Consider the following 142,949-nt stretch of genomic DNA (forward strand, 5'->3'; position numbering starts at 1 on the left):
GCGGCAGAGACTGAAACACATTACAGGACGGAGGCCCCTGGGGCTGTGGCCTTCAGGAAGTCCTTACCCCTCCGCAGGACTCTTCTGATGGTCATTTGAAGGTTTATAGGTCCCAGGATCTAGTATTTCTCCTTTCGAAGAGTAACTTATGTTTTCCCGATCATTATATAAAACCACAGTGCATTTAACTGATTTAATGAGATGCAGTTCCTTACTTTGCATCCCGCGAGGAGAAAAGCCTCTTTGAACGATCTCGGTTAAGTGACACCCTGTCTGTAGTGACACTGAGGCTCATGGCTTATGTTGTCAACACCCCCTTTGCCCCCGCACCCCACCCCATCAAAAGTCAACTTAAAAAAAATATTTATTTATTTTTTAGAGAGGGGAAGGGAGGGAGAAAGAGAGAGAGAGAAACATCAATATGTGGCTGCCTCTCACACGCCCCCACTGGGGACCTGGTCCACAACCCAGGCATGTGCCCTGACTAGGAATTGAACCTGCAACCCTTTGGTTTGCAGTCTGAGCTCAATCCACTGAGCTACGCCTGCCATGGCCAGAAGTCAACTTCTTTATACTAAACACTAACTGTTGCTGCTTTGGCTAAAAGTTGAGCTTTTCATTAGTGTAAAATCCTGTCTGATAACGCTTAAATACAATAAAAAAGGATTAATCCCACTCCTTAAATAGGCAAACAAATTCAACCCCAACATCAAAAAGATATATCGCATTTGAGGCAAAAATAGCAAAACCAGAATTTTTTAATTACCAAGATTGTATGTAGCAATTCTGTTTGTTCAAAAACATGACAAAATAGGAACATTATGTTGGCAGAAGTGGAATTCAAGACCATAAAATATTATTTGAAAACAGGAAGACAGGAGCTTCATAGAAAGCTTTTCATTTTCAATGCTACTTTGTCGTGGCTAATATGGTTACTCTATGGCTTTTCTATAATAAAAATAATCATGGTACCTGAGTATTAACACATTCAATTGTGGATGCCAGACACTGTTGTAAACATGTGTTTTCCTAGTTAAGCAATTGTTTCAGCTCATTCAATGCTTTGTGTAAATAACTTTAAGACATGAAAAAAACAATTATCTATACTTTCATAAGGCTTTTAGTAAGCAATTATCCAATACATATTTACTCATTCATTACCTTGCAACACTAAGTGCTTAGCATGGAGAACTAGTTTGAGGTCATTATTCCAAGCCCTCTCACAAGACTTTCGACATTGAAAAAATGGCCTTAAAAAGCTAACATGGGGATGAATCACCATTATATTCAGAAACACAGCCAAAACAAAGAGTTTAAATCCAAAGACTAAACTCAGAATTTGATCCAACTATTTTTGTATATGAAAAAATTGGTCCTCTGTTCCAAATTTCAAACATAAATGACATTGACAACACACACACACATGCGTGACATCCCATAAAAACGGTACCAGCAGGAAATGACCGATTGGCCTCAGGATGATGCCATGGCCCGATTCCTACCGGGATCCCACGGGCGGATTGCTAGGATTTTGGACTCCGTAGCTTTGGAATCTTTTGTGTGTTCCCTGCAGATGTTTCCAACAAGTTCTGAATTTTAATGTTGTATCAGTGGAGCAAATCTGATTCATTTACTGGGCAAGAGCTACATTCTGAACTATCCAACTCAGATGGAACCAAACTCTGTGGCCGACAATTCATTTTCTTGTTAGACAATCAACATCACCTTCAATAAGGCAAGGCAAGCCCCCCCTTAGCCTTTGGCCATAGCTGTTGTCTGTGAAAAAAAAAAAAGTTCTAAATGGGTAGATCATTCAGAAAGGGCATGAGTTCCCTTGGTGGGTGGTGGAGGAAACCTATAATAGGGGTGCGTGCTAGAGAGAAGAGGGGTTTTTAAGAGTCTTATCTAATTAACGGAGCTCTCCTTTCCAATCCAACCATAGTCAATGATCCAAGAAACTGATATGGAAATGGAAAACAATGAATCTGTAGAGGTAAAATTCTGCAACATTCCTCAGACTCTTCATCCTTATTTCCAGCAGGAAAAGGAATTAGAACAAAACAGTACTTCTTTTTCTCCCCCTTAGAAAACTCTTGAGCATTTTGATGAATGCTCATCAGTACATGGGAGCATTTCATTCACTTGGATGTGCAAATTAACCTGGAAGATTCCATAAAAATATATTTATCACCAGTAAACCAATCAGTACAGCATAATATAACAGGGAAGAGGAATATTAAAATCCTTGATCCACACATGTGGATAAAAGCATCTTAATAAAAATCTACCATTTCTATAAAAAAGCTTTCCATTTTGTACATCCTCATTACTCAATAAATCCCATTTACAATATTCTCGATAAACGCCATCGCTCTGTCCAGTGAAAGCCACTCTGTGTCCCTTTCTGGGGGACACTTGCTTTCAGTCATCTTTCTTGTCCGATGGGCTCTCGTCATGGTTTTCCGGACTGACTTTGTTAGTGGTGATGGGGGGAGGTGGCTGGTCTTCCTCAGGTAATGAAAACACATGGCTCGTCTGGAGTTCTAAGTACGTTGTAAATATCTTTGCATATTCCGGATGCTTTAGGGCAAACCTCTTAAATTCCTCTGGAAGAAGGGAGGAAACAAAATCCAATGAATGGAGCGGAATCTTCATTTGACATGATACAGATTAACATGTGACTTTAATAATATCATCATTGTGAAACCCTATTACTCAACCCTCATAAATTTGTACAACTACTTGGGAAGACAGTTGTTCCATGATCTCGTTAAATTGAAGACATGCATGTTCTGTGATCCAGAAGTTTTATGCTAGAGAAATGGGTGCATATTGTGTTCAGGGAGAATTCAGGAGACCATCCACAGTACCGTTATTCATGATGGGAAAACAGGAAAACAACTCACAGGTCTGTCAACAGTAGAAATGGAAAAATACATTTGGACGTATTGGTGGGACGTAATGCTATAGGCAACGAAAATGAAGGGCTAGCCATGTTGCCACAAGGTGAATGAATCTTAAAGCCACCACGTTGCATAAAAAAACCCAGATACACATGAACACCTGTTCTATGAGTCTATGATGCAAACTCCAAAACCCTAGAAAACTGAAAGGCAATTTTTAAAATGTGCCCTTCTGTGGTGAGATGCTAAAGTGAAGGAGGCGGAGACTCCTTTCCGAGTCCGCTCAGCAGCCTCTCCTTTAAGAGAGAGGAAGGAGATACAGCTGGGAAGGGTTTCTAGACTCCCTGACAAGCTCCTTTTCCTGACCCAAGTGGTAGTTATACAAGTGTTCACTTTATAAAACTTCATTATGTTCTATGTTTATGTTTCATTTCGTTTCCTGTATTTTTGTTATTTTTTGGAATTAAAGAAGTTTTAAAAATTCCATCCCTCTCGGGACTTCCCATATTATGGTCTAGAAAAGCTGAGCGCTGACTTTTGACCTGTAAAAAACAAATAAGAGTGTATAACACACAGTAATCACATCGCAAGCCCTTTGAGTAGCTGACCTCTTTTTATCTCAAGTGTCCAGGCAGAGGTGTGGAAGGCCAAGTACATTAACCCTCAGAGTCTGAACCACAGCCTCCAAGAACCTGGAGTTTCTGAAACACAATGCTGCCCTCGATTCTGAAAATTTCTATCTTCTGTCTGGATGGAGAAAAGTTTATGGAGCTCCTACAGCACAGGGAACTTGGCCTTTGAATCAGCTTGCTATGTGGATCTATAGTAACAGGATTTTTAATCCAATGTCCTATTTCTATCCGTGTATTTTTTAAAAACCTTCTGATGGCCAGGAGCCTGCTTCACTGCAGGTGACCTAATAACTCATGATGATAAAACAGGTCTTTGGTGCCGAGAAAGTCATCGGGTTGGGCCCGGATCATTCTCTGCGACTGCAATGTGATTTCACACGCACAGTCCTCTCTACAGGTTCAAATCAGGCAAGCTGTGCGTTGTTATTTTAACATCCAAGAGAAAGGCTCATCCTCATGAGTCTGTTTCAGTGACAGAGACACAGAGAACCCAGGTGCCGCCTACGACAAGGGAACGTGAGGGTTCATCTGCTGAAACCAAGGGCTTTCATTTCAAGGCTTGTGGTCTGTTCAGAAGTTCCAGGTCCCTCTCCTCTTTGGGGAGGCCAGTGGCATTAAAGAGTAACTCATTTCTAGATGAAGTGCTGTGAACTAACTTTACGTGGAATTTGGGCATTCATGTGGCCAAGTGAAAGCAATTTAAATGATCACGATTCAACAATTTAAAAGGTCGTATTCATGATATATTTCAATACCTATTCTTTCATAAAATAATACTTAAATGTCCCAAACATTCCTGTAAAAACAAACAAACAAACAAACAAACAAGCAGTGGACTGGTACTCTACTGGGAAGAGGGAGACATTCTGTGTATTTCTGAAAAGAAAAAGGTCGAACTCTCCCAAGCAACCTAGGTTTCCCTAAAAATTTATTAAAATCGACAGGCAAAATTATGACTACCTACAAATAATTTTTAGTACAAGCTTGCATTAAAATAGTTATTCCAAATAGTTTCTCAAAATTTGGCGTTCAGAAAAATAGAGAGTCTTATTTATAAAAGCAAAATGGTCAGAGAATGTGTATACATGGGGTTTATGAATCACAAGTTTTATCTCAGTATATACTTCCCCATTTCCTCCCTCCATTCTTTCCTCCCTCCCTTCCTCCACTCTTTCTATCTTTCTTGTTTTCTTAAATGAACTCAGTAGAGTAAGTACCCATGGCACTTAATTACCTAAAAGAGAGTAAAGAGCAGCCAAAGCAACAGTAATTAAAAACAGAGAGCAGGAGAAGTATGTGATCTCATTTCCCTGTCCCATAAAAGTTAAGCTGAAACTCTTTGAACACCATAAAGAAAAACATTCAAGGGGACCCCTCTGCCAGCCCGAGGGAGGAGACTGGGGAACATAAGCCGCCATGACTTCTGGGACCACATGAAAGCTCGGACAGGGAGACAGGTCCCTTCGGTCTCTCTGAGGTGGAGTGTTTCTCCCTGGCTGCACCATGAAACACGGGGAAACTGAGGCACCACCCTCCTGCCCCAGGCGATGTGTGCTGCTGTGTGGTCTTGAAGTCATTGGGAAACAGGTCAGTTGCTGATGGATGAACCTGCCACTTGGCTGTAAGGTCTGCCTCCCTGACAGTCCCTCCCCCACAGGGGTGCCATCGACATGACGTGGGACAGTGAGCATGAAAGCTGACTTCTGCTGCTCACAGTAAACATCACGGATGGCTGGGCTGCTCCTGTTATGGTCGGTCCCTCAGCCCATGTCTCGCTACAGGGGTCACCGCCCAGCTGGGTGAACGTGCTCAGTGCTGCTTGGCCAGGCTGACAGCCGAAAGGACAAGCCCTCAAGGAGGGACAGCAGGTCTGAGAAATGCGAGATGCACTAAGGTGCAGAGGCCAACGGGCCGGGCTCTGAATCCGGATGGGCTTGGCTCTGGAACCCTCGTTCTGATACACTTCGACTGGATGACCTCAGCTAACTTACTGAGGTTCTTTGCATCTCAGTAAAATAAGAATAATGAATAGTACTCGTTAAGGCTTGCTGTAAGGAATAAAGGAGTTAACAGACATCAAATGTTTAGAAGCGTCCTTAGCATGAGCTGAGTCCTCGGTCATTAGCCACTACCATGACACCACCACAACCATTTCACTATCGTCATCATCATTTCCGTGGTTAATAGAATTAGCGGAGGGCGACAACATTCTTGTACGAGAGCCAGCCCACGGTCCGGATCATCTCTCTGGCAAACTGGGCCAGGAGCCAAACTGCCCACTCACCGTAGGACACCGAGTCCCCCTGGGCTATTTCCTTGAAGAGGCCGGAGACATCAAGGTCGGGCACTCCCAGAGAGGCCTGAAGAATGGTGGAAAACTCTTCCTCCGTTATGGAGCCGTCCTCGTCAACGTCAAAGAGCTGCAGGAAACAAGACAAAAGGTGAGACTTGGCCCCCTCGGAGCAGCACTGGCACGGACCGACCTTGGGCAATAAACCCTTCAATCATTGGAACATTCACTGCACAGGGCCAGGGGCAGTTCACGCAGAAAGCAGGGTGTCTGCCGCCCTCACAACCCTTCTACATCAGTGGTGCAAAGAGACAGAATCGAAACAGGGGCTACCACGGTGCAAAGGACAAAGGACACGGGAGTCCCGCGGAGGAGAAAACGATGACCCCTACGTGGAGAGGTCAGGGAAGGCCGAGCGCGGGAGGTGACACATGAGCTGGTCTCCAAACCTAAAGGGAGAGATCCCGGGAAAGCACAAGGACTGGCCAAGGGACAAGCAGGCGTGAGACCATGACGGAAACAGAACGGCTCACCGGCCCTGTGGGATTATGACATCGGGGAGCTGGTGTGATCACTCGGGAACTGAGGGAGCTTTTCACAGCGGAGCGTGGAGGAGGGGTCGGGGCAGAAGGTTAATAAATAAAAGTAGAGACAGGAAAGCCAACTGAGGGTCTGGGGTGAGACACAGGAAGGGCACAGGAGGGGGAGACTTCATAAGAAAGCAGAGACAGGACCTGTATCAGGTAGAGATCAGGAGTGACGGAGTGGAAGGATTTTTTAAGTTCAGCAGCGGAACAGAATAGCTGATGGATAATTAATATTCCACATTCAAAATCCTCTTCCAGGCATTAACATTTTTTAATGATAGAAGCCCTGACTCTGCAAGCACCGATCGAAAGTATCCAAAGCACTGTACATGCATGAACTGGTGTGGCCCTTACAATAATCCCGGGTATGGTTGGTGCCATTCTTCGCCCCACCTTCCAGGTGAGAAGGCTGAGGCTTGGGGAAGTCAGGTAACTTTCCCAACGTCACTCCCCTCATAAGCAGCAGAGCTGGGACCCGTATCCGGGCAGACAACATCTAGAGGTCCTGCTGTTAAGGTGCCTACTTCTGACCAAACACATGATCGAGAACAAGAAAAAGCCGCAGACACTGGGTACGGTGTGGTAACTGTGAAATGAGCAATAAGCAAATAGAGCGTAGTGCTATAACTGTCTATTAGGGTCGGTGGGGAGAAATATAAGCCGTAGTGGTGGTTTGCTGCCCGCAGCCGAGAAAGCACTGACTTCTACTCCCTCCTGCTCAGCCCCCACTGCGGCTAAGATAGCAGGAGATGGAAAGGAGAGGAGCATCTGTTCCCCCAACTGCAGCCCCAGGGCTCTTTCTGAGCCAGAGACTTGGAAGCTGCACTGCCAGGATCCCGCCCACTGCCCTCCAGGGAGCGGTGAACTCCCTCCAAAGGTCTTCCACCCTAACCAGCTCTCACCCCTCCACTCACAGTGTAAATTGTCACCACATTGGATCTTGGGTGGCTCTCATTTCCATATTAAGTTCCCTTCATGCGTCCATAGGTCCCTACTGGGGACTCCTACTTCTTCTCCATCTGTCCTTTGTCACTCTACCCAGACCGCTCCCTTCACTAAAACACCCGATTTCCCCTCAATTACTCATCATTCCCGACAGTCTCCCTGCTGCACAGTCTCCAGATCTCACAGAAACCCCAGGCTCTGGTGGAAAGTTTAACACCCAAGTTTCCTCTGGGGCTTGCTGCCTCCCCGTGACACGGAACACCGTCACACACTGAATCAAAATGTCCTGTCTTTCCCAAACCATGGCCCAAGACCATCTGGGCCCGCCCTGCCATGGGAGTGGGGGACATGGGAACGGCCCGGCTCCTTCTCACTGGAGGCCCCAGGGCGGGCGCAGAGTCGCTCCCGGAGCCCACTCGTTGCCCTCAGACTGGCTCCTTGGCCGGAGCCCATGCCCGCTGCTATGGCCGCGGATCTCTGACCGGTATTCTACCTCCAGGGGCCTCCGTGAGGATGGAATGAGGGCAGAGATGGGGCATTAACTGTGACATGCTGCCCAAATGAAAGAACATGAATGGATTTCACACATAGATGTACATGCACATACACAAATGTCAAGTATGCCAAAATATTTTCAGACACATCCAAGAAGGTCCAGAAATAACCCATATAAAGCATGACCCTTGCCTTCCTGAAAACAAGAGCTAATTACAGTTTTAGAACCTCCTTTCCTTGCTCTGTCCCCAAACCAAGGCCCAGGCTAGACAGAATCTCAGGGCATCTTTAAAACCAGTCATTACGGGGACCGAGGACCGCAGCTTCGAGCAGGTCTTTCATCAGCCAACCCGAAGTGCACATTTGCCCAGCTCAACTCATCATTACGCACATACGATCCCCAAACCAGCAGAAGTATCTGGGTCGGAAGGAGTTAGCCACGGGTCTAATTTTAGGTTTTATGATGAATAAGGCAGTGAAAGCCAAAAGTTTTCGACTTGGAAGAAGTTCTGGGCCTTGTCTTCTCACCATCTGCTAACCATCAACCACATGGGCGCTTCCCAGGCCTCGAAGTTAACTCGGTTTAAACAGGCCCGCTATCCAAAATTAAACTCGGGGACTCCTGGGCCAAGGACAGAAGGCGTGGACATTCCTGCGGCGGTCCCTGCTGGTGCCTACGGTGTGAGAAAGGGCTCTGGGTGGAAGAGTCTGTCTAGGTAATAGAGGAAGAACTGGTTGGGGTCCTGGTGGGGTCATCTTCTCAGAGAAAAGCAGGCGGAAACGAGAGGAGGAGACGGGAACGAGAAAGTCCTCCAGCTTCTCGTCGGGGGACGGAGCGCAGCACAAGCTGCACGAGCAGATCCGCAGCCACCGACTGACAAGACCGGAGGGAGACGGGGGTTTTTGTTTCACTCGAGAGCAGACCGTAGGAGATTAGGATTCGGAAGCGAGCACCCCATTCCAGTACTAATTAGAAGAAGCCCCTTTCAGCTCAGAACTGGAAACACACTTTGGGAATGTATTCTTCGCCCTCTTTTGGAGTGACCCATGAAATCGGCTCCTCGAAAACAGATGGCAGTGTCCTATGGTATCCCACAGGGAAACATGGAGGGTGCGCGCTGGGGGCACTTTGGATGGAATTCACCTGTAACCTCCACCACAAAATAAACTCCACCAGGAAAACACCTCCAGGACAACCTCGGACACACACAGCGTGGATGGATGGACAGACCAGAACTTTCCCCGTGATGACTCAGGATGCTTAGTGGCAGGGGACATTTATTTACAAACCTCACCTCGGGGTTTGGAACTAGGGAGGCAGGAAAGAGAGAATTTTTTAGGTCGATTTGTAAAATCGCCTGCTTTTGGGTCTCAGCATGGCGGCCTGGGCTGCTTCCAGATGCCTTTGCCCTTAAACTGGTGCTTGTGTTTCCTTTCTTAGCAGCAACTGTCTTAACCTCAGTACCCTCGTGAGCCTGTCACAGCAGATCCACAAACTCCCATGGCGGATTCACCGACTTTCACATGACACACACAGAGAGTCAACACTCGTTGATGCAGGGGACCCTGACGCGCTTCCTGGGGCAGATGGTACCTTAAATGCCACCTGGATGATCTCCTCTGTGTTGGCGGGGTTGCACAGGACAGCCAGGCCGATCACGTACTCCCGGAAGTCGATGCTGCCATCGTTGTTCTGAGAAGAGATGGGAGACATCGATTAGCAGGGGCACGAGTGGAACTGCTGCTGACCCCAGCCCGCAGGGTGACGTTTGGCGATGCCACGCAGCTCAACACTGTCGTGAGCTGAGCCTATATGGAAAAAAAGTGAGGCAGGACAGCAAGCAGGTGGCTCACCCACTCCCAGTTCAAAAGGAAGAAAACGATATTTCTGTTTTGTGACAAATGCAAACATCTTATCGCTGGGGCTCTCAGTGATAAGTGATTTAGAGGGGCCCTGTGGTGCCCCGAGCCCCTGTGGGAGGCAGGATCTAGGCCCTGCCTCCCAGGTGGGACCGAAGTGTTCCCTCCACCATTGACAGTGGCCGATGCTAGCGGGTCACTAAGGGGTTGCTAAGCAACCCTCTACCTGCAGAAAATGGAAAACAGAGGACAAGGGCAAGTGGAGGCAGTAAGCTCAGGGACCTCCCTTCTTCCTTCCAGGCTTTATCTGTGATAAACCAGCAGCAACGGGGCAAACCGAGCAGCTCCAGTGGCCCCTTGGTGATTGACCCCAGGCTCCAGAAGATCCGGCGTGTCTCAGCTGCCGGAAGCTAAGCCTGACCAGGATGATACCAGGACTCGTACAGCCAGGAGGCATTCCATCCTGCACACGAGAAAGGGTTGGCCATTCCAACCCTGGCTGACTGAGCACCGCTCTTTGTGGCATGCGAACCACTCACCTAGACAGGAACTGTGAGGGGAGGGCGTGGCCAGAGGAAGGGAGGGAGAAAGGAAGAGACAGAGGAGGTGGGAGGGGCAGAAGGAAGAGACAAGAGCGAGAACTAGACAGAAGGGGGGGAGGACAAAGAAAAGAGATGGGGAGACGGAGCGAAAGGATGGCAACAAGAAGGAGGATGGAGGCAGGAGGAGAACCCCAAACAGCATTATGGCTACTATCCCAAGTGTTAGAAGCATTTTGGTAGCAGTGTCGGGCAAATGATGAGTTCCCAGATAAGCAGTGAACTGGTAGCAACAACCACGCTAGGGCAGGACTCCAGAGATGAACAGATCCTTGGCATCAGTGAGAGTGTGAGCCTCACACAAATCAAGATTGGACCATGACTGTGCAGCGAGAGGAAGAGGCTTTGCATCTTCAAAGATGCTCGAGAGAGCCAGGGGAGTACTGCTATTCAAATACACTAAACTCTCAGTTCTCCAGAAGAGCCGGGGAAGAGGTATTCTGAATATTCTGAATATTCCTTAAGAGTACATTTCTACCCAAGTAGGTAACCGTATTACACACTTTCCAGGAATTAAGTTGTTTTATCCACTTAGCATGACAAGTAAGCATTTGCAGTAAGTCCTTCTAAGAGCCTTTCAAGATCAATAGGTGCATCCGAAAATATTTTCAAAGCTGCACTATGGATTAGTTAGGCCATACTACTTGATACGATTTCTGACTGAGGTGGCTATATAAATTAACTTGTAAATATATAGGAACTATTACCCCCCAAATATTTTATTTTATTTTTCTATTGCTTTTTCTTTTTTTCTTTTTAAGAAAGCTAGGGAGAGTAGAGAGAGGAAGGGAGACGTGGAGACACTGATGTGAGAGGGAAGCCCTGATTGGCTGCCTCCCACATACTCCGGGAGGGGATCAGAGGCGTCCAGAGGGGGGAGACGGAGGTTGCGTTCTCTGGGGGCCCAGACTGGGGACCCAGGGCAACCTAGGTATGTGCCCCAACTGGAAATTTAACCCACAACCTTTGGGTCATGAGACGACACTCCAACCAATGGAGCCACACCGGCCAGGGCACCTCAAAAACTATTTTAAAAGTGGTTTTAGAATGATATACAAAGGCTGAAAACTTCTGGAGATGTGCTGTTCTTAGGTGCACGGCACACAGCACTTTTCCCTACGACAGGTTTCAGAATTCAGTAAATATGTCCAGATGAATGTGTTTTTCAAAATCATAGGGGGGGCATTTTAAATTTACAAAGTGGAGAGGGTGTGATTTCACATAGTTTTCATATCAATGGATATCATTACCAGCTTACTATGTTGATTGCAATGCTGAATACTAGGAATTTTAAACTAATGGGAAGGAGTTAGTGGAATCAAAGGCCTTTATTTAAAGCAACCTAGGTACTCTCCCACGCTGAAGCAGCAACAGTTAAAAACAAAAGTATCTGGTAGATGCTCCTTCTAACATTGAAAACTGTGCCTTTAGAATACCCACTGTTGGATGAAAACTGAGAAATTTAATTACTCATTCTACACCAAAGATTTGGTTACTTGGAAAAAATCCAGTGTTTGGACTGAATGTTCTAGCATTCACTCTAGAGACTGAGGTTATTTGCACAAGTGCTATACAACATTAATTGGTAGCAAATGTGTTTGTATAAATATGCAAAACCTTCTGTTCTCCAAAGAGAACAGAGAGAAGACTGCGGGGAACTTCAGGATGCTTTGCATGTGCGCACAGCGGAGCCATCACAAGAGTCGGGGGTCCCTTCACTTGAGGAACAAGAGAAATACTTCCTACCACCCACAGTGTGACGTGATCACCTTAATGTTTATAAAATATTTACAATGAGGCGAAAGAGAAAGTGTAGCTTCTCCGCCCTTTCCACGACGGTCATGTGGAAAGGTTAAGTTAATACCTTGATATTCTGGGACCTTGAAAGGCCGAGCGCATCGGTGGGCGTACCCTACAACGCACACCCTGAAGGTAACGTGCGGTGGCTGGTAGCAGCCTCCTGCGGATCTCACCGCTGCACCTACCCTGAGCAGCAGGCCAGGTCCAGCTCGAGTCACAGATCCCATGAGCAAAGTGGGGCTGCCTGTGTGCTTGGCTCGGTGCGGAGTTATATGCTTGTGGTTTCATACTATTATGTGATGGAGATGATGGTGACCACAGGGGCTAATGCCACCTTCTAGTTTCACTGGGGATTTCCCACTGGCAGTGGAGGGCCATTCACAAACAAGCCAGATCATTTCCACAGTGACAGCTCTCCTCTACATGAGTCAAAAGAGAAAGGAAGAATTTATCTTCCAACTCAGGAGGAGCCACCGAAGCAGCCTGGGAGAGAGAGGGAGCAGATGGAAACCAGGCACACAGTGGGGGGGGGGGGACCAGTTGGCTACGGGCAGGTGAGCTGAGCAGCTGCAGACGCAGCCCCTCTGGCAGTGTCTCTGTTCACCAGATTGGATGCTGGATTCCTCTTGCCATCACCACCCGAGTCAAAATAATAAAGCCCAACCGAGGGCCACATACACAAGAAAAGCACGACTCCCCCGGCCTGGGGTGTCGGTTTCTTGGCGGGCCCATTTCCCTTCTCTGGACGCTGGCAATACTGACTCTCCGGCTGGGCCTGTTTTGGGGAAGACATTTGGAAAATACCGTGAGACAGCCTTACTTTAGAGCCGTGGCTGGCACACCCAGCCCTTGGCCTGGGCTGCTCATTAGAACCACTGGGAAGCTTTGAAAAGACTCTGGGCCCCACCCCTAAAGATTCCCAGTTAACTATTTGGAGTGGGACTCAGGCATCAGTATCCTTCAAGGGCCCCCACCAGTGAGTCTGAAGGACAGCCAGGGCAGAGAAGACTAAAATACAGAGCCAGAGATGCTGGCGTATATTTCTCTGTGTTGCTTTATATACCACAGAACTGATGAGGATTTGTGGAAGTTCTTTTTTTTCCCCCTTGCATTGTTTACTTTTTCTCCTGCCTGGTTTTCAGAGAGGAACAACAACCACCAAAATATTCCTTGTTCCAAAGTAAACTAATGAACAAAATAGAAACAGAGGCATGGATACATGGAACAGACCCACAGCTGCGGGGGGTGGGGTAGGGGAGGGGGAGAATGGTTGAAAGAAGGTGAAGGGATTAGCCAAAGAATATATACAAATGACCCAAGGACACAGACAACAGTATGGGGGATGCCTGAGGGGAGGGGGGCTGGCGGGGAGGTGGACGGGGTGGGGGAGGGCGGGGACAACTGACACAGCATAAACAATTAAAAAAACAGTCCTTGTTCCAAGGCAAGGCAAGACATGACAGGGGCTGGCTGAGGCTGGGCCTGCCTGTCTGTGTGTACAAAACACATGCCAGAGCGATCATCTGGATGGATCCTCACAGCGGCCAGACACTCATTCCCCAATGCCCTTGACCCTCTTTACAAACAGGGAGACAAAACAAAATTGCTGAATGCTCTTTCTACACCTAAAGAACTCTAGAACTTTAGATACCTGTTCCACCATTAAAAAAAATACTAACCTTATATAGAACAGCTTCATCCGTATTCCTGAACTTGTTTCTATACGGTTAAATAGGATTCTGGGAAAGCATTTTTCATTTTTCTTTTGCATAATGGAAATATCAGCTGTGAAATTAGGAGGAAAAACAGGTTTTGAATTTGCCTCCTTCTCACCTTTCTAAAGAAAAAAAACGCATCTCCTGAGTGCTCTCTTGATTGATTCCAATTCTTTTCCCCTCAAAATTTTACTCTTAACAACAAACACCCTGCTCCTTGGTATCCGTCCACTAACTGAGCAATAACCTATTCAAACCCAGTCTCTACGGCTCCGCCCTGCACCCTCATCACACCTTGAAGTCCATAGCAACCCAGCATCTCAAACAGCGGCTACACACACCACCCGCAACATTTCTCATGGAAAATCTGTTTTAATGAAGCAGTAAAAAGCAGGCACACGTCCAGACACTGGTAGGGGTGTTCGAAGAGGGGGCCGGGAGATGACAGCTGCGGGAGCCGTGGTATCAGTGGCAATGCAGACAGCAGCGAGGCGTGGCTTTCGGCCGTCCTGGCCTCCGGGACGGGGCTGGCCTTCTCGTGGCCCGCTCAGGAATACATGGTCAGCTGCAGCCACTCTTGGATGGACACCTGAATCAGCCCATCCGCGTCTCTGTCCAGGGATCTGAAGGCACGGAACATGGCGTCCAGGCGGACCAGGCAGCTGATGAAGTTGTTAAAATCCATGCTCCCGTCATCGTCGGTGTACCGGCGGAGGACCACTGGGTACAGCTGTTCGTGTAGCTGGAAGCCGGCCGCCTGCAGGGCCCCACGCAGCTGGGAACTTCTCAGAGACCCCGTGTGGTCCTGGTCGTACTGCTTGTACACGCACTGCCACTTCTTCAGGTTGTTCCACAGGTACTTGAACTCCTCAAAGCCCAGCTTCCCGTTCGTGTCGTTGTCCATGACGGACACAATGCTCCGGCAGGTGTCCAGGCTGAAGCCGTCGGTCTTCAGGTCCTTGTGCTTGGAAAGAATTTTGTTGAGAATGTTCATGAGGTCGGTGGCACCCACCTCCATGTCCGGTCCAGCCAGCTGTGCAAACTGGTGCCGGAACCGCCTGACCTCCTCACTTTCCTGGGCCTCCACGTTGGCGAAATGCTGCTGGGTGGGAGGCGGTTCTGGGGTATACTGAGCCGCTGCAGCCTCGCTGATCAGATTCACAATTCCTCCAACTAGCCCTCCAATATTTCCTCCTCCTCCTCCTCGCTGACCACCTCCTCCTCCAAGAAGACCTCCGAGGGCTTCCCCAAGGCCTCGATCTGCTCCTTCCAAAAAAGCCTTTGCGAGAAACATGTTTTCAGCTTAACAAGCTGCCCGAGTCTTGGAGATAGATGAAGAGAGCTGAAATGGAGTCTACGGAGCTCACATGTGGAAGAACTGGCTCTTCTGTGCCTGCTTTCACTGTGCCACGCCCTGCGGCGTGGGTGTGGTGCCTTAGACTGAAGCTGCCTGAATTCCGTGAGGTCCTAGCACCTGCCATTTAGAAGGGTGGGGCTCAGTAAAATATCGAGCTCTTCCAATATGTATTCCCAATATATCTAATAACGAGTCATAAGTTAGAGTATGTAGGACAAATGAGAAGCAACAACATTTGTAAATGAACATGCTAACTACATGTTTCTGTATGTCACGGATCTTAGAGCTCTTTCTTGGCACCTAGAGGATGACAGGTGGTTTCCTTATAGGAGGTAAATGATTCAAGGAAAGTGAGAAGTTCTTTTATAAGCGTAGAGTTGAAGAATTCCAGGGCAATGGGAGCCTATTTACCTACTCCCCTTCCTTTAGCAAAGATTTCCAAAATCCAATGTTCTTAAAAACTTGGGCCCTGATTGGTCTGGCTCATTGGGTTGGGCATCCCAAAAGGTCACGGGTTTGATTCCCTGTCAGGGAACGGGCTTGGGTTGTGGGTCAGGTCCCCAGTGAGGGTGTGTGAGAGGCAACCATTGATGTTTCTCTCCCTCCTTTTCTCCCCCCTTTCCGTCTCTCTAATAATTAATAAAGTCTTTTTCTTAAAAGAAAAATTTGGAAGAGGTTTTTTTTTTTTTAATGCAGAGGTCTGATTCTATAGTTTGCTGTGGGGTTTATGAACTACATTAGTGGCATATTCTCTGGGTTGTGACATTTATATAGAAAGATGTACAAATCACAAAGGTCTCGCTCAAACAGCTCCACACAGACTGCACACACCCATGGCAAGAAACAGAATATCATTTGCATCCCAGAAGCCTCTTCGTGCCTCTTTCCTAAAGTAACTAACCCTCTTCTTTCAGGAGTCACCACTCTCCTGGCATCTAATACCACCGGTTCATTTTCGCACTTTAAGTCAATGGAATCATGCAATATATATCCTTTCTGAAGTCTTTAAAAATTATTTTAAATTAACAAATTGCAATGAACTACATAACATAGAATGTACCATTTTAACCATTTTTAAGTGTACAGTCCGGGGGCATTCAGGACATTGTTGTGTAACCATCACCACCGTCCAGCCCCAGAAAATGTTTCACCCTGTGAAACTAAAACTCTGTACCCACTAGACGATAGCCCCCATTCCTGCCGCCCACAGGTCCTGGTGCCCAGCTCCAGGTGCACAGCTCTAGGTGCCTCCTGCAAGTTGAACCACAGTTTGTCCTTTTGTGACTAGCTTGTGTCACTTAGTGTGATGTCTTCAAGTTTCATCCATGTCATAGCATGCATCAGCATTTCTTTCCTTCTCGAAGATAAATAACATTACAGTTCTTGTATGGAACACATTTGGTTTATCCACTCATCCACTGGTGGATGCTTTGGTTGCTTTCTCTTTTTGACTATTGTGAATAATGCTGTTATGACCATGGATGTACAAATATTTCTTTAAGTTTCTGCTTTCTTTTGGATATATACCTAGAAGTACTATAGGACTGCTAGATCATATGGTAATTCTATTAATTTTTTTGACAAGCCATTACACTTTTTTCCATAGTGGTCATACTATTTTACATTCCCACCAACAGTGCCTAAGAGTTCCAATTTCCCCACTCCCTTGGCAACCCTTGTTATTTTCTGTTGTTCTTTAACATAGCCATTCTAATTGGATGTGAAGTACTTTGAATTTCCCTAATGATTACTGATATTGAGAACATTTTCATACACTAGTTGGTCACTTGTATTTCTTCTTTGGAGAAATGTCTATTTAAATTCTTTGCTATTTTTTAGTTGTGTTTTCAAAAAATCATTGTTAAGTTGCAGGTCTTTGTATATTCTGGATATTAACCCCTTATCAGGTATATTATCTGTAAATATTTAATTCTATCCATAGGTTGCCTTTCCAATATGTTGATAGTGTCTTTTGGTATACAAAAGTCTTTATTTGGATGTAGTCTCATTTATCTAATTTTTATATTGTTGCTTGTGTTTTTGGTGTCATATCTGAGAAGTCACTGAGAAATCTAATGTCACAAAGCTTTTCCCCTATGTTTTTGTCTAAGACAAAACAACAGTTTTAGCTCTTTTTAATAATAGTTTTAGCCCTTTTGTTTAGGTCTTTGATCCATTTATAGTAAAATTTTTTAAGATTTTATTTATTTACTTTCAGAGAGAGGGGAAAGGAGGGAAAGAAATATTAATGTGTGATTGCCTTTCATGTGCCCCCTCCTGGGAACCTGGCCCACAACCCAGGCATGTGCCCTGACTGGGAATTGGACTGGCAACCTTTTGGTTCATAGGCCAGTGCTCAATCCACTGAGCCACTCCAGCCAGGAGTAAATTTTTATATAGCATAAGGTAAGGGTCCACTTCATTCTTTTACATGTGGCTATCCAGTTCTCCCAGCAGCATTTTTTGAAAAAAACTATTCTTTATCCATTGAGTGGTCTTGGCACCCTTGTCTGAAATCATTGAGTGTATTTCTGGGCTTTCAATTCTATCCCATTGGCTTATATGGCTGTGTCTGTGCTGTGCTCCACTGTTTTGATTACTGTAGCTTTGTAGTAAGTTTTGAAATCAGGAAGTATAAAACTTCCAACTTTTTTCTACTTTTGTGATATTGTTTTGGCTCTTCAGGGTCTCTTGAACTTCCACATGAATTTTAGGATAGATTTTTCTATTTCTAGAAAAAATTGGGGGTGTTTTTATAGGAATAGCATTGAACTTGTAGATCATTTGGGTAGTGCTTACACCTTGACAATATTGTCTACCAGTCCATGAACACAGGATTAATTTCCATTTATTTGTGTCTTCAATTTCTTTCAGCAATGCTTTATAGTTATCAGCGTACAAGTCTTTCAATTCCTTAGTTTATTCCTACGTATTTATTCTTTTTAATGGTATTATATATACAATTGTTTTCTTAATATTCTTTTCAGATTGTTTGTCAGTGCATAGAAACACAACTAAGTTTTGTGTTGATTTTGTAACCTGCAGCTTTGCTGAATTAGTTTATTAGTTTGAACAGTTTGTGTGTGTGTGTGTGTATGTATGTTTGATCTGCAGGGTTTTTTTTAACATGTAAGATCATGCCATCTATGAGCAGAGTTCCTTTTACTTCTTCCTTTCTACCTTACATGCCTTTTATTTATTTTCTTGCATACTTGTTCTGGCAAGGATTCCCAGCACTGTGATGAATAAAAGTAGTGATCTTAGACGAATGTTTCATTCTTTTATCATTGAGGATGCTGTTGGCTGTGGGCTCTTCATATGTGATCTTTCTTAAGTTGTGGTACTTCCCTTCTGTTCATAGTTTGTTGAGTGTTTTTATCTGAAATGGTGTTGAATTTTGCCAAATGCTTTTTCTTCATCAATTGAGACGATGTTTTTTCCTGTTCATTCTGTTAAGTGGTGTATTACATTGACTGATTTTCGTACATTGAGCCATCTTTGCATTCCAGGAATAAATCCCAGTTTTTCATGATATAAAATCCTCTTACTGAATTCTGTTCACTAGTATTTTGTTCAGGATTCGGGCACCAATATTCATAAGAGGTATTGGTCTATAGTTTCCTTTCCACATGGCTATCAATTTCCATCTTTGGTATCAGGATAATGTTGTCCTCATAGAATGCGTTACGAAGTATTCCCTCCTCTTCAATTTTTGGGAATAGTGTGAGGACTGTTGTTAATTTTTCTTTACATATTTGAGATAATTCACTGGGGAAACTAGCTGGTCCTGGGGTTTTCATGGTTGGGAGGTTTCGTTTTGTTTTTACAATTTTAATTATTTATTTTTAGAGAAATGGGAAGGGAGGGAGACAAAGATGAAGAGAAAAACCTATGCGTGAGAGAAACATCAATCAGTTACCTTTTGCATGTGCCCTGACTGGGAATCGAACTGGTGACCTTTTGCTTTGTGGGATGATGCCCAACCAACTGAGCCACACCAGTCAGGGTTGTCTTTTTTTTAAATGGATTCATTTCTTTCTAGTTGTAGGCCTGTTCAGATGGTCTATTTCTTCGTGATTCAGTCTTGGTACACTGTGTGTTTCTAGAAATTTGTCCATTTCATCCAGGTTATCAAATTTGTTGGCATATCATTGCTCACAGTACTCTCTTACAATACTTTTCATTTCGGTGAAAGTGGTCCTCTTTTCTGTGAAAGAGAAGGTCCTCTTTTCATTTCTTCTCTTATGTGTCTGGATTTTTCCCTTTCAACATTACATCTGTGAGATTTGACTTTATAGTTTTAATAAGTACATTCAGAAGTCAGTCTAGGCCAGGTTGACCAAGGTAACACAATGAGAAACCCTACCTTTGAGACCAAGTAGCCAGGGTGCGACCCTCAGAGGCCTCTGGAAGTTCCTTTGGTGAGCTCAGGGCAAGGTGGTCAGGACATAATAACTAAACTGTTTGGTCCCTTAGCATTTGGGGCCTCAATTTCAGATCCAGGCAGAGTATCGACCCTGCCTCTTTCATAAGGATTCAGTCTCCTTCATTACGCATCGGCGTCTGGGCTCAGTGGTTGGGCTCCAGAACCAACGACATCAGGACTGCTGTGCAGAAGGGTCACGTACTCCCACAGAACACGGGTCATTGCAGTCTTTGTTCACATCTCTACTGTTCATACCGAACCATGTCATCTGTATATCATATTCTTTGGGACTTCGGTGTCACACAGTTCCTCTGAAGGATACAACAGGATTTGAGGTAAGGAAAGAAAAACTCAGAGAAGCTACGACTTGAGGGTCATACAGCAGCTAACACATCCCACTGTATTTTCAAACCACCACGAGCACCCACAGGGTGGGCAATGCATTCTGCCGAGGCAAAGGCAAGGGCAGCGCTTACCTATGGGAGAGACCACGCGGAGGCCTCACGACAGACTGACACCGAGTTCTCCAAACAGACATGGACTATGAAGGGACAGAAGAGCGTAGCATTGGACTGGAGGGGTAAGAGCCCATCTCATAGGTCACTGCGAGAACCACGGACAACTCAAATGTGATGTCAGAATCCAAGACTAGCTATGAAGTGACTTTGTGAACTGTACGATCCTAGACTTGAAGGACGACAATTCTGTTATTAGGGAGAGTAGGGCAGTGAAGGGACATGGCTCTGCTTGGGACACGAGAGCGATGTCTCCTTCTGCCACACCCAGGGGTTTGTGGGAAATTTCCCTTTGACTGGTTTTATGGTAAAACGACCCCAGTAACTGGCCTCTGGGAACACCAAAGGCCAAGTGTCTTCCTTAGTCACAGAGAAGCAGCATCACAAAAGGAGTATCTTCCTTTTAGGGGACCACAAGGAGCCACCTGGCCTGACAGATTTAAACTCAGTCATAATAGCTTCTCTCAGAGGAAATTCCACGGGCTTTTTTTTTTTAGGGTATTACAAATTACCTTCATAGCATCCACTGCCACATAAAACATGCCCCTTTACACCCAGCTGAAGTGTTTTTCACTTTAAATCCACTTCCTCTCATTTATTTCCTGTGAAGATGGAGGCCATTTGGCAAACACTTTCTCATAAGCCATCACAGAACGAAAGACTGTTATTAGATTAACAAGTCCTTTCTCCTCGGGACCCTTTAGCCCCCCGAGGGCTCTTTGTTACAACAGGAATAGCTACTCTGGTCACCGTCTGGGGAGCTCTCTTGTCCAAATCTGGAGACAAAGGGTAGGGGAACAGCCCATGTCGGATAGAAGATCAATCCTCAATTTCAGGGACAAGAGTCACTGAACTTCAAAAGTACACACTGACACATGAAGTGACACTTAAGTGCCACCAGCAACATTATTCAGAATCACCCCTGCGTGGAAACAACCTCCGTGTCTGCCGACGGGTGAGTGGACCAACAAAATGTGACACGGTGGAGGACTACTCGGCACTGAAAAGGAATGAGTGACGTCCTTTACATGGGATGCTATGACATCGATGGACCTCAAAGATATGACATCAGCTGAAAGAAGCCAGACACAAGAGACCATAAACTGGATGACTGCATTTATGTGGAATGTCTAAAAAAGGCAAGTCTACATAGATAGAAGGTCTCTCTCGTACAGTGGCTCTAGAATAACACAGGGGGACACTATGATGGTTGCCTAGGACGGAGGGCGTGGGTGGGTGGCAGGAATGAGAGGTTGAAGGCACAAAGAGTCACAATGGGGTGATCACAGTATTGCAGAGCTGATTGATGGTGATGGTCGCACAGCTTGGCAAATTTACTAAAATTGATCATTGCTTGGTGTGCTTAAAAAAGGGGGTAAATTATATCATATGTAAAATATGCCTCAGGAAAGTTATTTTTAATAAGTCGACGGGACAGTTTATTGAAAAAGGAATGCTGAACAAGGAGTTCTCATGCAGGCCCTGCAATCGACTAGCTGGGCAGCCACTTCCTCCCCGGGCTGGAACCTTCTGCAAAACGAGGAAGACGGGCAAAGTGACACCTAAGTCCTTTTGGCTCTAAAATTCTGTGAGTCTGATTTTCATGTTCCATGAAACCGTGACAGCAGCGTCCTCCTCACCTGGCATTCATTCAGCTTCCTGCTGGTGCCCAGGTCTTCGTACCCTACATGTGATTTCAAGTCAGTCTCTCTTTACCTTGGGTCTGGTCCCACGGCATTTAAAGACGTGGCTACTTACTCTCCTCCCCACTTTGACATAATGTGGTTTTCAGAAATATTTCTGAGTGCAACCTATCAAGTACGAAGCACTGCCAAACACGAGTCAAGGCCGGGGCACTGCCCCAGGCTCTGGCACAGCCTGGAAGGGACGGGCAGCCTTTCTCCCAGGTGAGGTGTCACCCAGCTGCACCAGGGTCTGGACCAGGCCGTCCTAGTTTATCAAGAAGAATGTCACACTGGATGGAACCCAACACCTTTCTAGAGTCCACGAAGATAATATCATTCCTGTTTTCTTCACCATCATGGACTGTCACTCTGTCACAGGAGCAAATTAAACTGGTCTGACACCATGTGCTTGTTACCAAGCCCTGTGCTTTACTTCCTTATGCTCTTGGAGGAAACCAGCAACGGCTCACTTGCTCCAGCCAGAAAGGGAAGGTTTTAACTGCTGCAGTCTCCTTTCCATTTCCTTTGAGCCTCTCCTAGGTACAGCTGTGTGAATGAGCCAGAAACAAAGTAGACGGGCCTCCCACTTACTCAGGGATCTCTAGCACACCAGCACTCAGTGAGGGAAAATACTGTGGTGGACTCCAGGCGGGAGCTTAAGTCAACCTGAAAACTGAGTAGGGAAACAGTCAGACAGATGGGGCCACTGAACTTCCGGGACAACTGGTACCAAATAGAAACATTCATCCATCCCACTCAGAAGGTTAGAGCCTTTTCTTGTTTATTATATCCTATACGTTACAGAGCAGATGTCGTAGAACAAATTCTGATCATCTGAGATTGGAATCAAGATGAGTTCTTTTCACATGAGCTGTGGAATAAATACCATGTTCCCTATCAAACCTGAACCGGAAACGTAAAAGATAGAAGATATTGCTGTTTGTGGCAACAATAAAGCAGCTATAGGCCCTGCCTAGAAGAATGGGCATGGTGGGGTCTCAATAAAACTTTATTAACAAAAGAAGTGTCAAACTGGATGTGGTCCATCTGTTATAATTTGCTGACCCCTGTTAAGCTGATGATAACAAAGGCTGCTGGGAAGTTTTAAGGACTGGACTGGAGGGTCGCTAGTTTGTAGGATACTCCATATCCGATTGAAGGAGGTTACTCTGAGTCTTTTTTTCTGGACTACTCTGTCTGCCTCTTATTGCTATTCTCCCACAGTTCTAACTAGTGGAATATTGTTCATCTGTATAGATGAGGGAAACTGATTTCTAATTCCTAAGCTCCAGTCTAGCACGAGCCCACTCTCTCCTTCCACCAAATACAGTTATGCCCATAAGAGACCAGAGTGAAATAAAATGTAGATGGTGACTTTCTCCATTCTGCAAAAAATTTGAAAATGGTCATGAGTTTTCCCATTTCTGCCTTCTGCCTGGCACTTAGTTCTTCTGGCTTCACCACGTTCTTTGTTTAAATATTAGACAGGAAGAGTACACTTTAGCACCTTGACAATCCATCATTTGTGGCTATTGTAAACCTCTGTAGATCTTTTATTACCATTTCACATTATGTGGTATGAATGCGCTTCTTTATCCCAAGTTCTTCCTGTCTGCCCTGTTCTTGGTCCTAGTTCAAGTGTTAAATCATGGGTGCCAATAATAACAAGCATCCTTGCTTGTTCCTTCCTGCTAGAGAAGGTAGGGCGCTGCACTACGCAGGTTTTCTGCTCCAGCTGAGAGGCAGGATGGGCACGTACCAGGCTTACGTGATTGGAAATAAACAGGGAAATCGTTCTGAGGGGCAATAAGAAACTTTTCTATTCAATCGTACAAGTTGTTCTGAAAGTTTGGGACCATGTGTCCTGCGAAGTCAGAAAGATTTATTATCTGGCTGTTTCACAGAAAACGTCTGCTGGCACCCCCAAATGTGGCTTTGTCACCAGGGAAGATGGATGCTGCTATGCTGATACATGTCGAATGGGACTTGCAGCTGGAGGCAGCGTGTGATACAGTGTAGGAGAGACATACCTCGGCCATTTGTACACGGTTAGAAAGAGGCAGACGGTGAAGCTAGCAACAAAGATGACATGCTCACTGGGACACTCAAGGACTCCCAGGTAAATGAGACGCTGTCAGCCAGACGCCGCGGGGCTTCCCCAATGATGGTGACAAAGAAGGACAGAATGAGTGCTAACGCCGCGATGGCATCGCAGGACATTGTTGTCACTGTAAAGACGACTATCTCATAAGCTGAATTATGAACACCAGACATGCTGAGAAGACGCTGTTCTAAACTAGTGTCTCAGCCCTTGACTCCAATCGTCCAGACATTTAACCAGCCCCAAATGATGCTCTGAACCCAGAAAGTTCGGTATATGTTCATGAAACCAAAGAAGCTAAATGAAACCTAACAATGAAAAGGGTCTTTTTTTTTTTTCAAAGAGCTGGGACCTCCCCAAAGGGAAGCGTATCCAGAGTCATGACTGCGCCCTGCTTTGGACCACGAATGCCACCTCTCTCTTGGACCCTACCTGTCATCAAATATCTGAGAACCCAGAAGAACAGGATCAGAATATCAGAAGGAACTAGAGAGACAGCACATTTTTTAGGAGAAATTAAGACAAAAGGAAGCCATTAGGACATTTTTGTGGACTAGCCAAGAATGTACATGGGGAGAAGGAGTGAGAGAATGTGGGAAGATATTCAGGTCTGTCCTCTGTCCCCAGAACAGCAACCACAACTACAGGAGATGTGGGGGGGAACTGAGAGAGGACAAGAAGAAGAGGGAAAGGGAGGTACAGTAGCAAAGGGACACGGGAGGGGCTCCTGGGAGCCGGCACACAGACTGATGGCTGCCGGAAGAGCAATAGGAACACGCCGCCCTTTCTCTTTCCCGCCCTTCCTCCCCGCCCATTCCCTCATTAAGCATTGAGGTTAGCAAGATAAGCCACTGGGAGAGAAACAAACTATGAAGTTACTGAACTTCCTCGTCTTTCCGATGGAACATTCCCTAGCATGGAAGTGGGTTTGGAGACAGGGCGTGACAGCCAATTGCATCATTGAACTTCTCAAAACAAAGCAAATCTGCACAGGCACAGACATGCAGGTATGTTCCAAACAGAAAAAGAAGAGAGAGAGAGACAAGAGGCAGAGACAGAAGGGGGCAAAAAGAAAGGCAGGGAAGGAGGAAGAGAAAAGACGGTCAAATGCATTGGTCATGAACTCTCTGGACTATTTTCTCTGCCTTCCAGTATGTTGGAGGTCGAAGGAAAAGTGTAATAAAGACCAGCTCCTGGTCTCTATCTAAAGAAGCCAAGTAATGCCATACAGAGAAGGGAAGCTGGCTCACAGGTCACTGATACGTGCCGAACTGTGATGGAGCACGTCCCCTCCCGAGGAGGCCCACCTGTCTCCTGACTCCTAGAGGCGGCTGGAGCCTCGTGTTCAGAGCGAGTCAGTCTGTCTGACGGGGGTTATTTTAATTCCTGGTTCACACTCCCTTCCCCACTCCCATACTCAGGGCTACAGGAACAACGGGGCTGGTGCCAGGTGTCATCAGTCATCCAAAGACAGAACTGCTGTCGCAGCAATCCTGTCACCGCCAGTTATGACAGTTTGACACCTGAAAGAGAGGGAACCCTCTCTAGGTACTATTTTTAATTTTGATGAAATCCTGGGGAGCTTGAAGTCTAAACATCCTCCTCGGTTCCTATTTGAGGTCACTTCCACTGCCCCGTCTCCTGTCCTTATTTGTATGTCCCTGTCATCTTCCTTCCTGTCACCAAGGTCACATTTATAGACACTTTACTGAAATGTACTTGCATGGTTTCTAGAGCCCCACCATGGAAATCTCTCAGACCAGTCGTAGTATGAGTAGAAAGTTCCTGTTTTCCCAGCTTGTAGTTACAGCCAATAATTTTCTTCTCCTTCCCCCTAAATCTTCATTACACTTTACAGCAGCGCTGCAGAAGTACAATTATAAAGGCTTGTGAAGCTCAGACATTTCAGGGATGAGGAAAGGTTATTTGCATAATGTAAGCAAGCCCAGGACAGAGGCCTGGGTACTCCCTGTAGAAGAAAGTTCTTCTTTTTTTTTTTTTTTTTTTTAAGATTTTATCTATTTATTTTCAGAGAGAGGGGAAAGGAGGGAGAAAAAGGGAGAGAAGCATCCACTGGTTGCCTCTGGAACACCCCCAACTGGGGACCTGGCCCAGGCATGTGCCATGACTGGGAATCGAACCAGTGACATTTTGGTTCCGCAGGCTGGCACTCAAGCCACTGAGCCACACCATCCAGGGCAGAAGGTTCTTCATGGTATTAAATAATAGTTCATTTATGAGATCACAGAGTAAGCCATTAGGAATATTAGGGTGCTCTGGGGAGAAAAAGACAAAAAGCTTTGTCCTGGTTTCGGTCATCAGGCTACAATTTCTTTGCAAACTATCTTTTTACCAGGGGTTCCTAGAGACCGGAAACTCCTAGCACCAGAGAAGATAAAATGAGACCATTCGGTCTACCTGTCCTTCTGATGACGACTCGAAACCCTGGTCAGAATACAAAGAGCAGCTACCTCTGCACAACAGGCCACAGCGGGGCGGACTGGTGAGCCAAGTCAAAGCTTGAGGCCCCATCAAAAAGGCGGGGAAAGTGGGGAGGCCTGAGGACAGCAGGACATCGTGAACGGACTGTTGAAAGGAAAGAGCTTTCAACTCCCTGTTGCTTATACAACAAAACTGTCCTTCGGGAACGACTGCAAAATAAAGTCATCCCCGGATGAGGGCGAAGAAAGAGATCCCAGTCCTTGGTATTTACCCAAACCTGTGTTTGCTCAGAAACGTATGCAGGAAGGCTTAGAGTGCTGATACTGGTAACTGCCCCAAACGGGGAACAAACCAAATGTTCCTCAGCTGAGAAACAGACAGACCGAGGATGGCGTGTCCACACAAGGGAACACCGCCAGCAATGCAAGGACAGAGCTCACTGATACACACAACACCCGGGCTCAATCTCAGACGCAGTAGGCTAAGTGAAAGAAGCCAGGCTCGAGAGGATAGACTCTGTTGTCGGGGGTTAAAGGTTGGGGAAGGGCTTGACTACCAAAAAGAGCTACAAGGTGATTTTTTAATAACTGTTGTGTATATTGAGTGTGATGGTATTGCATGCTTCTGTGCATTTGTTAGGACTCATACAACTGTAACCCAAAGAGTGAATAACTTTATATATTAAAAACAAGTTTAAAAAATAGAGAACTTGAAGTCTTGATACACTTCGCTAAGGAAACTGTTTGACAATTCAGTTATCTAAGTTCATGTACTTACATATTCATCAGCAGAAAATTGTATCCCCAATACATTATGGCAAAAGGATAGCCAAGCTTTCACTGAAACCTTTGTTATGTTATTTTAAAATAAAATCTATTGGGTTGTCACCCATTTTGGGGACCGTCCAAATTCTTCAGAATAGAATAGTCCAACCTGGGTCACCAATATATGAGTTTTGACATAAATTTATACATTCTTCCCAGTTACATAAACCTTCCCAATTCTATATCACAAATGTGATTTTATGGTCAGAATATTTATTTCTGGCCTGGTGTTTAAAATAAATAGACTTACCACAACTGTCACAAAACACACACACGCCCTCATGTATTATTAACTGATTTTCAGGTAGAAAGAGGAATCATGCAATGAAACCAGGGGCTTGGCCCGGCTTCTACCAGCACCAACCCAACAGGGTTTGTGGGCTGCTATATCGATCCCCACTCCGCGGGGAGTGTGAGCACATTTGCACGTGAGGGATGAAATGTTGACATACCCTGTCAAAGAGCGCAAAGAGCTGTCTCAGCACATCAGACACAGGCAACTTCAGGTACTCGGCAAATTCTTCAATTCCGATTCTCCCTCCTTTTGAGGAGCTCGCGATAGCTGCATATTCATCCAAATGCTTGCGGACACTGTCCCAATTTAATCTAAGCAGAGAATTAGAAATACGCCGTCTTAACCCTTTCTGGCCCACGTGACTTTTTGATGAACATCGTATTATTCACTTGTCTAAGGGTATCATTTCAAGTGTTGAATTTGAAAAGGAGAATAAACGGTGTATTTTAAAGTACCAACCGTACAGGTATCCAGGCTTTAAAATTTTTTAAGGATATTAGTATAACTATAATTTTCCTAAGTATCTGAGGGAAAGAAAAGTAACTGAGAAGAGCAATTCAGTAGAATATAGTAAATGACTTGTAAGAAGAATATAAGAAATCACATTTAAATCTGAACATTACTTAGTAAGCAATAGTACTTATTGGGTTGTTAAAATTACATTTTTTTGGTTGTCAAGGAGCTTTCAGGCTGATAAATTCATATTTCACAAAATGCCGGGATAGGGAGAGATATTGAGCCATACACACTTCTTCCAGTATTGGTTTCGAGAAGTCAGGGTAATAAATGCTGGAAAATACAGCTTACATCCCATTCTTTCTTTTTCAATTAATTTTATTGGGGTAGCACTGGTTAACAGGATTATATAACTTTCAAGTGCAGATTCTATAATATATCACACATACATCACATTGGGTGCTCACCACCCGAAGGTTAGACACTTTCTGTCACCGTATATTTTACCCATCACGTCCTTCCTTTGTCTTACAACAAAGACATAACACATGCTTCTCCTGTATCCAATCTCAGTGCCTAGCTAAACTTTTCAAACTGTGAGCATATCGACGCATTTTCTTCTCTTAAAAATATAGATAGTATTTGCTCTATCGGTTATCAAAATAGGATTTCTGAATACTGGACTTTCATATAGTAACTGGTGCTGCGGGTCCCTTCCAGGGCGGATGCCAAGGTCTATGAAATCACTGGGTCCGGCAAATGCCCAGTAGGGATGAAAACAGAAGAAAATGTAGTAACAGAGGACTCGGGGGTTGCACCTTTTACACCAGACAGTTCAAAAGGAATGTTCCAAATGGTACAAACTAGATCGTAGAAACACAAAGGGGTGTTTTTGTCCTTTTATAAAAAAAATCACGTGCCCAGAAGTTAAAAAGGTAGACCTGGAGTAAGTACTTTAGATTTAGCGATGGTCAGGATTGCTGCTCTCCAAGTCAATCCCTACTTCAAAAGAGAAGTCCCGACCACTGCAGCCCAGTGTTGTTGAACGATGCTGAACTTTTGGTACCAGGGTATTCGGATGAACTAGCTGCTCAGCCATTTCGGGGTTACAAAGGTGGAGCTCTGCTCACCCCCACTTGCTGTCGCCTGCTCCGCTGTGACCAGCTCACACATTTTTTAACTCACTGCTCTTGACAAAACAAACCAAGGTGAACTGTAGGGGAGACAGATTCACCACCCCGGCTTCCCTGAGAAACCCCACAGCTGGGCCTCAATGAAACCAGAGAAAATAAACATACAGGGATGTAGCTCTCTTTTGGACCCCTTTCTGAAAGTCTAGGAATTTTAAAATGGACTTACTTCAACTTCCGGCTAATTTTGGTAAATTCCACCAGCCCGGCTTCCATAGGCAGCGTGAGCTGGCCTGCCGAGATCATCAGTCTGCAGTCTTCGTATGTGTGTTCTGTCATCGGAATTCCCAGAGCCCTGAAGGCATTCAAAGGCAAAGCGACGTTCAATTCTTTTAAAAAGCTAATGATTTTTCAGGAGGCCTGAACAGGCCAACAAACAGCAGTAAATGGGAGAGGAGTTCCGGCTTTTTAGGGGGAAACACCGGAACCCTTAAAATGATATTAAATGTCATTTACTAATAATGTTCCAACTCTCTACTGATGATAATTACATGGAGAACACTTACTGAGCCATCAGATTCCGGACTCTACCAGCAAAAACGACAGGGTCTCTCTTTTCTTCATCACTCGGTGCTTGGACGGGCATAAACTGAAAGATAAATACACGGTTCAGTAACCACTAGTGGGACTCGGACGTCGAAGGCTGAAGCCATTAACTAGTAAGTCACTTATCCTGCTGATCCTGCCCTTCCAGCGCATCAGCAGCCTGACTTAACGGAAGGAACTGAGAGCTGGGACACAGGAGATCTGCCTCTAAGCCCGGGTCTTCCCGTGTGTTAACCTTTAACAGCGTGTCCTTTAACTTTTCTGAATGGTCCCCTGGACTCTACAAGGAGGGCTCCAATCCGCTACCACCCCTGCTGGCATGAGGAAGAAATGAGGCAGCATCTTGGAATCTGGGAAGGCGGAAAGCCGTAGCTACTAAGATCGTCTCAGAGTTGCTTTTTCTACCACAACCACCCCTTCGCATGAGAATGTTAGTGATGATGATTATTTTGTCCTTTATAGTTTATCTTCCCCATCCGGTCCTCGATCAGCCATATTTTATCATTTGGTGGAACTTGATGTTTAGTCATTTCATCTGCTTTTTGTTTTTTTTAAGTTAATATTAGCTTTCTAGCTTTTATGTAACTCCTCATTTGGCTTTACCATCATTTACATTTTACTTCTTTCTCTAGCTGACATCCTGTGATGCCTCGTTGGTACTGTCCTTGTTTTTCTTAATAGTTTTCTGACATTAACAAGGTTTGGGTGCCATTGTTAAGACATGGCATATTTTTTGAGCACCTACTGTATACCAGGCAAGGTCAACAGGACCATATTCATGTTCTAAAATAGAGAGAGATTTTTGTGGGATAGACAGACGTAGCATGTGCTAAGTATCACTACCCTTATCCCCCAGTTACAGATGGGGCAGAAAGACTTCATTAACTGAGTTAAAGACCTCCAGCTCACGTGGCCAGGATTCAGTCCAAGGTCTCTCTGATACTACAACCCTTGGTTTCCCCACTAAATCGTCTTTCCCAGAGCATGCAAGAGAGAGAGAGAGAGGAAATGATTCATTTGGCCAGGAGTGGGCAGGGAAAAGCAGCTGAAGAGGCTTTATGGAGAGCCGATGGTTGACCTTGGCTTCTTAAGGATAAACATGATTTCTCCAACAGCTACTGCTGATGGAATTATACCTATGAACCAGGTCCCATGCTAGGTGCTCTATAAGCATTATTTCATTTCATCGACCCTCCCAACTTAGGAACTGGGGTTCACAAAGATCAAATGACTGGCTCAAGATTCTATGGATCACTTTCACTCAATAAATATTATTTAGGCGCCTGCCATGTGCCAGGCCCTGAAGACATGACAGTGAAGTCCCTGCCCTCCAGGAGCTGTCCTTGTACTGGGATGGGAATTTATGACCATGAGCTAAGCCTGTCCATTAAGGACCTACTGTGTGCTGAGTAACCTATGAGAGGGTCTTCATAAGATGAACTCTCTTAACAATTCTTAGAGCACGTTCTACTGTTTCCACTGGCTACAAGAACATGGCTAGAAGGGGTTAAACAATACACCTACAGCTACACTTCAGTGGCAGGGCCATGATTTGAAAGAACAGCAAGATTTGTATGAATAACACCTCTTTTGGACTCATGTGGGCCAGTTCTCAAACCCTGACAGCTGTGTTAAGAAGCCAATGGGCAAGGGTGACTCAGGTGCAGATCAGGAGTCAGGAGCAGGGGAGTGACATGCCCGGGTCCAAGTTTTTGAGCAGTACCTTTGGTGGCAGGGAGTGGATACGCTGAAGAAGAAGAGGCTCAGAGCAGGGAGAACCTCAGGTGACCCACCTGTAGGAGGTGGTGAGGTCACGAACAAAGGGCGTGAGGATGCAGAGGACAGAGTCAGGGCACGTGCAGTGTCTGAGATAAAATGGGCAGGAACCAGAGCATAATGTGCCATGTGTCGTTTCACTCTCTCTGCATTTATTTGAGTGACAGCCTCCTCTCCAAGGGGACCGCGGCATGCTGCAGAAATGACACTCGGAGTCTTGGCCCAGCCGTGTGGCCCCAGAGGTCACTCGGCCTGTGGGCCTCCGCTCCCTCTCCTGCTGAGTGAAAAGTACGACTGACTGTGTGATCTCCGAGGCCCTTCCAAGGGGAATCTGGTGTCTGGCTTTCTGCTCGGTATCCAGTTATTCTTTGAGATGGAAAATTAAACTGCGCCACCAGAGGTCCCCACAACACTTATCTATCCAGAGCACCAAACTCAGAAAATAAGTATTTCTGCAAATTCCCTCCAGCCTGTCCCAGTATAATCAAAGCCCTTATACTTGCTTAGTATGAAATCCAACGAGAAAAACAGCAGGTTAAAATCAATGCTCATAAAATCTCTAACAAAGTAGTACAATGAAGTTTTAAACGGGCCTATAATTCTTCATTTTTTAAAAAGCCAAATGATCCTTTCTGCATCATACACTCGATTTGCAGCACATACTGAGGCCCTGAAAAATGAATTGCAGCTCCGCTGTTAACCAAAGTAATACAACGAGCTATGGGCTTTGTTCTTTGAGTGAAGGTAGTTTCCATAAAGTAAATTTGAACAACTCTTGTATTGGCATGGCATTTTATTCTTGAGGAAAAAAGAAATCCACCGAGAGTAAAAAAAAAAAAAAAAAAAAATTCTGCACATGACATGCATGGGCCTCAGGCCTCCCGAAAAGTGATTCAAAGGGAAGTCTAAAAAACGGCACCTCTCCTTGGATAAGACCTTGCCATTTTGTTCGAAGCCTCAAGGCTCACAGCATGAACGTATCCTTTATCTGGGAAGGAAGATGCACCAAAAAAGAGAGTTTGACAGCCACTATCTCTGTCCCCTAAGACACATCTACACACCCCTGTGACTTCAGGACCCCGAGTTTTCCTTCCCACCCTCCCGGTCTCTCGTCAGCCCCAGCAGCCACACAGGGGGCCTATCAGATGCCTTGATTTCACAGCCTCTTCACCTGGTCAGACATCCTTCCTGAGTCTCTTTCAGCCACGGAAACGAACATACAGCCCCAATCTGTTCCTCTGGCAAGTTCTTCAGCCAGTTAGTTTCCCCTCATTACCTGTGGGTGTTTGCTTCTCCCCTCACCTGGTCCTGCCTGGTGGTGCCTCTCACTTCTCCCTCTTCACCTGCCCCTCCTGGACGATCTGCCTGCCTATCAACACTGGTCCTAGGCAGGCAGACACTTCCACGTGGCTGTTCTGTCACCCAGAATCTCCTGCTCTGCCACACACCCCTGGTGCCAATCGGAAACCCTTGGTCACTTCTCCTGGTCCCACCATCTTGTTCTCGTACAGGGAGGGGTGCAAGAGAAAAACCTTACTGGCTGAGGCTACTACAAATCCACTTGAACTTCCACCGGGTCCTCACAGCTGCTCGAAAACTAGGCTGTTTCCCCAAGGCGACCATCCTGCCTCAAAATACAAAAGCAGCCTTAGGTTTGTTTTCTTTTTGTTGAAGATCTCCCTTTATCTGTGCAGATGTGGCAAAACACGTCTTCTTAACACGGAGTCCATCTCCATCTCCTCCCTGTCTGTGTGATGGTCGAGGATCAGGTTACTTGGGTGGCATCTCCATGCTGCCGGGCAGCCCTTCACTGTCCCTTTCTGATCTGCTGCCACCACATTTCACTGTTGCGACACTGGCCATGCTTCTCAGGTTGCAGTTCCACTTTCAGTCTTGGTGGCATTTCACCTTCACCTTCAGAGATACGGCGGTGAAGGAGATCAGGCCGTGCCACCCCATAATAGGCCACGTGGGTGTGTTGGTTATTTTGAGCTGAAGTCCCTTGAAAAGCAGCACCTACGGGGAGTGGCTTTCTCTGACCCCATCATCTGCCTGCAGACAGAGCTTCCAGAAGGAGCTCGATGTCGTAAACCGCCTGCCTCGCAGGTTCTGCAAACCGGGAGGCTGACTCTGACTCTCATCAGTGGGGAGGAGGCCAGAGCCCGAGCCCACACCGGACCAGCCTTATCCCACGGTCTCCTTGTGTCCCTCACCTAGTCTTCGCAGGGCCCGTGTGTCTCTCCCTGGAATCACTTATTCCCCGCTAAGGGGCCGACAGCCTCCAGCCCCTTCATCTATGAAGATCGTATATGAGTTCTCAAACATCTCACCACTCTGTTCCAGGTATTCAGATTTAAACCCTGTGATGCCCTTGTGCATATATCAAAATTAATACATGTGTATACCTTTCCCCTGTCCATCCACGTGTTGCCAGTTTATTTCATAGACTCAGTTATAGAACCCAGGTGGGGAGGGGGACGTCTTTCCACCCCTACAGCAGCCCATGGGAACCTGAGTTTCCTGCTCCCTCCCCCCAGGACTGACTTCACAGCCCTGCTCCCTCCCCGCCCCTCACCGGCCTCTGGTCCTCCACCTGCCCCAGGTGAGGAGCAGGCTGACGGACGAACGTGTTTCCCACACCAAGATCTCCTGTGTGCGCCTCTGTTCCCAGAGCCTCCTCCTCCTCCCGGCCTCAGATGGCACATGAGATAGAGCCAACCGCCTCAGCCCGTGATTCAACGCCGCCCGTCATCCCGAGTCTATATGAATCCCCAGTCCCCGCAGAACTGGTTTATTCACTGCTTCCTGCCCACATCAGACACATTCCTTTCTCCCAAATAGATGATTACTAAGAAGCAGAGAGACTGATAGGCGCTGATACTACACAACCTTATTTTTTTCCAAGAATCAGAAGAGAACTTGAACAGGTCAGCCTTGACACATGAGCAACGCTAGGCCTCCTGTTAAGTTTTCACAGAGAGAAAGTGTAAAACAGGGGAGCTTCTCAGCGACAACATGGGCTGCTTCCTTTACGAAAGCACAGAAAAATCTACATGATAAGGGAAATAAAAGTGAATGCTTACTGAACCCTAGCCATGTGCCAGCACACAGATAACCTTGTTAAATCCTAACAACCCTGTAAAGTCACGTGTCAGCCCCATTTCACCAGCGAGAATGTGGGCTCAGGCAGGTCGAGTCATTTGCTCGAGTCTGGTTGTAGCAGCATTGAAGTGGAGAGAATTCTCCATTTCTCTACTGCTCCTACTCACTGACTGCAGAATTCTACCAAGCTCCGGGAGAAATTGGCTTTGTGGGAACAAGTATATTTGTGATGCGTGTGTGTGTGTTTGTATGATAAACCTTCTCTAAAAGGCCCACTGTAGATTCCAAATGATGGAGAGTGTGTGCCTTCAGTGTATCTGGATATAGAAATAAGCTACATAAATGTATTCGAATCTCCCCTAAGTAATTAGCTCTTCGGAGATATTTTTTAAAGCGACATAAATAATGAGGGTTGACCCTGACACTCATTATTAATTACCACCCTTTCCTAGATCAGACAACTTTTTTAATGAAACAAAAAACACCCCTTTCTATGACTTAAGACAAGGAATGGATCACCCATCATAAAGGATTGTAGACCTAATGTGAGCCACTAGACGCTCACCATAAGCTTAGCAAAAAAGTTTTCCCAGAGCAGAATCTGTCTGGATGCCCACCGACAAAACATTCTGATGTGTTTACAATATAATGGGTGGCTTTAAAGCCCACACGCTTGGAAAACACACCGAGGTACGGCTTCTAAAGAAGCACAGCGCAGTCAGTGGGAATGCCACGCTTCCATTCCTAAACCAGCCGCTGCCACCTAGCGCTAGGGAGTCTGACGTCGCCTGTGTCCCCTCTCATGAGACAATCTAGCAGGCTCTTAGCTGATGTCCCACTTCGGGAAGTTTCCCACCAGCATGTCACCTGTGCCCCTAAGCCATGGCAGAGCGGGCGGACAGAGGTCACCATGGAGGACTCTGAGTACACCCACTAGGCCACATTCTCATTCAAAGAATGGCTTTCAGGAGAACCATTCTGTAGACACCCGGGGCAGCCTTCCTCAAGAAAAGCGAGGAGATCAAATACCCCGGGTGTGAGGTTTGGAACTTACTGGAGTTTTAAGATCCAAGGGTCAAGAAAGTAACAAGCTTTTCAAAAACAAATCTCTGTGTCGGGGAAGGTGAAGGAGGGAAAGGCAAGGTGAGGATACGTTCCTCAATATTACATTCGCTAGAGATTCAGCGATTTCTATAATTAGCAGGTTTGACCATCATCATTAAGGAGGGGAGACTTGTGAAATGAATAAACAAAGGATTCCCAATCAAACCAGGTTAGATTCCCAGTCAGGGCACATACCTAGGCTGCAAGTTGGATGCCCAGTGGGGCGTCTGTGGGGGGCAACCGGTCGATGTTTCTCTCTCTCCCATTGATGTTTCCCTCTTACATCAATGCTTCTCTCTCAAATCAATAAACATATCCTCGGGTGAGGGTTTAAAAAAATAATAATACGTAGGATCTCCAACAATTTTAAAGAAAAAGGAAAGAAAGGAGGGTGCCTGTGAACAACCAAGACAACTGAGACCGCTGCAGCTAAATGAACTGAGACTTCTAACTAAGCTGGGTGCCACGGAGACACGGCCCAGCCCTCTACAGGCCTGAGCCAGCATCCGAAGGGCTCCTGGGATACAGCTTTCAGTTACATCTAAACAGTGGATAACAAAAACATTCAAAAGTCACCAGGTCGTTCGGAGCCCCCTGGGTGAAAGGTAGCATGATCAATCTAAAATACATACAATTAAAATAAGAATTCTACCTTTGAAGCCCACAAATCCTCATCTTCTTGTCTGGTACCACAGTTCAAATCCATGAAATAAATCCCTCCCAATTCAGGTGCTTTTAACTGGTCAAAGGCCGTTTTGTTTGTGAAGTTGTTGAACAAAGGACATATTCTTTCCTTTCTTTGCCAGATAATATTATCCAACAGGTCTGAGAACCAGTTACAGAAAGCAAATATTGTAACTAAAGGAGAGCGCAGGAGGGGGGGATGGAGCGGGGAGAGAGGGAGGAGGGGGAAGAAAGAAGAAAAAAAGAGAAAGGAAGAAAGGAAGAGAGCAAGCAAGCCATGGCACAGAGAGGAAATGGGGTAACAGGCCAGGGTGAAACAATGAGCTATGTGCAAACCTCTGTTGTAACCCCTCGTGACCATGGACACATGTGCTCAGAAAAAAGGACAGTTCTGCGTGCGTCTCCACATGTCTCCAGATCCTGTTTTAGCTGCAGGGGGGTAAACTTAGAGGAAACTCAGATATGTGGGTGTGTGTGAGACCCTCTCCCCCCGCAGGCTGCCTGGAAGTCTCAGTAAAACCAGCTGGATTCTGAACGCAGGGGCCCATTCCATCTCATTCCTCGAGACTAAGAATAGTTCTGGAGACAATGTTGAGTCATACAAACGTGGTCAGAACTTCCAGAATGATCTCATTACTCCCCCACTCGCTGTCTGCTGCTGCAGCTCTAACCCAAAGACTGTCCTGTGACTGAGGGGCTGGTGCCCAGGTACGACCGCCCTGGGCTTCTGAACGCCGTGCCTCTCCCCCCACCCACCAGCACCTCTCAGCTCTCACGGAACCTGCTACTTTTCAAGGAGCCGTGGGGCTCTCAGCCTCTGCAGCTCCTCTTGACCTTGGCAGAGGTCAGCCTTGGAAAGGAATAAAGGCACAGAAACAGTGATGCCAATCTGGCCAGCCACGCTGGTTACACACATGTTGGACATTCCCAGAAGTGAGAGGTGTTCCTGCTACGATTCTAAGGTCTGGACCTGATCACCTGGGTGCAGGTACACAATTTGTAAACGGGGATTCTTTTAAAGAGGGTGGGTTTAACTTCCAGCCTTTGCACACCTCTCCAGATGAGGGATTCAGAATAAAAGCAAAGGCCACATGTCCGGTTCCACGGCTACATTTCGAATGACTTACCTCGACTTCCACCTTTGTGAAAGGCTGGCAGAAGGTGAGCAGGCAAAGTTGAAGGCTGAAGAGGAAGAAGAAAAGGCCCCTTTTATAAGGTAATACGAGCATCATCTAATGTTACTTAGCAAACCTCTTCTCAACACACAGCACCCCAGGTCACACCAGGTACAGATTGTGGGTCTGTAAATGCCACACAGCAGTTCTATCACTTCTCAGGCTCAGACAACCATTTTTGACATTCCGAAGCTCAGTGACCCCATGCAATGCCATATATGTGTCTGTGAGTCAGAGCCACAGCTCAGCAGACGAATCACCAAACCCGAAGTCTCCTGGACAACGCAGACTCAGAGGCCAAAGCCCCTGAAGGGACCACCCAAAGCCGCACATTCTAAGGGACCTAAATGCGCAGGACAACGCCTGTGTGGAATATTACATTACTAAACTCTGTTCTGATATTCACAAAACCAAGGCAGTTGGTCTTGGCCTTTCTTAAAAGCAGAAATTTTATCACAATTGTCTCGGTTACTAATGAATGTTTTCCTTGTGGGGAAATTGTCTGAGGGGTTTTGAATTTCATTGTAAAGCTAGACTAGGGCTTTCATGAAGGTGGTTATAATCAACCCTCTCCAAGATAGTTTTTGAAATGGTTGTTCCAACCTGCAGCTTTCTGGTATATATTTAGACTCTCTGGGTTAGATTTCTATGGGGTATTAATTTAACCTCATTGGGACAGATGGCCCAGAAATCTGGCAGAGTGGATTAAACTACATGTTTAATGAAAACAACCAATCAAATTTTTTTATTAAAAAAATTTCTTTTTGCTATTAAGAAACTAAAATACGCCCTGACTGGTGTGGCTCAGTTACTTGGGCATCACCCCACAAGGCGAAGGGTCACTGGTTCAATTCCCGGTCAGGGCACAGGCCTGGGTTGTGGGTTTGGTTCCTGGTCCGGGCACATGTGAGAGGTGATTGATCAATGTTTCTCTCTCACATCGATGTTTCTCTCCCTTTCTTTCTGCCTCCCTTCCCCCCTCTCTAAAAATAAATAAGTAAAATCTTTAAAAAAAACCTAAAATATGATTTAACTGTAAAAAATTACCTGAAGGGACTTAAGTCAAAAATTTAAGAAAGTTAAACAAGGAATTTAATTAAAGAAGACATTTAGAAAATAGGTCTACCAGTTCCAAAATTAATTATACATTTTTAAATAAGAGCAGTTCTCAAACCTTCCATCAGCAAGGGAAAAAAAATCATTCACTATCCACTTCAAGCAAACAAAGTCAGTTCATATTATCTGCCATAAAGTACCTTATTCTTTAATTAAATTGAGTTTTGGAAGTTAGCGCTTTGGATAGATAACTCTGTTCTGAGCATCCTGCATGCTGTAAGAAAAAATAAACAAAACCACACCTAGGATCTCCTTACAACTGTGCTATTCACGCCACCTGCAAACCAAACATTACTTGACTGGCACGGAACACCTTCTCCACGGGAGGCCCCTCTCCAAGTTTGTTCCCCGAGGTCATCAGCCCTCTCCCTTGGCATATCTGCTTTGGGATAGAATTTCTCCCTTAGAATCTGAGCCCGCAGCAGCCCTGGGAGCACGGGCAGGTGACGAAACTGACTGGCAGTAACAGACTCGGGGCTAACTCTACCGTGAAGCGGATTAGGAGGCCGAGGAGGGCAGGCAGGTTCCCACAGGGGAGTGCAATGCGGCACTTGGACAAAGCCAAGTTGTGCCTTTGAAAGAATCTGTCTTGGTTTCTAAGTCCTAAGAAATCTTTTAACGTCAATCATGTTTGTCCTCTTTTTTTTCTTCTGAATTCTCTCTCCTATTATTTCCTGTCCCCCTTTATCACGTGGCTTCCAGGTTAGAAGGCCAGATGCACTCAAGTCCTCTATTTTCTAACCCTGGTCCCCCTTCCAGAAAGGCCTTCTCTGACTTGACCTTCGGATCTACCCCAGAGAAAAGTCACATTGGCTGAGCAGCGAGCCCAGTGTCACCATCTCCTTGAACTTGATTTGCAAAGGCCCCAAAGAGGGAGCTTAGAATGACACGGAGGCCTTAGGAAACATAAACAATGCCCACCCCCGATTTTTAGGCCCTTTTCCTAAAATGCTCTCACACTCATTGTTTCCCCTCATTTTCCCTCGTAGAAAAGCCGCAAACCAGTCATTCAAAACCAGCAGTGCCATGAAACACATCTTCTAGCCAAACGAATCAAAGAATAAACTGATTTCCTAAAGAGTTAACGCTAACATCATGCCCACATGGCCTTTACGATTTAGGTTCTTTATCATCAGGGTCGTTTACTCAACCTCAAGGACTGGAGCACAAGGGGACCATAAGCATCCCACAGGCTCATCCACAACAGCAGATGGAACGGGCTCGCCAGTTACCTGTTCCAACTTACATTTCTTATTGCAACGCGATTCACACACACAAAATGGACAAAGTATTTTTAAAAATCTGACTTTCAGAAGTTGTTTGGGCTGTCTAAATGTAAGGTTAGTCTAAAGGAGCCTACTGTATACTTTAAAGGCAAACGATTTCCTTTTAAATATTTCCAAGTGGTTGTCACTTGCCCGCCAGTAATGGTTCCTGAACTCTATATATAACACATCGGAAGGCAACTCCTGGGAAAGCCCCGGGGCAAAGTCCCCAGATTCACGAGTTCTGCGTGGTTCCCATGGAAATGCACACAGGCTGCTGGAGAGAAAGTGGGACTCTGCATGTCCTGTTCTATTTAAAGTCCTGTGTCACTTCGGCTTGCTTATTAGTGAGACTGGATTCCTCTCCTCTCTGAAGGGCTTTTAGAAACTGCTGAGGCCTATGTTTTTAACGTCCTAGACCAAAACCGAAAGCGTGGTTAGCTATTTTCTCAACTCCCATTTCAGGTCCTATGACTGAACTGCTCTGGCCTGCTTGAACCGGTATTTAGGAAAATAACAATGGGGACATTAGATAACACTAACTCTTCCACGAAAATGAAACTACAGAATTAAAGCTAGACAGGACGGGCACTGGGTCACTGGTTTGCTAGAATGTTTCTTAAAGTTGGTGGATTAAGAGTTAAGACCCATTAAAGCATGGCATGGGTAGGCTCCCGTACGGGAGACACAGGGACAGATGGGCAAGACAGGTGTGCTCTGTAAACAGACATAGCAGTTACGAGATCTAAGGATCGGACTAGAAATCTTTCACGGAACAAGTGTTTTTTTAAAAAACGTCTTCACTAGAATCAAATGTATATAAATAATAGATATGAGCGACTTACAATGTATACCCTTGCCAGGTCCAAGTCACGGTGTCCTAAAATAGCAAAAGGTTTTAAACGGTTAGCTCAGAGAATACCATAGGAAGCAAAACCCAGACTTTCCCATGGGCGTTCCTGTATTTTCTGAATGAAATGCAGTAGGCTGAAAAATAAAACAAGCTCGTTTGCATCCTTGGACTATATACCTCCATAGCAAAGATCTGTCTCCTTCCTGCAACTACCCTTTCATGGAGCTGCTCTGAATTTTTACAAACCGGTTGCGCATGCTTAGCTGTTTTTCTCTGAATATAAACATATCCGGATAATGAATTTGCTAACAAAACCCGAAATACATCAGTTTTCCAAAAGAGACAGAGTGATTTGGGAGAAAAGATTTAAGTAACTCGAAGTGAAGGAATTTGAGTAAATGATACATGCAAACCCACCGTCAGAAATAGAATGAGTAAAAGTCTGGTAGATTTTAATTTTAACTACAGGTCTCCAAGGTTGCGAAACCGACCAGTGAATAGAAAGTCGCCTTGATCAAGAATTCTTCATCCGAAATAACACAGGTCATTAATAACGACATCTTGCCTTTTCATAGAAATTCCCTCGTAAATAAAGTTTCTCTCAAAACCAAAACATCCTCCAAAAACCTGTGCTTGGCAGAAACGGTGACACAACCAATGTCTAGAGGACAGCTCCGTGCTTACCTGGAGCAGAGGGGACTATTTCCTGAGCCAACTGGGGACATCCCGGAGGATTTTTGGCTCTTTCCAAATATTGTCTTATTCAAGCTACTTGCCAAGGACTGAGCCGGTAATGAAACACCATGCCTGTCCCAAATTTGCCCTGCATCTTCAATCCTTGCCCACCAGCAATGACCAGGGAATCAGGAAACATGTCCTTCCAGACTTTAGAGCCTGCGAATCGCAGACTTCACCGTATCACAACAGAGCAGGGACGACAGAGCAGGGACAACAGAGCAGAAGCTAAGGGAAGCGTCCTTCTCTGGCTTGACGGCAAAGGCAGAGTGCAACACTGGCATTGACAAATACGGGCCCACCTTGCCAACGTTTGAAAACCAGATATGGCAAGGAGAAGGAGTCCCACCATTGGCTTCTGCCATTTATCTGCTCAGGCCTTTAGCCAAATAGTAAAATGGGTCCTGGGGGCTGGGGGCTGGGGGCTGAGGATTGTTTGGAGTGTTTGACTGTCTCCCAGTGTTTAGAAATTCGATGTTTGCTTACTTACCAGCTGGTTTGGGTATCTGAGGAGAACCGGCTGCACGGGGACTCCAGGGATAAAGGCTCCTGTAACCATGATAGACATTTCAGAGCACGTTCTCTGTGCAAGCGCAGGCTTTACAATAGAGAAAAACATGTAATAAAAAAAGACACACCTACGATAGATGCTTTAAGAATACACATTTAAAAAACTAGTTGCAAAATGCTGGTAACCCCCTTAGTGTTTACCAAAGTGAGAGATTTTGAAAATTCAGAATTAGGTAAGCTAAATGTGAAATGTTGTGCCCCAACTCAGTTAAAATAGTCATTCATTTACATCTCCATTTGTTTCTGTTTTCCAAATACCTATTATTCAATGGGATTTTTAAAAAGATAATGACAAAGAGAAAACAAGAAAATCTAGACGGAACCAAATGCTCAAGCAAGAACTACCAGTTACGGGAAGTGAGTTCTAACTTCGGCTTTGAGTGTTCTTAGCAGCCAGTACAGAAACAATTTAAAGGATAACCAACTGTGCTATAAAGTGACACAGTACTAGGAAATGCACGACTTGGCAATATTTAAAAAAGGAATTGAACCTTGGAAGGCATTGTCACCATAGTGGACACAGGTTTTCCACTCCATGGCAAAGCGTGCCTGTGACAGAAGGGTTGGAGAAAAAGAAACGCCCACCAGGGCTTCTGCTCAAACACACACACTCACTCACACCACCCCCAGGGGAGACGGGGCCATGACCCCAAAAGAAAAAGGAAGGAAGTCCACTCTGTGGCTTCACAACATTAAAACACTTTTTCTCGGAAGAGAAGAAATGCTCAGAGCAAACCAACAAGTTATTTTGTGCGTTACTATCAACTCATTCGAGAACTCTTCCACACTACATTGTCACAATATATAATTTAATTGATCTCACCTGGTTTAAAAGTAATCAAACAGGAGCGATTAGTACAAGTACCTTCTGGGAAAACTAGTATCTTGGGAGAAAAGGAATAGATTTAATATTTCAGTCTAATGAACAGATTAGCTCATTATTCATTTTCTTATCATTTACCCAACCAAGCTGAACTCCAAGGCTAACCCTCGATTCCAATGGAAGCTACAGTCAGATGAGGGGCTTTTGGTTTTCTGCTAAAAGAAGTGTAGCCTGACTATTAAGATAATTAGGAAATAGATGAAAGCTTTGACTAGAGTATACACTTAGCAAATGTTTCTTGATGTTACTTAGGATCTGCATAGCCTTAGAAGAAGATGTGGACCTAAGTCACGGTCAAGTGTACCTTGAGGCCACATGACATTCTTTCCTTAACAAAACCATTTGCTGCCTCCTTGGTTCGGACCTCCCATTAAATGACACTCACTCCCACCCGCATGCGTGGAGGGAAGGCAGCTTACACTATGTTGCATGCTCACTTGAATTAGTTGACGTAGGAAACACAGTTTAATATCTTTTTGAGGAAGTATTTCTAGCTCTTAACATACTTCCTTATGTCTTCCACGTGAAGACGGGCAGTTGTCAGTTTCCCCTTAGCTGAATAAAACAGCTCGATTCTCTGAAGTGTTTAGAATTCAGCCACGAATAAATTGCCAAGTACAATACAGAACACAACAGAAAATGCCTGCTCCTCCCCAGCAGTTGGTAATGTGTATTTTGTAGTAATTAGAGAGGGAAATGGCCTTAGGCTAAATTGCCACCATAGAAGGTTATTTGTAAAATTAAAACTATGAATAGGTGCTGTTCCAACCTCCAATTAAAAAAACAAACATCGGTTTCCTCTGACACTGGGATCCGATATCAAACATGAGTCATTCAGTGGTCGTTCTACAGCTACGCCGTTGACAACAAATCACAAAGTCTCAGAGCGGGAGTGGGCATTATCAAGTCATCCAGCATTTCTGAGACTGGGATTATCCCCTGCGAGGGGTGGCTCAGCCAGTGCTTAAGGATTCCAGGGCAGGATTCCCCATCGAAGGATTCGACCTCTGGACAGAAAGTTCCTTGAGCTGAGTGAGCACAGTGAGCTGAAATCTGCCTACGTGGTACCTTCCACCTACCAGGTCCTAGATACAGTTTTCCGGTCCAAACAAAAAAATGGAAGCTTTATGCCCAATGCCATTTCTTCCTAGTCACTTTTTAAACTGTTCCTCACATGCTTTCACTTCTATGGCCTCCTGGCTGGTCACACTCTCTGGGCACTTTACCACCTACACATCATGACAGACGGCCAGGTCACTGCAGGGCCCTTAGCTCTGCCAGCCATCACTGGCTTGCCCCTGGGCGAAGGCAGAGATATATGTCTCAGTACCACCCACGGGGCTTTATTCATCCGATCAACATTGTCCCTCCCTCACCTTCAAGAGGCATTTGTCCCAGGGGACAGGGGAGCTGGGATGGTCAAGTTTGAAATGGTCCCCCGGTGACTCTGCTAGGCCCTCGGGAACTGAAAAGCACTATTGCAATATACTTCAGATAAGGGTAAAGATCTTAATTACATGTTTAGTAAACCCGTCGTAGGGCTGAATACAACTGAGCAATAGCATCTCTTCTTTTTCAAGGTAAATACACTCGAGAGGCAGGGGATTACTTTTTAGAACCCAGAGTAAAAACTGGTTCAAAGAGTTTGGAGAATAAAAAAAGGATACTTTTTAGTCCCTGGAGCATCTCATGGGGAAGAGGACTTCTTAAGGTTCACTCACTTATTCCACTTCTATCTCACTAAAGATGCCTACAATGGACATCCCCAAGATACTGCCGTCTGTGGGTGCCAACGAGTGTGTTTACAAATGTACCATAAACAGACTCTCGATGCGTTTCCGTCCACATCCGTGGTGTTTTACCTGGGGCCACTCCCCTCCTGATGTGGCTCGCCTGATTATTTCATTTATTGTGTTTTTTCTCGAATCCGGGTCCACACGGGACACCAGCACCGGCTGCAGAGCCCGTAATAGTCCTTTAAAAAAAAAACAAACAAACCCACAGTCAAGTCTTTTTTTTCTTTTTGGCTAAAGCTACCAAAATAATAACACTGGCTCAATCATGAAACACATTTTGTGGACATTAAAAGGACTGCAAATAAAAAATAAATAACTTTAAAAATACCCTCTAATTCAATGTTTATTAGAACTTAGTTTCTGGTGTCAGAAAGAGTGGTGGATATTTATACCTGAAAAAACAGTTCACTGATTTAACGGAAATTAGCAGCAGGAATATGAAAAGAAGGAAATGCAGTTTACTCCCTAAAGGCCTTCCTCAACTGACATTCAGACTTTGCAACGTGCTACAAGGTCATCTGGTTTAATTTCAGGGACATCCTGAAAACTGATTATGTGACCTCATGGCACACAGGAGACAGAAGCTTTATTACTCATTTTAGTAGCATTTTCAGCTGAACAGCCTTCTAAATATATAACTTCCCAGCACATGCAAAATAAAACTCAGTTTATCAAAAATCCACTGCCACGCAATTTGTCAGGAAAGCGCCTTATTACATAAAGCAGGAGTCACATGCAGCAAGCGTCTTCCCTAGCTGAACGACAAAGCAGCGAAAGCCACTGTTATTTCCGCTGAGCACCAAGGCAACATCAGGCCACCTTTGCACTCTCTCCCTCTCTCACATCCTCTGGTGCTTGCACAGGCCTTCAAACAACAGGGGAAAGTTACTGGGCGACTAACGCCCCAGGGACCACCAGGCATCCAGGGGGAAAAGCACTTCACTTGCTTTGTTATTTTTTTATGGCAGGAAGCACTTCTTATTCCACATCCTAATTTTCAAAGAGTTACATGTTGGTCCCTGGTGGAGATCTGGGGGAAATGAAGAAACCAGTTGGAGACAAAACGTAGTGTGTGCGAATCAGCCTACTGCCTTGAAAGAGAAATTCATGACACAGCATGCACGGGTGTTTCTGCAGATTCTTTGCTTCAATTCTCTCTCCTTTCCCCCCCTAAAAAAAATCAAGTGTGCTTGGTATTTAAAAAACTGGTCTTTCATATGTACGAACAGAAAGAGATGATGGTCAGTGATAAAAATAAGATTTTAAAAGATCTATATGGGTACATATATAGGGAAGCCTAATCTTCTTTTCATTGAATCATTCTTTTGACATAGTACCTCCTTAAAAGAAAGCAAGGATGTTTGAAATCTTTCATCATTTTAAAGTTTCTTGAATGTGCACCAATAAACTAAACAAGATGATTTAGGGGTAAGGCGTGAGCATGAGACGTTTCATCTACATCACCGTACAAGTACTTACTGCCAATCAGAGGCACCTGCACGTTCTCACTCCGGGAAACCATGGACGGCAGCCCCGCTACGACACAGGCGACCCCATCGAAGAAGGTTGAATGGGGGGCCACCACAAAGATGGGGGCTTCCACGGGACTGGCGATCTTCCCTTTCACGGTCACTGTAAACCCCATCGAAAAGAACAGGGCACGACCCAGAAACTTCAAAACTGGCTGAGTGATTTGCCTTCGAAGACACAGACAGAAAAGACAGGGTTAGCTTTGCTCACAGCGGCCGACGCTGGGCTTTACTTGAAAACACCACGGGAAAACCAGAACATATCAGAACACTCCATTTGAAAATATATGCTGGGAAGAAGGGTTCACACTTCCACAGGGCACTCACTAGCTGCAAGGCACTATTCTAAGTACGCTGCATATATTAATTTCTTTAATTCTCAGCCCAATTTTATAAAATATGTATTATTTACTATCGCCCCCATTTTACAGGTGGGAAAACTGAGGCCCAGGGAAGTAATTTTACCAAGGACACATGGCTAATAAGTGGCTCCATTCTTCTGGGACCCTCAAGTGAAAAGAATGAATTTTCGATACACATCCCTCTAAGAAGATCCCATCAGTTCTGCCCTTCAAAGCAGCCACCTTGGGGACCTGCATTTGCATCACAAAGATGCTCCCCTCTCCCCAAACGCTTTTAGAATTCTCTGCTGAAACTGTTCTCAGAGTGATTTTAAGACCAATTTTTTACAAGTCAACGTTCTAAGACGCCATCAAAAATCTTAAAGAAAATCCACTCTCTCCCTTCTCTGGAACAGAGATGCACTTGTAACAATTCCAGAAATCGAATTGCTTCCTTTTCCAACAGCATCTGTCACTAAAGATTAATTCATTCATCACATGGTGCCAGGAACTGTGCTGGACACGCAAGACGAGTAAGGCCCAGTCTCTGTCCTCGAAGAGCTCAAATGAGTAGGGACACAGACACGTATTCCTGGAAATGCAAACTGAGGCCGCGCATCTCAGGATGCAAATGAGCGCATCTCAGGATGCACATGAGCATTTTTCATGAAACCCAAAAAGTACTATGCATATCCTGCACTCAGACAACAGATGAGAGCTTTAAAAAAATGGACTTCCTATCTAATTTTCTCAACCGTCTTGTGATATTATGGTGAGGAACTATTAAGCAACAAGCTGCTGAGGAAGTTAGTCTGGTTTTTATTTCACAGTGAGGAGAAGTGAGATGCAGGAAGAACACGTACCATTCAGGAGAGCACGGAGAAATGACTGTGTCTCTCCCTTCTTGCCCTTTCGTTTTGAGTTAAGCTCTCTATTTACGTAAGGATAAAAAGCTCACCCTTTCATGCTTTCTGATTTATAGAGATGTAGCTTCTGACAACTACTATCCGAAGTATCTCATGTTCAAAGCCGTGAAACACTTTTACTTCAAATGTTTTTTGTAAAAATGGCTAAAAGTCTAGGGCTGCATAGTAACTCCCATGTTACCTGTTTGAGAGGAGATAGAGAGCTACTGGCTTAATTAACAAAAGCAGAACTTTCTTTTCCAACACGTACTTGACCTGTTTTCTGGATATTTAGGCTATTCCTTCCATCATCACAAGTTCCCATAAGCTGTTAGCATAGCAACCAAGGAAATGATTGAGAGGGATCAGCGAGTGACGAAACATACAGTGTGTTTCAGTGACTAGCACCGCTGGTTCTGGAACAAAGGGGTGTGATCCGCAATGATGGACATGGGACTTACTGTCCCTGAGGCACTGCCAGCTGTGGCGCTGGTTCCAGTTTGAGCCACCTTGTGTTCACGTTGATGTCTGTCCACCGGAACATGAACTGAACAGCACATTGCACATTTCTTAAAAAGTTTCTACAGCGACGTTTCTCAGAATTTGTGAAGGACACATTCTCATTTGTGGTTTAGATGAAAGGAACAGACCTTTGCATGCCGAAAAGAAAAATGTGCACAACCCCCAAGAGTTTAACAGTGCTCTGAAACCCATCGGTGGATTTCTGTGACACCCAAGGAGGGCACGTGAGCAGCCTGCACTTTCAGGACATAGTAGGCATGACAAGTGGGTTGTGCCTGATGGCAATGAACTTCTACTGGTAACTGGAATTCATCATCCATCCATTCTCTAATTCCATGCCAATGACACAATGCTTGCAAAGCAGTTCAGGGGAACTCAGTGCTAATGTTCCATAAAGTGAGGCTCTACTGATCAATAGTGAAGTTGTTGTTAATAATAATAACTAAAGCAGTGAACAAATATACTGTAACTGATCCACTTAATTATATCAGTTAAAGTATGTAGTTATGAGAGAGGAACAAAAACTGAGAAAAGGGAAAAAAAGCCAGTTATTTTTCAACTTTAGTGGTTTAGCTATACTCACTGGGTCTTTGAGAACCCGGGACCTATCACTTTTTGGCAATAACTCAGAAAACAAAATATTTTAATATTAGGAAGTGGCAACTTCAACAGAAGACTATCTGTTCTTGGGCAATAGTTTGTACATATGATAAAGTAAGAACAGTGTCATTGGAGAAACAAAAATAATTACAATTGAGTAGGTAGCAGTTAGGTGACTCTACTGATGACTAAACTATGATCAATTCTTCTTTATCTTGATTTACCTAGTATTCAGACATAACTATTTCTTACCTCTTCCAACCAGTGATGGGATGGGTCGGCTTTTCAGGACGGCCCAGTGTTGAAAGTGCAGCAAACGGCCACGCCAGTAATAAAACAAATGCAAGGAATAAGCCACGAATGGGGAGCAGGAAAATTCCAAGGAAGAAAATCTGAAAGTCCAAGTTGGTAAGAATAAGTGGCTGGATCATTATAAAATGTCACTAGCAATGTATAAGAATTTCAGCCATGGCCAACATCTGGTGTTGATAGTCTTTTTAAGATATCAATTTGATTAAGAATCATTTACATAAAAGAAAATGCACCTATTTTAAGTGTAGGGATTATGAGTCTTTCAAATGCTACACAAACACTATGATGGTCAACCTATAGAACATCCCCATCACCCCCAAAAGGCCTCCCATGACTCTTGGCAGCCCAGACGCCCTCCCCCCGCCCTTGGCCACCACTGAGCCAGACATTCTTCCTCCATCCTTTTGCCTGTTCTAGATCATCCTATAAATGAAACCACACAAGATGCACTTTCATGTCTGACTTCTTTCACTTCATATTCTTGAGATTCAACTGCGCTCTCCTGTGCATTAGTAGTGTAGTCTTTTTCATTGTAGCGTATGATTCCATTACACAATAAAAATACACGAGCATTATAATTCAGTTACCCATTCTTCTGTTCACAGGCAGGTGACCTATTATACGTTTTTGGCTATTATGACTATAGCTCCCAAGAACATTAATGTTCAAGTCTCTGTGTAAACACGTGTTTTCATTTCCTCGGGAGTGAAATTGCTGGGTTAGGGTATGTTTAACGTTGTAAGATACTGCCCAGCTGATCTCCAAAGTGGTCGTTGTACCATTTTATATCTCCACGGTAAGTATGGAGATGAAGTGTGAAAGCGCCTGTCGCTGTACACGGGTGAGAATACCCGTGTTTGGTGTGGTCAGCTTTTGCAGCCATTCAAGCAGGTGAAAAATGCTATCTCCTTGAGGTTTTAACTCAAACGCTTCCTTCATGCACAATGAAGCTGAGCACATTCTTCAGGTGTTTCTTGGTTATTCCTTTGACTTCTTATTTTAAGTGTCTTTTCAAACTTGTGGCCATTTCACTGGGTTGTTAGTCTTATTATACCAACTTGTAGGACTTCTTTATCTGTTATATATAAAAGGCCTTTGCCCTCCTGGCTGGTGTAGCTCAGTGGATTGAGCATGGGCCTGCAAATCAAAGGATCACGGTTCGATTCCCAATCAGGGCACATGCCTGGGTTGCTGGCCAGTTCCCAGCGGGGGACCCACAAGAGGCAACCATACATTGATATTTCTCTCCTTCTCTACTCTCTAAAGATAAATAAATTCCTTAAAAAAATGAAAGTAGATAAAAGGCCTTTGTCAACATATGTATTGAAAATATTTTCTCCCATTCCACGCCTTACCTTTTCCATTTCTTTTTTAATATACTTTATTGACTATGCTATTACAGTTGTCCCATTTCTCCCCCTTTATTCTCCTCCACCCTGCACACCCCCTCCCATCCACATTGCCCTTTAGTTCATGTCCATGGGTCATACACATAAATTCTTTGACTTCTCCATTTCCCATACTATTCTTAACCTCCCCTGTCTATTTTCTACCTACTATTTATGCTACTTATTCTCTGTACCTTTCCCCTCTCTCTCCCCTCCCCCACCCCACTGAAAAGCCTCCAAGTGATCTCCATTTCTGTGTTTCTGTTCCTGTTCTAGTTGTTTGCTTAGTTTGTTTTTGTTTTTGTTTTAGGTTCAGTTGTTAATAGCTGTGAGTTTGTTGTCATTTTACTGTTCATATTTTTTATCTTCTTTTTCTTAGATAAGACCCTTTAACATTTCATATAAGGGCTGGGTGATGGGTGATGATGAACTCCTTTAACTTGACCTTATCTGGGAAGCACTTTATCTGCCCTTCCATTCTAAATGAAAGCTTTGCTGAATAGAGTCGTCTTGCATGTAGGTCCTTGCTTTTAATGTCTTTGAATACTTCTTTCCAGTCCCTTCTTGCCTGCAAGGTTTCTTTTGAGAAATTAGCTGACAGTCTTAGGGGCACTCCTTTGTAGGTAACTGTCTCCTTTTCTCTTGCTGCTTTTAAGATTCTCTCCTTATCTCTAATCTTGGGTAGTGTAATTATGATGTACCTTGGTATGTTCCTCCTTGGGTCCAACTTCTTTGGGACTCTCTAAGCTTCCTGGACTTCCTGAAAGTCTATTTCCTTTGCCAGTTTGAGGAAATTCTCTTTCATTATGTTTTCAAATAAGTTTTCAATTTCTTGCTCTTCCTCTTTTCCTTCTGGCACCCCTATGATTCGGGTGTGGGAATGTTTAAAGGTGTCCTGGAGGTTCCTAAGCCTCTCCTTATTTTTTAAAATTCTTGTTTCTTCATTCTGTTGTGGTTGAATGTTTCTTTCTTCCTTCTGTTTAAAACCCTTGATCTGAGTCCTGGTTTCCTTCCTGTCACTGTTGGTTCCCTGTAGATTTTTTTTTAATTCACATAATGTGACCTTCATTGCTGCCTGGGTCTTTTTTATACTGTCGAAGTAACCAGTGAGTTCCTGGAGCATCTTGAAAACCAATGTTTTGAACTGTGCACCTGATAGGCTGGCTATCTCTTCATCACTTAGTTGTATTTTTTTCTGGAGCTTTGAACTGTTCTTTCATTTGGGTCATTTTTTCTTTTTTGTCTCGGTGCACCTGTTACGTACCAGGGGCAGAGCCTTAGGTGTTCACCAGGGCGGGGCACAACCCACATCACAGCGTTGTGACGCTGTTATGTGGGGGATGGCCGGAGAGGGGTCAATGAGGCTTGCTCTGCTCTTTCGGATTTCAGTCACTTCCCCTACTACCCACAAGCAAAGTGGGCCCTTCTGGTACTGATTCCCGGGTGCATGGGTTGGTGTACGTTCTAGGACCCTGTGAGTCTCTCCAATGAACTCTCCTATGAGGCTGGGAGTTTCTCCTGCTGCCGCCGCAACCCCCACAGGTGTTTTCAGTCAGAGGTTTGAGGCTTTGTTTCCGGGGCTGGAGCCCTGGGTTGTGGGTTTGTCTTGCTCCCCAGTTGTTCCTCCTGGTTTATCTGCATGTGAATGTAGGACCACCCGGACTGCAAGCTACTGCCTCACCGGGTGCGCCAGCCACCACCTTGCCACAAGTCCTGTCCACCCAGCTGCCTATCTCCACCCCTCCTACCAGTCCAGGTAAGTGTTTCTACTTTACTTCCTTGATTGTTGGACTTCCATACAATTCGAGTTTCTGTCAGGCCTGGTTGTTTTTGGTTTTAAAATTCGTTGTTGTCCTGCTTTTGGTTGTGCAAGGAAGCACAGTGTGTCTATATACACCTCTATCTTGGCCGGAAGTCTCAATTTCTTAATGGTAGCTTTTGATGAGAAAAATTGTAATTCTGCTGAAAACGAATTTATTTTATTTTTATTCTTTTCTGTGTCCTTTCTAAGAAATCTTTAGACTTCAAGGTCATGAGGTATTTTCTATTTTCTAGAAGCTGTGTGGTTTTAGCTTTTATGTTTATGTCCATCTAAAATTATTTTTCTGCATGTGGTGTGCAGCAGGAATCAAGGTTCATTTTTATCCATAGATTTACCTAGTGTTCCAACACCATTTGTTGAAAAGACTTCGCATTCCCCAGTGAATTTTCTTGGCAAGTTTGTCAAAAAGCAATTGAACATGTATGTGTGGGTTTTCTATTCTGTTCCATTGATCCATCTATTCATCTATCCTGGTCAATTTCCCACTCTCTTCATTGCTGTAGCTTTGTGGTAACTAAGTCTTAATCAGGGGTCTCCAACTTTTTCTTCTTCAAACTGTTTTTGGGCCAGTCTAGATCCTTTGCATTTCCACATACATTTCAGAATTAATTTGTCAGTTTCCACACAAACAAAAAAGCTTGTTGAAATTTTTATTGGGGTAGATAGTGCCCTTCATTAGAGTGAGAGAGGTCCCTTTTATTCCTATTTTACTGAGAATTTTCTCAAACATCAGTAGTAGTTGGTAAACTTTGTCAAGCGAGTTAACAAAATTTCTGCTTCTATCGAAATGATCTTATGGTTTTTTTCCCCATATGTTCCGCCAGTATGATGAATTGCATTGAAATATACATTTTTGGAGGTTAAACCAATCTTGCATTCCTGGAATAAACCAAAGTTAGAAGGATGTATTTCCTTTTCCATATATTGCTGTATTTCACCTGCTGATATTTTGTTGAGAATTCTTACATCTATGATCATGAAGGAAATTGATCTATTATTTTCCCTTCTTAAAACATCGTTTTCAGACTTTGAAACAACATCGGCTGCATATTTTTGTCTATTGTGTCTTCATTTTCATTTATCTCAAAGTATTTACTAGCTCCTCCTATGAGTTCTCCTTTGAGCCATTGATTATTTAGAAACATGTAATGTAATCTCCACACATTTGTGAATTTCTCAAGTTTTCTTGTTATAGATTTCTAATTTCTAATTTCAATCCATTGTGGTTACAGAACAATGTCTTATTATAATCCTCTTATACTTCCTCAGACTTGTCTTATAAGCTATTATAATTGTCTATCTTGGAAAATGTTCCATAGGTACTTGAGGAGAATGTGTTTTCTGCTGTTGTTGGGTGGAGTGTTATATATATATATATATAAACCTCTCAACCTTTTTGGGTCTTTGAATTGAAAGTGTCTTTTTAGACAGCATATAGTTACAAGCTTTTTCTTGTAAGCTTTTTGGTTAGCTTGGTGTTTGCTCCAATCGTTATTCACTGCCCCAGGCTGCTGTGCTGTTAAGCAATGGGATAATTTCTGACAAACACCCCCAGAGAAAAGATTGCAGTGGGTCGGCTCCAAAGCAGGTAAAATACAGACAGTCTGGCAAGTAATGACCAAGAAATAATCTTGAATGTAAGAAATAACCATGGCATAGACCCCAAAAGTACAGTTGAGATGAGGTTATAGCATATTCATATAATACTTACTAACTTTCAAAATGAGTAGCTAACATGGATTTTAACTGAGCAAGGTGTCAAATGCTGGGCAACTTTATTTTTTTTTTTCTGTGCCACTTCCAGCTTGGCAACAAGTAATTGTACTTAATAGTAAACCATTTTTTAGTAACTCTGACAAATTGGGAGGCTTCTCCATCACATTCCCGGTTGGTAGTGTGTCATCTCTGTAGGGAGACATTCTTTGAACACTCACTCTATCAGGGTTATCCTCTTCTCTGGATTGTCTTCGTTGCACTCATTAGAACACGAAATTACATGTTTTTGTACTTGTGGTTTTTTCTCAGTGAAATGTAAGCTTTAGAGAGGCAGCATCCTTATTTCTCCTGTTCACTGCTGTATCTCCAGAGACTTGCATCGTGCCTCGCACGCTGTAGGCATTCAATGAATATTTTTGTACAGTCAGTGACCCCACCGTTACTACTAAACACTTATTTTCGCTCTATAGTCTACTGAGGAAATGGGAGCTGGGCTACTTTTCTCCATGGCACTAAGTAACAGGCCCTTAAATAGCCAAAAAGAGGAAGGAGAAAGCTCAGCCCTGTTATGAGATGCAAAAGTGATAACAGTCTTTAAGCAAGACATTGATCATCATTCAAGATTAAATTTGAATTCAAGTTAAATTGAGTCTGAATCAATCTTAGTAAGTCATGCTTAAAGTATATGCATCTTTTAAATGGAAAAATACAGCCCACATGGTTTTCGAATTATGTCTATTTAATCTTCCCTACACCTAGACTAAACTTATTTAGTGTCTCTGGTTTACATGAATTTTTAATTTTTAAAAAATACCCAGACTATATTCAATTCCATTCAATACACATAGTAAATTCTGAGTACTATGTTAAAAATATAGACAACAAAGAGCATAAGAAAACTATCAATCTTAAGATCAGCAATCAGGCCCTGGCTGGTGTGGCTCAGTGCATTGGACATGGTCCCGCAAACTGAAAGATCATGGGTACAGTTTCCAGTCAGAGCACACGCCAGGTGGCAGGTTTGGTTCTGGTCTAGACGCACGTGAGAGGGAACGGACGCATGCTTCTCTCTCATGTCCATGTTTCTCTCCCTCCCTTCCCCTCTCTCTAAAATAAATTTTAAGAAAAGAAAAAATAATTTTAAAAAAGACCAGTCAACAATGCCAGATTCTTTCACACATTACCTCACTTAATTTTAACCCTCCTTTGATGTATCGCTTTTCTGATTTAATAGATGAGAAAAGTGGCGTTTGGAGCCATTAAGTGACACAGTCACACAATGAACAGACGGCAGGGCCTGAGATGCTTTCTGATGGAAACCGGCCATCTTTTTATTGTGACATTAGCTCTTCTAGAGTCACTTCGAAGAGCGCCCTAAATGTAACAGGCCATGCTATTCAAAGAAAAAGTTAATAATTTCCTCTAGGTACAATATAAATTCTTTGATCCTCTTTCAAAAATATGAGGCCAAATATATGGACATACTTTCCTTTAAGTATGAGTGATTTGGCTAAAATTAATCTTGAATGATACAGTCAGTGTACTCAGAAGTGCTTCTAAAATTTTAAGATACCAAGGGGACATCAATCTATTTACAGACTTGAAGACCTAAGCTTTACACATTTCGTTTCTTTGCAAAGAGCTATTACTACATTATCTTCCTCTTCCTCTCTCACACCCTTTTTCCAGCAGACACCCATCTATCATTACCGTCACCACCACCCACGCTGCACAGACCAGCACGCGACCTGTGCCCACTGCAGAGGACCACGGCCTCAGTGCACACATGTAGGTTCTGCAAAAATGACACTATTTCAAATCCAAAGTAAAGAAACTTGTGCTATGGACAAGAAACCATCAGCAACCACTTTTTTTCCCCTACAGACCACACCGGACATGGTCTATCTCGTTCTTTGATCGCTAACTTCTCCAAAGAGGAAGTCCAAAGAATGAGAGGGACTGCTAATGGTAAAAGCAGTGCTTAACAAGAAAAAGGAAAGGAAACTTCCTTTTCGTTAAGCAGCCATTGAACAGTGGGAGAGCTGGGGCTACCTCTAGTTCTTGAATCTACAATCGTTTGGTTGAAGACTGATTCAGGACCAAAAACCTCTTAAAATACCTTAAGCTCAACCCCATTGTCCCTTTTCCTAGATTCTGAGGTCACACCCTTGATGCCCCTGCCCAGCTAGATCATCCCAGGGCCTCACTCATTGTTCTAACTCCAGACCTGGGGTGGGGGTGGGAGTGGCAGGGGTGGGGGGCAGGGAGAAGAAAAAGGGACTTACACCCTCTCTCCTGTCATAGGCTGGCCCCCTGCTACATTCTCACGAACTCAAATTTTCATTTCCCCTTCTCAGCATGCAATGAATGTTTCCTCTCAGACCCACATGCTCCTGCACCTTCTCTTCTCACACACCCCCTCAGACCACCCTCCCCGGGCCCTCTGTCCTCGGACCCACGTCGTTGCCCCTTGCAGACTCATGGCCCCTGCACAAGCCCTCCTCTCTCAGATCTACATCTTTTTCTTTCTTCCTTTGCTTCCCAGACTCGCGCCCCGCCCCCCCCAGGTGCTTCCCATGTCACACCTAGGGCACCCTCAGACCGTCTCACCTCCCCTCCCGACCTGCCTCCTCCCTCTGCCCACACCCCTCACTTGGGCGCACCTCTTTTCTCTGACCCACGCCCATCACCTGGATCTTCCCTCTCTGACGCACGCCCCTCGCCTGGATGCACCTCCTTTCTCTGACCCTCATTTGGATGCACCTCCTTTCTCTGACCCACGCCCCTCGCCTGGATCTTTCTCCGCTTTCTGACCCATACCCCTCACCTGGATGCGCCTCGCTGCGCTCAACCGTGTCTGCTGCACGAAGGGGTTGGGCACCGGTGGCGGGAAGAAGGACGTTTGGCGGGGCACCATCGGTGGCCGCGGTCCCGCAATCCTGACGCCCGCGCCCGGCACCGTGGCCGCCACGGCCGCCGCCTCGGCGCACCGGTTCATGGCGGAGCCAGGCCTTGGACCCGACAGAAGTGGCTCACGAGGACACTGGGGCTAGTCGAAGTCAAGGTTAAGTCCCAGCCACACAGGAGTGCGAGCGGCTGAGCCTCTGCGCAGGCGCTTAGGTGACTAGACGACCTCTGGTCTCGCCCCGCCCCTCTGGTTCTGATCGCCCCACCCCTCTGGTTCTGAGCACGCCCAGGCACTGGCCCCACCTCCTGAGCGTTAGCCCCACCCTCTTAGGTATCTGGCTGTTCCCTTGGGTGATAGCGCTCTGCCCCCTTGGAAATGCATGCTTCTCCTTAAGACCAACGCACGCCCGTGACTGTTTAGGCAAAGTTCTCTGCTTCAGGGTCAGGCAGACCTGAACTTCCAATCGGTTTTACTGACTCTGTGATATTGTCCAAATCACCATCTCCATGACCCTGCTGCCTCCTCTGTAAAAGGAAAAGCAACAGAACTTAGATGGACAGAACCTGAATCCATTTATGGGAGGGGAAACCCCGGGATTGTATCGTTAGGTGAGTTAATATAACCGAGCTGCTATATTATTTCTGGTGTACATTATTTCTGTACTTTATGTCTGGTGTACATTTTACTTTTGTTTAAATAAACCTGTCTGGGTTGGATGTTTATCAGAACTGAGTCCTGGCTGAGAGAACTTGATACAGGGAGTGGAATCTGGTCCACTGAAAACATGACTGACATGGGGAATGAGCTTCTGTTACTAGAAGGTAAAGACAACTATTGCCTTCCACACTAGGTGAAACCTGGTCCCTCAAAGGGAAATGACTTAGCCTGTGGCCCGATTCCACCCTGAGAAAGGAAGTTCAAGGCCCTGCCTAAACCTAAATGAGTGGTCATGGGGAGGGAGAGAAGGGCTTGCCCAGAACGTGAGACCCACTGGTCAAGCTCTGGGTGGCTGAGAGTCAGAGGGAGGTGGTGAATCACTTCTCCTCTCTGATCGATGGCTCACAGCAGACTGCAGAGGTGATGAGAACCTGAATCCGGATTTGGGCATAGCTGCTTCTGCAAACTTACCCACCAGAGACCTCAGAATCTGCCCTACCAGATTAGGCATGTGGTCTTCAGCTACTCACTTAACCTCTCTGAGCCTGTATTTTCATCTAGGAACAGTGAGAGATAAATTTCCACCCCATAGAGTTGTAGTAACAATTAAAGAATGCATTGTGTTGTGTTCAAGAAATTGCACATTTCTGGCATTGTTGTGATGAACCTTCTGTGGAACGAAGAACCTTAATAACAATGTATTACAGCCACAATATAAGCTTCCCCGGGCTCAGGGGTCTTCATGTAGGGGCTGGCAGATCCTTGTGGCTCTCTAGCCTGACACCTGCACAGAAGGCTGTCCCTCCAGGCCCCTCAAGCATCTGAGCCATTGGGGGGGCACAGCAGGAGAGAAGATGACTCCACACCCACCAATGTCACCTCCAGAGTCCTGTTCATTCCTCGTCCCCTTTCCCACCAGCCCCACGAGAGGTCTAAAGCAATAGACTATCAGTGCCAGAAGGGGCATCTGAAACACTCAGACCTTAAATTACCCTTTTGGATCAGCTCAAGAATTTCTACAGAGGAAGAGATTAGGGCAGGCGCTCTGGGGAGAGGGAGGAGTAAGAAGCTTACCTGTTAAGAAAAGCTGTGCTTGGAAAGCAAGCCTACATCCCCTGTGCCCCGCCCCCCCATTCCCCGCCCCCCCACCCCAGCTATGCTTTTACTTAGGGTGACTTTTAGGGAAGGGGGAAGGTAATGCTGCTGCTGAAGATTCTGGGCTGAGCACTAAAGCTCCTCCTCTAACTCATCTTTGGCCTTGACATGGGTCGTTACTGAATAACTATGGTGCCCTGGGCAAACCACTTTTCTCTGGGCCTGTTTCCTCAATAAAAATCGGGCTGATTTTAGCCACCCCCTCTTTCGGTTGTTGTAAAGGTTCAGCGAGACAAAGCATGTAGAGGGCCTGTACATCCCTCTGCTCATGGCAGGGGATGCGGTTCATCAGCGCTAGAACTGGGATTATTGTTAATGAAGAAACTGAGACTCCAACAGGAGGGGGACCTCGCACAGGACCCTGGAATTACAGTCACAGAATCACACACTGCTGCTCGAGGCCTCTGTCCATGGGACAGAGGGACTTCAGCTCACACTGCACACTCTTTCAGGATCTCTCAAATGTCCCCTGTGCCCTTCCAGGAGCAGAGGGTTAGACTTTGTAGGTTTCCTCTTCTAGGCTCTGAAACCAGAAGCAAACGCTGCCACTCGATTGGTGTCTTTATTCATACCTGTTGACCTTTCCCATGGGGAATGGTTGAAGGGCAGGGAGGGGAGGGCTGAGCGAGAAGCCATGGGCTGGTGTTCCTCCATCCAGTGGAGGAAGTGACGGGCTAGGCTTGAACTAAATGGAGTGAACAGGGGAACCACAGTGAGGTGGGCTGAGATGCTTCGTGCAGTGACTTCAGACGGCCTGAGTCCTTCTGTCAGGAGATGCAGTTTGAAAGTGGAAAAAAAAAAAGATCGAAAGAAAAGAACCAAGTGCGTACAGAGCAAACCGCTGATGTAGGGAAGGTCCTGAGGCAGCCAGCAGTGTGGGAAGCTGGGTGTCCAGGTGGCCTCCTGGCCATGCCTCTCCCCCACTGCCCCAGGCCAGGCCAGGCCAGGCTGTTGGGCCACCAGTGCCCTCTTGAGACAGTCTCTGTTGGCTCCGAGGGTGCTGTGAGGCAGTTGTGGAGGGAGAAGAGCCTGGACTATGGCAGCACCAGGGCAGCCCGGGGCGGGGCCGCATTGAGGATATCAAAGCATCTCTTTGGAGTGGCTCTGGAGGGCTGGTGGGATCCGGAGGAGCAAGGGGCACCTGGGAGGAGTACAGTCAGCACCTTTTCTTGGGCACAGGGCACAGCCACTCTCTGGAATCTTAAATCACCAGGCAGCAGGAGAATGCAGATTAACCGCAGAGCTGAAGGTTGCCAGGCCCTCCTGGGTCCTTCCCCGGCACTCAGGACCCAGCGTGCACACAGGGGTGGAGACGCAGGGCCTGCGGGAGTGGCGGGCAGTTCAGCAACCCAGCCAGTCGGATTTGATGCTTCCGAACTTCACGTTCTTCAGACTTTGGTTCTCCAACTTCAAGTAATACATGCCCTTGAAGAAGTAGCTGTGGCCTGGGATTAGGAAAGGAGAGAGGCTGTGAGTACCCTAGGACATTCTGGTACGTGGAAGGCTCCTGGTGCTTTGGAAGCTTGTGGCCACAGGGAAAAAGCTTTTAAACCTGAGAGGACCCCTATGGGGCTGGAGAAAGGGCTGTGGCTGTGGAAGTAAGGTCTCTGAGCCCCTGTCTTCTTCATCCTGAAGATGGGGATAAAGACACCAGCCTCTCAGGGCTTGTGGTGAGGATGAAATTAGACAAGATGCGATTGTTAATATAGTAACAGTCCTCTGCTGAGCACCACCCCCAAACTGAGCGCTTTCCCTGTATCAGAGGCAATGGACCAGGAGGCTGCTCATCCTCTTGGCCCACAGATGGGGGTTTTGTGGCTCATACATGTTTTTATGTTCTGTTTTATTTTGAATTGTGAATAGGTATGGCCATACCACCCTGAATGTGCCCAATCTCATCTGAGTAAGTTGCCACGATGTAAACATCTGGAAATTTCACAAGAAAATACAGAATTGTTTTTCTTCCTTTTAAAAGAGACTATTCAGCAACACTGGACCCCACTCATGCAGGGCTGTAATCCTCAGAAGCAGAAAAGCAACCGTCCCCGGTATATAAGCCACATGCTCTCTGGTTTGCCACAGACCCCACCACTCCCCACTGTGTGCCTTGCGTACATCACTCATTTGTGCTACTGGCCCGTCCCCTCTGGGCTTTGGAACTTGGGACTCCTGACATACATAATCTCATTTACTTCCTTTAAAACCCTGGCACGTAGTAGGTGCTCACTAGTTTCTTATTCCTGAAGATAATCCTTCACCTACCACCTGACAGCACACTGCATTTTGTTGGACACGTAAGACCATGAGCCACTCACTGGAGGTCAGGGCAATGTGCATAGCCAGCATATGACAGGGGCTCAAAAAAAAAATCTTTGTGGAATTAAATTAAAATTGCCTCTAAAAAGCCAAACTGGACCTTTTCCAGGGCCTGGAGAGCTCACAGAAGTCTCTGGAGGAATATGGTTTTCAAACTCCAAATCCTACCCTTTGATGATACTGCTTGTATAATTCAGCAAGGGACCAGGGGCGAAGCGAGTTGAATGGGGATCTTTGCCACATCAGCAAGAGGGCATGCCAAAGTTTGTCCTGTCTCAAGTGGAGCCATCCCTCTGCTAAGGGGAGGCAGTGACAAGGTGTCCTGTGGAACCCGAAAGGGCCTGGATCAAGCCCCAGAATGAATCCAGGGCACAGAGCCCATGTTCCTGCTCCCCACCCCACGGGCCTCCGCCCGCCCCTTCCCTGGCTCCAGGCCCTGCAGCTGCGAGGGGCCTTTCTGGGTCTCACTGCCTGGAGCATGCTGAGCGAGCAGAGGTCAGGGGTCTGGATGCCTTCCCAGCGCTGGGCTGAAGGGGCTGGTTTGTTTCCCCAGGCGCCGCAAGCCTCCCTGCACAATGAGGGAGTGTGTGCTTGTAAGGACCGGGGTCCTGGGTGGGGGCGGGGAGTCCTAGAAAGTGGCCAGAGGCCCGGGCAGCTCACCATCACCCTGCAGGTCCACCACGGCATCCAGATTATCGGGGACAGCGTTCCAGGCGTCCTCGATGAGCTTGGGGAAGCCGGGATCCATTTTCTTCTTCACCTCATTGTATCTGCAAGGAAGCGGAGGTGGTGAACCAGTGGGGCCTCCCTAAAGAAAGGCCACCCCCCCCCGGGGGGGTCTGGATGGCAGGGCCCCGCTGAGGGCTCCCGGGTGGGCCTGGGAAACTGGACCTAGCCCTGCAGGGAAGCTGCCTGCTGGAAAGAAAGGACACGTTGTCAGGTCTGGGTCTGAACCCCAACTCCACCACCCACTAATTACGTGCTCTGTAGAGTCCCGTAAAGACAAGCTTGTGATTACCGTTAGCCCCGAAGGGGCGTAGTCAACACTTTTCATTTACTTTCTCAGCCACCCCACACGACAACCCTGTTGCACGATTATTACCGTAACACCCATGTCATAGACCAGGGGCTTAACGAGGGCCCAAGGCTTCTCAGTGGTGGTCCAGCCCACACCTCTCCGGCTCCAGGGCTGCAAGTCACTCTCTGAGCCTGTGTTTTACCAGCTGGAAGATGGGGTTCTATTGAATTTAATGTATCAATGAACACGAATACAAAGTAAAATGACACAGGCAAAGGATCTGGCCCTTGGCAGAGTGTTTGGGAACTAATTCCAGTACAAACTTCAGTTCCTGCTGCCATGTGCTGAGAGCTGGGCCAGGAGTCCAGGGGCGGCTCCCGCCCCGCCACTCTCGCTCGGGGTGGCCTGGCCAAATGGCTGCTTCGTCGTCTGTCAAGTGGAAATGACAGTGCCCGTCCTGGGAGACGATCTGGGCCAGGACGGCAGGTTACAATGCAGGGTAGTACATGAGTCCAGGCCCTGTCCAGTCACAGGGCGGATCTCCTGTCACCTCAGTTGTCCTGGCTGCATAGTCACCCGGGGCCCTGCCTCTGATCCGCGGAAATCCCTTGAGTATTTAGCTGGTATATTCTTCTTCCCGGCTAACAATACCTCTTTTCATTTTGGGAGAACTTTTTAAATGCTGGCGTCATTTCGATTCCTTCCCTCCTCCCTTTTTCCTTCACCCCTTCGTCATTCTGTAAATATTTAATGAGCCCCCACTGTGTGCCTGTGGATGGCGCAGTAAACGAGGCAGCATCTTGCTTGTGTGGCGCTAATTTTCTAGGCAGATCTTGTGTTTGAGCGCCATCCTGGTGACAGCCAAGCATTCGTCCACAGGGCCTCCTCGCCGACTCTTCTCCCCCATGGCCAGGCGGACGCCCTCCTCCCCGGACGCCAGCCACAGCTTCCCCTCGGAGCTCCCTTCCAGGGGCTCTGCACCCTGAGAGCTGCCAGCAAAGCCTCCTTTCATCCCGGCCCCATCGAAAGACTTCTCACAAAACCTAACATGCTCCCTTGTGACCTGGGGTACCAAAACCAAGTGTCCCGGCTCAAAACCCCCCAGCACCCCCACTGCATCACCACCACTGAGCCCTCGACCTGCAGTCTCTAAAGTGACGAGGGCTCAGAGCCAGGCTGCCTCTTCCTCACCCTCATGTCTCTCGCTCTCTATCTACAGAAGTTAGGGTGAGCAGGAGTCAACCCCATTTTACAGATGAGGCAACTGAGGCTCAGAGAACTGCACTAATCTGCTTCCACGTTCTCCTCCTCTGGGAAGAGCATGGCGTCGTGGCACCAACAGATGCTCTCAAGGGGCTCATCTTCCCTTTTCTCTCGGTCCCCAGAGTCTCCCCACAGTGTCCCCAGTCATGGGCACACTGCTGTGAAAGGTTTCTCTGCGACCCTCCACACTTCCCCTCTGCAGCAGGCATTAGGAACACAGACGTCTGTGTCCCAGCCTCTCCACGGTGCAGCCTTCACGCACAGCAGCCTCAGTCCCCACACCTGGGAGCTGGGGCCAATACTAGTATCTACCTCTCGTGAGGAGCACAGGAAAAATGTGCAGCCAGGCCCCTCGCGGGAACCGTTATCCTCTTATTGAAATGTGTTTATGCCTCTTCTGTAAGCGCCACAAGGCAGGAGGGACTATTTCCTGAGCACTGTCTTTCAGCACCCGGCTCAGTGCCTGGCACGTTGGAGATACCAAACAGGTGTTTGAGGGCTCAGGGAAGCTTCCAGAAGGAGTGGCTGAGCACTGCATGGCACAAAGGAGGGAATGTCCAGGCTGCAGGCGTCCCCTTCTCCAGCCAGGGGGTCTCTAGGACCCCTGCAGATGCTGCACCAGAACCAATATCTCAAGCTCATTCACCGCCTCTTCTGAGAGTCAGAGCTGTCTCTCCTCGAAACCCTGCCCAGAGCCTCTGATAGGCCCTACAGCTCTGCTTCTTACAAGGACTCTGACTCTGGAGGGTGAGTGGGCTTGCTGCGGACAGGGACTGGGAGGCAGATAACTCTGCCGGAGACCCAGCATGGCACCGTCACCCCCTGAACTGTAGGTGTGCAAGCATGCATGGGTTTGTGTACTTGTGTGCCCTCGTGGACACGTCTGTTCCTCTATGTTCACATACAGAAAGTTGGAAGATGCTTAGAAAAGTCCTTCCAACACTGCAACTTGAAGACACGGGGTTCTGATTCAAAGATTCGAGTCTGTGAATCTGTGCCTCTCACTGCCCACGCTCTGAGATCGGGAGATTCGGAGCATCGCCTACCACACCAAGACACTGCTGGCAGGAGGCATGTGTGCCTGGGAATGTTCTGGAGCCCATGGGCAGAAAGCCCACTCTGTGGTTTCATGGCTGACTGTGTTCTTTCTTGAGGCTTGAGATAGCAATCAGCTAAAGTTGCTAAGTATCTCAGCAATCTGTCTGGAATTCCACCCTGACATGGGGGCAGCCTGGGACAGAAGCAGCTTCTGAATGCCCGGCAGCTGGGGGCAGGGCTGGTGGGAGGAACGAGGGCCCTGTGGTGGTGGGTGGCGCTGGGGGGGGGGGAGGACCATTTCAGGGAAGACAGACCAAGGGCCCTCCCCTTGGCCAAGGATGACAGATGCAGTGGCAGCCACACGAGGGATGAGTGGCTGAAGCCACCCAACCACCTGCACCAACAGCCCCTCCCCACTGACCAGAGGGCCCTTGGGGTGCCGTGGAGGGGCACAGGGTGAGAGGACAGGAAAGGCGGTTACGGTCCTGGCTCTGCGGCCAGCAGTGCACATTGGACCACGGTCTCCTACTCTGGGGAAGTGGACAACTTTTACTTCTCACTGACCATTCCTAGATATTGACCTTGACCCTCAGCCCTGACCATGGCCTCTCAGAAGTGAATCCTTCCCTTGAGATGACCTGGAGCCGAGCGCTGCCTGCTTCCCAGCTGTCCCCTGCCAGCCCGCACCCCCAGCCCCGGGGCCTGTTGCAGACACGCCAGAGGGTGTCTCCTGCCTCCTCCGAAGCCCAATGCAAATAAACGCAGGCTCCTGAGGGAAGCTGGCGCACTCCTCTCCGTCTTCATTCTATTTTGCCCCTTCTATCCCTGCCTCTACCCACCCCCGTTTACTGGGGCCCTACTATTTTTTAGGCCCAGTGTAGAAGAGTGAAGAATAAAGAGTACATCCCCTGGGAGCCAGAATTCCGGGGTCCAAATCCCAAATTGCCACTGTCTGGCTGTGTGACTTGAAGCTACAGACCTTGAACCTCACTGAACCCAGTTGCCTCATCTACAAAATAATACCGATCACGCTGATCTCATGAAATCCTTGGAATAGTGCCTGGGACATAATGGCAGCAGGGGCAGCTATTGTCTCTGTTTAATTACCCCCTTCTTCCGTGAGTCACCCCAAATTGTGAAACTCCAGGCCAGTCAGACATGGGCCCGATGGAGACTTCCGAGAAGGAGCAGGAGGTTCTAACCAGAACTGTTACCGATACTGTGCACAGGGTTGGGTCACCTTTGACGACTTGTCACAGGGGCTGCGGTCCTGGCCGGTTAGAGACCCGGGAGGGGGCATCCCTGGCCCACCGGCCTCTGAACTTGACCCAGGAGGCGTGAAGCCACAGAGTGTCTCCTCCATGTCCACGCAGGCAGCTCTGCTGCCCTCCTTACCTCCAGAATTTGTTTCCGGCGAAGATGTATGTCTTCTTGTTCTTGCTCCAGTTAAAGGCGGCATCCACTCGTTCGACATCGGGGGGCAGCCCCAGGCTGGTCAGCGGCTTCGGGTAGCCTGGCTCCAGGGTGCTGGCCGAGTAAACCCAGTATTCATTCCCTGGGGTGAAGCAAAGGGTGGGTCAGGGATCTGTGCTGAGATACCCCGCCAGCCCTCCCGTCATCTGCCTGCCAGCAACCTGGCTGTTCTCAGCAGGGACACGTTTCTTGCCAAGTTCTGGGCTCAAAGCCCAGATCAGGGGTCCTGAGGACAGTTGGTTACAGAAGGTGTCTGGCCAAGGAGGTGCGTGGGGGGTGGGTGGGCCCAGCCCTCACCCCCCCGCCCAGCCATGCACTCTAAATGCCGTGCCTGCCACAAAGAGGTACCTCGGCCACAGCCCACGATCACTCCGGGATAGAGGAGATGGGGAGCCGCCTCGCAGGACACGTGCCCACAGTGTGGGCTGAGCCGTCCGTTCCTCCAAAAGCCGCCCCTGTGGCCCCAGCCCAGGCCAGTACAGGGGCCCTGCCAGTCCTCCCCCCCCCACCACAGCACTTACTGACCACCCCCATAACAGCCTGGGTTCGTCTCCCCACTAGTCTGCAGGCTCCGTGAGGGCAGGTGCCCAAATCGATGCTGGATAAGCAGGGGTCCCCCGTGTCAGCCATGCGACCCTGCCTTGGTGATTGTGACCATTTCAAGAGGCTCCTTACATGGTTATTTACTTGATATTTTACTTTCAAGAAATTCACTTTGAAATCTTTAGAAATACATTCATTTAAAGACTCAAAAGTGAGAGCAAATCGTCCTTTTCATTCTAACTAAAGTTGTTGCCTGCCAAAGGCCCTACCTGTTGTTAGAGACACCAGCCCTAAACCACGAGTTTCCTTCTGGACAGGAATCAAAAGGATTGAAAAAGAATCAAGAGGTAATGAATGTTCCTGCTGTGGGCCAATGGTTTTTGATGCTGGTGTCTGAGCCAACTGCCCAGACGAACCCCACGCTTTTGGAAATGATGGCTGAAAGAACCGGTCCATAAAGCAGCGGGGGCGCCCACCGGTGCCGGGGACCGTGGGGCAGAGGGCCCGGCAGGACCCGGCCCTCCCACAGACCTGCGAAGAACACAGCCTTCTCCTCCTGCGGGGCCTCGTACACAGCGTCGATCTTTTCTGGAAGCTCAGGCCAGAAAGTGGCCACCAGCAGGGGCCCCATGGGCTTGCTGCCCGGCGTCACCGTCCGCCAAATGAACCTGAGGGGGAAGAAGGGGACACAGGGAAACCGCACACCTTCGGTCACTGTGCAGCTGTGACCACCCGTGCCTCCCCAAGCCCATTCGGAAACATCCAGCAGTGACCCCTTGGGAGGGAAGCAAGACCAAAGGAAGGTGGGGGATGGGCAGAGTCCCCTCTGCCAGGTGCCAGGGCTGAGCAGCAACCTCTTTGCTCTCCCTTCTTGCTCCCTCCTCCAGGAAGCCTGCCCTAACCACCTCTGTCCACATTACATTCCCCCTCCTCTAAGCCTTTTACAAATCAACACTGAGCACCTGAAATAGTAGTTGGATTTTTCTTTAAATGTCTTAGCTCTCCTACTAGATTAGAAGCCAACTGAATCAGAGGCTGATGAAAGCATTTCCGGAGTTGGAATGGATCTGTATGCTTCGGCAAGAGCATGAGCTGTTGTTTACTGAGGGCCTACTAAGCGCCAACTAAGGCACCTACTAATTCCCGGTGCCTTGTAAAATGGACTCCTCACAACATTACCACACGTACTCTTGGCTGTGCACCACGTGTCTCCCTATCGTCCTTCTGCACGGACTCCCACACTTATGATCCATCCCACCCCGAGGGTGGACCCAACCCCCCTGTTCTGATGAGACAAGCTGGTGGTTCTCAAAGTGTGATCCCCAGGGCACACCATCCAGGAACTCACTAGACATGCAAATTATTGGCCCCACCCAAGACCACTGGATCAGACTCGCTGGGCTGGGGATCCAGCTCTCTGTGTTTTCAAAATCCTTCCCGATGATTCGAACGCAGGCCAGAGTTTGAGAACCACTGGTTCTTTCTCCTGCCCTGGCAACTGTTTGTGATTCAGCAGTTGTTACACGACTTGTGTTCACATAATGAGATTGAATAGTTAGACTTACATTTCATATGTGGAGATCTCTCTCTCTGTCTTTCTCATGTTCTCTCTTGCTGGCTGCGGAAGCCTGCAGCCCCAACCACCCCTGGCAGCCACCTTGTAACCATGAGGAACCCAGCTTTCTGATGAAGTCGGTGCAGAGGATGGCAGTGGACAAAGTTATCATGGAGTCACTGACCCTCTCTCTCTGCCTGGAAGCAGAGAGACTTTGTACCACATTAGAGTAATTTCTCTCTGGTTTAAACTGGTCCAGGACGGCATCGTGATGCTTATTCGGAAGACGAAGCTCAGAGAGGTTACCGGGATTTAAGTCCCAATCTGACTCCAAAGCCTGAGCTGAATCATCCTGCCTTTCTTGTCCCCGCCCTCCCAAGGCCTAGCACCAATCAGTGCTTAACTATCTAGCGCTTAATTCACTGGGCCCATTAAGCATCCACCCACATCCTTTTGAAAGTGTAGCAAGTCAGGCTCCGGGCGGGCCTGCCGAGGGGCCACACAGCTCACATCAGCAGCACGTGGGGCCCAGGCTTCCCTTGCAGGGGGTCTCAAGGCTAGGACGCTGCTGGGAAACCGGGCTCCCCAGATTCACCTCCTCCCCATCTCTATAATGGGGGCCGAGGGTCAGCATGGACACCTGCTGCTCCCCACTGGCCTGGGCATTTGAGGCCTGACGGTGCCCGACTCCTCACTGCACCGTGTGTCTCATCTGTCTGCCTTCTTGTCTCCCTGCTGGTACCTGCTCCTCCCAGGACGGGGTCCAGCACCTGGAGCAGAGGGGCCCTTCTCCAAAGAACACGGGGCAGCTCCCAGCCTCACCAGACTCCACAGCAGCCAGGAACCTTCTCCGCTCTATGGCTGTGCCCGTGCAGCTCCCCCCATCTCAAACACCCTCCCAACCCGTCACCCCATCACGGCCCATCTGAATCCGCCCCTCGTGAAGGCCCCTTTACATGCTGTCTCATCGCTAAAGCCTCCTGGACTCGAACAGGTCCACAGAGCATTTTGCTGATGCCTCTGCAGCCTCACGCCTTTCATTCTGCCACATATGACTGTCCCTTCTCTCTCCCTCCATGTCCCAGGCCTGGCTGGTGACGCTCAGACTTTAACGTGCAGGATCACCAGGGGGATTTGCTGACATCAGAGTCCCAGGGTGGCCCCCTGGCAGAGATGACAGTCGGAGGGCCTGGGGCGGGTGGAGCAGAAACACACACTTCCAACACTTACACCCTACGGGGTCCCGGGGCAGGGGGCCCTGGACCTCTCTCTGAGAAAACTGATCTGGGCTTGAAGTGGGCCCTCTGCCCCCAGCAAACCATGCCCCATCCCCAGCTCCTAAAGCCTAGCCAAGTATTAAGTAATTATTTGTTGCTGATAATAGCTAGTATATGATTGAACACACTGTGCCAGGCACTGCTCTAAGCGCTGGGCTCATCTAATCCTCCCAAGCGCCCGATGTGACAGGTAGGAAAATCAGCCCCACTTTATAGATGGGGAAACTGAGGTACAAAGAAGGTACACAATTAATCTGCCTGTGACAAAGCAGCCAGTAAGCAGTAGGTCCAGGGTCCCAACCCCGGCAATGTGGCTGCACGGCCTGCTCTGCTGACTACCACAGCCATGACTGGGTAAATGGACAGATGGATGGATGGATGGAGGAGGAGGATGACGTGTGGATAACGGGAAGTGGATTAGAGATGGACAGATGATGGATGGATGAATGAATGGCCACATACATGTCTGCACAGATGGATAATGGGCGGGTCCTTTAATGCAGCTTAACACTGCCTATTGTTACCCAGGAGGGTCAGGGCAGCTGGATGCGTCCCAGGTCTTGGTCAGTTGAGTGGGGGACTCTACAGCACAGTGCCTCCTTTCTCTACCCTGTGGTGACTTGCTCCTTCTACACAAAACAGTTTGGCCACGCGAGGTCAAGGCCATTCCGAGAGAAGGCCTGTGGCAGCTGGATTGTTGTTTCCAATTCTTCCCTCCATCCCTGTGTTAGAAACAGAGGCATATCTGCTGCCATGCGACAACCCGGTACCACCCCAAGAGCAGGTGTTGGGCGTGGCCACGTGATTGTCTTCCTCGATGGGATATTCTCGGACATAACGAGAAGGGAGGCTTTCGCTGTGTGCCTGCCGTCTGACGGGGCCTCGGTGCTTCTACCTCCTGCCACGAGCAGCCACTAATCCCAGCAGACGGCAGAGCACAGAGCCCCACACGGCAGCAGACCCCCGGGGTCAGCAGAAGCAAAGGAGAGGCCTGTGGCAGTAACGCCACTGAGACCTGGAGGTGGCCGGGCAAGCACCACACAGTCCACACAGTCCACCCTGCAAAGGCCCCAGCGGGGCCCCTGCGCAAGGGCTGGGGGTACGGGAACGAGCAGCACCCACTCACCGATCCTTGAAGAAGAAGATCTCCCCTCGGATCTGAGAGACACCGTCGAAGATTACGTCTTGTACGCAGATCTCAGGAGTGACAGGTCCCAGCGTCGGGGTGGGGCCGGTGCCAGTGTCGATGTCACCATCAGGGGACGGTCCTGAGGGGGGACACCTGACCTCAGACTCTCCCCAGATCCCGGGGTGCCCCCCACCAGGCCGAGGCCCCAGGGCTGCCCGCCCGTTTTGTTGAGGATCAGAAGGCCAGGTAGGGGAGGGACACAAGGCCTGGACGTGGCGGGAGGGGAGCGGAGACACCAGAAACCCAGAGCCCTTCACACTGTGTGACGCTCTCCACTGACGTCACCCAAATCCGTCCCCACGCAGTCCCTGGGATATAGACATCACTGTCACTCCCATTTCACAAGTGAGGAAACTGAGTCCACAGCAGTAAAGGCCAGCTCCGTCTCTTGCAGCTGGTGAGGGGCAGAGGCAGCACAAAACCCACGGGCACCTGCCTCCACTGTGCGTTCCTTCCAAGTCTGCTGTGCCCCCCACCTCTCGGCTCAAGCCTACTTTTCCTGAACAACAGACTGACTTGTTAAACTCCAGCCTCACTGCAAACACTAACAATAAAGAAGTAATCGGTCTCTGGTCCTAGTTGTATTGTTCCTGTTACACATTAAAATAAAAGAATGCCTGTGAAAACTAAAAGCCTGCACCCCTGTATCATCAAGGTCAAGGAGCATGCTGGGAAACTCTACCCTGCACATAGCAAATTCACCTGGATTCTGACCTCCCTGGGTTGCCGCCACCTGCTGACCTTGGTCCAGGAAGGGAAACCTTTCTCGGGTCTCAGTGTACTTGCCCAGAGACGGACAGCCCTTTCCGCCCCCACCTGTGCTGGAGAGCCGGGAGGCGTGGGAACACTGGGGTTATCTGGGAAGGGAAGGGACTGTCCCAGGGTCCCCTCGGGGTGCTCTGGCTCCTCCAGACCAGCTCAGCACTCATGCCTCCTGCTCGTTTCCTGCAACCTTGGGCAGCTGGGGCCTTGCTGGTCCGCCCCCGCACCTCTGTCCTGGGCCCCTTGGTGCGGCCCCCAGAACCCTGCCCCGAGGCTCACCGTAGAGGTCTTGGATGCCCTTGATGTCATCCTGGGACAGGCGGAAGTTCTTGGTGTAGGTGTAAATCGGCGCCATCAGGGCCCCAGGGTCCTGCGAGTGCTCTAGACCCATCGCGTGGCCAAACTCATGGGCTGCCACCAGGAACAGGCTGTACCCTGAGGACGGCGGGGAGAAAGAAGGGAGACGAGAGAGGAGTCAGGCCCCGGCCTCAGAGATGGAGACATTCGAGGACATCCCATGGTGGGACAGACGGCCCTGGAAGTGGCCTGCGTTGACTTTTCCTGCTCCTGAGAATTCTGGGATTAACAGACTGTGCCTATGCCTTCCGGGCAAGGTCAGCCAAAGCCCCCTGGTCTCTTTCCAGGGCAGGCCGCACCTGTGCTGTAAAGAAAGAGAGGCATCCGCCAACCCTCTACCTGAAGTCCCAGTGGTTCGACAGCATGCATTCCGGCTCTTTGAGTTACTCCAGGAAGACGAGGGGCAAACCCTGCTCTGCAGAGTCTCCGAACAGGTCAGAGAGTGGGGACAGGCTGGCCCGAGGGTCCACCATTCCTGCCCCGGGGCAGCAGTAGAACCCACTTCCAGTGGCTACCAGGCTGGGCCACCTACAGTGGGCAAACCCCGTGTCACCCCTGTTGTGGGTTGAATTATGTCCCCCGCAAAAGATACGTTCAAGTCCTAACCCCGAGTCCTCGAGAAGGCGACCTTATCTGGAAACGGGACTCTGCAGATAAATTAAAATGTAAAGTCACACAGGAGGAGGGTAACCCCTGACTCCTAAGGGACTGGTGTCCTTATATGAAAAGATACAAAGACGGAACCAAGGGGAAAGGCCCCGAAACAATGCGGCCGAGAGCAACCCCCATTCACAACTCGGCCCACCTGACACCCAGAGACCTGGGGCCTCCAGAAGTGGACAAGAGGCCATTCCTGTGGTTCGAGCCCACCCAGTTTGGGGGGCTGTGTTAGGAGACTACTGCGCAGCCCGGGTGCCCCGTGCCAGTCCGGGCCCCAGACCATTCTGGCAGATGGCACATCCCGCCTTTAGGCAGAAGCTGGGGCACAGCGGGTGACATCAGGGTACGCACTAGCATGGCACTGGGGGTGAGTAAGAGAGCCCCCTTCGGCCAGCCTCCGTCAGTCGGCCTCTCCACATCCCAGCTCATCGTGAGTCAAACGGTAGGGGAGTCACGTGAAGAGTGGTGGACCCGTGTCTGGCCGGCCCTGGACCGGCCCTCTCACCTGGCCATCGGTGAGTCCAACCACCCTGAACCCTACAGACTCCAGTGGGCCCTGCTCACTGCGCTGACCACACAGCACGGTGGCGGCCTGTCTCCTGCTGAGCACCGGCCCCCCGCATTCACACCTCGACAAAGGATAGTACCGCGTGGACGGGGCTAGGGGGTGGTTCTGGGGCTCTCGGCACTGCGTGGACGGAGGGGTGGGAGGCAGGGTGAGCGCCTCCTGTTCTCCCCTCTCCTTCTGCCCACCCAGCTCCTCAGAGGCAGCTGTGGGAGCCCAGGGTTGTGACATTTGGAGGAGTCTCCGTGGATGCAGGTACCAAGGTGGATGGGGTTTTAAAGTGGAAGCCAGGCCTCTGCCTGGAGGCGTGGCTAAACAAGATGTTGCATCCATTCAGAGTGGGCGGTGCTTCTATCGTGGGCGGGTCCAGAGTAGGGAGTCTCCCCGCCCTGGACAGGCAGTGTCTCTGCCAGGGTAAGGGAAGGGCAAGGTCCATGCCCGAGGCGGGCGGGGGCTCAGGGTGGTTTCCAGCCCAGGTGGGCGGTGGTGTCCACTGTCTCAGCCCGACGGCCGGGGTTTGTACCTTGATCGGGGCAGAAGCCCCACTCCCGGTCCTCGTCGAAGTTGGACGTGGTGGAGCACCACAGCTTCCCGTCGCCGCGGCCCGCGGTGGTGCACTGCTCATACTTCTTGCCCAAAAACTTGAAGGGGAAGACGCAGGGGGCACCTTTCGAGTTCCCACCAACAGTGGACATGGCTGCGGAGTCGGGGACACAGGTCAGGGGCCGTGAGGCATCTGAACTCGTCACCACCACCAGGGACAACAGCATGGTGTGCACATTAACACAACACACTTACTGAGCAGTGGTGACATCCAGTGCTTTACACACGTCTCACCCGTCACCCCCTCGCTGCCCCCCAAAATACCCCTGTCCAAGCAGAACCCCGTGTTACCCCATTTCACAGATGGGGAAACCGCAGCTCAGAGAGGTTAACTTGCCCGAGCGGACACTGCAGGAAGGGTCTGCATCTAACCCCAAGGTTTAATTAGGTTCCCATGGATGGGGACAGAGACCAGAGGCATAGGGTCTGGGCAGAGGTCACAGAGCTCACACATTCCCCTGGGCCATGAGTGGCCTCAGAGGGTCCTACGGAAGCCCTGTGTGTTCATCTGCAGAAAAAGCAGGGAAACACCTGCTGGAGCAAGAGAGGGAGGGAGGGAGGGTGGCCAGACTCAAGTTCTTACTGACAAAGAAAGGCAAGGAAGAGATTTCAAAGTCATGCAAGAAGAGACTTCAAGGTCACACAGAGGGAAAAAGAGGCAATTGTCAGGGAGGCTGGGCACATGTGGGCCCTTCAGAAAGGGTCCTGGGTGGCCCTGGTACCAGGCCTCACCGACCGGGCTGAACTTGGGGGCTGCTGGTCCCCAACGTCCATTCTGGCGTCGGCGCCCCAGCCCTCCAGTTTCTAAGTGTTCTGAGCAGCGCCCAGCCTGGGAAAGGGAGGCTGGGGGCTCCGGGGGGTCCTCTGGGGAAGGCGGGAGGATGGGGACACCCACCGGTCTCGGGGCAGAAGCCGTACTTCTTGTCGCGGTCGTAGTCCTCCGTGGTGCCGCACCAGCGGTAGTCGTCGCTGCGGCCCTCGGTGGTGCAGCCGTTGTAGGACTTGCCCTGGAAGCGGAACGGGAACTTGCAGGGCTGTCCGTCCGCGTTGCCACCCAGGGTGAACAGGGCTGGGGCGGGGAGAGAGCAGAGGGCGCGGACGTGAGACCACCCGCCGCGCCCCAATGAGGTCGCAGCACTGTTCAAATGCTAGAATCCGCCCTGACCGGTGGGGCTCAGCGGGTTGGGTTTGATCCCAAGTCAGGACACGCACCTCGCTGTGGGTTCGGCTCCCAGTTGGGGTGTGTACGAGAGGCAACTCATTGATGTTTCTCTCTCACGCTGATATTTCTCTCCCTCTCTTTCCCTCTCTCTAAAAATAAAATCTTAACTATCATGGCCCTGGCTGGTGTGGCTCAGTGGGCTGAGTGCCAACCTGAGAACCCAGAGGTTACTGGTTCCCAGTCAGGGCACGTGCCTGGGCTGCAGGCCAGGTCCCCAGTAGGGGGCGTGCGAGAGGCAACTGACCGATGTCTCTCTCGCACATCAATGTTTTTCTCCCTCTCTTCCTCTCTCTCTAAAAGTAAATAAATCAAACCTTTGAAAAACAGTATTAAGTATCATTAGTACTGGTTGGCAAGTTGCTGCTTCTCCGAGTTCCTGGGAAGCACCCCGGCTTCCTGGCCCACCCTGTCCTTCCCCTGGGACCTGATGGGACCCCGCCCACAATGAAATGCTGAACCCACGCACATAGCAGGGAGCCCCCGAGGACCCTGCCTCAGCCCCAAGGTCCCTGTCCACAGTGCCCGCACTGTGCGGATTGCTCAACATGTCATCCGCAGCCAGCAGGATTGAGAGAGTCTGTCCATGTGGTATAGCTAGGGAAACTGAGGCACCGAGAAACCTGGTTCCAGAACTGCTCACGGTCACAAACAGGGAAGAACTGGGTAAGGCATGCAACTGAAAACTACAAAACACACTAATCTCAGTGTCTCTCCTGCTCACTCATTTTCTCTCTCTCTCTCTCTCTCTCACACACACACACACACACACACACACACACACACTTCACCTCCTTTCAACCCTGGGTGCTTTCCTGGATGGCTCTGCTGTGGTCGCTGCAGGAGGCAGAGGAGGAGGAGGTGGGGGGATGGGGATGAGGAGGGGTGGCTTTGGGAACCTTTCCTGACCACCCCAGTGGGCCTCCCCGAGACAGGGGCCCTGACCGGAGAGTTTGGGGAGACAGTGGGATTCCGAGTCCGCATCTGTCTGGGGTTCTTCCCTTACTCCCCATGCCCTCCTCCAAGCCCCACGGCTACAAAATGGTGTGTCTCTGGAATTGCCAACGAGCAAAACCACAAGCGCGTAACAAGGACCATCTGTGCACAACGGCGCCAGAGGTGACCTCACCAGCCCCCGTTAACTCCACCACGACCAGAATGGAGCCCAGGCCCTGGCTCCCCACCCCTTGCAGGACTCAGGCCCCTTATTCTCACCAGCCCCCTCTTCCCAATCGAGAGACCTTCTCTTGCCCCCACCAGAAACAGTGGGACTAAGGGACTAAGGCAACACGGGGACCAGATGCTTCGGTGGCCTCTGAGCGTGGACAGGCAGAGTTAACCTCCACGCCTCTGGCCTCCCATGACCTGCATTCCTACCACCCAGGAAGCCCTTATCTCCTTTCAGACCCGGCCCCCAACGAGAGTGAAGGGAAGCAGACACTTGACTCAGCAGTCGGGAGGGGCCGAGCAACCAGAACCCCTGCCCAGAGCCCCAGACACATGTGCCGTGCGGACTTGCATCTGGATGCAGACCGAGGACATGGCCAATGTCCAACGCAGGGAAAACCCCTCCCCAGACTCATGAAGCACAGCTGTTTCCACTTCTACCATCAAAGCGTTCTGCGCTCGTCACAGGGGCTGACACACAGGCAGGGTCGCGCACCTGACTCCCTGTTGGGACATGCAGGGAACACGGAGTATTTCTATTTAAAATTCCTGATTTATTAGCGCCTTGAATTCTTACTTAATAGGAAGTATCACGTGAGCTCTGGTACTGAAAGCATAAACAGAATCCTTCGGTCGAGATGGCTGGTGGTCAGTGACGGATTGCGGTGAAGTCAGAGACTCACAACCATGCAAACTGATAGCCAAAAAGACAAAGGCACACAGAGACCAAAGACTCTATGGAATGGGGGAGAAAGAAGTACAGGTATTTAGAAAACCACTTGGGCTGAGTCCCGTTTTTCTGGCTTTCCATCTCCAGAATCGCCAGGCACGATGATTTCACTGAGTATGAAGTTATACATCCTATCTTTTTCTGATTTCTGATTATGAAGTGTGTCAACAATATTTTTAAAAGAAATGTGGTACGTACGTCAATACCCTTACCCCTTAAAATTTTTCCTCCTCTACATGGCTTCCAAATCTGAGAATTTTGTTTTGAGCATTGACAGATACACACAAATCTCAAGTCAACACACAGAGATGCAGACACAAGCAAAAGTAAAGAGAGCGAGAGAGACGGGTGGAACAGCCCCTGTGCCCATACACACACACACACACACACACACACACACACCACACTAGCAAAACTGACATCAGAACCAAGAGTAATGGCTGAAATTCCAGGGGCCAGTGTCCCCAAACCTGGGGGTCTGAGTCTCGTCCCCCAGCCCCACTGCTAGACTTCTGATCCTCTCCTCACGCCCATGAGCCCCCAGTCCTGGCCAGAGAGTTCAGAATGGTTCTGGAGAGTTCCACTGGGCACAACATTCATCGTTCTAAGTTCATTCTCAGGGGTGCTGGAAAAAAGATAATTAGCTCCTCAAACCTGTCATTTCACACATGTGATTGCTAATGGCGAGACTTAAAACAGAATCGATTTCATGGAGGCATTAAGTGACTAATTATGCAGGAGAGAGGAACAATGGGGTTTGAAGGAAGCTGGGGGGAAGCTGGTTGACTGGTGGTGCCAGGCAGGGAGTGACAGAGGCGGCAGGCAGCCTGAGAAGCTCGAGGCCAGATGGACTCACCTTCGTGGGGGCAGAAGCCATACTTGCCGTCCTTGTCGAAGTCGTAGGTCGTGGAACACCACAGGAAGCCGTCGCTGCGGCCGGTGTCGGTACAGCTGGTGTACTCCTTGCCGTTGAACATGAAGGGGAACTTACAGAACTCCCCGTCGGCGTTCCCGAACTTCACACGGACCACTGAGGGGTGACAGAGGGTGGGGTGAACCCCTCCAGACCCTTCTTTAGGGACCAGAACTCTGTAGGACTCCCCGACCCCACCCAGCTCTCTCCCCCATCTGAGCAGAGCCAGGTGCCCCAGGCTGCCAGGGAAGGCTCAGTCCTTGTTGCTAGGTTACCGGGAGACTGGCAGAGGACTGCAGAGGATGCGTGGGCTGTAGAAGGTCATTTTCTTACCTTGTCCTTCTCCCAGGGTCCACAGCTCATCATCATCGAAGTGGGAGTCTCCTCCAACGCCAGGCCCCGGGGCGAAGGCGTGAGCCAGGAGCCCGTCCTTGCCGTCGAAGGGGTACCCATCGCCATGCTCTGGAACACACTGGGTCTCAGCTCTCAGCTGCCCGTGCTGGGTCCTGCCACCCAGCCACGCCCCCACCCATAGCTGGGGTCCTTTAGCCCACTTGGCATCTGTCCCCTTCCTGTTGGGGTTACCCAAGACGGGGACACAGCAAGTCAGCAGAGTGTTGCTGACTTGCCTGTAGCATCCTAAGGCCTCCACGGCTGCCTCAAGTCTCCCGCTGACACTCACAACACTAAGCCCTATGCCCACTTGGCCACCCAGCTCCATGCCAGCCACCCACAGGGCCCCGTTCTTTCCGAGGCTGTGCCGTTCACCTGTATCACTGTACTGCTCATGGTGTCTACACTGCCTACCCGTGTGTCTCCGCTACTGCCAGTGTTCACACCACCTGCCCACATGGTACTATTGCCCCCGCTTCTTTTCCACTTTCCTGTCTACACTGCCCCACTTCCATAGCTGGAGACCCCCGGTGCCTGCCAGTGTTGTCCCACAGAGCTCTCTGCGCTGCTCAGCTCAATGACAGCTAGCCCCTAGCTCAGTAGCTAGGCTACTGAGCACTTGAAATGTGGCCAGCGTGACTGTGACCCTGAGTTTTAATTTTATTTAATTGCAACTGATTTAAATGTAAGCAACCCTGTGTTTCTAGGAGCTATCATATTGGATGGTGCAGAAAGACCACCTGCTCTCTGGTGTACGTGGCATCGGCCCTCCCATCCATGTGGCTCTCCCATGTCTGACCCCACCTACACCTGCCACTTCGGTGTACACAGCTTCTACTCTCCTGTCTCAGCTGCGCCTCTCGAGTGGGCAGACGGCGCCCGCATCTCTGCATGGAACACCTGCCGGCCCCAGTCCTGCCTACCCCAGCGGCCGAAGTTGATCATGATGTCGGCCTCTCCGTCGTGGATGCGAGAGAACTGTAGGGGGGTCACGGTACTCCAGACTTGGAAGGCGCGGGCGAAGGCATCGTCCACCGTCTCGGAGTCAAGATCAGGCGTGTAGCCAATGATCCTGGAGGTGGGAGAAATGCACGTGAGTGTGCACGTGTGTGCAAAGGAAGGAGTACGCATATGCACATGAGTGTGTGTGCAAAACTGTGAGTACACAAGTATGTGCAAGGATGGCAAGGATGTGTGTGCATGCACACACGTGAGCATGTGCACAAAGTGTGTACACGTAGGTGTGTATGCACGCACACAGCTCACTGGGAAAACAGCCCGTCCATAAGCCTTGAGGTCCGTGCAGCCCAAAGCTAGCCAGGGCCTTTGGGCCTTGTCTCAGGGTTCTCTTCCCTTCCTTCCCGCTGTGGGGACACACAGGGGGATAGGGGACACTGGGCAGAGATATTATCCTAGGAAGCCAGCACGTGTCACGCAGAACAGAGCTCTCAGCCCAGTCAACAGCCAATTGCAACAACTCATTATATCCATAAAGGCAATTAGCAGCCAATCGTCAGGTTCTGTCCACCTGCCCCAATGACCCCACCCAGTAATAATAGCGACCAGCCTTTGTCACACTGCTCCTCTATGCTGGACACTGGGAAAGCCCTTTATAAACCTGATCTAACTTAGTTCCCAACCAACCTAGGTGGAAGGTTTTGCTTCAGTCCCATTTTATAGACTGGAAAGCCAAGGCTCTGGGAACCGAAAAATAAGTAGCCTGATGCCTCACAGCCAGAAGCGTGAGGTCTGTCTGATGCCAGTTCCTAAGAACTTTGCATGCAAACTCCTTAAGAAGCCAAGCCCTCAGAAGTCACCTTCCGGATCCCCAGAGTGGGGAGAGGCCCAGGGAGACCCTATGCCCTGCAGCCTGGAGGCCCCACTGCCCCGGCCCTGCCTCGGCACCTGTAGGTGATCTGGTTCTTGTCCCACTTGGGCTTGCGGGGGAAGAAGTTGTAGTTGGCCACGTCGGGGTTGCCGCAGCGCGGCTTCCGCATGGTCATGATGGTGCGCTTGTCCAGGACCCCGGTCTGGGGCAGCCCGAAGAACTTCTGCATCTTCTTCAGCGTGTCCTTCAGCACAAACAGGTTGCACTTATCCTTGGGGCAGCCGTAGTAGGTGTTCAGGTATTTCTGGAAGAAGTGAGCACCAGAGGTGAGCAGCGACATTAGGAAGGCGGAGTCCCCATCAAAGCCAGCTGCGGGAACCAGCCCCCACCCAGCCCCACAGCCCAGATGGGACACAACACAGGGGCTCATGGGCACTGGGGAATCTTGGGTCCCCAAGCCAGCTTTGACACGTGCCAGCTGAGTGACATCCTAACTGTAGAGAACATGGCTACTGTGCACTGAGCGCTTACTACATCCCCAGGACCAAAGTCAGCGTGCAACACGAATGCTCACCGTAACTCTACAATGTAGTTATTGTTACCATCCCTGTCACACAGGAGAAGGAACTACAGCACAGAGAGGTTAAGAAACATGCCTAAGATCACCCAGCTCACAATCGGGAGACCTGGATTTGGCCCCGAGCAATCCTGTCTCAGAGCCAGGCTTGTACAACTGTAGTTCGCTGCCCCTCTTTACCGCCATCACCCTTCAAGCCACCTAACTGCTGATGACATAGGATTATTCTTCTCACTTTTCCTGTACGGAGATTCAGGGGCTGTGCACATGGCAGACCTGAGCTTGGACCCTGGATCCATCATTTCCAAAAAGAAAGTGGCCCTGGACTTCGTGGGCTGAGCAGATGTTCCGCCCCAACCGGGACTGAAACCAAACGAGCCTGTGCAGAGGATCAGGGACTGGCCAGCTCACTCGTTTGTCCAACAAACACGTTAAGACCTCCCACGTTCCACGCCCGTGAAATGACCTGGTGAACAGGACCGAGGCACTTGGGGCTCTGGGGTTCAGACCCCAGCGTGGGAAGGCTGGCAGACCAGAGACCCATGCAAAGTGCAATGCACTGGGTGCCATGTTGGCACGGGGAGAGGAGGCAGGAGCCTGACTATGGGGGCCCTCACCCTGTCTGGAGGGGTCGTGCAGGGGATGACGATGGTGATGCTGATGACTAGCACTTACTGAGTGCTTACCACGAGCCACTTCAAAATGTCCTAGGTAGGGACCATCATCACTCTCAGTGTCCAGAAGCAGCTGAACCCGAGAGGCTGTGACTCAGCCAGCTGGGCAGCGCACTGAGATTTGAAGCCAGGCAACAAAGCCCTGCGCCTGCTTCTCAAGCTTCCCCTGCATCCCTTCGGTCTCCCCCGACTCCCACACTCTGTGTGGCAGGCCCAGGTAGCCCTGCCGAGGCTCCAAGGTCCAAGGCTCCACCCTCACCCCCAATGGACAGCCACATCAGGAGGCCAGCCAGCTTCAGACCCTTAAGAAACAATAGTAGCCACCCCCCGCAAAATGTTAGGTCTCCCAACCCATTTATCCAGAGGGGGCAGAGGCTTAGATGCTCGGACAGGGGCTGGGGGAGGTCACACCCTAACAAAGGACTGCCAGGGTGACCAGAAGGCATGGCAGCCCTGTCTTGGTGTCTTGGGCAAATAGGAAACTAGGCTGAAGGAGAGTAAGATTTTGGGGGCAGAGGGCAAACCCACAAGGTGGAAGATTTCATGTGGGCCAGAAAGACAATCTTGAGGGGTCCCCCAGCTCGAGGCGCTGGCTGTCAGGGTAAGGGGTAATGCCCTTCCGCTGCCCCCAGCCCGCCTGTACCTCGCTGCCCACCCCCACCCCCGAGAGCCCCGAGAGCCAGGCAGCGGGCTCACAGAGCCACATCAGAGCCGTGACTGGAGGCCCGCCAGGAGGGAGGGCTGCTGGCCACTCTCCCACCGCCCCTGCCCCACGCGCAGGGCCTCCCACGCCTGCCCCTCCTCCGCCCCACTGGCCACCTCTCTCCCAGCCTCCTATCCCTTTGCAGAAGTTCTAGGAAACTTTCCCGAATCTGATCCTTCTGGCCACCTTACCCACTGGGCCAGACGAAAAAGATGCGCTCTCGGCTCCACTCTTGCCCCAAGTTCCCCTCGAATGGTTTCTTCAAGGACCCTCTCTTCCATGTGTGCTAAAAGTTCCCAGATGTTTGCCAAGTCCCGCTTGGCTCAGAGTGCCCAAACTAAGGAGTTTACCCAAATTGTGTGCCACGGGAGCCCCTTCCCAAAGTGCCACAGAGGTTTATAAAGATCCCCACCGCTTGCAAAAGGGACTCCCTGAGGCCTTTTGCCAAGGACCTACCAAGATGTTTGCCAAGAGCCTTGTTAGCAGACGCCCCCCCCAGATGTGTTCAAAAGTTGTTTACAAAGCCGCCCCCTTGCCAAATCTTTCAGATTCTAGACAGTGTCCCTGTTATTTAGAGAGGCCGTGTCCAGCTGTTTGCCAAAGCACCCCCTTACCCTCCCCGGCTCGTTTCTTGCACCCCTGCTGGGTCCCTAAAGTTTCCAAGTTGTTTATCAAAAGCCTTCTCCAATCACAAAGCATCCCCCTCGGTTTCCAAAACAGATCCCGTCTCCAGCTGGCCACAGACGTCTCGCTAAGCTGGTTACTGAAGCCCCTCCCCCACGTTGTGTGTCCCCCATCCCCAGCCCCAGGTCCAGGGGAGGTGTGGCGAGGAGACCACCAACCTCTGCCTATGGAGTTTGTTTAAACTTGAGTCGTGGAAGCCCGAGGAGCAACTCACCAAAGCCACCTCTTTGTCTGATTTGGGGGCGACATCACCAGGGAACTTGATGATGGGCGATGGCGGGGCGGTGGCGCGTCCCAACAAGCAGCCCAGGACGCACAGCACCCGCAGGGGGCCGGCGAGCGCGCCCCAGGCGCCTGGCGCCTCAGTCATTGCGCTCCCGGGCCCGGCGCGTCGCCCCGGGGGTCGCTGGCTCTGTGCTTGTGGGCGCGTCGCCGCCCGGCTGGCTCCGAGGGACCGCTCGACTCGGTGGCCTCGGTTTTGCCCGGCTCAGCGGCTCATGTTCCGAACCCGGCGCCCCCGCCCGCGCCGCCACCTCCTGCGCTCGCTGGTCCTGGAGTCCCTTTGTATCTTTAAAGCTCCAGATGCCCAGCCTCTCGGCAGCGCCTGAGGAAGTCTGGATGCAGCGGAAACAAGGGAGGGCAGCCGCCAGATGTGGCCGGCTGGGCTGGGAGGGAGCTGGCAGTGCGGGGAGTAGGGGGTGGGGGCGGGGTGGGGGTGGGGCGGCGCACTCCGGTCCGCCCCTCTCGCCCCCCTCCTCTTTTCTTTCTCCGCCTCTTTTCTCCACCGCCGGCTGCTCCTGGCGTCTGCGACCTCTCTACCCCTACCCCCCAATCCGGACACAAAGCCTAAGGACCCCCGAGGGGAAACATCTGGCGCGACCACTGTAGACTCGTGATGTCTTGAGGTTGGAAGCAGCGGTATTTGGCGGGGCGCCCAGGGGCAGGGCCGCCGGCTCTCCCAGAAACCTGGGCCAGAGATGTGGAGGAAGGGTCAGAAACCGAGCAGCCGCTCCTGGGTCCTTAGAGCAAGAGATTGTAGAAGTTGTAGGTCGAGATGGAGATGAGACAGAGGGTCAGAATAGGGAGAGAGAGAGAGAGAGATGGAAACAAAGTGGAAGGTCCTTCCTTCCTTCCTTCCTTCCTTCCTTCCTTCCTTCCTTCCTTCCTTCCTTCCTTCCTTCCTCCCTTTTCTCTTCCCCTCTTTCCTTTTTATCCCCTTTTGCAAATATTTAAGCATTTACTGGGCCCCAGGCATCATGCTGGGTGCTAGACATACACTTGGACACACAGAATTCCTGGTCAGTGTCCCTAAGGAATGTCCCCTTGCTCTCAAGGGCAGAGAATTGATTAAGTGCTATGCTGTGATGGGGAACTCCAGTGGGTTGTGGGAACCCCTCGCCTCTGTCTCTAAACTAGTGCAGATGGGCAGGGAGGGCTTCCTGGAGGAGGTGACTTCTGAGCCGAGCCCTGAGGAAGGAGAAGACAAAGGAGTGTTGAGTGGAGGTGAGTGGGGTGGGAGGGGTGTTTCAGGTGGGGTTCTAGGGCAACCAATACAAAGGTCCAGAAATGAGAGACATCAAGATGTGTGGTGGAGAACCCTCTACCTGAGGAAGGGGGGCAGGGGCCAGGGGGGCAGCTAGGCTTGGGTGTCAGCAGAGACCAGTGTGAAGAGCCAAGTTATAGGCCGAGAGGGTCAGCCACAATCTGCCTTTGAGGGCCTTGGGAGTCATGGGGACAAGTCTGGTCTTTATCTGCAGAAAGGGAAAGCCTCTGGGCTTGGATCTCAGTGGGTTTAAGACAAGTACCGGCTTGTCTGGCAGGCACAGGCTGCTGGGCGGCCAGGGCCAGAGGTCAGGCTGCAAGGAGCCCCTTGGGAGGGACTTCGCCCTGCAGGAAGGAGCTGGGCCCATCAGCCTGACCCCGGGTGAAGCACCTCTTTTGGGGAGGGTGCGTCTGAGGTCAGCGGGGAAGGGGGTTGCCTTCTGGCCGGGTCCCAGTTGGCTTCTGTCCATGGCCTGTGGAGAGTCAGAGAGCCAAGCTGGAGAGGCCAGAGCTGGGAGTGAAAACGGAAAAAGTTGTCTCACTAAAGCAAGGCTTGCAAACTCGTGACCTGTGGGCTGAATCCACCCTGAAGAGCATTTTGAAACTTGGGAAACTTCATGTAAAAATCTGACTTTCTTGGTTTTTTTTTTTTTTTTTTTAAAAGAAATTCCCAAAGCTGTGGCAATTCTGGGTACCAATTTCCACATGGCCAACAATTCGGTGGAGCCAAATAGCAGCAGGACCTTTCGGATGTGGCAAGTACTTTGGTTTGCCATAGTCCCCACTGTTCCCTATTGCCTTGCATGTGACTCACTCAGCTCAGTTTTGCTCATTTACATCACTTGCCTCTGTGGATGCAAAAGGGGCCACACACTAAACCTGACAAGCTCAAGGGAGGCCTGCACGCTGGCCTTACACACTCAGAGACCAAAAGGAAATACATAGGGTGGTCTGAACGTAAAACTTCCTAACTAAAAATGGTTCAGGCTGGGTAGTCCCATCCTAGGCCTGTATAGTCCTTGACGAAGGTCAGCCTTGACCATAAGTGAGCCTGTCTGCTGTCTTTTTGCATCTAAGATCACACATACCTGTGACATCTTTTCCAGACTCCCGAGGGCTCCTGCACATCACCATAGCTGGAGACCACAGAACGTGTCATTGTTATCTTTCTCCTTGAATGCCATCTCTGTGGGCTGTGACTGTTAATTACTAACCATCCTGTCCCCACGGATGTCAAAGAGGCATTTGTCTCTCCGTTATACTCTTTATTCAGTCCCAGAGTTTTTTTCCTTGGCTTTCTCCCACCTCCTTAATCTGCCACCAGCAAAGTTCATGTCACCCTCCTGCCATCTGCTCCTTTGATTCCAGGGCATAAAATAAGCTGTGAAACTGCCCTTCTCAGTCCTTTGAGATTTGCTTCCAGGGAATGGTCATCGATTTGGCTCAGATACTCTCTCAGGAGATGTTTTCCCTTTGGCTGGATCTTCTAACTTCAACGTTTAGTTGGCGTGGTCAGGATTCCAATGAGGCTCACTCAGGACCACCCTGTGGGCTGGGGGATGGTGCTGGGTGCGAACAGCAGCCCGTGGTGCCTTAGTCACTCCCCAGTTTGTGCCAGCTGAACTTGCGTGAGTTTTTCTTAGAATTCTGGACATCCTTGTTTGAAGGTAGGAGGCCCTGACTTTATTTAAGCTGTTCTTTAAAAAAAAAAAATCCCCCAGGTGGCACTAAAGATTAAGGGTTGAGATGACTCCGGGATGGGGGCAGGGGAGCAGGTGGCTAGGTTTTTAATTTTGGCTATTCAATTGGATCTATTTGCCGTGAATAGTTTGCTGGGTAAATGAGACTCTGAACCCATTTGGCTTCGAAAATAAGGGCCATCTACTTCGTCCAGGTGGGATTGCAGGGATTCTTAGGTGGCTAAGAATCTGCATGGAGATGTTCGAAAGTATCCCTCCAAACAGGCCGGGCCCCACAGGCAGTCCCCACACAATCTAATTCCTGTGGGGACGTGTACATCAAGGCTGGCCGCCCTGTGCTCCGAGTCCTCACACTGTGTTAGACAGCCCGGGAGAGAAACCGAGGCACACACACACCAGAGGGCTGGCGCGACGGAGACCTGACGGCCCCTCGGAGCACGGCACGTAAGCAGCATGCTCCCACCCACTGCACACCGTCCCCGGGACTGTGTTCAGACTCTGCGGATCTCAGAAGGAAACTAAAATTAACATGGGACAATTGTGACTGCAGGGGCCCAAAGCCCCGGCCCTTGGTGCCCACAGACCCCTGGAGATAAATAATTTGTAGGAGGCCTGTGCTTGCAAATGAGGCAGGAGAGTAAGTAGTTAGGACAATTCCTTGGCTAGTGGGACGGGGAAACTGAGACAGAGCTGAACACACTGGCTGAGCAATTTGCAGCCAGTGCAGGTGGTCCCCGGGGCAGAAGGCCCAAGGGCCCGGCGGGGGCAAAGCTGGGAGGCCGAGGACCTCACGCCCAGGGTAACTTCTCCCGCCCTGGCCTTCCCGCCCTGGAGATGGTGTCTAGGCCTCAGTTGTGTTTCAGCTCCAGGCCCAGAAAAGCGGCGAAACCAGACAAGGGATGCCACACCAGCCTTGGGACCAGGACCGTGAGAGGACACACCTGGAAAGCTGGTGGGTGTTCTACTGAGAGCTCCCCTGGGACCTCCCGGGGATCTCCACACTTCAAAGTTCTTAGGATGTGGGACCCACACCTTGCCCTCCCCCACCTTCCATGGCCATGTACCTCCTAAACTCTGGGGGATGCCATGAGCCTTATAATGGGGCAGCAATGGGCAGTTTGTCCCGGGCAGACCCCCTGAGCCTGTCCCCAAGGCCCCTTCCCTCTGACTTGCAGGGAGGTAACGCAGCCCTGCCCAGGCTCAGAGCGTTTCCAGAGAGCCAGGGCAGCCCTGCCTAGGCCCTCCTGCTACTTCTGTGTTATGCCCACCCTTGTTTTATGGAACCGGCTTTAATAAATGCACCGTCATAGTCACCTGGACTCGAGCTGTGACATCGTTCCTGCCCGAAGGAGGCGTGAGAGCAAGGTGGGTTCACACACCACCAGCGGGTCCTGGGCAGACCCCCAGGTGCACCGTCCAGTAACACAACTTACAGCAACGGGAAGATTTAACTAGAAGTGATAAGGTAAGATGCCCTCAATGGAGCTCCTTTGACTCCTAATTTTTATTCTTTTAATTAATTAAAAATTTTGGCATGTACCACAGGGGACAAAAAAGCCACCTTCTAAAGTCAAACGAAGTTTAACGGGATGCTTATCACAACTGGTGAATAGCGGCATCCGGAACGGCGCAGAGAGAGTCCCTTCTTTCCCCGACGTGAGTGAGAAAGTGTTGGAGACTGTTTCCGACGCGTCTCCAAGCCAACACCACCTTCCCCACTCCCCCAGCAGCCTGCCGGGCCCCTCACTTACCGTCCGGACACACTCTCCTTCCCCCCACTGCCTCTCTCTCCTTCACCTCCTCCACCACAGCTCCCAGCTGGCCTAAGGGACACTCAGAATAGAAAACCAGACCGAGGAAGACTGCGAAGAAAATAAAAAACAACCCGAAATCCCGGCAGCTCCCTCTGGAGAATAGCCCGTGGTGGGCAGAGGGGAGGCAGTGGTTGCAAATATCCGTTGGACTAGAACAGCATTAATCAATCTAACATTTCCTCGCTCCTTCCAGGACCCTGATGGGTTCGCAAAGGAATTTGTCTTTACCGTAAGAGCCCACGGTCCTAGCCATTCTGACCTATTCCAGTTACTACACCCGTGGGTTTCTGAGAGCAGAGCAACAGAATGGGTGATAAAGTTCTCTGGGAACCCCCTGGAGAGGTTAAAGCTTGTTCGAACAGGAGAGAGACAGGTCAGGGAAAATGCGGGGCCTTCCCCTGCCATCCCCGAGGGCTCCCCCCTGACCCCCCAGAAAATGGACTAGATCAAGATAGCAAGGTAAGGCTGGTGAACTATAGGTCGATTTCTGTAAACATTTCCAAAAACACAAAAAAGCTCAGTCAACACTCGGGTCTGTGCCCAGAGTGGTTTAAGGGTCATCAAAATGACCCCTTGCTAAATTCTGCACTTTTGGAAGGACTAGAGGAAGAGCTTATTAACTCGGATTAAATGACCTGAGTGGAACTGGCCAACTGCGCACACGAATGAACTGGCAGTTCTGGCCCATCAACGGTCTCAAACTATTCAAAAGAGAGGAAAAGCTGCCAAAATCACGAACTTACAGCTCCAGCAATTAAGCAATTAAGCAATCAGAGGACCTCCGAGGTCTCTCAGACAAGGGAGAGAGGAGTGTGTTCCCACTATAAAAAGTCGGGTCACCCTAAGAAAGATGGGAAAAATGGAAATGGGATTTGTAAAAAAGAAAAGAAACAGGAGCAAGCCTGGGAGTGCTCTGAGGACTGGGCCAGGGCTTTTCCCCTTCTCCTCACTAATACTTTTGGAGAAATGAAAAGGACCATCAAAGGGGAACTTCCTAAGGCCTGTGTGGTTACTAGGGCAACTCTGTCCGTCCTTACCCCTCCCCAGCTAAGTGGCCTTTCCCCTCGCAGTAACTAGATGGATGACCTACCCACTGAACCCACAGGGGAAAGAATCCTGTCGAAGGAAACCACTGGAGGAAGCCAATCAGAAGACGGACTGGACCGAATGTTTGTTACGGACGTTCCAGGGGAACCCGGGGCCCTTCCCAGCACACCTATGGGCAAGACCAAGCCAGCCACTCCTGTCCGAATAACGATCGACCGACCATTGCCTCTACCTAATCGGCACCAGTATCCTGTAAGACCTGATGTAAAACCTGAAAGGAAGCCCGGAGCTCGAGGTTACTCCCGTGGCAGGCTTATAATTCTACGTCCAAGGTCCTGTAGTTCGTTCTCCTGTCGTTCCAGCACAGAAACCCAATGGGAAAGGTTGCAGAACTGCTGAGGGTCTCAGAGCTATAAATAAAATAGTTACTCCCAGGCATCTTGTGGTTCCAAATTCATCCATCTTATTATCACATATTCCTGTGGTGCGCAGTACTTTTTAGTGATAAATTTCTGTAGCGTCTTCCCCAGCATCCCTGTAAAACAAACAAAAAAAAAGGGCAGTGGGTACGCGTTTGCTTTGACCTGGGAGGATCAGCTGACCTTGGACAGCAACGCCCGGGACGTGCAAAGAATCCCACTTCTTTCTTTCAGACGCTCAAGGCTGACGGCCCTAGGACGGGCTAGCTTCCAAGAGGACACAGGGTGACTGTTACAACAGCTGGCCACAAGGGGGCTCTCAAAGGGCAAGCTTGGATTCTGTCGGCCCGGTTATCTCACACCTGAAGACGAGTTGCCCATTACCCCTGAACGATGCAGAGGAATAACACCCCTTCCGCTTCTAAACCCCAACAAACGAAAAGGGGCTTAGGGTGCCCCTGTGTCTGACTGGGTACCAGTCCAAGTGGATTCCAAATTTTTCACAAACGGCCCAGCCTCTACACGCCCTATTTTTGGTGTGTGTGTGTGTGTGTGTGTAGTGAATTTATTGGGGAGACATTGGTTCACAAAACCATACAAGTTTCAAGAGTACGTATCTTCCTATAATCAGACTCGATCCAGTTCCGTGGAACCCCAGGAAGAAGACAAGCAGAATTACCCGAAGCTCCCCCTTTTGGGGCACATTACATACAAACCTTCTTCCTTTTCATACATGAAAGTGAAATGCTGTAGCAGTTTTAACTCCAAGCCAGAGAGCTCACCGCGGACCCGCAGGGCAGCAGTCAGCAGCGAGACTCAGTAGCCCGCGGGCTGGCTCCCCGCACCCGGGCTGGCTCTGCGGGGCCGTGGTATGTAAACAGGCAGAAAAGAGGGCTACAGTGACTTCCTGGACGTTCCTGGGTCTTCGAATCCCCACCGAACTCTCTTCACACGCGACTGTTCCAGCAGCTGACAGGCTTCTAAGGACGCGCTTCCTCCTGTGCTCCTGCTGTCACTTGAACGCACGGTGACAGTCTGAACCCAGCAACGCTGAGACCTCTGCTGCAGAATGAAGACCCCCAAGATCGCACGCTCCTTACTGACCACCTTTGTGTTCCCAGGGATGGTTCACAGGAAATGACTATGGGCCGGGCTGACTCGATTTGGTGACAGATGGGTCCTATCTGAAGGATGAACAGGGACGCTCCCGCACTGGGTAGGCAATAACCCCCACGGTGGACACAGTTGAAGGTTCTCGTTTACGTGAACAGGCTAAGATCTGCCTGACAAGCCAAACCAGTCGCCTCTAATGTGGGCTCGTCAATCAGCCAGAGATGGCAGAGCCAGTATTTATTTTATGCCAGTTGCCACCACGCCTGTGGGGTCTGTCTCAGGGCTTCAGAATGTCACAGAAGCAGCAAGGCTTCGTAACTTCCTCCGGGCGGAGGGGCCCAGAGAGAATGGGGAACAGGCTGCTGGATTTTTAGATGCCAAAAGCAATCGGTGATGATCAAGATTCCAGAACATTCTAAAGCTGCCTCCGTGGAAGCCAAAGGAAATCATTCAGCTGACGCTGCAGCTAGCCAGGCAGTCTTCACGAACAGCCAGACTGTCCAGACTCAAGAATGCTTCTTGCTTCCTAGTAATAAAGTCATAAAAGACTCTTTTATGTTTCGAACAAATAGCTACAGAAGCAGAAAAGAGAATATGGCAACAAAAGGGGGGAACCTTTGATCCGGACAAACCTTGGTTTGGACCCACTCAGGACCCAGTCTTACCTGGAGGGGCTCAGTCAGCCACTCCCCAGTGTGCACTGATGCATGAGCTAATGCGTGGGGTTCTAGAAAGATGATCCCAGGGCGTGAATGATGTTACCGAAAACCTCCCCCTACGGTAGCTCGTAACGTGGTAGCTCATGTTCCCTCTGCCCCAAATACAGCCCTGGAAAATCAATCCCTGGCTCCCACAGATACTGCCCACTTCCTCAGAGCCACACGAGGTCTGGTCATTGCGTTTGATCCACATGCCACCATCTTGGGGATGCCAGTGCGTGTTCGTGAGGACGTGTTTGTTTTCTCTCGGGGGCGGGGGGGACATTCCCTTGTCGGAGAGCAACAGCCTCAACAGGAGGTCAGTTATTATTGGGGGAAAAAATTTCAGGGGGGACATTCCCTCTGAGTTGCACTGTGGCTGAGGGACTCATTTACGGGGCAAATGACGCTGTCCATCGGGAGCCTCTGGCTTATTCTACAGAATTCCCTGTGCTTGTCACCCAGGTCATGGGCTGGGGCCGCGTACAAACAGTACAATGAAAACTCACCCAGGCAAATCTCCCAATATTTTTCAATCTGCCTTGGCCAAAAGCTTTCCCTACAGTACTGCTCTACCTGAGCCCTGCTTATTTGGGGAAATACAGCCTTTCTCCTCATGAAATCCTCATCTATCATCCTGTGTGCCTCAGTGAAGGGACATACAAACCAGTCATCCAAAAGGAGATATTCTGAGTGATTACCAAGGAGTTTTGGGCCCCAGGAAAGAAACAGATAAATTAGTAACTGATTGATTTCACAGTGCAGTCCCGGGAGATGAAGGCTTATTTAAAGACCCTAACTTCCAGCCAGGGGATTTTTGCCCACTGGCAAAGACATCCGTAACAGCCTCCCCAGCCTCTCTGGGAGGAAACTTATTAGGTATTATGGACTGACTATGCGCAGTTAAACTGAAAGGTGTCAACGCAAGAATTCACATCTTAAAAAAAAAAGCAAGGTGACTAAGTACAAACGAACATCTTCCCATCTCTGACGCCGGCTCTGCCCGTAGCGACTCCAAAGGCCCTTGAAGGACCAGAAGCTGCCGACACCAGAAGTAGCTCGCTGTCCCAAGACATCGAGGAGGCCCGTATACCTGCAGACTTTTGTCAAACCCAAAGAAACCATTTGTTTGGTTGCCTTTACCTGTCTAACTATTGTATAGTTACTGTACAGGAAACTATTACCTATCATAGTAGTTACACTTGTTCTTTGGGCTTCTCTGTGGATTCCAGACTCCAAGGCTGAGCAGGCCTGGTTATTCTCTTCTTGAGACCCTTCCCTGACGTCAGCCCACTCTCGGAATCAACCCATTTCCTTGCCACTGGTGGCAGACCCTTCCTGAGCCTCTGCGACCTGCCCATGGGGGCCGGGAGTGCTGAAGGGAGCCGATAGCCCCCCTGGATGAGGGTAATTGAGGAGTGCTTATGACCTAGGGGTTAACTCCAAAGGCTGTGGCCCAGGTGCCGGCAGAACCAACCAGCAGTGCAGGGCCTGGGCCCGGAGTTGCAGGACCGTGACCGTCGTGGGTCCAGAGGGTTGGCGGGAGAGGGCGGTGGCAGGAACCCCAAAGGAGAAAGAACTGCACAGAGCAGGTGTCTGAAATGAAGCACCCAGCCCAAGAGACCTCCTAGACTGGGGTCCGGGAGTAAAAGCCCTGACCTTGATTTCTCCCGCCCCTCTGACTCTTTATTGGGTGATGCCACCTCAGGGCGGGGGAGGCAGGCACACAGGGGGTGGAGCCCCGAGGTAGCTCTCCATTGTTCCAAGGAGGCGGGGGCAGGTTGGCATCCCTGTTTCATAGGTGAGGAAATCAGGGCCCAGAGGAGAGGACTTGCTCAAGGTCATACCCTCAGCAGCAGCAGCAGCAGCAGCAGCAGTGGGATACCCCTTGGGGCTCTCTGATGCTGTAGCCCTTGTACCCAAACATCACAACACGTGGCCACTGTGGAGAAATGGGAAAACTGAGGCACCAGGAGAAGGATTTGCCCAGGAAAGAAAACCAGCAGCCCCCAGGGGCTCACTTTGAACCAAGAGTGTGGCAGTCCCCTCCACCCCGTCCTCCCAGTGAGCCGGTGACGGGGCCATGAAGGTGAGGAACAGCGAGCCCAGAGAGGTTAAGGAGCTTGACCAAAGACACACAGCGTGGAACTGCAGTGTTGCAACCTGTGTTGATTCTCCCGTGGCAGCTGCTGCCTGCTCACCTGTGGGGTCTCTTGTCAGCCAGACCCCCGGCACCACTGTCCCCATGGCCTCCCAGCACCCCTGGCCCTGCCACCAGCCTCGGTTCATTGGTTTCCCCTTTGCTCGGGGTGTTCTCCCAATGCCCCCCACCTCCACCTTTGGCTAATACTCTACTTCTAAACGTGCTCAGAACTCATGCCCAGAGAGCCCTGCTTGATGCAACCACATCTGTAACAGGGTGCAGCCAGGGGTGGGGCCCAAATAGGGATTATAATGGGGTCCAGAACTTGGAGTGCAGGAAATATTAGAAAAAAATATATAGAATGTCCTTGCCTCCACCAGTCTGAGCTGGGGGATGGGACACATAAAGCAGGGCCACCAAGAGTTGTTCTGCATAGCAACAGCTTTACAGTCAACCTCTAGGACTGTCATTTAAATATCTATAACCTTTAACTGGTTCCATGGATATGTTAAATGGCTGTGCCCAGCTTTGAGCCAGCGGGATGGGAGTGACTTCAACCCATGATGTAACTGGGAGGCCACTCCCCCTGGTTATAGCGCCTGCATGAGAGCTTGGAGGTTGGAGGTGATTGGTTCCACACCACGGGGCCACACCTGCCCGGACTTACTATGCAGCCCTGTAAAGCTGGAAAAATTCAGGAACATTGGCAGCTGTGGCCAATTGTGGGCAGAGTCAGAAAAGGTGCGGCTGAGGAAGATTGGCGCTGGGATTTAAACCCAGGCATGGCAGCCATGAGGAGTCTTTTTGGGACCATGTGGCTTGGGCAGAGAAGAACCACGGACTTCTACTTCTTTTTCTGAGATAAGGTACCCAGACTGGGCAGAGGGGGAAGGAAGAACTGAGTGCATCTGTGGGTGTTCTAAAGGATTTGGGGATGTCAAGGAAGACATTAAGTCATTATTCTTAAGTTTGTATGACTCTTTAAATAGATAATCCCTTTCCTTTTCACCAGTTTCTGGCATTGAGAGACCTGAAAGTGGGCAAGGCAAACTTAGTATGGGGTGGGGGGCCCTCGGAGCACAAGGGTGGATCCATTTAATAATAGTATATCAATCCCACCCCCCGCCAGGTCTGTTCTGTAACACGCTCAAGTGCTGGCTGTGGCCTACTGACCCTGACCCCTGGTGACTTAACCATGGAGCTCACTCCCTGCATTTGTCCAATAATCATAATGATCATCTCTCAGGGCTGGGGTGAGACTCTGTTAGTGTTTGTTAAACGACAGTGCTTGGTGTGCAAGTAGTAGGGGCTCCATGATTAATTGGTCACTGTCTTTATAATAATGGTGGTCACCGCAGGCCTCCCAGAACAGGTCTGTGTGTGTGGGTGCTTATCTATTGAAGTGGTCACAGGCCTTTGCTGAGCGCCTACTGAATGCATAGCCTTTACACTGGGGGCAAGGGCCAAGACTACTGGTAGATGGGGCTCTGATCGGGACCGGGGTTTGGGTATCCATCACCCTGAAATAGAAGTGGGCCTCCCCTGGCCTCAGGGCTCCTTCCCAGGGCTAGGACCCGCCTCAGCAGGGAAGGAAGTGTATACCTTTCAGAACACTTTCTGTAAGGCGCGGTTATCCCGGACCCCAGTCCTCAACAGGCGAGAGGCTCCCTCTGCAGACAGGCTGCGCCATCTGGTGGCCACTCTTGGTGGAGCAGCCTCAGGGCTCACGGGCACCCGTGTCGGGCCATTCTTAGGCTCATTGCTCCCTCTAGTGTCTCTTATGCGCAATTACAATCAGTTCCAACCTCAGCATCCCCTGAGTTCTTTCCATTCCTGGGCTCCACTTCAGAGCTACTGAATCAGTTCGGAGAGGGTGGGGCTATAGACTCAGAACCTTGGTTTTGGACAAGACTCCCAGGCCATTCTTAACCTTTGGAAAGTTTGAGAAGCGTCACTTTAAAGGGACTTCTGGCCATGGGTTCGTGCCTGTTCAGTAATAAAATCGTCACCCACTTCACACATGGAAGGAGACTGAGGCTGGCCACACAGCCAGCCAGCTCTAGCATAACAATGACGGACTTTTGTTGACGTGGGTTGTGACGCCATCAGGCCCGGCCCAAGACGTTATGTGTATTCATTCCTCTGCCCTGCAAGCCGGCCCCCGAGAATGTTCTGACGATGACCCCTTCACACATGAGGAAACTGAGGCACAATTAGTGAGTCTCAACCCAGGCAACCTGCTCTGAGTGCACCAGCTTCCGAGAGCGGGCAAGGTCCGGCTTCTGCACCCTCGATGGCCTCTCGCTCCCCCTCTGGACATCCCTCCCTGCCCCACCTGTGTCTCTTCCTATTTGTTTATTTGCCCGGTAAATGTTTATTCAGCCTGTGCTGGGCACTGACTACCTTAGCAGAGATCAGCTGCAGTTCTTGGTTTCCTGGTCTTGCAGGCCGGGGCTGTCATGGGGGCTGGAGGCAGTAAACGAAACAGGAATAAAGAAGGATGAAGTTGGGGGCTGTCTCGGGGCCAGTCCTGCTGGTTGGCCGAGCTGAGGAGTTGGGTTGGGTTCTGAGGACGATGGGACCCCTGTGGATTCTCCCGACAGGGCCCTTCTGAGGTCCCATGGGTGATGGTGTGGAGGCAGCTTCTTAGCTGTAGGGATGACCTTTACCGTACCAGCCCCATCCAGAATGTCTCCCTTCTCCCACCCAGGTCAGGCCCCTACTCTGCCACTAGCAAGTGACTGCCCTGCAGACATCCAGGCGAAGGACGGGAATCCAGTGGCTTTGAGCTTGAGATGATTTACCTGTTTCCTGGGTGCCCTTGAGAGGTCTCTGTGTGGCTAAGACACCTGTACCTGCCTCTAGGACTTGACCCACCACACACTTCAACAAGAGTCAAGAGAGACGGAAGGAGACAGGGGCAATCAGAACATCCTGCCCTTGAACTCTGAAGCAGCAGGAACCAATCGCACTACCAAACAGCCAGCTGGTGACCCCAATCCTTCTGGGCAGCAACACGCTCTGGCTATTGTTTTTCTAAGAATCTGGTCCATCCCCTTTGCTGCAAGTACCGATGGTCTTTCCCTCCGCCAAGGTCTCTGTGCACTCGGCCTGCCTCCCACCCACTGCTGCTCCACAGATCAGCCTCCCCGCACCCTGTCCCCTCTCAATAGGAAAATAGACGCCACTTGACTTAGTCCGCTGCCTGTCCAGCCATAGCCCCAAGACCACAGACTCTCGTCAAAGGCTGGTGTCTTCTGGAAGCCCCGTTGTGTGTCCCCGACAGTCTCCAACTCTGGGACTTTCTCCATGTCCTGTGTCCCCTCCCATCAAACTCCCATCCAATTTGCCTTCCTGCCTTGGTGACCGGCACTGAGCAGTCACCATGGCAGGCACCATCCCTCCGTCACTGGTTGCAAGCTCATCAGAATAAGGGCCTCCTCGTGCAGAATCCAAGAGTGACTTCTGGTGGAAACGTAGACCTGCGGGTAGGGGGGCATTTCAGGGGTCTCCAAAGCACACCTGGTGGGGGCAGCGCCCCAGCCCCTGCACCCTTCCCTTCCTCTGCCCTGTGAACACCGCCTCTGGCCCCAGCTCATGTCACTGCGGACTTGCTGGCTGCCCATCCCCCTTTGTCCCCCAGAGAGCCCGGGCAAGAGAGGGGCGGCCATGGTGAGCACATGGGCCTTGGAGCCTGTGTTCAAATCCTGGCTCCGCCGCTCACAAACCCGGTTACGCTGGTCAGGTTGCTTGACAATCTCTCCAAACCTCGGTGTCTCCAACTGTATAACAAATCCGCAACATATCGAGCTCAGGAGCTTGTCCTGGGAGGCGAGGGAAAGAACGAGTAGTATGTACTCAGTACGTACTTAATACGGTGCCTGGAATGTAGTAGATGCCCAGTAAACAGTCCACCTCTATTTCTCAACGATGATATTTCTGTGCTTCGATCCCTGTCTCCTTGTCAATCACTGTGCAAGGACAGGACAAGGGACACAACACATGCCAGCAAAGTACTTGGAATTATCACCATCCAGGGACCAGAAGACAAAGATTAGTCGCCTGTCTGTCTCACAAACAAATTAATGGAATGGCAGCTTTTGGTGCAAAATATGATTCTTGTTGAAAGGATTAGCCATACTTAATCCAGCTACAATATACTGTGATCGCGAGTGGTTTTTTTTTTTTAAAGCAAAGCTGCAATAATCATACATTTACAACGAATAAATTGGGTCCTTTAATTCCTCAGGAATAAGCCCTTGAAATATAATCCATCATTTCAGACTTAGAGAACATGACTTTTCATAATTATAATTCTCCAGCACACATTACTGCTTATAATTAAATTCACTTTTGAGAAATCCAAAGCGTGTTTTTCATGGATTATCTGTTCACCCAATGTCATAATAGTAAAGTGAATGTATAATCCGTCGAATAAATTTGGTTCATTCTTATATAAAAACACTCTCTTATTGATCAAAAGCTGGGGAGATGGATAAGATGAACTAAATAGACACGATTTCTCAGCAACGGGCTTAAACAAAGACAGGGTGAACCTGAGCGTGTCTCCCCCATCCCTGCCTCTCCAAAAGGGCAGCCAGCCCCATGGAAGAGTTTTTGTAATAGGGGAAAATGCACCCATGTAAATATGGGCAGATTATTTGCTGGAGAAGATGCAGACTCATAAATTCTGTAAAGGCCCTGGGCTGGATGAGCAGAAAACAGACCTTAGACGGCTTCCGAACCAGTGAATATGGGTGGGAGACATATATGGAGAACCTACGATCTGAGACAGAAGGAAAACACAAGCAGATGAAGTGAATGGGGACACAGAACCGGGAGATACAGGCAGAGAGAGAGAGAGCAGACATTCCAGAGAACAGCCTGGAAACTCCGTCGCAGTTTGGCAACTGGAGGCAAAAGTGCACTCACGTTTCATTACTCAAGGTCAAGGCCGGAGGCCCCACGAACAAGCCTGTTCCCCCCACGTGCACCAGGAGAAGTAACTGCTTCCTCAAAGAGGGGATTTTGAGAATGACGGGGACTTCCTCCTGCCACATCAGCAAAAATGTCCTCCCCCAGATGATTTCTCCACTTGAAGCCCAGGAGTTCCCTGCCAAACGTGACAACTTTTTCCTTAAAGGACAACTTGAATGAGAGTCCAATGTTTCACATGAACCTGGCCCCCTTTGACAGAGGTGTGAGCTGAAGGGCAGCCCTTGAACTTGGGTTGGTGAGTGTGAGTAGTGGTACCGAACAAGAGGTCCGAGGGAGGGGCAATACAATATCTGGCCCACCTAGGGACGCCAGAAACTGCTACAGAACAGGGGCCCCTCCCAAGGACAAAATACTAATATCTACTGGGCTCTTCTGTCCGCCGCCAATTGGAAAGACATCTCTCAATGCCAGAGATTTGTGAAAAGGAAACAAAATGTTTATTTAATGCTTTTTAGGCTTAATGCCTCCACTAAAATATCAAAGTCCTTTAGGGTATACACCTACACCCACACAGCTCCCTTCTCCCACTGTCCCAACTCCGGGTACCGTAAATCAGGAAAAGAGCACACGTCTGTGTTTGAGGCTGCTGGCACCGTCAGCTGTATCACCATGTAGGCAGGATCTCTCGAGTTAATCCAGTCATGTGGCACCTTCTCACAGTCCACTGCCAAGAGTTCTTTCTACCAAGTTCTAGTCAAAGTCTTACCTACTTTTCAGGCCCCGTGGCCAAAGGGGGCACCCCAAAGCTGCAGGAGTCCACACTCCACCAAAAGCATATGGCTTTCTTCTTCACCTGGCTGCAGGGATCTCCATTCTGGCAAAGCTGCGTGGTCTTTCCCTTTCACCTGGGAAAGAGGGGGTCCACACCCTGCCAAAACCACGTGGCTCCCTCTTTCACCTCACCAAGAGGGGGTCCTCACTCTGCTGAAACCGCGTGGCTCTCTCTCTCTCAATGGCTGCTGTGTCTGGCTTTTAAATCCTCCCACCCATCTTCCTCTGTATCCCTATTTCGGACTCCTCCCAAGATCAGTTACACCTGCCAGTATTTCTGTATTAATACAAGTTTACTGGGCTGCCATCGTTAGTCTGGGCAGTTATCATCCCATGTCCTAGAGCCAATCCTCTCCAAGCCCCTACGCAGGCACTGCAACTTGGGGGACCTGCCCCCAGTTACATCTTGGGGGAAGTGACTTCATCCCCCTAGCTCCAAGCCTGGCCACAGCCATTTAACATATCCAAGTGACCCGCCAAAGGCTATAGATATGTTAAAAGACAATGCCATGGATTAGCTGCAAGGCTGTGTCTGTACAAAACAGCCCTGCATGTTCCTGCTCCATGTGTCCCTTCCCCCCAGCTCACACCTGTTGGGGGGGAAGGGATGAGGACATCTTATATGTCTCTCCAATATTCCTATACACTTTGAATTCTGGACACCATTCCAAATCTTTTTTGGGGGGGCCCCCTGGCCGCACCCTGTATCAGTAGGCAGCCTGTTGCTGAAGTGGCCTTCCGGGGCCAGAGGAAGGGAAGAGGTGATGAGGTCACATGGGCGTGAGTGTGTGAAGACAGTGATCAGTTCTTCTGCAAATGTCAGTATCAGCGGCATCAGGTAGGGGACAATTTAGGGCTGGCCTCTTCCCAGTGTCCTTACATCAGCAGTAAGGAAGACCACCAGCAGAAAGCGGGGCCTGCCTTGCTCATGTTTCTAGAAGATTCCAGGACCCCTCCCACCTACCACGCACAAGGACAGGGAGGAGGGCCCTCTCTGAGCAGCAGTAGCTGCTGGCCAGGGGGTCACTTCTCCCCGAGGGGACCATGGATGGATGCTCATCTCCTACATTCTCCTTTGGCTAACATACAATCCAGCCGTTCCAGCAATTACAGAGGCACTTCCTGGTTACTATATAAAGAGTTCCAATAAATCAACAACAGAAATCAAATCACTAAACGAATTAAGTGTTCAAAAACTATGAACAGGCTGTTCAAGAAAAATGAAATACCATTTTTCATTGATCAGAGGGGCAACTATCACCAAGTCGGACAATACATTGTTTTGGGAGGTTCTGGGAAAGTGAGTAGCCTCACTGGGGAAGTAGTCTCACTGATGCGTGTTTCGCTTTCACTGGATGGACTCGTGAGAAAGTCGTTCTCTTTAAGGGGAGAAACTGAGTGGGGGGTGACGGAGGTGAGAGGCTGACTCTTCACACGTAATTTTTCTTTTTTTCTTTTTTACCGCATGCACTGAATTACCTACTGCAGAGATCTAGAGCCCGACCCACACCTATATTTAAATATCGCTGCCTGGATGCTTGAACCGTTTGTCCTTCGGTCATTGCCAATACAGGCTCTCGCTCAATAGCCAACACTTTGGAACCACTCACACTTTAATTAACAAGTACGTTTCTCCCTCCTCCCTTCTCCCCTGCCCCCCAAACCCCTCGCACCCCCAGGCGTGAGAGAGAGAGACAGTAGGGACTCAGTAAATGCTGGCTGAGTGCACGGACAGGACTCAATTGGAACGCGGACCAGGAAGATCCACTTTCTTCCCACGCCCACAAAGTTCTCCTTCTTCCTAATTTCAAAAAGAGGAAACTTGTGTAGAATCGATGACAGGTCACCGGGCCATAGGATGGCAAGGGGAGATATCAGGGACAGCTGTGCCACTGTGGACAAGTTACTTAACCCCTCTGAGCCTCTGTTTCCCGGTCAGTAAAATGGAGATATCAACACCAACCTCCCAGGAGATCAATGAATGGGAATTGAGCTGAACCTGAGTTCCTATCAATTTATGGAAGAGAAACCCCTTGGTGACAACTGAGGCCCGTTAGGGAGGAGACAGGAAAGAGGGTCAGTGTGGTGGCCCTAGGCAGGTGCTGGAAAAAGTGCAGAGACTAGAAATGTTGGTGTCTGGCAGGGAATTTGATGTGGAGGTCAGTTTGCCACGAGGCTTAAAGATTTGTGGCCCAGGGAGCCGCTGATACTTTCCTGTCGGGTTAACCAGAGACCCAGGGCATGTGGGCCTCTCTGAGCATCTGTGATCTGCTAGGACTTCCGATCCTCCAGTTTATTCGTCTCTCTCGCTTCCGCCGCATCTCCAGCAGCCCAGGTGTGGATGCACAGGTGTGTTGTATGCGTACACACCTGTATTTTGGAGAAAAACATCTGAGCTAGGGCTCTGGCTCAATCCCAATTCTACTCTTCAGTCCCTGGAAAGTCTTAAATAGATGTTTCTTTTCAGGGGAGGGGGATAAGATTTTTTTCATTTGTAAATGGAGAAATGGAGACAATTTTCTCTCCTGATTTCACTCCTGGAGTTGGTTTCGTTGTTGTTGTTTTTTAGGAGTCAAAGGGGGTGATGGAAGAGAAAGTGGGTTGCACATTGGAAAGAGGTATGCGCACCGAATTATGAGGGTTTTTCTGCCTTTTGCTGAATGCAGGCTTTGCATCGTGCTCAAAATGCCAGGTCCGATCCTTCTGCTCTGCCGTGCAAACTCCTCTGCTCTCAGCCATTTGGACTCAGGGTCAAAATGTAGGTCTGGCCAAGGTGGGGATGAGTGAGGCTAAATAATAGTACTGGAAATAATGAGGACAGAGGTGACCTGTGTTTGGTGCTAACGCAGTGCGGGTCTCAAGGACAAACGTAAACCTGCTGAGGGGGAGCCCCGACCCTCATTCACGTTGTGTGCGCGCGTGTGCGTGCGCCCGGGGGTGTGCACGTGCCCGCTAAGTACCTCCTCATCTGCGCCCTTCAGCAATCTCCCTCCCAGCAGCATTGGGGCAGGGTTGTTCTTCTGTCCCTTTCAGATGAGGAGACAGAGGGTCCCGCATACTCCCTGTCTTGTCCAAGGCCACACCCTCAGGCAGTGCGGGGGGCCCAGACTTGACCCTGTCGGTCAGTGGTAACTGGCGTGGGAGCCCCGATGTTCTGAAAGGAGGAGGCCAGAGGCGCGCAGCAAGGGCGCTCGGGTCAGGAAGGCCAAAAATGGTAGTAAATGGTGCCTGTGAGCATGCGCTTGATATTCTTGGGCTCCATGCTCTTGCTTTCTCCATGGGGCACACGGGGGGGGGGGGCGCAGGTCGCAGGACGCATGACAGGCTTGGAGCAGAGAAAAGGGCCATCGTGGTGGCTGCGGGCGGGGACCTGAATCTGGACCCTAACACCAGATCTCCGGGTTTTGCCCGTTACCAGGCCCCTCCCGCTACACTCCTCCTTAACTCGGCCTGCCCCAGGGGTCTTCCTTCTCTCACGCCCCCTTCAGAACAGGCCCGTGGATGCCCTTCCCAGGACACTTCCCTTCTTTGGACTTTGAGAAGTAAACACCCAGCTCCCACGGGTGCCCCACCACCCTGGAGACCCAGACACTGCTCGGACTCAGCCGCAGGGACCTGGTGCAGCAGAAGCCCAGATACAGGAGATGGATTTCAGGCCAGAGGAAAAAAAATAAAACGGAGAGGCGACACTTAAAATGCCCTCTGAAGTGGAGAGCCTCGGACCCCAGGCGCGCACAGCCGCGGGAGAGGACCCGACTTCTCCCCCAAGTGGTGAGTTTTGTGTGAGCCCAGATGCGTTTTGTTTTCCTCGGAGGAATCGATGATTAAGTGATCAGAAACTGAGCTACAAACCCGGCCGCCTTCCCTGCGTCCCCCGCTTATGAGGTGCCGGCTTTATCTCGGAAGCTTTGGTGTAAATGTCCAACACAGCTTATTAATGAAAGTAATAAGCTGTTGTTCATACGTGTCATCATGGGGAATATGACTATTTAATATAAATCTGACATTTAAATTCCACTTAGTTCTGAGATGGGAATGATATTCAAGCCGTAACTCTGTACCCTGGAGTAAAAACTCCCATGGTCTGCATCTTAAAGCATCGAAGTTTTCAAAGTAATCAGGTTTCTTTTTTTTTTTTCCAGAGGAACCAAATTGCGAAGACATCTGTTCCGTTATTAATTTCACATAAATCTTAAGCTCCTCAAGGCCAGAAATGAGGCTTCATTCACGTCGAATTAATGAAACATGATTGTAAGTCCCTCGCATGGAAACGCTGTCACACAATTCCGAGCTGCGTTTAAGCACTCTGAGTAATCTCCCGGGCTGCCAGGGGACAGCCACGTGCCTCCCGCCCTCCCCTCCCCCCGCCGCCCAAAAACAATATCCGAAATATCACAACACTAACTATATCCTGCCAGATTAATAGCAGATGAACATTTCTGGGAAATGAATCAGACCTTCTCAGTAAAGGATACAAATGTCCCCAGTTAAAGCAGATTGCAAAATGTAAGAGCTCTTCAGATAAAGTTTAATAACTCTGCCCCCAGCAGCCCCAGGGTACACCCTGAAGGAGGGGCCCCGGGGATGACTCACGAGGACATATTTTGGGAGACCTGGTTCAAGTCCATTTGGTGTAGGTTTGAGACAAGGAACCTTGACCAGCCAACGCAAGCTGGTGGTGTGAGAGAATGTGTGTGTTTATGTGTGCGTACGAATGTATGTGTTGTGAGTTTGTATGAGTGTGTGTGTCAGTGTGTATGAACATGGGTGGGTTGCACTGTGGGACTGATTTGTGTGTGTGTACATGTGTTCAGTGTGTATACGGGGGTGTGTGTGTATAAAATGTGCCCACATGAGTTGGTGTGCATACACTTGTGTGTGGGAGGTGCCTGGGAGACTGTGGGTACGCACACAGCTCACCTATGTGTATACAAGGTGAGCCGTGCGAGTGTGTGGGTGTGTACACAGACACACACACACAAGAAAGCTCCGTAAGACAAACAGGAACCAGTCAGTTGGAGATTGATTTTCAACAGCAGCTCCCACAATTTCATGCCCATCTGAGCTGTTCTTGGGAGGAATTTGCTTCTGGGGGTTTGAGTTGGGGGGGGCATGATTTTTTTTTTTTTTTTGGTCAAATAGCTGAAATTGCCAGCAGAAGAATTGTCTGGAGGGAGACGTGGAAGGGGCAGCCTGAGATCTCTTCCGCAAACTTCCAAGTGTTATTTTTGGTTTTCCGCTGAGCTGGGACCCCAAAAAGAATCTGCATATGATATTTACATCTCAAACCTTCAGAGCCTCATTAGCTTTGATACTTATTTATTTATTTATTTGCAAAAAAGGAATTTAAATCAAACAGAGAAGCACAGAAGCAAAAGCTTTGAATGCAACACAAAAATTAATTAAAACAGGCATCTGGCGGGGAGAGTGGAATATAATACATTTCGGAGAAAAGACAATGAAAGTGATGAGACTAATGGGAAAAGCCTACCTCATTTATGATCATCCATTGGTAATTAATAAACCACAAGTATTGATATTGGAAGAAAATGCCAGGATCTTAACCCCGGGTTTTTTTTTCCCTACGGGTTTCCTTGTTCATTTCCTTAGACTCTCATCTTCCAAACCAAACCCATCAAATTATTTGAGGTCTTATATACCATGTTTCTGGGAAGTCAGTCTAGTCCACAACTGTCACTGACTGTCCCCAGAGTAACACGTGGGTGGACCGGAGTGAGCATTGGCAGATAGGACCCAACGTAACAACGCAAGGGCCGTTGTGCTCCCGTGGTCAGCGCTGATGCAGGGGGGGGGGGGGGATGGCAGGACCACCTTGTACCTGTGAACTGGTAGATAGGGCCCCAGCTACATTTTTGCTCTGGAATATTGAGGCCATGTTTTACCATCCACGCTTAGTGGATCTGAGAAAAACACCTCCATTCATCCAGGCGAGAAACCCTTGACCAAGGTTATGAGAAAGACTTTCAGCTTTGTTCAGGGTACGATGGTCTTGAGGAGTCCGGCTTTCTTAAAGCAGTGCCTTTGAATGCCGCGGCCCATTAGTATTTGTGCGTTTTATTCTCGCCTGCTGTGTAAGAGTACAAACGTACAACAAGCCTGTCTCAAAGTTTCATTGGTGGCCACCAGCATCTTCGTCAAGTACCAGGTATCCTTTCGGCTTCTTCTAGAATCTCTCTTCCACCAGCCCTCTGGCCCTCTGCTTCCATTATCTCAAGATGGCCCTGGGTCGTTTCTACCTTAAAGAGAGTGGGCTTTCAGAAATACCCTGATAAGCCTTTCAATTTTAAAAGATGGCTAAAATGCTAACGGTGAAATTTCAGGCTTTGTGGCAGTTGAATGAAAAGGCATATTTTTGAGCAGGAAAAAAACCTTTCCAGCAATCCCTCAAACCAATTTCCTTCCAATGCATAGCGATGGCCTGGTTTCGATACGTCGGTAAATGAAGCCAGATCTCAGCTTTCCTCTGTGTCAAGTGGAGGGAACTGAACTAAAACTAGAATGATCGTCAAGATTTCCTTAAGCCGGTGTAATTAGTGATCCTCACACGCACATGCAATGTGTATGTACACCTACATCTATATCTACTTAGAAGAACGAACTTGACTGTGTACAAAGAAAGCAAAGGCTCTTCCTTGTAAGTAGTATACAGACGCATTCATTCATTCATTCATTCATTCACTGCATGTGTGCATCACCTCTCTTCCACGTCATTTCATGAAACACTCCCAACCACCTGCAGTGGTGGGCACAGCAGCAAGAGTCAATTTATTTAACTATTCACGAACCACAATTACCTGCCAATCAGAGAGGATTCTCGGCACAGCGCTGGATGCTGCTGCCTGTGACTGGCATTCGTGGCAAGAGGAAGACCATCTGGGGTTGGGGGTGCGTAGAGGAGAAGCCGGGGTGTGGGGGGGCTATTTACAAACTAGCCTGGGAAGTGCCTTATTTTTAAACAACCAGTAAGTATTGTTCCATTGGATATGGCTGAACGTGACTCCGATTCAGTCTCCCCATTCTGCGGAGAACAAAGGTGAGGCTCTTAGAGGCTGAGTAACCTTCTCAAGGTCAACCCGCTAGGAAGTGACAGGCCCGAAGTCTTAAAGACTCCAAAGTTCACATTTTCAACTGTGTGCTAACTGTAGAGACGTCTCTGAGCTGACCGCCATGTGTCCCCGACTGACTCAGGGTTTCTTTACCGAGAGCCCAAGGAGAGGTTTCGGAACCCCGTTTGAGTGCGTGGGGGGGGGGGGTGGTCAAGCTGCCAGATTTAGAAAGTAAGACTACAGGATGCTCAGTTAGATCCGAGTTTCAGGTCTTTTGTGTTCATCTAGCACATTGCATCTGACGTACTTATACTAAAAAATTATTCATAGTTTATCGGAAACTCAGATTTAACTGGACATCATGGCTTTTACCTGGCAGCTCTCAGTCGGGGGTGTGAAGACATTTCAATCTGCAGAAACACTTGCTTTTCAAGGAGCTCCATTCTCCGAAGCCCGTGGGCCTCGGTGGCAGGAAGAATAGTTCCAGCCTCCCCCCCCATTCCCCCCCCCCCCCCGTACTTTTTTCATTTCTAAAGTTGTGAACTGCCAGGGCAGAGGTCATCTGAGCCAGAGCCCCGCCTCTTCCTGTCCTCCCTCCGCACACGGAGGCAGAACCCACCACATGGTGGCTTGGCTTTGAAACCAGGGATCATGGCCCACGAGGCATGTCCTCATCTCGGAAGCACATGGAAACCATTCCTGTTCTGAAGGCCTCCCTGGTTGGCCTGCTGCATGTCTCATGGTTTTTCAGCTGCAATTATAATTTTTGTGGCACCCCACCCCAGCCCAGATGGCATTTATTAGAACACATTGCTTTTGGGGAAAAAAATCCCCAACGCTGTATCTTAATTAAAGGTTGGTGATCCAAAGCCTGTTTGCAGATGAGAAAAATTAACTACTGGGTCTCCTCTGTCCATGAGAACACTGCTGTCTACACACGTGGAGGGTCTCCCATGTTCCAGGCTACCCCCCACCCCCACTGTCATCCGAGTGCTTAGTTGTACAGACACTAGACATGAGTCACAAGGAACAGGTTTCGGAGCAAACATGGGCTTGCCTTCCCTTTTAGTCACTGCCTTTCACAGGCTGCTGCACAACCACTGTGCCTGGGGCAGGGGTGGGAGTTAGTAAAGGTTGTTTGGGGTCTAGAAACCCACCGGCTGTCCATGCTAATGGGTCAGTTTCTGGGGCCAGGTAGAAGCTGGGAGAACCTGGCCTTGGTCCCACCTGGGAGCCAAGACGGAAATTAGCTGTGGGAGACCAAAGACGCACTTCTCTGGGGTGGGGTTCTTTAACTTGGGGTGCATCGAGCAGAAGGGGCCTAAGAGATCCATGGGAAAGAATTCAGAAGGCCTCTGAGCTTGGGTGAGAAATTATATATACATATACATTTATACACACATACATCAATATATATATAGGTATACATATACAGGCATAAACACACACTTTTTCTGGTACTGATTTCTAGCCAAAATTTAGCATTTCTTTCAATTCTGAATGTGAGCAATAAACCACAACTGTATCTGTACTATATACCTCTGACTTTTATGCCTTTGTCATCAATAAAAATCACAGGTATTTAGTATTACATTATCGTGGCTTTTGGATACCTTAAAATATTTGACTCATTACTACCTTGAAATGATAACTATTAGATCCAGCTCTATATCTTATTATGTGAAGGTTAATAAGAGCCTGTGAATTACTGTATCTTTTAAGATGATTTGGGTAACTCTCCTGTAATGGAAGTTGTTTTCTTTGTAATCTTTATTCCTTTTATTTTGTGCCTATAAAAACATGGTTCTGTAGTAAGCCTGGAAGACGGTGGGCTCTGTGAAGTAAAAGCCCATCACCAAAGGACAGACACGGCATGATTCTGATTCTCGGAGGGTCTATAAATTAAATCTACACGAGACAGAGTAACAAGAGGATAATAACCAAATTTAAGCATAGACGTACGTACAGGAACCATCCGAGGTTCAGAGACGGAGAGGAAAATGAGATATACGGGACACTGAGCTATGCGTGAGGCCAGGGGCTTTGGGGCTGAAGGGGGAGGAGGGTGACCCACGGGATGATACAAAGAGCAGATGTGCGGTAATTAGAAGTTTTGCCTGCCTACAGATAGGTCGTAAAATGTTATTTCTGGTGATAACTCTTCTTTGGGCAAGGCCCCAAATTTGAATTCTTTAAGGAAGAGGTAAAGTTCCTCATGAGCCCACGGGGTCTCTACAGCCTTCCGCTCAAAATAATCCTCGCGCCAAAGTAATCCATCTTGGGGAGGCCTGCTCTGATCCCCTCGGAGACCCACCAGCGGCAAACGGAGACGTTCTCGATGTCATCAGGAGGGCCCAGAGGGAGCCACAAAATACGCAATTGGCTCGCTGGCGTGGGAGGCAGTGTGATTCAATGTCCGGTCTGAGCAGCACCTAACATCAGTTTAGATGTCATCCGCGATCTCCGTTAGTCTCCAGACACCATTGTCTCAGTTCATCCTTGCGACCGCGCTATGTTTTTAGTACCAGTCCAGATTAGGACTTGTGCTCGTTGGGACTTCCCCATTTTTGGGTACTGAGGGGCGGCTCCATCCGCCCGAGGAGACCTAGTCAGCAGGGGCACCCTGCCGTCCTTGACCCCAGAGTTGGACTTCTCACCCTCTGGGCGTGCAGTGGTGTCCTGTTCCACATCTGCCCTGGAACAGGACACTTTGCAGCATCCGGTGAATCCCCACGAGCTTCCAAGGCCAGATGTCCGTTCAGGCATGAACGTCCCTGGCAGAAACCCCGTGGGTGGGACGCCCTCCAGGCCAGCAGCCCCACGTCGTGGGACTGCCGCGGGCACGCAGCCCGCAACACTGGACGTGCTTAGTCACCGACGATGACATTGATGCAGAGCAGAAGAATGGACGGGAGGGAAATGGACGCAAAGGATGCAGGGGAGGGGAGGAGGCTCAGCGGCTGCATCTGGAAACCAGGGACTTTAAAACCGACCTCACAGAGTGGGTTGGGAGGACCTGAGTGCTTGGTCAGTGCTTCCTACTCCCTCTTCTCTTCCCCCCCCCCATACAGACACAGACATATGTGTGCATTAAAGTGAAAATGGGAAGTTTGTGGCCAAGGTCCGCACTGCCAGGAAAATAAATGGGACCCGTGGGACAAGAAAGGCAGAGGCAGGCAGAGCCCCCCGGGGCAAAGGCCACCTCAGCAGAGGCCAGAGCACAGCGCCCCTCGGAGGTGTCATCTGAGACCTACCAGGAAGTCCCTCAGGCCAAGGGGCTGTGATTCTACCGTCAGAGCCTCACGCCCTGAGTTAGGCGTGGCCCTCTCCTCCGCAGGTTCTCCAAGAAATGCAAGAGCTGCCCCCTAGCCCTGGCTGGTGTGACTCAGTTGCTTGGAGCGTACTCCCATAACTGAAAGGTTGCAGGTTCGATTCCCGGCCAGGGCACATACCTAGGCTGTGGGTTCTGCCCCCAGTCAGGGTGCACACTGCAGGCGGCCAGTCAGTGCTTCTCTCTCCTGTTGATATTTTTCTCCTCCCTCCTTCTCTCTCTAAAAGCAATGAAAGGATGATCTAAAAAGAAAAATTTTTTAAAAAGCTGACACATCAAGCAATCATGGCCCAGGGATTTTCTTCCAACAGGGACCCAGGAAAGGGGAGACCCTGAGAAGTGGACCGGCACCACCAGAGGCACATGGGTGCCTCCAGACACATGGGTGGAGGGCTTCCAGCGCCCTCCACGTGCCTAGAAGGCGGAGGAGGGCCACCGAAGCCCTGGATGAAAGGGCGTCAGGGAGACTGTTCCCCGGGCGAGGGGACTGTGGGTCAGTTCCCTCTGCTCTGGCTCCTTATCTCCTGTGGGCGGAAAGGCGAGGCCGGTGGGCAGGCCGACGGGCTGGCTTCTCAGGGCTGGCAAACCACTTCCTCCCGCTGCCTGGAGCTCAGCACATCTGGTACCCGGTGGGCTTTTTCTTCAGGCCCCCGGGCAAACACAAACACGACAGGATGTGGGTGTGTGCACTGAGTAAATACTCCTGACCTGGGCAAAGACAAGGCGAAGGGGGAGCCAGGGAGTGGACGTTCCAACCTGTTCTTGGGACCTGAACAAGCTTGTCCTTCCCGGGCCTCCGTTTCCTGAACTGTGAGATACTGGATGGAGGTGAGGGAAGTCTAGCTGAGGCCCAAGAACTCTTCTTGTTCTTAAAATAAATGGATCGGTGATGATGATGATATGGACATTGCCACGTAAAAACAGGTACACGGGGAATGCAGAGAGAAGTGCACACGAGTATTACTGTATTCTGAAGCCTCATCTCTGTACGGCCAAATACCTACAGATTTTTTAAAAATCCAACTTAATGACAGAATCTCAATTATCTGCCAAAGAGAGGGAATCATGTAGCTTTAAGGCCATATAAGGCATCTGTCTGGAAAGTATCCATCCACATACTATGAAAAATTGGAGACATTTGTTGAAGAAGATACAAGACACGAGAAACTTTGTGCATAGGACAATGACTCCTCCGTCCCCCTCAAAGTAGGCACCTTGGGACCTCACACAATTCTCCCAATTGCCGTCAACTGTATTTTCCTGAATCTCATCAATGGTCTGAAATTGCTTCCCTTTCAAAGGTGATTTTAGTTTTGGGGAAAAGCCAGAAGTCACAGGGTGCCAAATCTGGGCTGGAGGGGGGCTGAGTCACCTGGGTGATTTGATGTTTTACCAAAAAATTCTACAGGAGATGTGACGCAGGAGCTGGTGCGTTGTCGAGACGAAGCTGCCAATCACCAGTTGCACACAGCTGCCGCCTCTGAATCACCTGAATAGCTTCTGCGGAGAAATGTTCAAGCTTAACACAAAATTTGGTGCAGATTCATTGCTATATTCCCTCAGTCATTTTGAATGTGATGGACACACAGCACACAAGCTCACTCAATGCCATCTACTGCCCCCACTGATCAGTACAGTGAAGGTGCACTGTTCACACATGCACATTCCAGTCCATTCTCCTTGGCTGCCAGGTCACATCGATGTTGTACAAATGGTTCTTGTTATATTAACAATGACAGGACTTTTCCCAGACAGATCTTGTATATTTGCTCCAAATTAATAACCTTAATAGGAACCTATGCACTACAGTTCAGACATTGGTGGCTTTCTTTCTTTCGCATTACAGTACTTTTAAAAACTAAGCAAACCTTTTAGTAAGAGAAGGTTTCCCATGAAGATTCCAATATCTGATGTCACTAAAAAAATCAGCAGAGCTGGCCACAGTCAGCCGGAGCTGAGTGGAGGGTGTCCGCCTGTCATGGCCATAGTCTGATCATCCTAGTCCCTGCGGGCAGCCTTATTCTCTCATGTCACCGGCCTGGCCTGGGTGTTTGAGTTTGATACTTTGCTTTACAAGGAAATGCCGGGTGTTCAAGGCAGAAAGGGAGGCCTGTTGGAAGTGCTGCTGTCCCTGGTGACTGACACAGACACAGCCGTGAGTGAGCCTGCTCTGCCTCACGGTGGTCAGCCTCAGTGACCAGTGACCTTGCCCACGCCCTTGCTGGCCACGAGCGATGCCCGTGGACCTGGGGCCATCTGGGCCCTTTGGAGGCCCGGCTGCCCCGCCCCCCAGTGGAGTGTTGGCCTGCCCAGCGCTGGGGCCCATATGCTTCCCCTGTGATCTGCTCAGCCTCCTATAGCACCTTCTGCCAACTGGTGGCTTTTCCTTCCTTCAGCCCCGGGCCTTTTTCCAACCTGTGGAATAGCTTTCTCTTTCTCTCTGTGGGCGGGTCCGCATGGCAAAAGGGTTCTGCAGATTGAGGCTTTTTGCAAAACTGGCTTTCTGGATTGAGGCTTTGGCAGAAATGGCTTTTCAGAAAGGCTTTTCCTTCCAGCCTTTCAAGACCCTGCCTCCCTCCCCCTTGGAGTTCTCTAGCTCCTCCCCTTAGCTTGCTGGGCCTCAGAGGGGACAGAAGCGGGCTGGGGGAGGGGCGGGTTGAGGAGGCCATAGCCAGAGGAGGTTTCCAGAGGAGAGAGTGCCTGAGTGTGGCCGTGTGTCTACAGCTGAACACAACAGGAAAGTCACGCAAGGTAGAGAGAAGAGCCTGTGGAAGGCCCGTGGGGTAGGAAAGGACCAGGCAGGTTCTGGGGCGCATGTGGCGGGCAGCGTGCAAGCACTTGTGAGCGTCTGTTTTAGGGAGTTCTTAGTTGAAGAATTTTATTTATTTATTTTTAGAAAGGGGGGGAAGGAGGGAGAAAGAGGGGGAGAGAAACATTGACATGTGAAAGAAACATCGATCCATTGTTTCTTGCACCCCAACTAGGGGCTGGCCCTGCAATGCAGGCATGTGCCCTGACCGGGAATAGAACCCTTTGCTCTGTGGGACCATGCTCAACTAACTGAGTCACCCCAGTCAGGGGTGTTTTAGGGAGTTCTGATTAGAGGACAGTGAGGAAGAAATAGTGGGCGAGGCCCAGAGTGCTGAGGCCCGTGGATGCCATCCTAGACTTCGTCCTGAAGTCAGCGGTTCCCGCTGAGGATTAAAGACACAGAACAGGGCAGCCAGACCTGGGTTTGGGAAACCACAGTGGATCGACCGGGGGACAGACCATGTTGCAGAGAGAAGACAAGGACAAGAGTCCACACAAGAGACAAGTGGCTGAACTGTGTGGCAGCAGCATGACTGCGGGTGGCCGGTGAGGATGCCCACATGACTTGAGGGACACTGGTCTGGTTTGAATGTGGAGGAAGAGGAAGAGGTGAAGGTGACACCAAAGTGCCTGTGCAGGGCTCCTGGACATTGGTGACCCTGGTAGGACAAAGGGGTGGGGAGAGCACAGGGGGAAAACCAGGGTCTGGTTTTGTAGGTGCGTAAGTGATTCCTGTGCAAGAAGGAGATGTGTTTTGGGGTTTGTAGCATCAGCGTGAAGCCTCTACAAGCTATTTATGAATGTGTGTGCACGTGGAAATCATGAAAGATTCATGCACTTTGGTATCAAGGAAAAGTCACTTTCTCTGTGCTCTTGTTACCAGGGAGAACCCCATGCAGTCCCCCTGGGTCTGGGGGACAGACGTCTCTTCCAGGCAGAACCACTGACTTGTTCTCCTGTGTCCCCATGTTTATTTCATAGCAGCCCTCATCCCGTGGCCCTAGCATTCGCTGTTCCTGTCTCTGTCCCAGTGATAAGCATATTGATTTAATCTTTAAATCCACCATCTGGCACAGTGTTTAATATACAGAAATTGTCTCGAAAAGTTGGAGAGCAAATAAATAATAATTTTTATATCCCTCTTACAGCTTTCGGTTCAAGGCACGGAGAAGGCTGAGGGCTTGTCCCCCGATCGCATCGCGATCTCAGACCAGGGAGACTCCCTTCATGTTTTACACAACACGCGTTCATCCCACGCAGTGATTTACAAGTCAGAGCCCACGCGAAACTTGGGAGCCTTCACAGCTAGATCTGAACTTCCTGTTTCTTTGGGTAAGCCAGAGGATCTAAAAACAGTGGACCATTCTCCACATACAATTTTCCACACTCCCCACCTTTCCCCAAGATCCCCCGCTAACTGGTAAGGAAGACAGTTGCTGTGTATAGATTTGTGCTGCTACTGTTGTTTGGTTCCTACATGAAAAAACCTTATGCAGTGAAGGCTTTAGCAAACGTGGAAGCCAAATGAAGCTGGAGTGGAGAATGAGGGAGGACATATTTTTTTAGTGGGAATAATGATGACTCTGATGTGCTGTCATTAAGGTACAAATGACACCCACTTCACTCATTTTCACCACGAGTCCTGTGCCCAAGGACCCAGGCATCAAGGCTCACCCCACAGAAACACTGGGGTGCAGCAGCTAGAAGCATGAATCTGTAGATGACCGTGGGCAAGTTCCTTAACCTCTGTCTGCCTTTGTTTCCTCATCTGCAAAATGGGAGGATGATAATTCCACCTGTAGGTGTTCGTCGTGATGGATGAGGCACAAAGAACTCAGGACAGCACCTGACACATTCTGGCCTCTCTATCTATACCCCTCTTGAACTGTTAAATTTTTTACATGAACTCACGTTAACTTATATACATTTTTGTGACAAAGAAACCTTAAAAAATCAGTTCCATAGAGGAGAAACTACTACCACTGGCCATACATAGGTAATTGTAAAAACGAGCACAAAGGAAAGACATCACGTTATTAAAAGTGGCTGGATGCCTTTGTTACAGAGCAGGGTTCATGGGGGAGGTTGTTAAAGACGTCTTGGCTTTGGCCTTTGTCTAAGAGGGAATCGGAAAGCTTGAGAGTTCAAAACTGATGCTTGTCTCCCCCTATGCACTGGTACGGTTTAATGCTATATTCAAGTTTATCTCCCCAGACCATCTGTACAGCCCTAGACCTTCTGCGGGAATCCTGGGCTATCCAACCCCCCCATTTTACCAGACATAGGCCCCAAGAGGGGAAGGGTTTCCCCAAGGTCACATTCATGCATTCACTTGCCATCTACGCCCAAGGAACAGTTCCTATATGCCGGGCACAAGACAGCCGAGTGCTGGTCACCACGCCGTGAGCATCCTAGGGCCAGCGGGGAGCTGTACCCTGGGTCCCCCAACTCAGTCGAGCGCTCCTTCCCATCTGGTGGAAGGTGTTTTCCTAATTCCCGTCCACACGCCGCCCTGCCTGCAGGGTGACTCGGGCCCTCAGTGCCGCAGGAATGTCTTTTCACTTTAATAAAGCAGCTATATTTTCACCCCGTCCCAGGCTTCGTGGCGAAGCACACTCAGAGAACACTGCTAATTTCAGCGTCTGGCTTCCAGACCCAGACGTCAAAACAACTGCCTTTCATCTGAGGTTTGTAACACAGAAAACCTTCAATATTGGGAACAGATAGCCTGGAAGGTGGGTTCATATCTCTCAGCAACATTGCTGTAACTTAACTCTCCCGCACCCGATCAAGGCCTTCTCTCTGCCTCGTAGGTATTTTAATACAAATGTTCCTTTCATTTGACTGATTGAAGGTCTCCAACCTGCAATAAATGAAACATCTGATCCCCTTGAATCCAAATCACTTTTTCTTTGATTTTCTTTTACTTCTATTTCTTCGTCCTTTGTTCTATAGCTCGAGTCAAATTTCCCTTTAGAAATTGGAAGAATGTGTGTGGGTTTTTCCTGCCTTTTTTTTTTTAACTAGACCTTAGTGGAACTGCCAGCTCGTGGACTAGAATATTAAGATCAAGTTCAATGGCTGTCTCCAGCAATGTGCTTTGCATGTCATTGTCCCCCTTTCCCTCCCCCAATTTGGGGCAATTGCCATACAAATTAGCCTCTGTGTACAAGTCACTAAAGCTGGCTTCCTGAGTAACCCTTAGACTTAAGTGAAAACAAGAATAAAGATTTTTCCCTCTGCAGAAAGAGCTGAGTTGGCCGTGCACAAAGGCCTGTATATTGGCATCTGGCTGTGGAGGTGAGCACTTAATTGCCTCTATAATGACTTAAACCATCCACATGGTGTTGAGTCCCCAGTTTCAGGTAACGGACCAGGACAGACTGTCAGTCTCTGGAATGACTGGCTTGGCCATATCAGTGGCTTTGAAAGGTGAGCAGTGCTCTTTAAGAAACTGGAAGGGGGCTGGGATGGGAGAAATAGACAAAAAACTGTACTTGAAAAATAACTAAATACAATTTTTTTTTAAAAAAGAGGCTGGCAAAACTCTGATTGTGACCTGTGTCCATACTTAACTGGATGTTCATCTGCTCGGTAGCCTTGGCTTTGCATCTGGGGAGGGTTGAGCTGTGTGTCCTGTGGGTAGTATTGCTGATCATTATAGGCTAGTGAAACTGTCTTGTTTCCAGAATTGGTAAAAAGGTTTATCCCTTCAGGGTGATTCAGTAGGTACCCGGAAGCAATCATAAGGAACATTCTGTTGCATTCCTTAGCCTCTGACCTTCTGCTGGGTAGGGCCGGCCAGCCTTCCTAAACTTGTGAATTCTTCTTGGCTTCAAGCAACTCTTTCTACTGATAATCTGTGTCTAACTCCTGACTCATATTTACCTACTATGGTCAGTAACCAGCCTTCAAGATGGCCCTCAGAGACCCCATCTCCTGGTGTACTGCCCTTGCGTGGTCCTCTCCCACACTGCACCAGGGTTGGTTCCTGTGACTAAAAGAAAATGACAGAAATGATGGTGTGTCTCTTCTGAGAATGGGTAATAGAAAACTGTGCTTCCATCTTGAGTTTTCTCTTCCCACTGCCTTGCCCCACCCCACCCTCCCTTCTCTCTCTGCCTCTCTCTTTCTTGGATCTCATGCTCTGGAGAAAGCAAGCTGCTATGTTGTGAGCAGCCTGTGGAGAGACCCACATGATAAAGAGAAGCCTGTCACCAACAGCTGCCGACAACCATGTGAGACAGTGTGGAAGTGGGTTCTCCAGCTCCAGCTGACAGGTTGACTGCAGCCTTGTGAGAGACTCAGAACTATCCAGCAAAGACGCTTTCAGATTCCTGACTCTGAAAAACCATGTGAGATAACATGTTTGGTAGTTTAAGCTGCTAAGTTTGCAAGTAAGTTGTTATGCAGTGATAAATAACACACCATGTAAACTAGTCCCAAGGCTCTTTGGGGAGTTCTGAGTAAGCTTACTCTGTGTGGCAGAGTTCCTTTATTGTCCCTTAACATGTATTTTCAGTTCTCCCTTCATAAGAGAAACCACTGGCTTTTAAACAGCTACTTGGCTGCCTAGAATAATATGTTGTTCAGCTTCCCTTGCAGCTAGGTGTGATCATGTGACTACATTCTGGTCTGGGGGCATTTGTGGAAGTGGTGTGTGTCATTTCTGGAGAGTCTGTTCACTAGAGTCACTCTCTTACATCTTGCTCCTTCCTGTGGGCTGGAACTGTACATAGAGCCTGGAACTCCAGCAGTCATCCTGAATACGGCAGAGCAACAAGACAGAAGGCACAAAGATCCCTGACCCTGAGGAGTCCCAAACCAAACCATGGTCCCTGGCCCTTATATTTTTACATAGGAGAGTAATAAACCTTCTCGCTCCCTGTGTTATTGTGAAGATTAAAGGAGTTAATTAATGCCCAGTAATTAGAACATGTAAGCAGCACCAGGCACACAGAAAGTGCTGTGAAAGTGTTAGGCTTTGGAACTCCCATCAAGACCTTGCTTTGACCTATAAGCCCAGATGTTTCCTTTGAAGTTTCTTTTTTTTTTTTCTTACAAGTTTGAATGCTCCTACTGAGGCATTCTCTCATCCTACAGACCCAGGCATTCTTCTGTGATGTCCACTCTCTCTGTGGCAGGCCTTGGGAGGCCCATCACACCTGCCCTTTCTTTCCAGTTGCTCACTCTGCACCCATGAATTAGAATACCTTGGGCTCTTGGGGCAGTGTCTGGGATTAAACTTCTGGACTTGTCAAATAGTTCCTTCCAAAGCGTTTGGCTGGGTCAACTAGATGAGTGACAGTGTCATTACTGGGATAAGAAAGACCTGAGGGGTGGTCAGGGAGAAGGATTGGAGGAGACACAGCGATTGCAGAGGGAGTTGAGGGTGGAGGTCTCAAGAACAGGGAAATAAATCTAAGCACAGAGCATGTTCACATGTATGCTTATCAACAGCAGGAAGCCTTCACTTTCCAACTTTGCTGGCAGAGTGGACAATGCTGACAAATACAAGTCCAGACAGGTGCCAAGTGCAAGGAACTCTGATATTTTCCAGAAACACGGAGGCATAGCACAACCTTGCCTTCACAGCCCACACAAGTGAGGGGGCCGCATGGCCATTTGAAAATGGATACAAATGGGGGCCATCCAAAAGAGTCCAAGCTTTACAGTCAGGCAGCCCTGTGCTGAGTTCTGGCTCCATCGCTTAATAACATGTCATCCTGAAGCGAACCAATCAACTTCTCTGAGCCTTACCTTGCTGCTACCACCTATAAAATGATAACAATAGAGTTGTTGGGATATTAAGATTTTAAAAAATTATGCCATAGAGGACTCGACTAAGAGTATCTTATTTAATTCCCCCCTCTCTCCAGCAAGAAAGAAGCTACTGCTATTTCTTGTCTGTATATATTTCTTCCATGGTTTCTGAATAAGTTTTGGTTCATCAGTGTGGTGAGCGAAGGCAGGAAAGTGTTGCAGTGAGATGAGAGCTTTGATCTTCAGCTGGCACCTTGGAATGTTCCAGAACGTCTGCTGCTACAGCAGAAGCCCAAGGCGATTTTGACACAAATCTCAGGGAGCCACACATTAGCCTCCCACCTCACCGCAATGAAACATTTGAGAGAGAGAGAGAGATGGTGGAGGAGGGAGAGAGATGGATTCACTCGTTCGTTCCCAGCCTGAGGGCCTGCATGACCCCAGGACTTTTGGCACATGTCACAACTGGAACCACCCCTACAAATAGGGTCTCCAAGGATATTTACAGATCTGGTGCCCTGGCCTGTGAACATGACCATGGAAGCTAGAGTCTAATGTGGTGGGGACAGCAGCCTCCTGGTCCCGGTTTGTGGAATTCCCAGCTCAGGTGAGCAGGGAAGGGCCTTGCATCTCACCCTGAATGGGTTCAGCCGAGTCACAGGACTTCCCTGACTCAGGCTCATTTCCTGCTGGTGCAGGAGCTTGGGCCCAGGGTGGCACTGGGGGTGTTTGTAAGCTCTTTAGCATGTCCTGTAGTTACTTTCAAAGGGTCTCGTTGTCCTTAAAACTCTCTAAACAACCATGGTCTCTCTCTCTCTCTCTCTCTCTTGCTTTTTTGCTTCCTTTCTTTGTTGTTCCACCTCTGGATTTGTTTCCAGCGCGGTTGGAAACCTGCTGCTGTGCGTTTGCGTTGGAGGCGGAGAAGGCCGCCCTTGTCCGTCTGCTTCTGACTTGCAGGAAGACAAACATCAAAGGGCTCTCCACGTGGCCTGGAGCGTCCTGAATAATGTGGAGAGGAAACTGGGGCCTTGTGCTTCCCTTGCTCAGATCATATCAGGTCGGTTTTCCCTTCACTTGATCTGTAGTTGGAGATGTCCTTGTGGGCGCAGTGGCAGGTGAAGAAGGTCAGGAGCGGAGAGGAACAGGGCAGGGTCCGCCTGGTGGACTCCAAGGATTTGGGGAGGGGGGGGCGAGGAGGGCCAGCAGAGTCAGGGAAACCTCTGGTCGAGGGGTAGGAGAGGGTCTGCTGCATTAACTCCAGCTGTTCCCGGCTTCCCCAAGACTCAGCCGCTTTCTGCCTTGAATCCATAAAACAAGGAGCTTGGAACAGATGAGTGCTAGACACCCAGTTTTGTCTTAAAATACAGCCTTGCCTGTGTTGTCACTTAATCTCTAGCCCTGCTTTTCCTTCTCATCTCTATGATGGAGGTTGTGCAGTGACTCGATAGGATAATAACCATAAAGAACCGAGCTGGCGCCTGGAACCTCTACGGAGCCCTGTACATGTGGCTTCCACAAGCCTCTCTCTCTCCTACTCCTCCTGCATGCACGTGGGCAGTGCCCGGGGAAGTGAGTCTGAGTTTCACGCAGTTGCTCTAGTGAATCTTTCAGACTTTGTGGGCTGTATATAGTCTCCATTGTCTTTGTTTTACCCCAAGTATTAAAAATTCGTAGCTGGCAGACACCTGTGGCTGGTGGCAGTGGGCCTGTGGCCATAGTCGGAAGTGTTTCTTCACATCCAGGATGAGTTGTCCCAGTCTGAACCCACCCCACACGGACGCTGCCTTCAACCAGTCCCCCTAGTTGCTCTTGGGCTCCCTGAGCGACTACGATCCTCCGATGTAGCTGCTCTTGCCCAGGGAGCCTGCTGCTAAGTCAGCACCTGGGCTTTCAGTTCCTGGCTCATCCTCTAGTTCGTTCCAATGGCAATGAGCCCCCGTGAGGAGTTCAATATTCCCATCATGACTTGACCCTTTTGAAAATGTCTGATGGCTGTACCATAAAACAAGGACGAGGCAGTTTAATTGAACCTGCTGTGTAAGTGCATCCCGACATCTGATACAGAATAATAATGCTCGGCGCTCACAGAGGACTCTTCCTCTTCAAAGCACTTTGCTGCCATTAAAGGCCACATTTGCTGAACACAGATCCACTTTTTTTTGTGGCCTGCTAATTCGTGTCAGATTGAGTTTGGAAGGGCCGGGAGAGGACACTCCCTGGGAGTGCTGAACTGTGTTTGCAAACAGCCTGAAACAAAGCACAGGGGAGCTCGGCAAATTGTCATTTTCATCCTATTCCTCCCAGCGTGTCCAGTCATGTCTTCCTCTCAACTCCTTTTGGGGGGGAAGCAGGACAGGTTAGGTTATGCTGCAGTAACAAGCAGTTCCCTGATCTTGGAGGCTTAAGGTGTCTGAAGTTGACTCATGGTACAAATCCAGTGCATCAGCTGGGGCTCCGATCCCTTGTGTGGACACAAGGGACACAGATGTATACATGATCGCCACAACCTTCTTGCTCTTCCTCCAACAATGCAAGCTTGCTCCAACCACAGGCCCTTTGCATGTGCTGTTTCTTCTGCCTGAAATTGCTCTCCCCCCAGGGTTTGACATGCTGGTCTCCCTCACTTTAATTCAGGTCACTGGTCAGATGTCACCTCTCCATAAGCATCTTCTCGGTCAAACACAGCATATCCTTTATCCTCTCTATTTTTAACTGGCTCTCTGCTTCTTCACTGGTGAAGTAAAGATTTGCTCAATGCCTGTTATAGGTGGAATAGTTTATTTTCTGACGCTTCACTGGCATGGATGTTCCATGAAGGTGGGGGCCATCTGTCTTGCTTATCACACGATCTTCAGCCCTTGGGACAATGCCTGGCACGAGGGGGCTCCACGAACACCCGCCAATGAGCACTTTGATTACGTCAACACACTGGCTGATTTTGTCACTGGGGAAAATAATTAAACAATTTAACCTGGCTGATATTTTAGTTGTTTCATAATAGGTATTTTCTAGTTCTTCCCGTGAATGTAGAGGGAATTGTCTTCCAAATTCCTATTTACTGGTGTTTCTCTTGCCCTTTCTGCCTCTCTGACTTTCTCCCTTTTTCAGCCAAAGTCACACACACACACACACACACACACACACACACACGTACGTGCCTCTACTCAGAACAACTTTATTAGATCATTAGCTGAGGTGATGGAAAGTTGACGATCTTTGATTTGGTTCTTCATGTGTCGTGGACTGCAAATGAATCAAATTAGTCCCAAGAAAACAAAGTATGAATTCTGCAGCCTTCGGAGAATTATTGGAACCAGGTCTTCAGCATGAGATACGAGTCTATAAATATTTTCAATGCTTAAAGCAGTAATTACAGCTCCGTGCTGATTCACACATAAATGTTTTTCTATTTCCACCACATGCATGTTGGCGTGTATGTATTTTTCTCCCTCCCCCCCTTTTAAAGGGGAGCACATAAAATACAAATCTTTCGACTTCAAAGTGGCAGCCAAGGAGTTAGAGTCCCAGATAGTCTCTGATTTGGAATGGTGTTCCGCAAGCATGAAACCAACATCTCATCAAAGCGGTTTGCTTCAATCAGGGCCGTACCGGCGAGATATGAATTATAAATCATATCTTCTGTTTTACATGCGAAGTGGGAGCTCTGAGGTGGAGCTCACGCGCACAGATGGACTCGAGGTGGTTTCATGTCTTCCGCTGCTTATGTTTTGCTTCTAATGTCATTTTCAAAGATTCCATCATTAACTTCAGAGGTGCGCAGGCAAAGAACTTTCAACAGCTACATATGGGTTTTGGCAAAGGTTCCAGCAGCCAAATTAGGCAGGGTGGCCTGGAGTGGCTGGGGAAGCACAGACTGGAAGATCAGAGAGCTGGGTGTGGGGAAGGGGACTGGGAAAGGAGCCGGGGCCCGAGAAGGGATGTCGCCCACTGAGCTCCCAGCTCCCTCCCGTCCGACGCATTGTTAACCTTGGCTTCCAGGCTGCCATCTGGAATGGGAGGAGACTGCACCAGTCTGGGCTGATAGGCTGTGGTTCTGCTGTGCGATTTGTTACATGTTGAAATATTGGTTGGTAACAGCCCCGCTTGTGTTAGTCTCCGAGAGCTGCTATAACAGTCACAGATTGGGTGGCTTAATGTAATCGAGATTTATTCACCACTGTTCGGAGGCTGGGAGTGCAAAGCAAGGTGTCAGCGGGGGCCTGTTGCCTCTGAAGGCTCTTGGGGACTGTCCTTCTTGCCTCTTTCAGCTTCTGGTGGCCCCGGATGTCCCTCGGCTTGTGGCGGCAGCACTCGGATCTCTGCCTCAGTCTTCGAATGGCCTTCTGCTATGTGGGTCTCTCTGTGTCCCTCCCCGATGAGGACATCAGTCACTGGATCGAGGGCGTGCCCCAGATCCAGGGTGAGTTCATCTTGAGGTCCTTAGCTAATGACATCTACAAAGACCCTAGTTCCAAATAAGGTCACCTTTCCGAGGTTTTGGGTAGAGTTGCATTGGGCAGGGGACACACAATGCAACCCATAAGCCCCCTTAAATGCCTCTGTGGTCCTGGCTTTCTGATCTCCTCTCTCGGACTCTCTGGACCTTCCTTGGATCCAGGAACTAAAGTGGCAATTTGTAGCACAGCAGGGCCCTGGGGACCCTGCCTCAGGCCTCTGGACAGGAGTAGCAGGGGTGACAGGCCCAGTCTGCTCCAGCCTCCTGACCAGGAACCAGCATGGACAGTATGAGAGAGCAGAGCTGAGTCCAGTGAGGACCAAGGGGCTCAGACTGGCAGGGAGGGAAGATGGCCACTGGGAAGCATGTTCTAGGGAGACTGGACTGCAGCGTGGCAGTACGTACCTGGGTGTACACCCGTGTGTGTGAGCAGCCGGGGTCGGGGTGTGTACTGAACACACCTCTCCTTGGCCAAACCGGACGCCTTCATTTGGGGACACGGCAAAGGTGCTTTCCTATACCAAAACGTTTATCCATGTTGTTTCTTAACCTGGAATGTTCTTCCCCTTCTTGGGCATCTACCTCATCCTTCAAGGCTTTCTGGGGTTTTATTCATACCTAGCCCGCTGAGGACTCCTTTCTCATTCTTCTGCTCTGAAGCACAAGAGAGGGAGGGAGGAGTAAAGCTCTTCACCCTCTGCTTCCCAGGTTCCGAGTCAGTGGCTCCCAGCTGGATTCAGCCAATGAGAGGCAGTACCGGGGCCTGGAGGTCGGGAGGAAGAAGCCAGGGGTTTTCTCCTCCGTGGGCGGAGCCTGTGTCCCCTCCATAGTCCCAGTTCCCACATGGCAGTCTGCAGTCATTCCATCTTTCTCTGCGTCAGTCACCCTGAACCCCGCCTCCCGCGCCTGACTCCGCCCTCCGTCTGTCCAGAGGTAGTGGGCTGCTCAGTCTCAGGCTTGGCTTCATATTTCCTCTATCTTTGGTAATCAGATCCTCGTCTTGAATTCCTTCTATTTTAAATACTCAGCCTGAAATTCTTTTTCTGTAGCACCAACCACATCGTATCACTGTTCATCTATTTACCTCTCTGCCTCCCAACGAGACCGTGAACTTGCAGAAAACAGGACCTGTGTTGCACTGAATTTTGGTCCTGTTCCCCTATCTCAGATTCCCTCTCCCACTCTGCCCTGTTTGGAGCCTTTCACATGGCAGGTTCATAGTCAATGTCTGCTGTTGGAACGAATGTGATACAGATACAATCAGCTTTCTAGGACCTTGGGAATTGGCAGGTAGAGATTGAGATCAATTTTCTTGACACAACTTACAAGAATCTATTCTTTGCCTACATAGCACTTGTCACAATGAATAATCATGTAGCTATTTGCATGTTTGTTTAACGTCCACCTCTCCTCTTCATCTGCAAGCAGCAAAGCCTGAGCCCTTTGCTCAGCTCCCTGCATTGTCTGAGCACATAGTAAGTGCTCATGAAATCTTGGTTAAATGAACAATGGGAAACCCAGGCAGGCCTTCAAAAGGTCGACCAGCTTTGAACCCAAAAGAAAAAAACTTAGCTTTACGTACTTTGGAATAAAAAGGAAAAGATACTGAAAAACAAGATTGAAGGACAGAGAAAGTATTTAAAAACTTTGCTTGCAGTACCAAAATGACATTTTCTTCCACTCTCACCCACCATTGTACATAGATTTTATTTGACTTGAGAGAGCTCTGTTACTCAGGGAAGGATAAAGATTAGTCTTCCTTCTGCAGCGGCAGAGCTGGGCACCGGGCCTCTCTTCTCCATCCCCCCAGACCTCCCGGGGAGGCCCTCTGCCAGACCCCTCACTTACCAGACTCAGGTATTCTGTAGGTTCCAAACCTGAGTCTCAGCACCGTAAGCTCCCAGAGGGCAGAGACTGTGCTGGGCATTTGTGCTGATCTCAAAGATGCCAGGCCTTTCTTTCTTCCCGCCCATGGTGGGTTGCATTTCCAGGGCCCACTTTCAAGTTAAGCTTGGGCAAGGACATGTGAGAGTGGAGGAAGCTAAAAGAGCAAGTGCCTGATTTTCTACGGCAGCAGAAATTCAGGAGCCCCTGTCCTGCCTGGGTCTCTGAGCCACTCCCAGGGGCAGCGCCCCCTGCTGACCAGTGATGGACGCGCAGCATGAATGAGCCTCCAGCTGGCTGTTGTATTTTTCTGAGATTGCTTTTGCGACGTGATCCAGCCTCTCCTGACTGATTTTCGTGTCTTGTTCACTCTTCTAGCTTCTGGACCCAGTACAGTACCTATTGTGGCATATTGTGGCCTCTCTGTAATTATTTGCCGCGTGAATAAATAAATGGGGACAGAGTCCTTACCTTCAGAAGGAACGGCTTCACTTCAAGTCCCCTGAGCAGGCAGGGGTGAGGGTGGGAACGGAGACAGTGCGAAGGCCGGGGTGGGTGCAGAAACAGCATGTCTAGTCCCCAACCTGAACCCCTGGTGCTAGTTCATCCTGTCTCACAGGCAGGCTTAAGGGTTAAACATCCAGCTCTTAGTGTGTTGACTTTCACAGTGCCTTGGTAGTTAACAAAAGAAAATAAGCAGAAAAAAAAGGCAATCCTGAACGGCCGAGGTAAAATGCGACAGAGCAATCAGCAGGCAGTGTCTACCGCATCCCCTCGCCCATTTCTTCTTTCTCATGGCTTAATGTAAATGTGGTCATTCATCTCCTGCCCACTGCTCTTACTTAGTCACTTAGTTCTCCAATATTGTGAGTAGTTCCTGGGGGCCAGCTCCTGGGTTAGGTACCAGGTAGATACATTGTGGCCTATGTCTCCTAAGAAACTCACAATAGCCTGGAGAGAAAGACCTCAGCTAAGTGCTGCCAGGCCCAGGTGCCAGATGCTGGGTGCGAATCCACCTGGCATCCGCATGAAGTGACTGGGCTTTTGCGCTCAAGTCCTTGCTGCTTTCATTTCTTACTCCTCCCAGGTCCTTTAAATTGCTTCTCCCCCCTTGACCAGCACAGCAGCTCCTTGAGGAAGGAGAGGCCGATCTTATTGTCCCCATGTGCAAGATGAGGAAACACAGGCAGCGTGTGGCAAGACGGTACCAGCGTTGGTGCTCTCACGGGCATTTGGTGGTGGGCGTGTCAGGAGACAGAGGCAAAGAAACCAGTCCAGTGTAGACCAGTGACTTCCTCAAGGTCATCTGATGAACCACCATCAAAATCAAGACTGGGATCCAATTCTCTGGGTCTGCGAGATTCCCGGAGAATGTGTCTCATCCAAGGCACATAGGCTACTTAAAAAACAGGTTTGAGGTGACTAGCAAAAACTCTTTATGTTGACTGGTTTTGCTTCGAATCAAAACCAATGAAATGCAAGAATCAGAAACACCAGGCAGACAACTGCCCTCCCAAGACCCCTGAAGACCCTCCCCGCCCCGACACGCGTGGAGGCGTTGTGGCCCACAGGCCCCATGGACTCCTTCCAGCCCTGCACGTCCGTTGCACTTGATCGATACGGCCAGTGTTTGTGCAGGCCTCTCAACGCCAGAAGCCGAGGAGGCAGGTGGATAATTTCGAGGTGGGGGAGGGAGAAGGCAGGCCTACCAGGTATCTGTTACTCGGAGAGAGATGAAAGGGGAAGCAGCCGGCCCTTCAGTCTGCCTGGGCCGATCACCACCACCACTCGGCCGGCCAGCCAGCTGGATGACAGGAATTTCTTCCACTGCGGTTGACCAGACCAGGAAAACATCTCTGGGCTGCTTGTGTTAATAGGTTGTTAATGATTGATGCGGGGGCCTTTCATGTCGCCAAATGAAAGACAGAAGCAGGGGCCTGACTTCGAAGCTGATGACTGCACCGGCACTCGCTCCGTGCAGGGGCGGAATTTTAAAACATTTATGTTGGCTGAGCTGGAGCCCGGCTCCACCACAGCCCGTTGGAGGAATGAAACGATCTTGTCTGGTGTTCGCCCTCCTTTGTTCTTTCCCTCAGACATTAAAAATAGAGCAGGCTAAAAGGAGAAAATAAATTTCAAAGATCCTGCTAGGTGTCAGGCACAAAGAGGAGTTGAGATGTGGGCTGAGTTTGCTAAACAGACACAGCGAGGAGGTGGGGGGTGTGCGGTGGGTTTTTCAGAGGCAGGGGCTCTGCCTGCCCACGGCCTCCTCTGCACATTTCTGGTCCCTGGGCCTGGTGCACCTGCTGTCCCGTGTCCTGGGTTTGGGCTCATCCCCGCACGTTCTAGATTGCTTCCTGAAGTAGCCATTCTCTCTGCTCTTGACTCAGCTAAGCTGATAGCGTCTGAAAGTGCTGTGACTTGGACCCTTAAAGACAATAAACTTGTTTATCAATGTGCACTACAAATACAGAAAATTCTTTTTCGTCAATCACACAGGTCCCCTCTCCAGATGTGTACGAGTTCACTGGTTGAATACTCACATGTGACTGCCACAGGCGTCAGTGAATGGAACATTAGGCTAGCCTGGTGATCAGAACTCCTTGGGATTTCCCAAAGTCTTTCTCTGTGTAATGTGATTGAGTACAGATGAGAAGATGACAGGAAAACCCCGGGCCCCGTCCCCGTCCCCCACCCCCACAGGTCCCACTCTATCCGTGCCGATGTTACAATCACGGAAGCAGTTGTCATGAATATTTCAAGGCCCCTGACAAATCCTGACGCCTGGTCAGCAGGGCGCAGAGGCAGGAGCCCAGCACCGCCTGACCTTCCAGCCTGTTACTAGTAGAACTAGTTATTTATTCATCGAAGCCAAGTGGGACCCCCCAACCTGGAAGGGGGAGGCCTTGGTAAACGAGGAGCCCACGTCTGGCCGGGTGGAGGTCAAGTCTGACCGTCTCCCGGCTGAGTTTCCCCAGGAAGCATTCTGGGGACAGTCTCAATGAGGAAGTGTAAGTGGGGTCATATTACCTGGTGATAAGGAACGGGGACTGACTAAATTAAGGGCAAAGAACAAAAGAAGTTTATTCGCAGCTGTATCAGCCAGGGTTCCAGTGAAGGAATGAAACCAGCAGAAGATACATATTAAGAAGTTTACTGCAAGAAGGTTCAATTGGCTTCCAGGATGGTGGGCTGGCTAGGCAAGTCTGCCTTCACTCACCTGATTAGATCAGGCCCACCTGGATGCTCAGAGCTAACCTCTCTTAGTGAAAGCCAACGGATTAGGGACTTTAATCACACCTGCAGAACCCCTTCCCAGGAACACCTGGATGGGCGTGGATTAGGTAACCAGGGAATGCAGCCAGCTCTAGCTGACGCATACAACCGACCATCACGGAAAAGCAGGAAGAAGCTCCAAGGATGAAGGAGAAGCTGCAGGGAGAGGATCGAGGGCTAGTCTGGCAGCCCGAGCAGCTGGGGCACCTGGGAAGCTACCTCAGGTGCCGTATTAGGGGGACTGGTTCCAACCAATTTCGACCGCATGCCATTTCTACTCAAAGTTACGCTTCCTGAGTTAGTGGGGTGTCTTTAGTTCAACTCCGGAAACCACAGGGCTCCTCTCCACCCTCCCCCATTCCACGAAGGACACTGGGTCCCCCACAATATTGACATATTTACTCAAAACACAGATCGCATAGATCACAGGAAATAGTTTCAGAATCGCTACATTGATGCTCCTGTTGACAAAAAAACACTCTAAGCGAAGTTCAAGCTTCCTTTATACTTTTTGTTCATAGGCTACATTCCACTCTATGTGTTCAGTCCATATATCGTGGTCAGCAGTTGCTAGAATTGCTTTCCGTGTGGGCGTGTGGCTATTTTACATATGGTTCAGTTCATTCATTCTGTTGGTGTTTTACTGTCAGCGTTTGCTTTCTAGGCCCTTTTAAATTTAATTTTGTTCTTTTAAAATATTCGCAAGGTTCAAATGCCAAAGCCTAATTTGAGAGGAGATACTCTGCGGGGCCTCCCTGCCATCCCCTCCCTTATCCCCCGTTTAGGGGCTGCCCCGTTGTGTGGAAGCTGAGCGGACTGGGCCCACCTGCCCCCGATCCTGGCCATGACAGTGGCGAATGCTCACAGACCTAGGCGGGCAGGTGTAGCTCCCTGCATTCTGAAACTTGAGCAGGTGGCTCTCCCACTTGGGGAGGTGGGTCATGTGTCTCCAAGCAGTGGTGGGGAACGCTGCCAGGACGCCGTGCTCTGGTTTGGCTGCCCGGCTCTCCCAAGGTCCCTGTTCTGGTGCGGGGTCCGAGTCCGCTATCCCTGGCACTGGTGGAGGTCCCAAGCCCCAACGGCCCCCAGGTAGGTAGCTCACAGCCTCTGTCTACTCTCTCCAGTGTTCGTTTCTGTTGCTCACGCCCAAGAAGCCAGATTGATTCTTCCAATGTGACAGTAATTACTGAGCCCCCATGGAACCTGCTGTCTTAGGCGTGAGGAAGGCAGCTGCAAAAAAAAAACCAGAACACGCCTGTCTCTCTGGATCTTACGCCCTTAATGGAAAGATAGAGAATGCAGAAAAGAAATAAGGAAGAGAGACGGAACATTGAAAGCTGGTAAGGGTTTTGGAGAAAAATGAAGCAGAGAAAGGAGAAAAGAAACACTGAAAGCTGGTAAGGGTTTTGGAGAAAAATGAAGCAGAGAAAGGGGAAAAGAAGTGGGGGTAGCAATTGTAGGTGAGGTGGTCAGGGAAGGGCGCATGAAAGTTGACGGTGGAGTCAACACTCCCGTGGCGAAGGAAGCCACACACAGTAACCGGGAGAACGGGGCTTCCAGGCACAGGGAGCAGAGAATGCAGCGGTGCCGTGGCGAGGTGCGGTTGGTCATTGGACAGAACAGCGGACGGCGTCCCAGAGGTGGGCAGGGGCGTGACTGTTCGCTGTCCTGCTGACCGCTCGCTGTAAGACTTGGGATTTCTCTCTGAGAGAGGTGAGGGCCTCTCTCCGGGAGGGTTCTGAGCAGAGGACAGGCAGGATCCCTCCGCTCCTGAGTGTGGAATAGACCGCAAGAAGCAAGGCAGGTAGGCAGGGGTACCTGTAAGAGACGGAAATTATGCGGGGATCCCAGAAATTATGGCCCTTTAGACCTGGGTAGCCGTGGCGGGCAGATATTTTGGAAGTTTCTCCCCTAACATTGACTCATATGCTCTCTCTGGTGCCCGTGTGTGCTTAGAGAATTGCTGTATTAAAAAAGGACCATTTCAATTCCATGCCGCAGACTGCACTGAGGTCCTACTGAGGTCCGAGGAGAAGGAGGTCTGGAGGGTGGTTGGCCTTCTTTTGTCCTTAGAGGAACAGGTGGAGCGGGGTGATGATTGGAACAGTGTAGGTGAAGAAACGCTGACTTTGGGCTCAGATGGAGACTCGGACTAAAAAAATGTAAATAAATGAAAAAAAAAACCAAACAGCCAGTTGCCCCCACGAGAAAGGATAAAAAGCGAGCTAAGAACTGGGAGGGTGGGCACATCTAAGGAAGACTGTCCTGAAGAGAGAAAACGTGTCAGCTAAGAGAAGAATGGAGTGGGGAGGAGGCTGTACCAGGCAGTGGGGACAGCACGTACTAAGGCCCTGAGGCAGGAACATGTGGGCGGTGCCAGGGAAACCGAGGGCAGCAGTTGCGTTTTACTCCAAGCCCCTCCCTCTGTTCCTCTCCCATTTTCCACACTGGCGCCCATGGGGCTGGGATCCAATTCAGCTGTTTTGTTCTTTGGGGTCGAATGTGGAGCCATTTTTTAATTGCTCTACATTTAGACTTGCTTAAAAAATCTGTAATTTAAAAACCACCAAGGGCTGGGCTGGTAATTCAGCTTCCATGGTCCATTTACTCTTTGGCCTTGGCTGCTGAGCCAGGCCACCTAGGTGACGGCGTGAGCCAGTCACGATGGACGTGTTTGTTAGCAGAACATCTGTCGCCCCCACCCCATCCCCCAGAGCTGGCCTGGGTCAAGGTGCCAACCCCCCAGAGCCCATCACAGGGCCCCTCGGTTTAGTTGCCCTCAAAAGATGGCTGGACAGAGGACAGCAGAGCAGCTGCTGGGGCCCGGGGGTGGCCAACAGCATCACAGGCCCTGGACCCACTCATGTCTGGGCTGTGCTATTTACAGACGACGTCACTTCCTCTCTTCTGGCCTCAGTCTCCTTGCCTGTCAAATGGATTGAATGAACTCAATCCATGCTTATCTACTGTTGGTGGAGTGTCAACCGGCACACCTCCTTCTGCGGTCATATGACAATAGCACAATATTAAAGTCACGTTCTCTTTGACCCGGCAATCCCACCTCTAAGAATCTTCCTTCCAGAAGCACTCGCACACCTGTGCAGGTGGGCGGGCACAGGGTATGTCTGTTAGCTCTGTCTCTGATGGCAGAGGACCGCAAACCACCCAGATGTCCATCGGGAGGGAGCTGGTTTTGGGGACCGTGGTGCGTTGGTGCAGAGGAGTCTCATGCGGCCTTTGAAAAGGACGGGCAGGTCCATGTGGATGGATAAGGTGTGACGCCTAAAATATATTGTTATGTGAAACAGCAAAACATGTGCGTGCATCTGTGTTTTTCACAAAGGTGCTGGTGCAACGCGGCAGCACACGCATGCCGAGTCTCCAGGCAGAAGTGGCTGGCCGGTGCCAGTGGTTGTCGGGGAGCCTGCAGGACCTGGTGGGGGGGAGGTTTCTTTTTTGCTGCGTATTCCCATGTTGCATTTGGAAGATCTTCCTACTTGCATGGTTAACTAAGTAAATTACGTGAATGTTCATATGTCTTCAGTGGCCACAGAACCGGACAGGTGATAGCTGTGGCGGAAATGAGCTGGGTGTGAGACAACAGGGAACAGTGGGGACTGCTGGTGAACTGGGGGGCTCAAGTCCCCTCAGAATGGACAGTTGTCACTCAGCCCCCACTCAACTGTGGCCAGGGGGCAGGGTCCCAGTGTGGCCAGCATGGCCAGAGTGGGCAGACCTGACTGCTCAAGAAAAACAGAAATTCACGTTTTAGTGGGAACTCTGGGTATATAGAAGTCGGCATCTGGTTCAAACTGTCAGAAACAAAACACCATGGGCCAGAAAATTCTGGGGCCAGTGTTGGTGCCTGCCGTCCAGGTTGTGACCACTGTTCTTGGTGGCTTTTCACTGTCCTTTCAGCTTTAACCACCCTCTGCCTGGGACCCTTGCAGCCATTTACATATGCATTTGCATGCACACAGTGGATCTTTTTCATGTATGTACAGGTGATTCAGAACATGGTGGCCCTGGCCAGTGAGGCACAGTGACGGCTCCTCGCCAGCTGCCATGGTGAATGGAAAAAGCCGTGGGGTTTGGTAGATGTGGGATGCTCAGCCTGAGACCAGCCTCAGCTTTCCCATCTATGAAATGGGTACAGCCACAGCCTCGCTTGGCTGGAGGTTGTAAGGATGGCATGAAGAAGTGAATGAGAGAGTGTTCCAAATGGCAGGGCAGGTATGACATTGATTCATGGAGCAAAGCCTGGGCGACCAGCACCAGGCATCGGGTAAATCTCCTTCCTACCCCCATCCTCGTGGGGTCTGGAGAGTTTTCAGTCCTACAGAGGCTGTTCAATGAAGCTAAAGTCGCATGTATCCAGACCCCAGGAATAAACACCCCAGCAAAGTCACCCACCCTCCCTGGGCCCTGAGACATGCACACCCATGGGCAAATGCATCCCCCAAACATACGATCTTGGAGATGCTTCCTATTAAAAATGGTCAGCCCAGAGAGAGGTCATTCCTGGGAAATGAGTTGTTCAGAAGAATAAAACGTTCACACCAGAGCAGTATGGGAAATGTCTGCTGCAGAACAGAAACTTCTGGTCACCCCCACTTCTGCCACCAATACCAAGGCACTTCTATTGTCCTCATGCAAGCAACAGAGAGGAGTAAGGACCGCCCTGAATGGGAGGATCGGACTGGATTAAAAACCAGTGATTTATTTCCTTCCCTCTAATGGTGAGTAGTGCGTGTTTCCTTTTGAAAGAATCTGTTTCCTGGACCATAGCTCTCAAAACACGATAATCAATAAAGCTGGCCTGTGCACATAAGAACTCTGGTTATGGAAGATTCTTTGCAGCCCCGTGGAAGGAAAATGCCGGTCAGTGCGGCGCAGGCGGGCAATTATCAATTCACACGAGACTCTGAGGAACTATCCGGGAAGAGAAGCCCCAAAGACCAGCTTGAAAGGTGCTGTGAAAGGTGGAATGATCAGCCGGGGGGAGGGAGTGTTTCCCCAGTCATGGGCCTGCTGTGAGCCAGAAGAGAAAGAGCTCTTTGTATAAAATCCTTGAATGCAGATCAGCACGGGGGAGGGGGTAAAGCGGGCGGGGGGGGGCTGCAACCCCCAGCGTGCAACCCCCAGCGTGGCTGGATTGAGATGCTTCTGTGTTTCCGCAGAACCTTGAGTGGGGAAGTGATGCCACATTCCACAGTCGGGCGCCTCAGAGCCTCCCTGATGCCCCGCCTGCCTCTTCCCTGCAGGGTCCAGCCAGCTTGGGTTGGGGGGGTGCAGAGAGGGGGCTGTTGTGGGCTGAACGCCAGACTCTGGGACTTCCAGCCCCACCTTCTTTCCAACCCCAAACCCACAAGAAATCGAGATTTAGACGCAGAAGGAGGCAGCTGCAGGATTGGTATCCAGGACTCACCACGTCTAATGCCCCAGTTCTTTCTTAGAAAACTTCTTGGGCTTTAGTCCTGGCTGGTGTAGCTCAGTGGACTGAGTGCTGACCTTCAAACCAAAGTGTCGCCGATTGGATTCCCAGTCAGGGCACCTGCCTGGGTTGCGGGCCAGGTCCTCAGTTGGGGGTGTGCAAGAAGCAACCACACATTGATGTTTCTCTCCCTCTCTTCCCTTCTTTCTAAAGTGAAGTAAATAAAATCTTAAAAAGAAAAAAAGAAATAAAACTTCCTGGGCTTCCAATTGTTTGGGTGGGGGGCCGGGGGCAGTCAAGTCCTTACCCTGCCACTGAAGGTTTCAGCTCCTCTGTCCCTCCTTCCCCCTGCTGGCACCTTCACTCCAGCTCAGCCTCCTGCTCATCATTTCTAGGTGCTCCTTGAACCGCCTTGCAAATGCCCTTTTCCTGGATCCTCCGCCCTCACCTCTCTCTTACCTTGCTCATGGCTCGTCTGGGCAGCCAGCTCCCTCTTCTCTGTTGTGGGGCATCCTGTCTGGTACCCTGGTTTACACACGCACGTCTGATTCCCCTTCCCACACGTGCAGAGCACATCTGTAACGCTAACCCACTTCCCCTATTGTTCTTGTTCCCTTACACTTGGCCTAGAAGAAAGCGTTGGTTCTCGCCCCAGGCCCACTACCTGCAACACTGTGATGTTTGGATAGTGGTATGAGGCTCCGGGCCTCACTTTGATACAGCGACCAATCCTTTTCTTGCTAACAGAGATCCTCTGGGAGGTGGGGGCAGAGGAGGGGAGAAGGCCCATAAGATAATGGATTGGAAAAAAATGGGATTTAAAAAAATTACTTTATTGTTGTTTAAACTTGCAAAGCAAGTTGCGTTCGTATAGATATTTACGCGTTTTGTCCTTTCCTCCATTACATTTCGCCTTCGAATGTTCCGCGGAAAGGCCACAGGAGAAAGTATTTTCCCAGTTTTTACAGGCGGAGAAACAGGAACCTGTAAAGGCCGAGTGACAGGCTCAAGGAGGAAGCAGAAACCAGAACCAAGCCCTGAGAGGGTCTTTAACTTCCTAAGTTCTTGCGTTTTCATGAGGTTCCAGGGTCTCCTTAACAACTCCTCTGTTCTTCCTCTCAGAGAAGCAGTCATTTTAATAACGCGAATTCGGCAAGCTTTCATGCCTACTCTGCACCAGAAGGAAATGCAAAAAGGCCCAGACTGGCGCAGGGAGGCTTGGTTTATGAGTCCCATGAGCTGGAGCCGCAGCAGGAACTTAGGGACGAGGCAGGGAAGTCCAGTGGCTGGAAGTGCGGGCAGCCTGCCCTGTTGTCCTTGACCAGCTGGGCAACGGTGGGCACCGAGGTTAACTGCCCTTTGTCACAGTTATCTCTGAACACTTAATACTTGGCAATCACTCACAGCAATACCTGAATTCAGTCAAGTCTCAATAAAACCGCCTTTTACTTTCCCAACACACGTCCGTCCAGTAAGTTCCTACAGGGTGCTAGACACTGTCTTAGCCCTGGGCAGACAGCAACCACCGAAACAGCATCCTCCCTGGGGCTTACAGCCACACAGGGGAGCAGAAAATAAAACATAAACGAGTACAAATGGCATTAAGTAATTTGGTTAGCTTTTCTTAATAACTGTCATTGTGTAGATTCTTACACTTTTACTTGCTTTTATTGGCAGAGAATAGGAACACCTGTCAGGTCCTCGATTTTAGACTTACTTCCATGTGACTTGGCTTCTAAAGGCCCTGATTTTATATCAGCATTATTCCAATCACTCACCGGAAAGCACCTGACCAGGAGATCACAATTCTATAGCAGCTGGAGACTAAATGGCATAAAGTCAAGGTTGGCTTAAATGGGGGCTTGCCAACCCAAATGCTTGCTGAAGTCGGGCGAGTCACATAAGAAAGGGCAGTTGGCTGGAACTGGGAGAGCCGCCCCGAGGAGCAGACCCACTGCGACTGGATTTTTTGCCATCTTTCCACATAGGGGTGATCCAGGATTTTTGGATGACATGTCCTGATTTGGGTGTAGAGGTGACAAACCCACCTTTACGGTGGAATTGTTGCAGCCGACAATTTCTTCTGCAGCAAACTCTTCTGTAGGCCAAGTGCAGCCTGAACACCAAGATCCTTGGTTTATGCCACTAGGTGTGACTTTCAACTTTGTCCTAAACTGCCCTGCCTTTGGGAGACGCTGCCTTTGGTCTGTGACTTTCCCCAGCATCACCTGTGGCCACAGTCTTTGTAAAGAGATTTTCCGTGGGAACCGTTCCATTACTGGCAAGCTCGGGCCGTCGAATCCTCTGCACAGCAGCCTGCTTTTCTCTGGGCCTTGGAGTACACCTGAGCGTGGGGAAAATGACTTGCTCCTGCTCTCTTAATTTTAATAACCATGGACTCTTTGTACTTTCCATCTTTTTGGTGATGTTTGTTTTCTTTGCATATTAATAGGTCCCTTAGCAGAATCTGGGAGGGAGCAGTGTGGGGAGGAGCAAGGACATACAGACACATTCATCGTCAGTCTGCTGTAACGCAGATGAAATCGGACCCCCTCAGGCCTGCTCTGCTTCCCCCAGACATCCAGGAGACTTTGGCTCTTTGTTCTGCAAAGATTACAGGATGAGAGTCACTGGTCCCCCTGTCCTGGAATATAATCAGCCGAGCAGCTGAGCTGGGCTCCATTCTGCGCCCATGGTGAGTGACCGGCAGAGCGCTTGGGGCCAGGGCCACGTGTGAGTGTGAGTGAGTCTTTATTCCTCGGTTCTCAGAGCCAACTGAGGCCGCTTTGAATCATAACAAGCTCCCCATGGCTTTGGACTCCGGCCTTCGAGAAATGGAATTCAGAGGTGATGAGTTGGCATTTTCAGTGCCTGTATTTCAAAGCCACCCTTCAAGCAAACTCAGAAATCTCTGCCACCTTCTATGGTAGAGGTCCTAGACGTTGAGCGTGCAGCACGCTGGCTCACCTGGAGTGTGTGAAAATACAGGTTTCTGGCCCCCACCTTCCAGAGTTTGTTTGAGAAGGTCTAGGCTAGAGTCCGAGAAACTTGCATTTCTGGAAAGTTTCCAGATGATGCTGATGTCCTTAGACCAGGGACCACACTTCTAAAACCACAGATCTAAGGAACTGGCAACGGGTGTCTAAAAAATATAATAATAATCAGGAAATGCTAGCTGGAAACACCTGTGGTTCTTAATGATAGAATTGGCAGGTCCAGATGGAAATTGAATCAGAAAAACCGTGGTTTAGCCCTGACCTGGCACGGCCAGCTCTGGGGCCTTGGACAAGACACCTACCTACTCTGAACCTCAGTTCCCCGCCTGGAAGCTGAAAATGAGAATTCCAGCCTGACTTCCCCCCACCAGGTACACATGAGCTCAGGGCCCTCAGTGCAGGCACAAGGGCTCCGAATGAAACGGGACCTTTGGAGTTTGTTTTCAGTCTGTTCCTGTTTTGGGCTGTACCACTTACCCTGGTAGGTCCCTGCTGTACGGCTCCAGTAAGAGGAAAGACTCTCAGAATTTGAGGTTAAAAGGATCTCCGTCATGAAGAACTGATCTTTTCTGAGAGAAGCCATGGTCACATCCTCAGTGTCCGAGAACCCCTCCCAGCCAGAGAATTGGTCCACGCACTGGAGTAAGCAAAACTCCCCAAATTATGGCCACTTGGGGGTGTTCTTAACAGCTTGCTTCCATGTTCATGGTGGGCAATTCATTTCAAATATTACATTAAAACAAAAGACGGTTGACTTGGAAGAGAATTTAACACCACAGAAGAGCTTCATTGGGCCAAGACAGGGAGTGGACATTAAAAGGACGAAGAGCAGCTTGGTCTCTCTCTGGAACGGCTGGGACTCACAGAGTGTCACCTTGGGGCTTCTTCCCCAGCACGGTGAGTGGACGCTCCCCTATTCCCATACGGAACTAAAAGTCAAAACTTGAAGGGCTTTAAGGTCACCCAGCCAGTGCGCCGATTTAATGAGTAGACACAGGGAACAAAGTTTCCCTCAGCTCCTGGGACTTCTCTGCGACAGGGCACTCAGGGCCCCTCACTCCCATAGCTGGGGCATCAGAAACCACTGCTTTATTTCTGTCTTTCCATGGCTTCCTAGTTCTGCCCTTGGGGACGGTCCCCATCTTTCCTAACTGCCATTCCTGTGAATATCTGAGGTCACCTCTCATGCTTTCTACAAACGTTTTTCCTTTGCTTGGGATGAGCACCCCTTGTGCCTCCTATGATTCACCGTCTAGTTGCCTCACCTCCCCATCACTCTGTTCTCATTTGTTCATTGAGATGCCTCAAACCGAACGCAGCCTTCCTGTGGTCCCATTAACATGACACCGTCCTTTGCTCTGAAGCCTTCAACTTCATGCCTGTTAATTCATCCTAAGATCACATGAACTATCTTCAGAATAAGTCATTAGGGTTCTTTTGGTTGTAATTGGTGAAGGTTTAATTCTAACTCTCTTAAGTAAAAGTGAGATTTAATAGCTTTTACAACCACAGAATTGGGAGTAGACCTTCAGGTATGGATGGATCCAGGGGCTCAGGCAATGTTTGCCTGAGGTAGGTATGTCTGTATGTATTTGCTCAGCTTTCCAACTGTTGGCTCCATTCCCAGGCAAGGTCAATGCCAGCCATGCTATCAGAGTCCCTTCAGGCTGCTATAAGAAAATGGCACAACCAAACTTATTTCTCACAGTTCTGAAGGCCCGAAGTCCAAGATCAGAGTGCCAGCGTGGTAGGCAGGAGGCCTCTTCCAGGCCACAGATTTCTCGTTGTGGCCGAAGGAGCTGAAGATCTCTCTGGAGCCTCTTAGGATATTAATCCTACACATGGTTTAAGCCCCTCCCAAGGCCATGACTCTTAACTTCACCACTTGTGGGATTAGGATTTCAACAGGTAAATTTAGGGATCACATGTTTAGATGGTCGGTAGCAGATGCCAAGCTTAAAATGTCCGTGTTCTCTGTCTTTGGAAATTAAAGACAGTGGGTCTCTGTGTTCATTCACTAGGGCTGCCTTTACAAGCCACAGACATTGAGTTGCCTCGTGGTTCTGGAGACTGGAAGTCCAAGATGGAACTGGGACCCGGGCAGGTTCCTTCTGAGGTCTGTGACGAAGGATCTGTTCCATGCCTCTCCTGTGGCTTCTGGTGGCTTACAGGAAATCTTTAGGGTCCCTTGGGTTGTAGAACATAACCCATATCTCGTCTTCTTTACCCAACATCCTTCCTATGTGCTTGTTTGTCTGTGTCCAGGCTTCTCTTTTTATAAGGATACCAGTCGAACTGGATCAGGGCTCCACCTTCCTGCAGTAACTAGTCACATTGTTTTCAGTGACTCTACACCCAAACAAAGTCACGTGCTGAGGTACTGAGAATTAGGACTTTGATGTATAAACCTGGAGAGGACGCAGCTCAAACAGTCTCTTTCATAGCAGTTCTACTGGGAACTTCCAAGGTGGCATTTTATGGGCTCCAGTGATTCTCACACCCCTCCCTGAATTTATCACTGTCATGCCAGGCCCCAGACACATTTGTGAAGCCAACACAACCCAAAACACTGGGACCGACAGTGGGAAGAGGGAGGCTCTCGAGGAAAATGGGGGTGCCGTGAGAAGAAGTGTGAATGAATGCCAACCTGCAAAGCCAGTAGACACCCGCTACTCAGGGAAAACGGCGCAAGCAGAGCCCTTGACCCAGGACTTGGGCAATAGCTGGGGCTTCAGAAATAGGCAACTCGAAGGATGGACTTGAGTCTATCCTGTACAAAAGAAATCATGTGTGTGTCATCCTCAATTAAAAAGGGAAGCTAAACTGCCAAACTAGTTAGTATTGCTTCTTCCAAGGCATCCTGGAAGGTACTTGGGTTCTTGGTGGCTTTCGTGCTGTGCATTCATTTCTTTTCCTATTGGAAGGTTAAAACAATAGCTCCGGGTTCTCATCCCCCACATTATTGATTAAAATCCTTGCCTGAAGAGCCTCCATCTCACTTTTCAGCGTGGCCTGATTTACTTTTCCTTGACTCCCTATAACCTGTGATTAATGCCAATCTCCGGAGTCCCGGCGCGATGGGGCTGTGTGTCAGGTACAATTTGTCAGCTTGGAAGTATAGATTACTTGATGGTTCTCGAACTCTGTGGCCGAGGGAACACAGCCCTTGATTGTAAAATCCATCCCCACTTCCCCCAGGGCTATGAAATGCCAGAAACGTTAAATAGCCCACTTAATACACAACCTCATTCTGTATGCTTGACTATTTTGTTTTTAATTTTTCTCCCCTTTTCCCGGCTGCTCGCACGAAATGGGATCAAAGAAAAAAATTATCCTCCCTGGATTTTGTTAAAATATTAATAGGTTAGGGTTGACTGGCTAAATTGAATATCTTTGCTGATCTCACTTGCATGTTTAACTTGCGCTTAGGAAAATATGTTTCCTAGGTGATAACCTTTTATGTACCAGGCTGACTTCATTGAAATGCAGAGAGATAAAAATATGTCACGCTCAGTGGCTATGCTATTCTTGTGTGGCACTGTGATTATTCAGATGGTAATTGACCCCCACCTGTAGACAGCTCCGATTCTGTAGTCAATCATTTCATTTGATGTTAAAATATGTGAAAGTACAATTATATAATTTACATTACAAATCATGTTGAATGCCAGGGGTCTCTGAACCACGGACCAACGCAAAGGAATCAGGGGCCAGGGGAGAGAGTGAATCACACCAGGCGAAGGGCTCAACTTTTCTCGTTTGTGTCCACAAGAGCTTTTGTGCGTATGTCATCGAAAAGAGTAGCGATGGCCTTCTCTCCGCTTCTGCGTCAATGGCAGGGTTCAGATGCCTTTCTAAAGGATGTCTCCCTGAGTACCAGCAAAGAATCCCTCCCGCCATGAAGGAAAGATGCTGGGGCTTTTCCAGGCCAGAAGGGAAGACGGATCTATTGAGGGGAAGATGGTGTCAGGTCTGGGAGGCCACAGTGTCTCCTGGGCTCGAAACCCAACACAGGCTTGAGTGGTAACTCACAAACCGAGCTTACATGTTTCAAGACTCCAGATCTCGGCTGTCAAACTCTAAACAGGTCTTAATTTCATTAGGAGTTGTGGCTGTTACTTATCTAGTATTTCAATGTGCTCGGCCCTGGGTTAAACCCTAGGTATGTAGGTAACCCTCACCACATAGCCATGGGAATGGGCACAGAGTGGGGCTTGTCATTAAAGGGGGAAAAGCGGGCAGTGGCAGAGCCGGGGCGAGGAGGTGACCATGCTGCTCTTCTGAGTCAGGCATCGGGTGCTTACAGTGGCCACACAGGATCGGAGAGGTGCCCATGACCTGGCCTCTACCTCAGTGGAGCTTATGGGGAAGCAGGAGGGTTGGGGCAGGTGTGGAGACCCTTGGTGAGGATGGTCCAAGTAAGGAACGCACCCGCCATAGGCTTCCCAAAAAAGGCGGATTATTCATCGGTGTAAAGCGGAGGGCTAACTCCAGTCCTGCTCAGGGCCTGTGGGAGGAGGCATAATTCTGTCTCCTGTGGACGTTGACGCCTCCTGCATCCGAGCACCCAGAACCTGACTCCTGACTCTTGATCTTCCTCCTGCCACGTTCCAAAGCAGCTGGGCTGGGCGGTCCCAGGGCCTCTGGCTTCCACAGCGTGTGCGGTGCTGGTCCAGGCACGTGAAGGGAAAAGGCCCACTGTCCTCAAAGTGACTTTGCCACCGAGAGCGGGGTTGGTTTCTGATGTGCCCGCCACATCCTCCAAGTGGGCTGGGAGCCCTGCCCTGTCGACTGAGAAGTGCAGGCCTGCCGCCCATGTCTGCCACTCGGGGGTGGACAAGCCTCTAAGGACGGAAGAGTACGTTTCAGGCTACGTCACCAGGAGCAGATGCCACTCATCAGTCACCTTCATGATTCTTATATCGATCACTTAGCATAATTGTTAAGAGCACAAAGTCAGAGGATAAACACCTGGGTTTGAATCCCAACTCTGCCTACTACTAGCTCTGAGATCTAGGAAAAATTAACCTCTCTTTGCCTCAGTTTCCCCAACTGTAAGGAAAGGAACTATCGTACTCTTTAGAGTTTTTATGAGTTAAGAGTTAAAACACAGAGCACCTAGAACAACATCTAATATATAGTAAGAATATATGTAAAGTGCACAATAAAGTTTCCTTTTTTCTTAAATAAGGATTATCTCTTTTTTTTACCCAATTTTATACACATTATATTTATTTCTATTTCTAATAAACTTAAAAATATGTAAGTCCTGAATAGTGTTTTAAATTCTGCTCATAGACCCCCCAGGGGAAGGCACTGTACCCTGGGAACCCCCAAAGTGTCAAGTTCCAACTGCTTGGCCTGACATTCGAAGTGCCCCCAAGATTGTCCCCCGCCACACCTTGGCAACATCGGCTCTCACTAATGCACCAGGTACCTTGTGCTCTGATGACTCACATACTTAAAAGACACAAGTTGCTTTGTTATTTTACCAGGTGGCAGTGTGTTTGGTGGCTGAGGACATAAGTCTAGGGTCAGATGATGTGGGTTTGACTCCCAGTTCTGTGCTCTCTTAGTGTCTGTACTGTGTCTCAGCTCTCTCGCCTGTAACATGTGGCTAAGACTAGACTCTCCCTCTTTAGAGATATTAGGAGAATTAAAGGAGCTAATCCACAAAAGTGTTACTGAACAGACCTATGGTGAGGGGGACAAAATACTACTACGGAATGGACTCCCTATGCTCCTGGGGTCCCCCTGTACTGTTCGCCTTGCCTGCCACCAGGGAATTATAGCTGTCAATGTCAGAGACGGGTGAAAAGGAAAGGAATCATTTATTCAGATTTATACAGACTTCAGAGTAATGGCTTAACGTTGTCATCAAAATCCTAAAGTACCTTAATACACCCACACACACACACACACAGTTCTTTTTTCCCCCGCTTTGCCCAGTGCGGGGTACCGTATCTCAGGAAAAGAAATAGAAGTCCATGGCTCAGGTAGCCCCTGGTTCTTCCCAGTAATCCGTGTTCAGCTGGCAGGCCTCCCTTGGTTCCCAGCATCGTCAGCTGTGTCGCTGCCGGGAGTTAATCCAAACCCGAGTGGCACCTTCTCAGGGCCCACCAGCAAGAGTCCTTTCACCCCTATCCTTCCCGAGGCAGCTCTCCTGTGTTCTTCCAAACTGCTCAGAGAGAGCTCTGCATCGCGGCTACACCTTGCATTCTCGCTTCCTAAGCTGCGTGGCAAAGGGAGACCCAAAGCTGCGTGGTCCCCTGCCATGGCTGCTGTGCCTGGATTTTAAATCTCAGCACCAATCTCCCTCTGCGGCCCCATTTTCGACTCCTCCCACAATTGGCTACACTGGCCAGCATGTATTCTTCCAGCTTTACTGGGCTGCCATAGTAAGTCCAAGCAGGAGTGGCCCCATGGCGTGGAGCCAATCATCTCCAAGCTCTCACGCAGATGCTGTAACCAAGGGGAAGCTGCCTCCCAGTTACATTTTGGGTGGAAGTCACTTCCATCCCCCTGGCTCAAAGCATGGCCACAGCTATTTAACATATCTATGCAACCAGTTAAAGGTTATAGATATGTAAAATAACTATTTCTGAGATGATTTGCAAAACTGTTGCAATGCAGAACAACTCTCAATGGCCCTGCTCCATGTGTCCCATCCTCCAGTTCAGACTTGTGAGGGTGAGGACATCCTACATTTTTAACATTTCCTGGACACCCCAAGTTCTGGACCCCATTACAAATCTCTCTTTGGGACCCCCCCTGGCTGCACCCTGCTACAAGTACTTAGTACAGGGCATGGTCCAAGTGAGTGCTCCTTAAATGTGAGCTAAAGTAGTCATTAGTATTTTGGTCACATTTATATGGTAAATAAAAGTCCTTAAACCCAGGTGTTGGCCGAAGGAATGAAGCAGAAGTTCCCTGCCCAGGCTGTGGGACAATTATTGGAGCAATTCCTAGATCTCTTCTGCCCACCAGTGACTGGTCAGCAGAATGCTGGGGACGTGGGACGTGGGACGTGGACGTGGGAATGAGCCACCCATTTCTCCCTTCCGTTAGAAATCCCAGGCGCAAACCGCCCACTCAGTGAACAAGCCAGACGCTCTGGCCAGGGAAGCGTTCCCAGGCCCTTTCCAGAGGCTCGTTTGGAAAGCGAATTGAGACATTACCTTTAATTAAAGTGGCAATCTGCCCCTGTGAGCCTCCCTGCCCCTAAATACTCAAATGATGGCTCGGTGATATCCGCTCCCTGCGTGCGCTTCCTCCTTTTAATTTCAAGCCCGTCAGAAGGCCAGTTTACTAAATTGGTTTTAATGGAACTTTAGCCAACATGAATAATAATGAAATGCAAAATTATGCCTCCGCTAATGAACAGCCAGCGGCTTTGGGGTTAATGGTTTGCTTCTGGTGTCAGCTTATTTATGTTGAAATAGAATTGTAATAGGATTCCAAACTAAAACCATTTCATCTTCTCATCACTTACCTGAGGGCTTATTCTTTATCATTAGTCACTGTTTAGTAATCGCTCCCGCTTTGGACCCACTTGTGAGTTAATTACCTAGTTAAACTGGTGCGATTGTTTTTTTCTTTAAA

The 142,949-nt window shown here is 49.2% G+C and overlaps 2 protein-coding genes and 1 long non-coding RNA gene across 4 annotated transcripts; 1 reads left to right on the top strand and 2 right to left on the bottom strand.

Annotated features, from left to right (window-relative positions):
- Positions 1–351: 351 nt before the first annotated feature.
- On the bottom strand, positions 352–56,989 carry LPCAT2 (lysophosphatidylcholine acyltransferase 2). 2 transcript variants are annotated; one of them, XM_037141537.2, is made up of 14 exons: positions 56,685–56,983; positions 48,872–49,011; positions 46,202–46,419; positions 44,789–44,901; positions 42,867–42,927; positions 41,964–42,022; positions 40,731–40,765; positions 37,457–37,511; positions 29,624–29,706; positions 29,287–29,412; positions 27,629–27,782; positions 9,447–9,545; positions 5,820–5,955; positions 352–2,606 (listed from the first exon to the last, which is right to left on the bottom strand). In XM_037141537.2, exons 1-14 carry the CDS (start codon positions 56,853–56,855, stop codon positions 2,422–2,424), a joined length of 1,635 nt encoding a protein of 544 aa, XP_036997432.2. In that variant the 5' UTR covers positions 56,856–56,983; the 3' UTR covers positions 352–2,421. The 2 variants fall into 2 exon arrangements, with proteins under 2 accessions (XP_036997432.2, XP_036997433.2); XM_037141538.2 differs by lacking the exons at positions 352–2,606; positions 5,820–5,955; positions 9,447–9,545 and adding an exon at positions 14,196–14,790 and having other exon boundaries at positions 56,685–56,989.
- Positions 56,990–59,120: 2,131 nt separating this feature from the next.
- Positions 59,121–82,761, bottom strand: MMP2 (matrix metallopeptidase 2). Its single transcript, XM_053663264.1, has 13 exons — positions 82,299–82,761; positions 79,524–79,750; positions 78,542–78,690; positions 77,559–77,687; positions 77,169–77,342; positions 74,092–74,265; positions 73,117–73,290; positions 71,291–71,446; positions 70,187–70,328; positions 66,760–66,896; positions 65,608–65,767; positions 61,554–61,663; positions 59,121–60,022 (listed from the first exon to the last, which is right to left on the bottom strand). The coding sequence occupies exons 1-13, from the start codon at positions 82,452–82,454 to the stop codon at positions 59,919–59,921; spliced, it is 1,992 nt and encodes a 663-aa protein (XP_053519239.1). The 5' UTR covers positions 82,455–82,761; the 3' UTR covers positions 59,121–59,918.
- Positions 82,762–82,862: 101 nt separating this feature from the next.
- LOC119046442 (uncharacterized) lies at positions 82,863–86,786 on the top strand. Its single transcript, XR_008391181.1, has 3 exons — positions 82,863–82,989; positions 84,291–86,278; positions 86,502–86,786. It is a non-coding gene; the product is annotated as an uncharacterized LOC119046442 (long non-coding RNA).
- The last annotated feature ends 56,163 nt before the right edge of the window (positions 86,787–142,949 follow it).

The sequence above is a fragment of the Artibeus jamaicensis genome, unplaced genomic scaffold (assembly GCF_021234435.1).
Source record: "Artibeus jamaicensis isolate MK-2021 breed Jamaican fruit bat unplaced genomic scaffold, CSHL_Jam_final contig_3152, whole genome shotgun sequence".
In the NCBI taxonomy this organism is placed as follows: domain Eukaryota; kingdom Metazoa; phylum Chordata; class Mammalia; order Chiroptera; family Phyllostomidae; genus Artibeus; species Artibeus jamaicensis.

Excerpts from the sequence above, each read along its gene's own strand:
- LPCAT2 (XM_037141537.2), bottom strand. The coding sequence starts at position 56,855 with ATGAACCGGTGCGCCGAGGCGGCGGCCGTGGCGGCCACGGTGCCGGGC. Across the intron at positions 37,512-40,730 it reads ACCTGGCAAGGGTATACATT|CCTTCAACTTTGCCTGCTCA; the intron begins GTAAGTCGCTCA and ends CTTCCTCTTCAG. Across the intron at positions 5,956-9,446 it reads TCATCCAGGTGGCATTTAAG|CTCTTTGACGTTGACGAGGA; the intron begins GTACCATCTGCC and ends TGTTTCCTGCAG.
- MMP2 (XM_053663264.1), bottom strand. The coding sequence starts at position 82,454 with ATGACTGAGGCGCCAGGCGCCTGGGGCGCGCTCGCCGGCCCCCTGCGG. Across the intron at positions 77,343-77,558 it reads GACCCTGGGAGAAGGACAAG|TGGTCCGTGTGAAGTTCGGG; the intron begins GTAAGAAAATGA and ends GTCACCCCTCAG. Across the intron at positions 71,447-73,116 it reads GGGCTTCTGCCCCGATCAAG|GGTACAGCCTGTTCCTGGTG; the intron begins GTACAAACCCCG and ends CGCCGTCCTCAG.